Source organism: Pieris brassicae, chromosome 1, assembly GCF_905147105.1.
Source record: "Pieris brassicae chromosome 1, ilPieBrab1.1, whole genome shotgun sequence".
NCBI lineage: Eukaryota > Metazoa > Arthropoda > Insecta > Lepidoptera > Pieridae > Pieris > Pieris brassicae.
Genome location: NC_059665.1, coordinates 15611529 through 15755707, shown reverse-complemented (window position 1 = coordinate 15755707; position 144179 = coordinate 15611529). Strand labels below are relative to the sequence as shown.

Genomic DNA, 144179 nt, shown 5'->3' with positions numbered 1-144179 from the left:
ATATGTTTGCTTAGTTCATGAGCGATTTAAACTAATGAAGCATTATGTCAAATTACCGTACCGTCTAGTCATAAAATAATTAATGTTAGTGTATTATTTCTTTCGGTATCCATACCAAATGTTACCATCTTAATTGTAATTGAACTAGAATTAACCACTATATACATGTCTGATAAACAAACAAAAAAAAATATATATAGATATATATAGTTTTATATTCATAATATATATGTAATACCTATCCTTTTAAATTTATTCGGGCGTAACTGAAGCACAATAATTAAGCTTGAATGTAATATTTGCTAAATGCTGAGCAAGGGATGCTCGTGAGTGAAGGCTTTCAAGGCCACGCGACCACGGTCCGTTCTCACAGCACGTTACACAAGTATTTCCCATGTGATATTGTTTTTATTCACACATTATTGCTAATTGTAATTTGACCAAACTTTTCTCAAAATCGGGTCAAGATTTTGTAAATAAATGTTTATAAATAATAAATTTCACATTGTTTGGCTTTCAAGGTCTGTAGAATGAGAAAAAAATATTTATATTTTTTAATTTATATAAATATAATTTGTGACGATTGGATATCGGGTAGTCCAAATTGATTAATTCAATAAATTTGGGAATCCCTAAGATTTTTTTTTACAAATTAGGATAACACGCTAGAGAAATAGTTTTTTTCTTGGCACATAACCGAAAAACATAATTTTCAAAATATAACATTAATGAACTACACAAACAATCTCAATCGATTTAATACATTAGTAATCCATTAATAGTCTATTTGTCGTTCATTGAACGCCTTTTTGTAATATTCCCGCGTTTTTACAATCATATCTCGTGAGATAACAATGACAAATGTGTTACAAACACTTGTCACAAATTTGCTCTAAAACCGACTAACCTAGAAGGTTTATACCTTATTAAAATAAGAAACTCAATCAAGGAAACTCTATGATCAGTCAAGTAAATTATTATTATATATATATTAACAGGGTGATTCTCGATTTCGAAGAAAGGGTTTTTTATCTCCAACATTCCGCATTTATGAACTAAGAAAAACATAGTTCACAAATGCGATTCCTTCGCCTGGTAATAATGTTTCAGTGTTGGCATAGTAACTTAAACGTGTGACTCTCAATCCTGAAGTCATGTGTTCATGTCACGCCCGTGCACAAATAGACTTTCTATATGTGCTACACGATGAAGGAGGATATCGTGAGGTAACGGGCCTTAGGCCAAATTCGATGGCGTGTAAGGTACTTCACTATAAAAATAATACCCAAACGAATACAGAAATCTGATGCCGAGAACAAGGGTTTTGTTGTTTGTATAAGATAAGAACGTACACTGGCCGTATACTGGCTTGGCTGGTCGTTAAATTAGGACATCCCTTAAGCTCATTATAAAAAAAACATACCAATTTGCTCTGATTAAATTTTATTTGTTCTTGCGTATTTTTATAATTCAATTATGATATGATGTGAAAGTGAAATAAGTTTCATCATCTTACCCGTGCATTTTTTATTGAAATTTAAATAACATCAAGTATAACACGTAGGGAAGTCCTGATTCATTGAAGGATATAAATTTGTTTTTGTTTTTATCACTTTCGTGTACCAGTTATAATCAATGTTTCCTTAAAAATTATTTATGTCCTTGCTTATCTTTGAAATATTAAACTGTTTTATACATTTTCTGATTGTTTACGGTTACAAAACTTATAGCAATGCTGGTTTTCCTTACTTTAGCGTAAGTTAAATGCTTCCTGATTCTAAAGACAGTACATATATGAAACGATTTTTATCCTTATCCGCCGATGTTTGCTTTTTTTATTTATTTATTCTGAGTCTTGTATTAAGTCTAAATAAGTAATATTACAAAAACATCGTAACTGCCACTAAAATAAAGTATGGATTTATTATTATTTTAATGATAGAATGAACACTCGTATGGAATCCTGCCATTCCCAATTCCATTACAATTTCCAAAGGTTAAAAAAAATTGATGGCGCTACAACCTTTTTAGGTCTGGACCTCACATTTCTGTGTCTCTTTTATGATCATTCTTTAATCTAATAAGCAAGGTGACCAGCCTGTACCTGACTCACGCTGTCGACTTTTTGGGTCTAAGGCAAGCCGGTTTACTCGCGATATTTTCCTTCACTGTTCGAGCAAATGTTAAATGCGCACATCGAAATAACGTCTATTGGTGCACAGGGGCTCGAACCTACGACCTCAGGGATTAGAGTCGCACGCTGAATCTACTAGGCCTACACTGCTCAAAAAGAGCAATGATTAACATTAGCTCAATCAAAACTACAGTCAAGTTTATGTAGTTAATTGGTGTAACCACTTTACATAGGGGTGTTTTTTTCGCGGAAATAGAACCGAAGATCTCTCTGTTAATCATTAATGCGAATATATACGTGTGTTTACTCACAAGTTTTAAACATCACTTGCGTCATAGTACCTACCACGTCATTAAACTACAATTTTAAAGTTTATCTAACGTAATTCTAATTTCTAAGCAAATTTTAAATTTGTGAAATGAAATCCCGAAAATAGGCCTAGGGTCATTAAATTAATACGCCAATAATTATTCATTACTGGTAATTGCCGTGAATAGTGGTGATGATTGGCGGTTAATAGCACCTATATTGAATAAGATTAACCACATTCGCCCATGCGTTGCGTTATTTTACAACTAATTCACCGACAGCGCAAATTATAGGTGCAGTTGTATATATAGATATATATTAGACTTTATATATACGGCAAATATACATAACAATTAAAAAAAAATACTAAAAGCGACAATTGATTTTTCCAATAAAAACGACTCCTAGCTGGAAAATATTTAGTGTCTTTTGTCTCAGAAATAAAAAATTGTTTTCTGGTTGATGCCTTCATAAATTTGTGCTGCATAGCAGTAGTATGAGGTTAAAACAGTTATACTGTCCGCTGTCTTGCGATTCATAAAGAATGATTTTTTAACTTAATGAAAAAATATTTTTTATACATCGACACTATAAAACTTTTACATTTATCATTAGCGTTCTTCAAGGTTATTGTATCGCTCTCTGCTTACAACTTGCACATATTTCGCAATGCGTTGTTTGTGGACCGGTACTATTCAGAAGCGACCTTTAGGGAAATTGCCCATCGCAGGCAATAATCATTACTCTTTGTGAACGCATCATCTCGCTTATTTAGTTTCGATTAGATTTTACTAATAAAATGACTGTATTATAATGTACTCAGCTTTGTTGTACTTTGCGACACAATTATTATGTATATAATGTTTAGTGTTTATCTTATAAAAGTATATAAAAGAAATCACCCCTCCCGGAATAAGCACCGGCAACGAATTTCCCGATGACATATACCAAGACATCTGCTAGAGTTTTTAATTTTAAACCGGATCATGGGAATGTCATGAAAATATAACATTAATATTGAATTAACAGTATACAATGATTAACCAATTCTTAATCTAAATAATTAAAGTCACTGTATATTCAACATTAAATTATAAGGGATCCAAGGAGTATTAAATAAAATTAACTTGTAAGTAATAACATTGAGAAAATACTTTTAATTTTATTTAAAAACTAGAGTGATCCTTAATACAATAATGCGTAAGATTTTATCCTTAAACATGTTTGTTTTAAACCCATAGCATCGTATTAACTTCTCGAATTATTGGATAACATAAAGGCTTTACATTCACTTCCGGAGGTCATCAAGTATGAATTAAAAAAGCATAGAAACATTGATCTGTCTTACACATAAAGTTAATTTTAATTTGTCTTGTCACATATCTCATTTTTACAACTGTTTCACTGACCCAAGACAATTGATGTTTGTTATATGCTTACTTAACTTGGAAATCAAACTATTTTAAATCAGAACTTTTTAGCATCAATCGGGTCAATTACCAGCCTTTCGAAAAGAATGTGTCAGGTGTTACACGATCCTGCGTTATTTAACAGTATTAAGTGCTACTAGGAATTATTAAAATATAGTTTTTTTCAATTCAGAACTAAACTTAATTGTATAATTTTACATTCTGTTTAGCAATGAATAAATCTAAACAAAAAAAACTATATTTGAAAAATCATTATATGTGGTTATTTGATAAAAGGTTGCCTTTAGGTGGTGTTCAATCATCCCCCCAACAGATGGCGCATGATGTCATACAATATTTAGCAAAAACCATCATTAGCTCGCTTATTTCGTTTTAATGGCGAAATCTACGAGCAATATTATGTTAATGTAATGATATAGTCGTTGCGATGATTCTTAGAATTTATAGGACATATGTTGCACCTTAATTGCAATGTTTTCCAGTTGTCAATAATATTTAAAAAATGTTTTAAAATATCTTATAATGGTCATTAATTTATCGATATGTTCAGGATCAGTTTAACGCTATGTTATATAACCTAACAAAACTAAAGGTCAACAACGGATGTTAATCTTATCTATAACTTTATTTAAAATTATAACAGAATTGGAACGGGGAACAGGTTTTAGTAAGCAACCGTCACCAAATAAATAATTATCAAATGGCGCTAACAGGTGCTTTTTAATACAATTAAATCAAATCTTTAGATAAATAAAACTTCTGTGCGTGATTTGGATGAAACTTTTTGTGTGAATTCAAGTGGATTCGAGTATGGTAAAAATGTATAATTTTTTTTTTAAATTTATTTACGAAGCATGTACGTCTGTCGGGTTCACAAGTGTAATATATATATATATATATGATTAATGGTCTTTAAATTTCAGTACTAGAACTTAGCTTCAGCGATTTCTAATAGAAAGTCTTACAAAATCGTGTTGTAGTAATAAAATAGAGCCTCCACGATATTCCCACGTCTCCATAGACCGTTATCTGTCTGTCTGTCTGTATCTCCAGAACGACGTTACAGATCGTATCGTATGTGAAAAGCCTGAGAGCGGTGTTATGTAAAACGGATGATATAATTTACATAAATAATAATTAATTTAAATGTAGAACACTTAAATTGTAGTTTTTCTCTAAAATATTAGACAAGTGTCTGAAATTTGTCGTTTATTAAGGTAATCTGGTAAAATTGCACCTAGAGGACGCTGTAAACCTATGTCTCATCAATAGGTGATGATGGAGCAATAGCTAAGCGCATCTCCCTTACCAAGGAACAGCAAAATTTACTGTAAATACTATTGATTATGTTGTCATAGATCTCTAGAAATAAATGTGTCGGGTTAAAAAGTAGTAGTAGGTTCCATAAAAGTATAATTCTTCTAAAAATAAGAATAAAGATTGCTTTTTGTCTTCTATATCGTCGAATAAGACTTTTGTAAATATTTTTACACTTAATTACACTATAGTGATTGTAACATATAAAAGTACTATCATTAAAGATATAATTACTTCTTAAACTTTACTGTATTAAATACACACGGAAATTAAGTTAATTATATTAAATTGTTAATAATTATTACTGTTGTTTATCTATACATTATACATATTTTTATAAATATTTTGAAGAGTACTTCTTAAATTGTCAAGGTTGGCAAAACAAAATCTACCGGGTATGCTATTTTTAATGATGAAAATGATATTTAATAATATGTCGTACTTCGAGAAAACCCTCACTATGTTTACGTATTTATATATATTATTATTTCTAGGTCTATTCAGTTTTATGTAATAGCTTAGATACATCTTCGTTTACAATCTCAGCTGCACACAAAAGTTCTCCAATTCTGATACGTAAAATAAATCTCGAAAAAAATATAACACACTACGCAAGTACAATATGCAGTTGCTTTCTTCGCCGACAGATGAACTGAGATTTAAATGAGTGACGTGATCGTGTGTAGTAAAAAAATAAATTAAGGCTGAAATATTTATAATAATAAATAAACGTCATTTCAGGATATTAAAGATCCCTATCCATCTTTGGCGCTCATGGCTAACTACAATCTATTCTCTGTTAGATTAAATTCTGTACAAAAAACATTCTATAAATAAAATGTAATATAAGGTATCCTGTCAAATATGGCGGTTGACGTTAATAAGCATATACACTATTTATACTTAGATGTGTCAAATTGAATTTTTTTTTAGATTACGTCATAAAATAATGCGTTGAAATAAATATATAAAAGTAATCAATCTAAACAATCTAAGGCAGGCAATCTAAACAAGACTCAAACTTATACAATATGAAATAATTTTATTAGAAAAAAATCACTTGCTATAAAAACCTCACTTACAAATCTAAACTTTGTTTAAAAATTAATAAAAATAATTCTACTTAAGCCGTTTGAAAAGTTATTTCATTTTTTTTATTTCAAAGGTACAATTACGTTAGAAATACAACATATTACGGCTCTATAATTTGATGTACGTGAAAATATGCATATTTGTTTAATGATTTAACGTATAATTCGTTAAGGTTAACTATATCCAAGGAGAATAGGGCTGCCAAAGTTGCTTGTTTTTGTCTGTTATTAAATTGCCGTGCTCAAATTTTAGGGCAGTAATAAATGGAATTAGGAACACTTAAATACAAGTCAATCAAAAATGTAATTATAGTATTCATTCCATTTTTTTAAATTCTTTTGAAGGGAATTCGTTAAACCTTCTAATTATAAAGAATAAAAAAATATTGTTACCTTAGGAAATATATCAAAAACCTAATCGGCAACTTTAGTGACAGTAGGCCTCTATTCTGGCACATAAAATGTTTTTACTGTCGACTTTAGGTAAGTAAGCTACTTGCACTGCAGAACCTGCTGATTATTCTATATTATAAAGACATTTAAATACCGTTAATTTTTCAAAAATGTGGCGTGGCATCCCTGACGGAGAGGGAAAGTTAGCGTGTAGCGTCGGCCGGCGCCCGCGCAACTCACGCATCTAATGAAAGTTAGATTATCTCAATTTACTATTCTTAACACTTCTTGTTTTATTTGTTACCTATTTCAATATATTATATAAGGTGTATATGTTATAAAACTCATGGTATCAATTAATTTTACATAAAATTTATTCTGATTTACGGCTATTTAATAGTGTATAAAAAGATGTAAATATGTATTAAGTTGCTGGTGACGGCAACTTAAAGCTGAGTTGAGCCCATTTTCGATAAAAGTCAGTCAGTTTGTATCTCTTTTTTTACACGTATGTGTGCTTTAATCAAACAATGACTATTATCTATGATACAATTATGTGGTATCTTTGTGCGTGTAATTAATATATTAAAAGTGCAGCGAAACTACGCCTGTCTAAGCTTGCATTAGACCTGCGATCCGGTTGACCTATTAGTTAACTAGAGTAGCTAATGTAAAGGTTAGCTTCGTTTTATAGATCACGTCTACTCTGAGTTATTTGTATTCAGTCTTAAACTTCGATGAATCTTTATAAAAGCTTTTTACCAAATTTGTAGCAATGTGTTGAAGTACTAAATCGGAATGAACATTTATTGTTAACTTTGAAAATTTTAATCTTTAAGACATCGGAAATATTCAACTTTACATCGTAAACGTTCTCCAAACTTATTCAATATTATAAGAATGTATAACATCAAAAAGCTCGCACATCTACCTATCTATTTCTTGATACCGCCTCCCATGGCGCACACTCAGTGCCATAAGTCTCGCGTACGTTGCTGGCCTTTTAAGATTTAGTACTCTCTTTTCTTGAAATAATTCGACGACCAGCTGGTTTTACATAGTGCTAATTAATAACTTTGAATTTAATTGGGAAATAACATTGTCGATGCTGGAACATAAATTCGCCTTATTACAGATATCCTAGTTTAATTCCTTTATTATACAAAGGATATTTTATATTGTTGTATCTTAAAACGGTATCAAATATCGAGTTACGTATTTTAGCTCGATAACGCGATAGCACACACGCAAAGGTCACGGCGCAATTTTGAAAGTACGTCTCAATTATCAAGGAAAAGTGGTATTTTTTGTTCGTTACAAGTAAAACACATTACAATCGTAAAATGTTTATTAAATACCTATCAAAACATATTTGAGGTGTTCGCTTCTCTATTGAAACATTAAAAATGTACGTACTCTAATTGGCGTATACGTAAACTGACTTAAAAAAAGTGCGTGCGTACAAAGTACACAATGAAATGAAACTTCTTTGTAAATTAATTATTACTAAGGTAAAAGCCCCAATAGATGATCATGTACCAGTATATGTTCACTCCATGTATTTGTAAATCTATATTCAAAATGTTTACACACTGTATACGTGCTAATAATAATAGAAATAAATAAAAAATCTGCATTAATTATATTTACTGCACAAGACGTTATACGACAGAACTGCCATCTAAAGTTCTTATATATAACTACTACGAGTACATCAACCAATATCGTGTATTTTTTCTCGATCTCCCTTTCTCACTCTCTCTCAATCGGTCTCAATCGCTCTCTCCCTTTTCTTCGACAAACGCTGCACATCTTCGTGACGTTTCCGTCTAAATTTTCCCCTCATGCGCCTAAAGAAGTGTCACTTCAAAAATCATTAGCAGTAAGAATCTCTTTATTTCAGAAATATATTGAAGACATGAAAGATAAATATCCTAGGAGATTTGCCCTATATCCCAATAGCGGCTTACACATTAACAAATCGATAACGATGATATTTTTCATATGCAAATGTTTGACAAAACGCTAAATAAGAGATAAGATTCTTCAACTTCCTGTAAATGTTGCAACGAGAGCCGGCGCGTGTCGAATGACGTCCGTATGTTAATTCTTGACATTATTGCACATAAATATAAGGAAACGACTCAAATACATCCAAAAGAATTACATTATCGCTGTCGATACTATGTAACTTTTGACTTTTTAACTTCTTATCTAACGTATTTTGCAATCAAAATATTACTTTCGTGCCCGCACTGATATATATTTGCGTATATTTATTAACTATTGCTTATTCTTAAACGTACAATTAGAATGTGGAAATTATTTCTGAAGCAACATTCCTAGTAGAAAAAAATCCATATTTAATCCTATCTAGCTCTTATGTACACTACTTATCATTAACTTAGGGAGCAAATTAAGAAGACCGAATTTGAGAAGAACATCTCTGTTTGGTCTGCTCAATAACCTATATCTACTTTATTTATTTAACATTGTTTATACCGCGTGTATTTTGGATCGGCTACTCCATCTCTTGGCAGAGAAAGTAACTAACAAAAGCCTCGAAGCCTCTTATCAACACTAAAGTCAAAGTCGATTTTATAATTAAAACTTTTTTCCACTTATTCCAGCATATATTATTAAATTTTCTAAATAACACATTTATGTATTTTCCAAAATATTGCGCATTATAAATCATAAATTCAGTTTGTTTTGTCGTATCTTATGTACATCACACTTACATAGCAATCAAAGAAATTGATTTTACAGTACATTGATTAAAGTTACATTATGCATAAATAATATTATATACCCACACGTAATATATTATTCGCATCGGCATTTTGATGGATGGTGTCAAACCAGAATTTAAGATAAAGTTAAAATAAACATTCTCACTTGAGTCAATATATACAATAAGGATGAATAAATGTATAATTCGAATCAAGCAATTATTATTAATGACAAAGTTTATTCGGGAGCGTCTTAGAACAAAAAAATGACGATGTAAGGTGCAGTATGGATAATCCACTTTCATATAAAGAATTGATGAAGGAACGAACGAAGAAGTCTCATATTCAACTACAATCTGGAAAGTTTGACGCGTTGTTCACTGAAGATCTATAGCATTAATATATTGAAGAACGAACTCGATCGTTTCATTAATTACGCAGGAAACCTTTTTTTAAACTAGGCACTATTTACAATTATATTTATAATTTAAACAATAGCAAAAACTATTCCCAGACGCGTAACATCTAAACGATAATTTTTATGATGTAATAATTGCTAAAACAATGCTCGTTTATTATATATCTCATTTGTTATGTCTTAACATTAGCTTATTAAGCCATTACACCAAACACCTGTATGTAATATAATTTTAATTTATATTTTTCGTTTTTCCCATCACCTTTGTTCTGCGTTAGTTCTAGTATATTATGTAAATAAATATTACATCAGCAGTGTGATCTTTGTGGCTAAGCGAGACTTCTTCGACTCTTATCTTGCATTTGAACACGGCCTTAACACTAATTTATACGTCATCTTCTGTCAGAAAGTGTATGTAATATTTAAATTTCGCGCCCTTTGCTCCATTGACTTGAGTCTTTTTTGTCAAGTCTGTGTCTCGTCTGTCTATGCCCATTCTCTACTCTACATTACTAGCCGATATATTGTTTTTTGAAACTCAATAAAATCTAAGTTTTTTTCACATATAAAATTACTTGTTACCATTACATCTTAATAGGTTATGGACCCAGATAGTTAGAATCAGTAAAAAGTTGTAACTAAATTCAGTGTTAAATACATCTTCAAAAACACAGCCTCAACCACAAAGTCCTGAGCACTTTCAAGAAAAGATGCAGTTGTTATCCACATATTAAACTACTTGTTTTCATTAAATCTTATATATATTATATTAATATATGTATATTCTAAAACATGAAGCTTAGACCAATGAAGAGTTTCAACGCCAAAAGATATATACAAAAATACGTTTTTTTAATTTTACATATGCGTTTTAGGATAATAAATGATTAAAAATGCTTCAATAACAGTAATACGAGTAACAAATGTACAATACTTAAAATTAAAATCTCCTGAAATACTGAAGTAAATTTTCAACGCGTCAATATTATTTTTACTTGAGGTCGACAGGTACACAAATAAATCGAAAATATCAAATATCGACGTCAATTACTTGTCCTTACGCGAACTGACCAGCCTTTCCATTATACTGCAAGGATTGTTAACGGAATGATATAGTTTAGTTTTTTTAATTGTCATGGGTAGTGTTGACCTTGTAGCTTCCGTGTGCGACTCTCATCTCTGAAATCGTAGGTTCGAAACCCGGCTGTACATCAATGGACTTTATGTCTATGTGGAAGGAAACATCGTGAGGAAACCGGTTTACCTTAGAACTAGAAAAAGTTATCGGCGTGTGTCAGGCATAGGAGGTTGAACACCTACTTGCCGATTAGATTGATAAATGATGATACAGATATAAAACTAATACAAAAAATCTGAGGCCCATACCTAAAAAGGTTGTTGCGCCACTAGTAATTGTTATTAATTATGATGAACACAATTAATTGTTATAACAATTACAACTTATTATAGCTTTTATTAAGCTAAATAATAAAAGCTTTAATAGGTTTTTATTATTATTATTTTACTTCGAAGTAAAATGTAGATCATTTTTCTAAGAACCTATTAAAGCTCTGTCAAATATCATCAAGACATCGTGTTGACATTTTAAACCACTCATTATTAACTATAATTATTATGAAATGGTATATTACAGTATTTTTTGCCGACATTACCGTTAAGTGAATATTTATCAATTTAAATCTTGTCATTATTTCGTATGAATATTAAAATATTGTGCAATAAAAATTATGCATTACATCTTTATTAAAAGCTAGATCTACATTATCTAAATAGAAGAAATGACTATAGTTATGATAAGTTTTTGTTAATATCCTACATAAGATTGACACTAAATTATTTAGACTTACAATTTTATTGTGATATCGCCGTGCGAGAATGTAGACTAAAATTTATTTTTAATTTAAACAAGCATCTATATATAATATAGTAAAATATATCAAATACAATTTCTCAACAAAAAGTGACGCGAAGGTATTAAAAAAGATTTGGACCAAGCTGTCATGTCTTCATCAACCATTTGCAGAAACTATATTTCAAGTTTAATTTATTGAGTTAATTAACATAAGCGTAAAATGTTTGTGACTGTAATTGTGATTCATCATAAAAAGCTAGCCGATGGGACATGTCAGTACATCTATGGACTCCTGCAAAACCGCGCCGGAAGTCTTACGAGCGTTCGATGAGTTCTGTAATACTTCTACTACTGACTGATTTCTTTGCGAAACCAAATATCCTATTTATTTCAGGTACATGACAAAAAGTGCCCCAAAAAGCAGTCAAGAGCATTTTAATTTATGACTAATCAAGACTACTGATCATAGTGGAGTTAAAGTGGTAAAATGAAATTTTGCTGTTGACGTGTAAGTTAAATGCTAACCTGCACTCAAATGCAATATTAATTACTCATAACTTCACTTAACTTTTAAGTCACAGTGATAAGGTCAGGGTTTGTTCTTGAATGATATTTATGTTAGACAAATAATACATTTAACAAGTTATATGTGATTTAAAATATCATAAATTTAACATTTAACATTATACAAAGATTTCCTTAAACTTTGATTTTGTTCCATTTGAAATAAATACTCTAAAACCGTGGGGTTCAAGTCCACCGACGCTAATTAATGATTTATATTTGCGTCTGGTAGGTGGTGCTTTCCTCACTCAACGAATAAGTATCGCTAATCGCGAGGAAATGTTGTTAGTATTAAAGGTACCCAAGATACAAAGGGGAAACTGGGACCAAACTTATAAAATTTGTTTTAGTATTCTATTTATCCACTTTAATTTTTTTTACTGTGAAAGTTAATAATATTGTAAATACTATTTCAAAAACACATTTTTTTAAATATTTTATATTTAATAAGAAGGAATAGTCAGCTACAGATTTGGCTATAGGTATTGCGTAATGAAAATGCTGACAACGCACTTGCGAGCCTTCTGGCTATGTGAGTGTCCATGGGCGGCGGTATCACTTAACATCAGGTGAGCCTCCTGCCCGTTTGCCTCATATTACATTAAAAAAACACTTCAAAATCAATTTCAGTCATACAGTTTTGATAAATCTGAGAGGTACAAAAGGTAAACTTTTTTACTTACTTAAGTTTTGTGTGTGAAGCGGCTGTGTTTTAGCTCGTTATGGTTTACCTCTCTGCAATGAGACTCATAGACAATAGTCACTACTAAAGGTAGTTACAACATTCATATTTCAAATTACTAATAAATATGTTAACACGTCCATCGCATAATTAAACTAGCAGGCGTACTTAAATATAGATATATCAACCACCAGTTAACTTTTATTACATTTTAACAAACTAAATGAAACAAAACGTGTGAGAGAATAAACTTTAACCGTTACAAATTGCATATGAATTTAACGGGTTAATAAAATTTCATAGTACATTGTCTTGTTTACGTTATTGCATCTAAGCTATAAACTTTGTGGAAACTGTGATGAAATTGGAAATCTTTCTCTATTGTGTATTAAACAAATATAATAAGGAATATTTGCTTGGAATATCGTTACTTCCAATAACTATCCTGACGTTTTAGTATGCATCTTCGGTGTCAACATCTGTAGCGCTGATGTCGTTGGGAACAAAAACTCAAGATTGAAGTTGGGATCGCAATCGCTAATGCTATTATATGCCATTTCAAGTTATGTATATGGTGAATATTTCAATTTAGAAGACAAAGAAAGAAGAGAAAGAAATCTTTATTTTACACAATATCAAGGATATTTAGGTATAGTAAAGTGCACTGGCCCCACACTAGGATTCTCTGTGTTGTGGGCAGCCAGGCTCTTCCTTTATCATGTAAACTGTAACACAAATTTATATTTATATAGATAGATTGCATAGAAGCCTCAGTTGTTTCATATTAATATATCAAAGATACAAAATTATGTCTATCCTCTAACTTTGGATGTCCCACACTGTCAGACTTCAAGTCAATCAATTTGTACAATACACTTACTTATGTAATTCGGCATTAACGTTAATCAAAATAACTAACCTCTACCATGTTGAAAAAGAAGCCAGTAAAAAAATATATATTTTTATTTTTTATTATTATTTATTTTTAAAATAAACTTTAAACAGTACTAAATATATTAAGTATTTTTTGTTAAAAAATAAATTGTATGTCAATAAATTCTTAATTACGAATCTTTCTCGTAAAACTTCCTAAAATAGATTTAACTGAGATCTTATCGAATCCTCTACCTTGGCCTCTCAAAGTTCCGCACTACTGGTAAGTTACACTATGATAAAATAACCACGTGCTATATCAATTAAAAAACAAGTGGTGCCATAACCTTTTATGGCTGGGCCTCAGATTCTGTATCTGTTTCGCGATCATATTTCGCGATAACCTTTTTTTGTCAGTAACTTGATGATTAGCCGTCTGAGACACGCTGTCAACTTTTTGGATCGAAAGAATGAAAGGTTTCTTCGCGAAGCTTTTCTTGAGTGTTAAAAGCGCGAAGCCTGGAATATCTTGGTTTATATCACTTCTATATCCAAACTTTCCGTTCCTGGTGAATTCCTGTCTTATAATTTATTCTTACTTTTTTTATTCGACTTGCATCCCTTTAACTTTCAATATAGTTTAATTAGTTCTACGTCTCAAGATGTCCCAATACAGACAATGGTTCCCACGGCTTCGCTAATTGTGGCACTTATATAAGCCGCTGATGTTTGTCGTTGATGTAACTGTCCGATTCCTTCAGTCACGACATTTTGACGCGTGTCGTGTGTCGACTTGTGCAACTCGACACGGTGCTTACTTTTTAATAACCCCTAAAACGCAAGAATAAAATAAACTTAAACACACACAACTTAACCTTTACAAATCACTAATTATTAAAAGATTATTACAACTATTTCTGAGCACATACAGTATTTCTTGTAACGATGTCCGATTACCTCTTGTGGTGTCAATATCATTTTGCATTTTTATTACGGTATGTATGATTTCTACTATATTTTTTTTAAAGATTTAACTAGTAAGTCTATAAGAGTGAAGTTTTCACTCAGACGTGATGCCAACATTTTAATATTTAAATGACACTTTCATGAACGTGTAAATTAATTAAAAATCTAACTACCTAACTGACCCCATGATAAATTAAATGTTTAAAAGCATTAAAAAACATCACGTAGATGTACTTGACCGAAAAATGTTCTCTTCGACGTTATAATTATTACGTTATTATTTAATTAGCGCGAACTATTGTCTCTGGCCGAGGACGATTGCGAGACTATTGTGTAGCAAATATACGCTTGAAATTATACATATCAGTAGCTTATTATATTACAAACATATTTTCCCAAAGGTTCCACTCCAGATTTTTCCATAGCATTTTTAAAGACTTGTATCTCTTACATAGAAACGGGAAAGAATCTTTGATTTATTATATTCATGTTAAGGCCAAAATAGAATTGGCGAATAGATTGAAGATAACTATAGATGGCTATAAGCAGATGACAGACGATTATCTGGGTGTAAAATGTAGAGGAATTACACAACAATACTAACAAATCTAACATTTAAACAGATGACACACAGTTCTGAATTCCCAGACATGTTGAAAGTGTTAAAACATTATCTGATTAGAAACGAGGGCATATGAATACCTAACACCCAGTTATCGATCACGACTTATGAAGAACTTATGTCAAACTATACTACCTGATTGTAGCTCTTAAATGTTCTTTGATGCGATGAAATAAATATCACAAGTTCGAAAATAAACCCTCAAGTAAATGTCAGAGTCGTGTTAAGCATTGCAAGCCTATGAAGGACGCTATATTGTTCTGCGTGCATTACGCATCTATTTATAATATTTAAATTAAACACTACGTTAATATAATTCACTTAACATCTTATGAACAATTGTTTTCTTTTTAAATCAATAATATATTTACTAAATAATAATTTTACTAATATAATTTTGTTTTAAGATTGTCATCGTCCTATAACCACGTTTTTGGCTTAACTCCGAATTGTGTAATTAAATACTTTCTATCAAAGCTTAAGCCTATAAATTTTTGTGTGTTTGTAATTAAACTCCTCAGTAATTTTTATTTTATTTAATAGACTCTGTTGTTGGTCCGCTAGTGTATTCTGGTGGGAATAATTTATATCATCATTTAATGTTACTAGTTGATAGCGAATTCGCCTGTAAGTTACGTATAGGTGACGTATTTCCATACAATGGTGAGGTCACAGTCCCTTTTAGGAATCTCCAAACTTTTTTATAGCACGCTTAAATTAAGCAGTTCAAGGGCCTCTCACTTGAATTCTTCGGGAATACAACAGAATTAATGTATAAAGCTTCATTGCAAATCGGTTTAACGATTTTTCAAAAAAAAAATTGACGTAATTACGTCGTAATTAATCAATTAGTCTGTTCTCCTGTTCTCTGGAATATTGCTTTTTTTAAATCATATTTCACCGTAGATGTCATGTATTTTAGATTCGATTGTTACTTTAGAAAATTATATATGATGTGATGTATGCAATAAATAATCCGTGTAAACGAGACCTTTGACTCTCTTAACAACAAACAATATTATGGTATATGGCACCTCTTCTGTGCAACAATGGACTTTCTACCGGCGCATTTAACACTCGGTATGGTGAAGGAAAACATCGGGATAAAACCAGCATTAGAATCAAAAAAATCGTTGGCGTGTGACAGGCACTGTAAGCTGACCTGACCTGACCTACTTACCTATTAGAAAAAGCAAATAATCATGAAACAGATACAGGACGCCCAGACCATAAAGGTTTATAGCGGTACTTATTTTAATAAAAAAATATATATAAAGGATATAAAGAAGAACGCAATGAGCGAGTAATGAATTCGCATTTAAATACAATAAGTTGTATTAAAATGTGTAGACTTCGCTTAGAATATCAATATTTTGTATAATATTTTCCCATAGTTTTATATAACAATTTGATTTGACATGATCCATCAATGAGAAAGACAAATGACTCAGATATAATAGAAAGAATGCTCTATAGACCTCATCAAGTAGAGTGATTTGTCGGAGATAATTTTATGAGACTTTGTCGGACTGTCGTTACATAAGGTTCACTTTCAAATAGAAAGGATGCATCAATAGATCACCAATGCACAAGTTATAGGAATTAGCGGTTTTTAAAACTTACTTGACGCTTACAGGCATAGCCACTTCAAATTTAGACTCAATAAATATGACTAAAAATAAATATAAAATCTTTGGTCCCTGTAGCAGTGTACCTTCAATGTTAGCATTTCCTCACGAAATTGCGATGCTTATCGTCAAGCGCGGAATCACCAGCTCTGTAAATAATTTCGCGTGTATTGGGGGTACCATATCCAATAATCGAGGAGCTGAAAACACGTAAATAACCGAAATTTTATAACTTGGACCACAAACTAATTGTATCATCCCACTGACATCGTGATCAATGACACAACTATCATAAATTATACGACCGAGATATCGAATCTGTATCAAAAATTCCTAGTCTTAATAATGATTGCATTTTACGGCCATAATCGAGTGATCACGAATATTTCGCATTGACCACAAATGGAATTGAAATTCGTTATTCAATCACCTAACATTTGTGAAAGTGGATATATTTTGGATATATGGTCTCCATCGCCATCTTTAACAACATATTATAGAAATACGAGCGGTGAGTTTAGGGCCCTCGCGCCTTTATATAACCGTCTTTTCAATAAACAAAGCAATGTTGGCCTAGGCCTAGGTTCGATCTCCAGATATTTATGCCGCGCACTACCACTATGTGGAACCAGCTGCCCACTGAGGTTTTTCCGAACCAATTTGAGTTAGGGTCTTTCAAGAAAAGAGCGTACCAATTCTTATAAGGCCGGCAACGCACTCGCGAGCCCTCTGGCCTTGAGAGTGTCCATGGGTGGCGGTATCACTTAACATCAGGTGAGCCTCCTGCCCGTTTGCCCCGTTTTATAAAAAAAAACATTCACCAATGGACTTTCAATGTAAGCATTAAACCCTCGCTCGTACGGTGAAGGAAACACAGCATGTGTCAGGCAAATCAATGAGAAAAAACAAATGATGACAAATCAGATACCTTGAAATCTGAGGCGCGGATTTAAAAGGTTGTAGCGCCACTTATTTTAGCAAAATCTCATCAGGTCATCTCAGTAAAATTTATAAAAATCATTACATAGCCAGAAATATAAATCACGTTGTGTCAGTTTAAAAAATCCCTCTTAAGTGTTTTTTTATTAATATCTTTTTAACCTGTCCTGCCTTCGTTCAGTCTATGAAACATAAAAATAAGTTAGGGTCACTTTATAAGTAACTCATGATGCATTTGATTATTTAAAATATATTTGAAGAGGCTTAATAGCAATCGTAGAGATAAAAAGCAAGGTCAAATGGATTTACGATGTACATTGCGGCAAGAACTTTACAAAATACATTTCATTTTCATTCAAACTGAAACTCAAAATATCTTTATTCATATAGGTTAACAAGTACACTTATGAACGTCAAAAAGAAGTTAAATTAATTGTAATTCATTATTTTAGAGTTCTCTTAAATACGTTAAGTTATAGGTGTATTTTGACAGGTTTAACATGTAAGACATCTACTACTAGCCTACAGTGTTATGACATAAAAAAACTTATGATACTTATGAACGATGGAAGACATAAAGATGTACATCAAGACTAGAGCCATATCATTATCCTATCATCATTATTACTTTTAGTAAAACGTTTATATTGTTTTAGCCAAGTACTAAATATAAAAATAAATTATTGTGACTACAATATATTGCACTTGAAAACCAAAATTCTCTTTTCATTCTAAAATAACTTACATGATTTATAACAAAAATACGGTACGCAACCTGTCCTGTACTTCAAAAACAGGCAAGACTACATTTATTGACTATCCACTGACAATTCCAACAATATTATGATTATAAATAGCACTTGGAAGAATGTGCACAACAATTACCACCTGTTATTGTGAATAAAACGTTTCACGCACTATTTCCGATGAACAGCTCAGGATGCCGATTGCCTTTTGATAGACAAACGGGCGTGAAATGAGATTACGCACGGCCTTTCATTGTTTATACAATTACCATACGTTCTATCAGAATTAATCTTTATTAAAGCTACTCTTTGACCTTGAGAGGAAAACCGAGAGTCGGCAACTCTATGCGATACGTATTAATCAATGTAGATACATTGGGCCATTTTAGTTAATTTATTTATCACTTTATTTCAGACAAATTACACAAACGGTCTTTTCTATTATAATAAAAAAAAGTGAGTGTACTTATGTACACACGTGAGAAGTATACTTCTTTGGCGTAACAATATAAAAATCTAGTATTGTCTTTTGTTAAAATAGCTTTTATACATTAAGAAAAACACTTTTTGAACGGATTAAAGTTTAAGTAGTAAGTAATAAACTATAATTTTTAAAAATAATACATAGCTTTAATCCGTTCAAAAAGTGTTTTTGTTAAGATAAAAATCTTTTAATTTTTTTTATCTCTCACCTTATTCCGCTCACATTTGTAGAAAAAACGACACTAACAATAGAAAAAAAAACCCTCATAATTTTTCCGTAACGCGCCAAAAGAAGTATAACTTCAAAACTAAAAATATAACGTTTGAATGCGAGGTTGTTGTTAGCTATAAATTTGAAGAGTTTGTAAGGTTGAACGTTCTGACTTCTGAAAGTACGTGATAGAATAAAAAAACTGTAACTTTTGTACTCGATAATTCACTTATTGAGGAAGGTTAAAAGATATAAGTAATATGTACTAGTAAAACGGAGAATTGCCTTGTTGGCTAAGGTTATGATTCTGAGACTGTAATATGAGAGGCGGCATACAGAAACTGTTGGAAACAAAGACCACTCTAAATGTTTCCTTGCTGACCACGAAGCTCAACATGAGCTAGAGAGAGAGAGAAGATTAGAAAGACTTAGCACTAGGTCTGAGTGCCGTACATTAAAAACATATTTGATTTTGGCATACGAAATAGTGTAAAGTAGTTGTTGTAGTTATTATTTTGTTACGTTTCTAAATGGGAAATGGTGAGCAGAGCCCCTAGACATCTGAGACACAAATCATGCATGACGACAAGAAGAAATTTAAAGTTTAAAAAACGTCCATAACAATGTATGTTTATTATATAATATATCAGTTATGGTTGACTCACTCACTGACTCGTCTTAACTCTACAATATTGTTCTTGAAGTCTATGGATTTTAATTAATATGTTAGGAGGTTAGGTTAGTATAGGTTATACCATAAATTAACTAGTAGACAGTAGACATAATAGCGATTTGATACCACTTTTTAAATGAACCCGCGTGAAACCGCGATTAAATGCTAGTTCTATATAAAAGCGACGGTAAAGGACGTCCGTGTCGACCCGTGCATCTTGCCCTAAGGGAAAGTTCAAGTAAAAGCTGCCGCGTGACCTCTGCAGCTTTCAACTGTCGATTAGCAATAGATTTATACCAAGCAATTACAATTTGAATTTAGAATATATTCCTAAAAGCTTTACTGAAATATGCACGTCATGCTTTCTATACCTACTGTTTAAGAACTTTAAAACATATATTCAGAGTTACTAACAAACTTAACCTTTAATAGTGATTGCTTTAAAAGTATTGAAGATTTGATTTTGTTTTACTATTCGCTATTTCAAACTCTCGCAAGGAGCATAGGTACAGTTTAAAAGTGTTTTTGGGGTAACAACAATGATTATAATCTACTTTTGTATAATAAAAGCCAAGTTTAATCTGCTGAAAGCAAATGGGCGTCTTGCCTCACATTACAAAATTAAATATAACATAATATAGTTATGATATACACTTATAAAATAGACATTCAAGGTCAAATGTTTATGTTAGATGAGCAAACATGCTCCGAGAATATACGATATTTAACATAAAAATGAAAAATTTACGTAACTTAAAAATAGAAGATGCAAATTGTGCATGAAATTATCTTTAAACAATAGTAATCAACATCAATTACATTTTAATCATATTGTAACAATGTATGACCTCTGTGGTAAAGGCATTAATCTATTTATCAATTGTAAAACACGTTTAGGAAGTGCTCAACAAATGTTGCATCATTGTTTCTCGTCTTCAATCTAATGATTGTTACCTGTGACCTTTAGCTGTGGTACTAAAAAAAATCACGTTATAAAAAGTTGTATTACCAATCTAATCTATTACTATAATCTATGAAATAACAGCTATATGGACATCAGTAAAATTTGTTATAGAGATTTGCGCAGAAAAAAGTCCTATAAATTAAAAAAGTACGACCAATTCGTCCTTTCTTATTTCATGTTATTTCCACTCATTAGAGTTCATGTTCATGTTAATAATGTCTTTGGTTATTATTAAATAGTCCATAATATATTTTTTTATGAAATTGAAAGTAGTTTGTTGTTTCACTTATTATTTTGTAATATAATAAATAAAAATAATTATCAGTCGATAAAGGTATTTTAGTGAATTTTCATGTGATATTAAATTCCACGGATTAAGGTCTGTAATCTAAATAAAGTTGCAAAAAGATACACATATTAAAGTATGTTAATAAAGTATATTAAAAAGGTTTTTTTATTTATTATATTTGAGGGTATAATAAAATCGTACCGAAAGTCAACCCAAACCGCATAAAGCACACGTAACGTCGTTGTCGTTTATTATAAAATTATCAACAATTTATAGTGAAATCGTAATAGTTCATTAATTGTGTATTACACAAATTTTTGAACGAAGATAAAAACGATTTGATCATGCAATTTAAAACAGTTTCGATAAACGTTCTAGTAATTGTTGAACCATTGTTTTGATAATTTCCTACCCTCACATTCTTTGGTTGAATGACCCTCAACAGATAAGCTTAAGCTAAATATATGTTATAATTATAAAAAAAATGTGTGCGTGTACTAGTGTACACACGAAAGAAGTGAAACTTCTTTATGACCTTATTCTTAGAAAATTGATCTCCATTGATTGATATCGAGCTTTACAGAAATTGGTTAAATAAAGTTAAATTAGAAAAAAACTAACAAAATGCTTTTATTATCATAGAGATACAAATAATACAATTATTTCATTTTACCATTAAAATAAAATAATTGTATTATTTGTATTCATCTGATTCATGATCATTTGTATTTACTACTCAGATTAAAACCGATTATTACAGAATTTCATGAATTGTTATAGAAATATTACTATCATTGCTATCGTTATTATATATTTTTGTTATTAATGGCTTCGGATCTCTTCGAATCAACCGTGGTAGGGACAAGAAAAATATGGCGCGTAACCAAAAATGGGACGATAAATTTTTTTCACACGATGATAAAGAAGTTTCACTTCATTAAACCTATTTAAACGCTTAGTAAGCAGAGTGAGGAAAACTCAAAACAAGTCATGAAACGTCTATTGTATAAAATTATATTACTGACAAATCCAAATATTACGTCTCAATACGATTACTATTTCTGGTTATTTAACATCACGAAAATCTTATTTTAAAACAGCTGAGCAACGATTGAGCTGATAGGATCTGTTGATGGGAAACTCAACGAAAACCTTACGAAATTACATTGTCTCGCAACCAGGAAGATAACTCTATTTGTAATCAAATGAATTACACCTTAAGTATGTTTTTTATCATAGAAGGGACAATTAACAGATACACTTCTTGTATCTAGGAGTAATTGGTCACTTATATAACCATTTTTAATACAGAAACTATTTCCAAAAGTATTTATTTACAACACAAATATACAGCATTTACTATATTCTTTACCTATATAGTAATAATAATTAAAACTAATACACAGAAAATTAAAATGAAATAAAACTAATTTTAAAAGTTTGGTCCTTATAGCAGTGTACCTTTAACGCTGGCAGCATATTTTCCTCGCTGTATTGATACTTATTCGTTGAGCGATGAAAGCACCATCTCCCAGAGATGTAGTACACAGGTACTATCTACTAAGCACCAACTTAATTAGCGCCTTTAATTTTTTTATTGTGTCGTCGTTGTCCCAATTCTTACCATGGAGATATATTTCAAATTTATCAAAATTTAGAATATTGAACTAAAATGTGACATTAACATATTAGATATAGCAAGATAAATTTAATAAATTGATTCCAAAAGTGTGCGGCATCGGATGAGGTAACTTGAGGTATAGATATTTATTCAAGTAACTCAACAGTCAAATGTAATCAATTTAATAACGAGCTTCAGTTATAAGCAAACATAGATCAAAAATAGTATCGCATTTCATAATCGCAGTCAAGGAACTATACTTTGATAATCATCCTTCCTGGTTGAGAGAAACAGTGTTTATCACTTGCCAAACGGTACCCCAGTAATTTGCATGAAACCAGTAGCAATATAATGCCTGCTTACGTATCTGAATCGATTGATCTTTGACATTTAATTGATCGTTTGGAATCTCAGTATATAGCTTTCGCTGTTATGTAAATATTTTTAGGAAAAGCATGAAGTCGTAATAAGATTTCACACGAAATCTATCGTGAGTCATTCTACAAAATCGCTAATTGTTATTGTAAGGTTTATTATATTGTCAATCGATGTATGATTTCATAGAGCAAGAGAAATTCAATTGAATAATAAAATCAGTAAAACCATAGGTATTGTGACGCATGCATATTTAGTAGGATCAAATTGTATAACGAGTTTTTTGAATTATTGATTAAAATTTGCCGGGAGCTTGCGGTTTCTTAGCCGGTCTGTTAAAGATTAACACTGATTGCTAAGTTGAAACCGCTGTTAAGCAATGCATTTTCTTCGTTTATCGGCTAATGAATAGACAATAGATAAATGTATCAAGAAGCCGTAAATTTAAACAAGTTTGTACTTTTGAGTTTACTACACCTTAAGAGCTCGGTTTGAGGAAGAGACGGCAAGAAACTCGGAAACCCCTACCACTTTTAGAATGATTAATACTAGCTATATTATTTCTAAATTGAAGTAATTATTATATGTCTGGTGTATGATCTTTGACATATTAAAGAAGCACCTTTTTCTGCAATGTTGACACTTTCAAATGACTTTAATATTATGCAAATAAAATTAAAGTATGATTGATCAGTGTGGATATCCTACTAATATTATAAACGCGAGAGTTTGTTAGTATAAGTGGATGTTACAGATATGGAACTACTGTATGGAGTTTAATGAAACTTTGCAATAATATGTGTTTTATGATCATTTCTTAATATAATAGGCAAGTAGGTTATCGGCCTTCTGTGCCTGACGCACGCCGTCGACTTTTTGGGTCTGAGGCAAGCCGGTTTCCTTACGATGTTTTCCTTCACCGTTTGAGCGAATGTTAAATACGAACATAGAAAGAAAGTCAATTGGTGCACAGCATGATGATAATTCAGATTCAGAAATCTGGGGCCCAGACCTAAAAAGTCTCGTTGATATTATTTTTATTTATTTAATTATTAGTAATCTTATAACTTACATACATATAAAAAACAAAACACTTAAGCAATACAGAAAGACAAAACAGATTACATAGAAAAACAATATATATGAAACAGAAAACTAGTAAGAACAATAATAGGCAAAAGATGTTTAAAAAAAAATTAAACTAAAGAAAACTAAAATCGAACACTTGAAACAGCAAATAATTTCAAATTACTGCTTAAACAAAATCAGAGTCTTCCGCCTCATCAAAAACTTCCTTATAGCTGGTGTCATACTTAGATAAAACCTGAAACATTGGCGAATTATGCAGGTAATTCGATTTCGTAGGAGGCACATGGAACAATTTTGTGTATCTTGTCGCATTTAAGGAGGGATTTTAATAGAAATTAACGACAACAGATAGGGGCTATCTATCCGCCCATTAATAATTGCGCGATAAATAGCAAGTCTTGTTGACTCCGCCGACGTTTGAATGAATCTAAATTAAAATATATAACAATTTTTTTTTACAATAATCTACCTTATACAAAAGAACAACACATAAACTACAATTTATAGAGATATTGTGTGTAATTGCCAAAAATATCAATTGGGTAGGAAAAATGCGAGCAATTCCGGCGTGCGCCGCTAAAGTTATACATAATATGTAATGTATGATGAAAATGTGTATCAGCCGCCTCAGTATATATCTATATCTTATATGTAAGCCATGATAGCCAAAATAGTGAACCATACATTAAAATTGATAATTTATTTCAAATGCACTTTTAGTAATAACTGATTCGTAAATGAAAATAGATACTTTTATCGCCTCTGGTATTTAAAGTACATAGATAAAATTTGCCTTGCACACTGGTTATGGTTAATATTTATTACAATTAATTGTATACACTAGCGACCTGAAATGTTGTAATGTTGAAAGATATTCAAAAATCGGTTCATTAGTTTTGAGTTACTCGTTAAAACCATACAAAAATGCACATCTTTCTGCTTAGTAATATGATTATAGATTTTACTCTTAAGACTGTAAATGGCAGATATAATTAAAATAATTAATTCTAAATATTGTAATGTTGAAAGATATGCAGAAATCGGTACATTAGTTTTGAATTTACTCTTTAAAACATACAAAAATACACATCTTTCTTCTTAGTAACACACGTAACAGATTTTACTCTTAAGACTAAATGGCAGATATAATTAAAATTACATCTAATATAAACTATTTCATTCATTAGTTACAAAACTCGATGTTAGGAGTTAATTAAATTTGATCTAATTTAAGAAAAGGCCAAACTGGTACATATTTTATTAACATTTTCTTAGTCGAAAAATGATATTATACGTTTATTGAAAGATAAATAACAAACGTGACACGTACTATATCGTGTTAAATATATCTCCACCATCTTGCTTCATGACTTCACTTTCGTTTGTTATCTATAACAGTAGGTATATTTACAAAATATACTGTATGCAGGTATTACGCGTTGCTCACGGGACTAATATAACTGTCATTATGGCTGACAATTGTCCTTTGTAAAATACGCCGTAACACGTACGTCATGAATTCAAAATAAATATGCATTTATAAGCTTAGAGGGTGAATAGCTTATATTGAATTTATTTATTTATTTACGGCATAGATAAACAGAAACATACTTAAAACTTATCTGCAAACAACTTAACTGCTATTAACCAATCAAATCGTAACAATCAACAAATACTCACAGGTCATGAAATAACGATTCTTTACAAAATGGATATAATTGTTTTTAATTAAAATATTTGCGTCGCACAATATATTTGTTATAGATTAACTAAAATTCGTTTTAAATCTGTAATTACTATTCAATTACCTTTGTAATCTAAATAAATAAATTATGTATTCTAAAAATAAACGTACCCATTCTAATTCCATAACAACCAACTATAATATAGAGCATAGAAATGTATTGTAAATATTTTCAACCGCAGATATAAATAAAATTTAAGAGGTTTATTACATTAATAATTATCTTTTCAGAATAAAATGCGGTGGCGGTGGAGTGGCACGATGAATTTGACATTCTTGGCTATTTTGCTTGTTGGTAAGTATTCAATGAAAAACACTCTTGTAATACGTTAGCTGGAATGAAAAATACATAGGCATACTTTATAAAATAAGGACAATCAAGTACTAATAAATATGACCTAAGAACTTAAGAAATCAACCGCAGCCAATGGAACCATGCAACTTCCTCACAATTGAGAACCCCTCGATATCGCAGCACACAACTTCCGAGGCGACTGAATATTATTATGTATTATCTTGTACAGATACATTACATCCATGACGTCATAGACGTGACGCGATGTTGATAAACCGCATTTGAACCAAACCGAAAAATCATGTTAAATATTCGTTCTATAGAAGGGACCAGACTACATACCCATATTCCAAAAGAGAACTAAGAAAATAACCTTTAAGTTCTTTAAATTACATTGAAGTACGCATATGATATGACGCATAGAATATGGTTAGCTTTCGGGAGGATTCAACATGCTCGACAAATGATAATTTACTATGAAATACTAATGTATAATTCCTGGATAAAAAGCTTAACCTGCTAATAAAAAAGAAAGTTTTCACAATTTTATGGTACTTTTTTCAACGACAATGATTTGGTCCGAGTGATTAGAATAATTAATGAAATGTAGGTGTTTTGCTTTTGAGACAAATTATGCTTCTATAATAATCGAAATTCAGCGTTTTGTAAAGTTTAGCATGATGTAATTTTAAACTAATCTATTTGCGAAAACCTTAACAAATTGTAACTGGCAAGGTCGAATTCAATATTAGATAAATTTGTATTCGCCACAATGACAAATAACATTTTACGGAGTAAAAGCACTGTACCCTGCAGACAGAGTCACGAAAACCAGCTTGATGAGTAAAGTGAGGACAAAGTTACATAAGAAGATTACATAAAATTAAACAATAGTAGTTCTCTATATACTATTACGGGATGTTATAGGAACAATACATGTTATGTATTTTGACACGGTACTAGTTTTTTGAATCGCTTTTTTCATCAGTTTAGGCTATGTTCTAGTTCGTTAGACGAGGTTTAGTCATCGCTTAGTTTGTTCAATATGATTCGGTTTAAAGATGAAATTATTGCGAAATACACATCTAGCACAGAGGTGACACGTTTACTAATTGAGAAGCTATGTGGTTATGGAATTGGAGAAAACTAACTGAACTGGTTTGAGTCATATCTTCGTAATAGGTCAGTACTTGTTGGAGGCGGTGAGTGTACTCCCACTCCCTGAGGGATCTGGTGATCCCCGAACTCATTTGGGACCGTTGCTCTTCTTAATGTTATGAATCATATGAAGCACTGTGAAGCGCCTCTCTTTCTGATGATTTAAAAATTTATTTACTCTGTCTGTGATGCTGCTATTGGTCAAAATGGCGCGCAATAGACTTGGGTGTAATTAAAAATTAACGTTTATACATATCTCAAGTTAATAAAGTAGCACCACATCCGCTAGAATGCTCGGATTTCTTAACTGGAGTGCAGATTATTTTGGTTTAGTACAACCAAAAGTCATATTGAAAATTGCAACATTATATAACCTCAATTATATATGCGATCCACCTAGCATTAGTGCAGAATTTACAGATGGACACTCGTTTCATCAGCGACTTAAGACATTTAATATGATAACACTCATTCCCTGGGTCTAAAATTAGCAAAATTTTCCAAATTCCTTCTGGAAAAACTAACCTCCTCTCTTTCAAATTCTTCGCGATTTTAACAGTTTCATTGGGTTAACAGTACTTATCAGGAGCTGGATATATTCGGTAGTAGACTGATCGGTTTTAAAGAAAACATTGTTAAGTGCCAACCACGAACTTTATTTTATCTTGTTTGTATTTTAATTGTACTTTTTAGTAACAATTATGTTTACCTAAATTGTGATTCATTTTTATGATGTGGTAAACTTTTATAAATAAATAAATAAGTAGGATAGAGATGATATGACATACTTGAAAAAAAATCTGGTTGAAAAACCATCAAAGACCCTAATATTACGTAGGAAAATGAATAAAAATGCTGCCGAAATATCTGTGCAACCTTACAGCCTTAGCTTTGAACATTCGAATTTCGAACATATATTCTATTTTTTTATAATATAATTATCATGTTGATACATTTAAATATATACATAATAGGCATTTAATGGTTAATTTCTAGATTGTTTTGCTTTCTGCCGAATAATAGAATAATATGCAATACAACAAACACATCATTACTATCCAAAAACAGGCTGCCATAGGCACGTCAGGCATAACCAATAAAGCACTTGGAGATAGAGTTTTTCTACATCGAACCGCCGGACCACAGGACACGACATATACTACAAGATATTATTTTATAAAAAATGGAGACAATACACCCGCTGCACGAGCAGGTTTTAATCAATCTTTACAAATATACAATACAATAAGATCTGTATGAAGTTTTCTTATTCATAACCTGCCTCATTTCTTCAATGGGTATTATAAAAGTTATGTCACTCATCGATTATGCTAACATTTGAATAGGATCAATTGTATTGCACAATTGTCATTGATATTTAGATCCGGTATTGTAGGTTGATGTTTGCATTTGTATTGTATAACATATTGTAGAAAAGTTATATAAGACGAGATGTTTGTCACAAACTACGATCGTTTTGTTCCATAGCGGCGTTGTTTTTTACACTATAAATGAAACCTAACCGTAATCAAGAAGTCTGCGAAAAATTAACACGTTTTAATATCTTCAACAGGTATTTATTTAAATACTTAAAGATTATTTCTTTTGTTACATCCTGATACAATTGATTGTTATAATAATAATCTGCGCTCCAACCAGGAATCAAACTCTATACTCGAGGCATACCAAACGCCATCACTTTTAAAACACCAAGAGTTATATGCCACTTAAGATTACATGTGTTTATTTAATATCAAAATGTTCAGTTGTTTAAACGTGAAAACCTGTAATAAATTCGTATTGAATATATTTAGTAAGTACCTCAATAAATGTCAAAAAACGACTTGATCGACTTTATCCAAATTACATATTTATTGGCCTGCAACAGAAAAGTGGTAGCATAACAGTATACGTCTTTATATTACATCAAGTTTACTCCGTGTAACATCCAACGATTTAACGACGATCTCCCTAAAGCGTCGAGCGTAAAGACAATTGATTGTCTTTGGTTGGTTTAGATTGTCTTCCATACAATGAAACAATCTACATAGTATTACATCCCTCTCGATAACGACAACAATTAAGTAATAAAGTACTTTTTAAGTTGCTAAAATTTGAAAAAACTGCGCAGCTGTGTACGTTCTTCTGTCACTGTATTATCCTAGTCCGCAATAAATTCAATTGTCGGCATCATGCATACGAACTTTCTATGAAATTCGTTTACAAATTATATTAAGTTTTTGTTTACAAATTGGGATAGCTTGCAAGTGTAGACTGTTGTAAACCATCACTAATAAGTAGAAGTCATGGATTATCTATACGTTTTTATTCTTTCTATTTAACGGCAACTCTCTGTAACGCCATAAATGCACAGCCGCTTCAGTGTCGTGATATAGAGTTTACACTATATATAAATAGTTTATAATGTGTAATATCTGGGAAGCCTTTTGAGTAAAAAGTTTTTTACTGTTTACAACAAAATTATTTATTTAAAATACCTTTAAAATATTTAAGCTCGCTCGCCTAAACGTTCCTTAGCCGCGAGGTATTTTGATTATAAATCTAGGACGTTGTATTATAAATGATACAACTATAATAACAAAAATGATAAAGTATTATAAATTATGTTCATTTTAGAACAATTTTGTAAGTTAAAATTAACGTAAATCATGTAAGTGTCGACGGGGTCAACATCTGAGATCGGTTGGTAGCAAATTGCTATAATTTAAAGCAAGACTTCAACAGAATAGTTAGTGATGTTTTATGGCTTTACAGAAATATAATAATAATTTCCCACATACGTCCTATTTGTTATTATACCTTTGAATAATAACAACTAGGACGTGAAATGTGGGCAATCAATAAGGCGTTTGAATTTTACTTGAACCAGCTACTTTGTACTGCTTTTTCAAACAAATAAACGAATTATAACAATTCACAGGTTTTGCGAACACAGCGGAAGGATCGCGACGAGCACAACGAAGAAAGGTTAGTTACAATGTCATATTTATACTTATATGAAATGTACCGAGTGTGACTCCCATATTATATCCGTCGCATACAACTCGTCTTAACTGTATGTTAAGTGCAAAGCGATGCAATGACCATTGAAACCAATAGGTATGATCTAAGCTGATATATATTTTTTTGCTTTATCTCTTAAGTACAGAAAATAACACTAATGTAAATGAGATACACTAGTCTCTCCATCTGGTGCAAACGGAATCTCAAGAGTTAAACATAATTCTAGGACTCAAAGAATGATCTCTACATTCCGGCCCCAAGTGCTGAGTCAATCCAAGCCTTGGCTGAGGCCATGGGTGCGGCTGGCTTCGAGAGTTATACGGAAGGAAAAGCGCTTGTCAAGAGACTCATACCATCTGACAGCCAACCCGATCTCGACATTGTCGAACACCAAGGTACGTTATCATGAGGATCAATGAAATTATTACTTTAATGAATACATTATTAGATAAATAAAATCGTTAATAGATTTTGAATGTGTAACGACACCTACAACACTATTCCTTAACAAATTTAAATAACTTTTCTTCTTCTAACTAACGTCTAACTTATTAAAAAATATGAAAATACAATAAACCAATTTAAAACAAATTGCAGGTGTTATCGGTAAAGCAGGTATAGACTTCCCAGCACTTCCCAACATCCCCAATACCGGATTTAACTGCAAGAACGTGCCAACAGGATATTATGCCGACTTAGAAACTGACTGCCAGGTAAGCGCTTATAATTACAGAACATATTTTATTTTAATTCTATGCGTATTACATTGAAATAGAATTCGAATTACTTACGATTATATGAAGACTGTAGAAATTTATGAGTTTAGGCGAAAAAATATTTTATATGAGAACTAAAAAGGAATCATAGCGATACATATCAATACAATGTATGCTATAGATTAGAAACGAGTATTCTATAAATTTTAAATTTCAATAAATCCAAAGTAACATAATTATAATTACTTCTAGGTTTTCCATATCTGTGACACCTCACGCAAGATTTCCTTTCTCTGTCCCAACGGCACCATCTTCAGCCAGTCCCACCTCATATGTGACTGGTGGTTCAAGGTGGACTGCGCCTCCTCACCAGCGCTTTATGAATCCAGCGTCGAGTACTATTCCAATGAACAAAAAAAGTCGCAAAAGGTCACGAAAAGCCTTAGCAAGAACGCAGATCTTCAGCAAATAGGTGAGACTAACGCTCGCGCAGAATCAAGGCGAGCATCTGTCAATGTTCCCAGCACTACTGAAAGATTGATTAGACATAGACAGAGATTGTTCAACGAAGCTCCTAACATACCAACGACAAAGCCTTCATCGAGAAGCTATCAAGCTCTTTTCAATATCAATCCGACTCAAAGGGCCCAAGCAACTGCAACTTTTGAAAATAAAAGGAGAAATCTTGTCCAACTTATATCTAACGATTTCGGAAACGCTGCCGCTAAGAGCACCTTACCAACGTATTATGACGTTTCGACTCGTAGAACTACAATTCCTGCTGGCGATTATAACAGCATTAGAGAAATGCAGGAAGCTGCAGAAACTGCATCCTTTGCGCAGAATCAAAACAGACAGTTTTTAAGAGACTACAATAATAAAAATTTACGTCCTTATCCTGTATACAGCCCAAACCTGCCACCCCAGTCTGTTAAAACTAAAAGTAATCCATCCCTAACTACGTTGTATGATATTAAATCTCAAAATGGAGCACAATATACGCAGGAAGCAACCACAAAGAGACACACTTTGATCCCATACACAAAGAGCTATGTTAGTACCATTAATGAGAACCGTGAACCCTATACAAGACCTGGCGTTTCCTTGCTTAAAAGTTTTATTGAAAAAGAAAAGAACCGTACAGTTTTTGATACAACTGAAAAAAATTTAAAAGTTACAGCTAGAAACGGGGATGCTAATAATATCTCATGGAATACTGCCCCAGAAAGGAATCGAGAGACGTTTGAATCGTCTACGAAAATTCCTTATACAACAAGGGATGGCAGAATCAATGCTTCAACCAACAGATTCGAGACATATTCTACCATAGTTGATGCTTTGAGTACAACAGAACAATCATATCATGAACGAAAACAGAGATTATTGAATAAAAATAATTATGATATTTCTGGTGCGACAGAGCCAACTTTAAGTACCGTTTCAGAAAAATATTACGGAGACCAGCCAAACCGACCGGGTTTAGTTGTTCCACCATCTTTAACGCCAAAAACACTTCACTCCTTAGCTATATATTATGCAACAGCCATGGACAACCTCTCCACAGAAAAACCTCAAGAAGATAACGAACTTACAACTCCAGCGTTTGATGACTTTGATACTATGGAGGACGGACTACCAAATATATTTAGCCGTCAGACGATTAACAAATACAGCAGCCTGTTTGGCCCTGGATCTAATAATGATGAGTTATTGGAAGAAATCAAATTGGATCCAAATGGGACTTATAATGAAATTATGGAAGATTTGTCTCTTCAAATGAGCCAAATGCCGCTAGCGGCCTCTCCTCAGATACGTGAACTTGCTCAAGTGTTTACACATGCGCTTTCTGCCTATTTACAAGATCCTGTACAATTTAGAAAAGTTCTTTCAGACATTCGACCAACTCCTCCATCCTTCGGTGACATGTTAACCGCAACAGACGATCCAACTAATACAGAACCAACAACCACAATAAATGAAGACGATGATGAAATATTAGGATTTTCAGACGAACACAAAATAAGAGATCCCAATAATTCTATCCGAGATCCAAAAGCATTGAAAATAGCCACTGATTACACCTTTGAATCTACAACTACACAAAAGCCCACAACGACGCCAATTTACTCAACCACATATGTACCAACATCTCCTACAAATCCATTTAGATGTTGCGGGAGAATATCAGCGTCTTATACAACAGCTTCAACACCGACAATACCATTTTACTTTCCCAGTACACGGTCACCGAAGTCATATGAACCTTCCACGACCGATAGCTACACCTTATCACAGTATGGTGAATTGAAAAATAACTCGGATAACGATTCAGTAAAACCCTACGGCCATGGCTTAATGCCCAATGGCGCACGAACAATAAGTGACTACACCGAAGTTACAAATTTACCCTCAGCTTGGGATGATGACGTGACTGACTCAACACTTCAACCTATTACAAATTCCCATCAAATGTTTGAAAGTAAAAAAATTATAACTCCTACTACATTATCAGAACCCCGACCGACTTATTTCGCAGACGCTGATAGTGTTGAATTAGAGAATGAAGAAGAGTTGCAAAGAGCTCACAGTCAATCATTCGTGTCACCGGAAGGGAACAGTGTCAGACAAGGAAAACAACTCGACGTGCATAACAAAAATCTTGTAAAAAAGCCATCATTTGATTTAGAAGCTCCTACTATACCTGATATTGACACAACCACAATACAGGTGACTACACAAAGCTTTACAAGCACAGTCAAAGATCAAACAGAAGCATATACCACAACGGCACCTGTTTCTAGTAGTGTTTTTACATCGCCTGGTGCGGAAAAGACTACATACGAATTCCAATGGCCAACGACTTTTGATAATTGGCAAAGTACCATAATTGACCCAATAACATTAAATGACGGTTTAAGTTCTAGCGATCAAAGCTTTTCAAAATTGAACCAACAAACCGACAACGAGGTTTCTACAACATTTGCCCCAACGACAACATATTACACCACGACAGAACAAGCACCTTCATCGACAATTCGTAATGAAGTAACTACAACAAATGACTTAGGTAGCCATCGAGAAGGAAAAGCTGCTAGAGAACCAACATCAACAGAAATCTCACAAGATCTAACAACAATCGCCGACACTGTTGTAGAAAAAGCAAAAGAAATCATGGGAGGACTGAATTCAACAACCACGCAAAAGTTAATGAACGTCATGAAGAAGACCAAATCAAAGACTGTTAAACGTTTAATACTTTTATTAGTACAAACATGTGACGACGATCACAATTCGACAGCTGAAGCTTCTAAAAAGGCATTGCTAGAAGCATTAATGGCAGTTTCTCAAAAGGACATGGAAGATATTGCTAAAGAAGAAGCAACAGAGACTACAGTCCCTGACATAGACTATATACAAACTACACAGTTTCAGCGACGTATGGACAGAATACCAATTGGAACCAGAAGCGGTAAATCTCTTAATATTGACGCTAAATCTGTCAACTCGCTGTCAAACCCGACAACAGTAGAAACACAAACTGAATCGGAAACGACCACAGCTAATATAATAAGAACTACGTTTCCAACAAGACGAGGTGCTAGGAAATTTCAAGCAAGAACAACACCAGAAACAAGGGCGATTGTAGCTGATCGTCCCATTGCGGAAGCGAGAATAGCAGGTCAGGACAAAACACAATCGGACACTAGAGCAATTGAATTACTACGATCATTATACACAATAGCTGCAAAATGGGGTTAATACGCCTTTTATATAAATAGGTTTCCAAAAGTATAAAATGGACTACTCCGTCTACACAAATCCTTTAGCTCGTAAACCCTAAGTATGTTGTAAATGTGATTCAATATGTAGATATTTTAGAATTCTTGTTAAAATCGGATAATTTTTAAGATACCTTAGAATAGCCTAACCTTAATTTATTGTTGTTATTGACTTGCCGAATAGATTTAAGACTAGAAAATCTCGATTTATGAAAAAATCAATAAAAACTTCTTAAGATACGTGAAATATCTTAGTGCGTCTGGATATTTTATAATCGAGTAATAAGTACATGGGAGTTACCTACATTAAACCTAAATCCTACTTCACTGCCAATTGTATTATAAACGTAATGTAAAGTAGCATAAGACTATTTTGTAATACATCTTTTTATACAAATTCGTTATTTTATTTAAAGACGCCTAAACTGTATACATACACAACAGATACGCGAATTTATAACTTGACATTTCAATTGAGAGATTGCTCGATGATGATGACTGCTATGGTCAAATTCATACATGCCAATGCTTCAAGCCACATCAAAAAAACATACATATACTTTACTAAAAGGCCACAAAAGTATTTCAAAATAATTTTATTTTACTACAATATTAATTGTATTTACTTTGATATTTTCACTTTCTTATTTACATTCTGCATGTATTTCTCCACGTCTTGATCTGTGACTTTGTGGCCAGCCTTGTAGTAACTCTTGACCTTACGATTCTTCTTCATCATCACCTTGGAAGCTGCCAGTGCTCCACGTCTTTGGAGCGACTCGAATCGATCTCGAAGGAGATTTGCTGTAATATTAAGGCATTGTTTTACCTGCATTTTATAGAATATACATAAAACTTGAAAATACGCCTTATGTCTATTTCACTTAATTATTATTTTAGGGCTGTATAATTATCTCTTCTATTCTTTATTGAAACTATTATTTTACTGTATACTAATCAATAATAAAAGTCTTAGAAAGTATGCATGACCACTTACTGCTTGCATTCAAGGACCGTAAGTCGCCAGAAAGTTGTTCCGGGGGAACAAAGTCTGGTTCTTTAACAGGAGCCTTATGAGCGTTGAGGGCAGGCAATGCCGTCTTTGCCTCAGCCTGCTTCTTGCTTTCACGTTTCTCGCGTTCCGACTCCAAACGCTTTTCTTTCGTCGATATTGATGTGTTCAATTTGCGCAGTCTGAAAATGTTCAAGTGATAAGAGGCAAAAGGATCCTTTTGGCTGATTTCTACCATTCATAATAATTAAAAGAAATAATATATTATTAAACTTAAATTATTCTTATGATTAAGATTATTAAATATATGGTTTGAAAAGAGCTTATACCCAATAAGCACGCATACTACCTTTAGATTTGAAACCGATTTTTTTTGAAAAAATATTAATAAGTAATAAAATAATAATAAATAAAAAATAATTATAAATGACTTAATGATAATTTATTAAAATTATTAAATATCAGGGTAGGCAAGTACCAAACTCCTACGAACGCTTTTTTATGACATTGGCGTATTTTAATTTTCGATTATGGTCTGCAAAAGACGCTAAGCACTGTCGCAAACATTAGTAATGTTGTGAAATAGAAATTAACTCAGCGATTAGTAAAATAATGTCTATATTTTCAAACAATTTATATAATAGTGAGATCTTCAATTTCATAAATTTATGATGATAATAACAATTTTATCAAAAGCTTTGGTTATAACTATGTAATAGAGTACTGCTAAGTAATTAATATTTCTTACATTTTTTAACATAAACCTTCATTTATATAATATTCAATACATACTTGTAAATATCAGTAATTTTCTTTTTATCAATCTTCTGTCGTTTAAGCCTCTCTTTTTCTAAGATCATCTCTTTCTGCTTGCGCCGTGCTTTATGATCTTTTTTCTTATTTTGGACTGGTGGGTTTACCGGCCGATATTCATTGTCGCTAACATCTGACTCGTCTTGAGGTCTGCTAGGTTGAAAACCAACGCTCATCTCTTCTATCCATTGATTCTGAAATATTTATTTGTAATAAACACAAGAACATACACATTAAATTTGTAAACTAGTAGTAGGGTTTTATAGTTGATAAAAAATACAAAAAATATATAATGAGAGAAAAAGGATAAAAAATAATACACAGGAGGCTTTGAGGTAAACCCTCCTAATTGGTAATACTTATGAGATAATATTTATTATATTGAAAAATTGAAATTAAAACATAAATAATGAGAATGATATTACCTTGAAAGAAAACACTTTTTTAACCGGATTAAAGCCATTTGTATTATTATAAACTTATAATTATTTTACATAATTTTAAATTTAAATTTTTTCCGCTTTTCGTTTCGCGTGCTTTACAGCGTGCGTGGTCACGGTGACTGAAGACAAAAGGTGTTAATGTCAAAAGTATCACAGCTGTTTTAATTTTGAATCCAAATTAAAACCCCGTGAGACGTCCGCGAAACATTGGAAAATTTTAAATTTAAAATTATGTAAAATGATTATAAGTTTATAATAATACAAATCGCTTTAATCCAGTTAAAAAAATTGTTTTCTTTCAATGTGTAAAAGCTATGTGAACCAAAGACAATATTATCTTACCTCTTTAGATTTCGCAGAGATCCTTCTGAACATTTTAGTGGTGACTCGGTTTATGTGAGCCTCCTTCTTCATCATTTTCTCTTCATGTTGAACCACATCTTGAAGCAACTCTTGATGCTCCTGAAATATTTAAATAAATGTTTTAGTAGACCGTAAAATACTATATGAAAAGTCAATCATTTTCTTATATAACAGTAGATGTGTCAACAACAGCAAAGAGAAGAAATATTTGTTTGTGACATTGTTGTTTTCTTTGATTAATGATTTCATGGGCTCCAAATATGCCAAACGCAATGTACATCTGGGAGCTGTACCACATAAATAAGTTAATTTACAAAGTGATACATAAGGATATTTATATTATGTATATAAAAAACACTTCATGGTTAAAAACAATCTATTTTATGAAATTATGCATTCATTTATCCATGCAAAGAAGCTGTAAAAGCATGCATCAGTATACAATAAAAAATAATATACCCACTACACTTGTTATAAGCTTGTGAAAAATAGAAAAAAGAACTACCTTGAAAGTAGGATTGTAACTGACACCAGGGTGCGGTGTCTCAATAGCCACTCTATCAACCACTGTCTTAGGAGGGGGTGGTTTGGGTCTAAGACGTTGTGTTGTAAGCACATTGTGCAACTGGGCTTCAGTAGATATGAACTCTTCACACAATGTTTCTGGGATGCCTTTTACTTCTAGTACTGTAGAGTTGAAAAGATAATATTTCAAATACAGTTTTAGTTGAAAAACTATATAGTTTGGTAATATTATATAGAAATAATTCAAAATTATACTATACTCTCTTCAGTATAAAGTAACAGTTAAAGAGACAATGACATATTTATCTTATCCCCCATTTAGAGTAATACAACTTACTACAATACAAGAAAAAAGGCTTCACTAACTTCAAAGTAAAACAAATTACTTACAATCCTGACCCCACAAATTCTTATCAAATGTTTCTCTAACAACCTTGGATTTTTTCTTTCTTTCTCTTGAAATTTTCATATTCTTTTTTACAAGTTCAATTTTCTTTTGTAAAGAACCATTTTCAATTTTCCTCTTTAAGGTTAATTTAGATAAAGCAGTTGGTTTGGTTCCAAAACGTTTCACAATATTACGTTTCTTGTTAGGATCTTCCACCTACAAAATACAATAGCACACTACTTTTTGACACTCAGGCATATTTTAAATTGAGTAGGATTTCTTGCAATTTATTCCCAAAATATTGATAAATAAAAATGAGGCAGCAGATGCATATAAACAAAAATTCAGAATAAAGTCAAATTGCTAATTTTGTCTTTCGAGACTTACCCTAAATATTAAGTAAAATATGTATTTTATCTATATAATTTTCTCATACTGAAAAAAGACCCCAACATAATTATTTTTAAGAATCTCCATCTTGAAGAAGTTTTTATTCTAAGTTTGAGTTATAATTTATACCTTAGACGAAGGTAGCAATATTTGGAAACATCTAGGAGTCTCATTAAGTTTGGCTCTTTTCTGTTGCTTGGCAGATAATGGCTTAATGTCAGGCTTGTCTTCTTTATCTCCATCACCTTGCGTATCAACGATAAACAATTCATCATCCTTCTTAGTATCAAAACGACTGCAATAACACATAAATATTATCAATGTCAGCGCAATAATGCCAACGTTTCAATGTATTCATTATTTTTTTTCTACAAATATAGAAGTTATAATGAAGTTAAAGGGAATATCATCAAGATTTTTTAATCAGGAGAGAAACTAACCAAAAGCGATAAAATGTTTAGAAAGTCATCAATAGGTACAATGACGATTTAGTCAAAAAAACAGGGAAAGATAATCTGCTAAGAGGTTATACAGGTGTTAAACTCTTACCCGAGTCGTTCTTCTAATCTTTGTTCTTCTAAAAACTCCTCTACATCACGAATATCACTATGTTTGCGCCATGCCGTCTTATTCCTTTTCGATACCCTTTTCTTCTTCTTTTCTACAATCATTATTGTTTATTAATTTGCTTCTAAGTTTGAAACACCTTTAAAATATGTTGAAAACAACACATGGAAATAAATGTCAAAAAATCAAAATGTTCATTATTCAACTGTCAGATGTCAACTGTCGATAACAATGTTTCGGTCTCGTCTCGGTCGGGTCTCAATAGGTTATGGTATGTTACTAAGTACTTACATTTAAGTACTTAGTAACATACCATAACCTATTGAGTATTTGAGTATACTTAATTGATACCAGAATTACAGCTACAATGTTATACACAATTGCATACATAATAACCAACTATCTCTAACATTATTAGCATCAGATCTTATCTCCAAGAAAATTTAATTGATTTATTTTATGTTTGTACCAAATAAGCACAAAGGGTTGGTATCAAATTGAAAAATTCTTGCACGTATACCAGTGGAAAATCTTGGTTATAGATAATTTTAATAGATGTTATTCCTTCAACCTAGAATTTTTCATCGATATACGATATTTACGATATACGTTAATTACCTACCCAAGTTGTTTGAAACTAGTAAAACAATGTGTAGATCGGAGAGTTCTGGAGTAGATTTTGTAATGGTGGTCAGTCCTTCACACCAGACGCTGCATCTCAGTTATATATGTTTTATCTAACTTCAAAATTCAGACAGAACAAGAAAATTCTCCTTAAAATGTAAAAAGAATGGAATGAAACGGGCAATGCAGCTTACGGAACATCAGTTTCATAAAGTCTTTCAATTGATCAACCGAGGTGCGAGACGGCACGTGACGATATTGCAATACAATTACTTGCCGATTGCCACTAAGCCTCGTCGTAATCTATTTTAAATATATAAAATAGATTTCTATGTATTTTATATGAATCTCGCTCATTAAATTTCATAAGGAATGTTAAGTTTGAAGATGAGAATCTGACAATGACTTTTTTACATACATACTCTAATATTCAGTAGGTTCAATAGCACCCTTAATTTTATCTTATTACGTAGCGAGAACATTAAGTAGGTAGTCAGGGTGTTCCAATTAATTATCAATAATTGTCGGTTTAATCATTTATTTAAAAAAGCTACGAAATTAATGCCCGATTAGTGACGATTGCTTATAAAGCAAACCCGCATAGACTTTTTTTAACTTCCGAACACTATTATGAATAAAACTTTATACACTTCCAAGCATATTTAATACAGATTAGTGAGTGACTTATTCTCTTTACATGGCTTTTTGTATTAACGTAGTTGAATTTGAACCCTTGTAGTAGTAATAAACAAATTCTATATTTACAAATAGTCAAAGAAATTCCTAGGTAACATTCATCAAAAAGCAGGCCAAGGTGCGATATTCAAATAATGTCATATTTTTTGCTCGTATTTACCTATGTTCTGTGCGACTTTCAAACGGTTTGTTACAGTGGAATGAAAAAAATGTATTTTATATTATTTTCTAAAGTACACAAATCCGAAAGTAAGCTTAAAACTAAAAGGAACGAAATGATTCCATAAAATATACTTTTTACGGTCCTATTAATCACATTATATCGGCAAAAGTAATCAATTACGTCTTTTTGTATTTTAAAGATACATTAGAAGAATAACGTCACCCGGTACACCAGTATCTGTGAAGAGTAATTGAGAAATCACTTTTCTTATAATGGATTATTACCTTATCTATCTATCCTAATCTATGTTTTATTAATGGGAAATACAATTTGTTTGTTCACATACATGCACATGGAATACTACAGCAATGAATCTAACTTTGGAAACGATTTTGTTCACCGTACTTGAATAAATTAAACGCAAAAAAATGGTTTCGTAATATATGTAGATTTCTTCTTATCTAAAGTCGCGTTTTTCATTACTGATGTAATCGTTACTTCGTGCTGGTCTTCGAGGTGTTGTATATCTTCCTTCCTGCTTCGGCAAGTCTAGCGCCTGTATAATACTAAGGCTTGTAAAGGCCTTAACTTGGTTGGTCCAGCGAGATTGCGCTGGGGATCTCGTGCCTTACATTATACCGGTCACCAAAACTTCACCAAGTTTTCCTGTACGTGTAATATGTCCAATGAAGCTGAGAATCCGTTGGTTACACACTAAAAACTGACGGGTAGTCACTTGGAGTTCTGATAATTGATAAATACGTGTTTTTCGCTGTCCAGAGAATCCTGAGCTTACTTCTCCAACACCACATTTCAAGAGCATCTATTCTCTTCCTTTTGAATGCTCGAAACTCCAAATTTCGGCGAATAAGAAAATGAATAACAAAAAAGAGATACTAGATATCGACCATTTTTTTTTAGTTTTTACCGAAATAATGCGATCTTTCCATATTCGTAATAGTTTTGTCATGGCATCTAGACTACTAGACTAGTTATAAGTAAATACTCTCTAATGTAAGTAATATAATGTTTAAAGAACTTTATTTTCTCATTACAAGATTGTATTTTATTTACATGAGAAACATTATCTATATAGGAGCGAGATACACGTCCCAATTTCAGTCTAATAGATTCACTTTGACATGTATTTTTAATGCCCTTTTGAATTTGTTAAACGCGCTAATATTGCGAATTTTAGATGGTGATTGATTAAATAGTAATATTATATGTTAAGTTTTAATAAGGTTTGTTATGGAAGAGCTGGGACCCTGACACAGGTATTTTTCAATTAAAAGGGTTTCCATGAACTACATGTGCACTACAAATCTTACACATTGTAGTGCACATGTAGATATAATGAATAACTATTTTTTTGTATATTTGCATGCCTATTTATATATGGCTGATTATGCGGATATTTGTAGTTGATCGATCTAACCACTGTACCACTATCTTGGCAAATAAACGATTATTATTATTACCTATTTAAAAAAAAAGGATAACAGTTACCTTGGACAAAAAAGACGCTTCCGTCTTGTAGTTAGATCTGATGATTCGATTAGGTACAGCCTAATGACTCGATTTTGGTTTTTCATTGTTCGTATAATCCACGACTTTGTTAAATAACAGTTTCCAGTCTGTTTAGTGAAATTTGTATTAAAAGTTATTGTCGAAACTTCTTTTCAGATACTTTCAGACTCATTTGACCGTAGCAACTGTCGATTATCTATACATAACTGTAATCTACTATAACGTTTTATAAGCTTGCCTATTATAATTAAAGACTCCATATGTTCATAGTAATTTAAGGTTCTGACTTCGAATCTCAGCCAAACGATAACTGTTACGTGTAGTAAAAAAAATATATCTTGTAGGATGCAAAATACTACTCCATGAATACAGTATTGAAACTTAGAACAGGAATTTACCTAGGGTGTATAATATACAGTTCATGATTCACTAAGGCAGGTTTTGTGGACAAAAATGGATGAACGCTTAGGTATATTAAAAATTTTACAAACATGAACTTAAGATCAGCATTCAATATTTTATTTATTTATATTTTTATCGTTTTTAATTTGTCTACTTTTATGGGAAGTGAGCTAACGAAAATCTAATAAAGATAAGATAACTAAAAAAAACTTTTATATGAAGCAGTATAAAGCAGCCAAGCCCGTTTGAAAGGAGAAATATATGAACGTTTTTTTTATATAAAAACAACACTATTATATACATTGTTTGTCTACTCAAGTTGTAGAAGCTAGGTGATATAATATTTGCATCATAAAAATAATTTTAACATGAAACTTATAAATCTAAATCTGATATGACTAGAGCTGTTGCAACTCAGTAAATGAACCCCTAATACTCAATACTGTAGTAGAAAAGAAGAAAACAGCTTACAGTAGTATACAAAAAAATATGTTACACGAGCGTGGCTCATCAATTTTTCTTTCACAAAATGTGTATTCGGCTGGTAAAGAAATAATTTAACCTTACTGTTCAATGTGCATTAAGTAGGCTACTAGATTTGACAAAACTATCCATCACGAGATCATTGAATAGTCCAAAAATTTTCTTTGTTTAAACGTGACATTTTCACTAGCGCTTCGTGATTTCCCACTCTATAGAGATACTTCATTCTTCAGTTTACCCAATCGAACGAATGCTATAAATAGAAATATCGACTTTCAGTCCGTACATTACTGTACCACCAACGTAAAGGGGACAACCCCGAAAATAGAAAAACCATTCCAAGTATACGTGAAAGTTTTGGAAGGTAATTGTGGCAAAGTGATATTTTTTTGTTTTTTTAATTAAATTCTAATTGTGTTTTTGTGATTTCAGTCCGTCTGATAGCACTATGGCGTTTAAGAGAGTATTGTTTCTTATATGTAAGTAAAATGAGTAATTTATTTATTTTTATAATTTGCGCGTAATAAATGATATACAACATCGTGTATATAAACAAATTGTACACGATTCAAACGGGTGACACTAGAAAAGCATAATATGTAACTCATTAACAAAATATTATAAAAAACAGAAATATTAGATATATTTATATATATAAGAAATTCATTTGGATAGAAAAAATAATTATGTCTAACATCCGATAGCAGAAATAAATCATATTAAAAAAATCGTTTTAGATGCGTTAGAAAATTTTTAGTATTTAAAAATTCCTTAAAGATTTTTCCGAATGTTTTTATACAGACTGTAATTATGTAATCCAAGGACATTTAAGGAAAAAAGATTTTTTACCGTTAATTGACTGAAGAGGAATTATAAAAAAACATAAAAATGAGTATACATAATATTATTATTTATGTAATTTGGTTACGAAGTAAATAAGGAATAGTAAACGAAGTTAATCTTCGCGTGTTCTATACTTCCGATTAGATTAATTACATACATTATTGGTTATTTGTAAATGTCGTAATTTTAAGCACTGGCGCGTAGACAATTGTATAATTGATTCTTATCTTTACATGTTTCAGTTATTTAAAACGTGAAATTCATTAGTAGTGATATTATCTCTTTCCATATTCAGGTGCCATCACCCTTACATCAGCAGCCCCTGCAAACCGTGATACTAAGAGAGCAGAATACGATTATGAATATGAAAATTCAAATCAAGCCCAGCAACCGGCTGAGTCAAACCACTACGATGCCTACATACAAGAAGTTAAAGCCGCCGCCGGTGATTCAAGCAAAAAAGGCTTCAGCCGAGGCTCTGGCTTAAGAACAATCGCTATTGGCTCCGCTAATCAAGCGAAAACTGCGCTGGGGAATCAGCAAGCCGCTGCATACCAAGCTGCGTATGTTGCTAAGAACACACTAGCTCAATCAGCTTCACAATCCAGTGCAACGGCCCAAGCAGCGCTTGCGGGAAAACAAGTGATCCTTGCAGGGCTGGAACAGCAAGTGAGAGATGCGAAGGTTGGGCTGCAAGGAGAAGAAATGCAGCTGCAGCAGGCGAAAAGAGCAGCACAATCTGCAGCGCAGGCGGCTCAACAAGCTATGCATCAGGTACTTGAGCTTTGACACTGTCTTTTGGTATTTCACTTAGATTCAGGCAATTGAGTCAAAAAAATATTTCGTCTGTCAGTCACTGTTATTCTTCACTTCAATATTATAGTATTTTATTCTTTAATCATTGTAAAATCTATGGTTATATACAACAACCACTTCACAAAACACAAATTTTCAATAGTAACTTTTACAATGTAAAAATACGTAAATTATTACAAAGTGATTTGCCGTTATTAAGCTTTTATTTGTGAAACTGCATTAGGAAATTTCGATGTAATTGACAATGGACTAATTTTACAGTCACTTTAGAGCAAAAACTAACTTTTTACCGATAATGAACGCAATTCCTAAGAAATATGATTACGTAATTTACAAATTGAAAAACGTACAAAACTCACAATGAAATGCACACTGCAATACCAAGATTTTAGTTTTAATAAAACAGGAACTCATTACTTAATAGAAAATTATTTGAACGCGTTTACTTCTTTTGTTGAATACGAAAAATTAAATCCCAATTAATGTTATTAACATTTTACTCAGCAAGTATTATTATTATTATATTTTATCACCTTTTATTACTAACTATTCGCTATATTACATTTCTTAGTTCAGTTAGTATCTTAAGATACAGTGTCATTAAGGTACATTTAAAAATCAAGTATGCTTGAACAATTGTGAATTAATTACAACTGTAATAAAATTTATTTTAAGTTTTAATTAATTAATGACCAAAAACTAATATGATGATTATTATATTAGAGGTTACTAGAAAGTGCAATGTAATTTCATTGGCCCTAATTCTTATTCATTGTCAATACTAAAGCATATTTTTATTTTTTTATGTAATTTGTTGAGACGCCGACACGCCCCAGTTACTGACCATGACACAAGATTTTTTCATGTATTTCTATTTGTTTAATCGAAATTTTTTGTAATGTACGGAATTAATTAAAGTTATTTGAGGTTAATTATAACCTATAGAACGGGAAATAATTTCTTGTCTATTTCATTATAACTCGATGAAACCGCTATACTTAATTATTTAATTAGATTTTTGAAACACATGTATCGAACTTATTGCATGATATAAATCACCAGATTTTGGGGAAAGTTTTCGCATGTATTTATCGTAGTAAAAATCATAAGAATCACTCCTACGAATGCCACTAAATTCTTTGACTATTTGTCATTTCTTAATCAAGTCACATTATTACTTATCGGCCGAGATCTATGCAATATGTTTGCACTTATGTACTTAACTTACCTTCTCGATCTGAAATGAAGAATCATTCGTATTATTTTTTTTACCGTTCTTAACACTAAAATATTTAATATAGGTGTTTAAAATCGGATATTTCTAATGAGCCAGCGAGATTTTAGGCTTCTAATTGTTTTTTGTTAGGTTAACGTGATCCAAGCGGCTCTGAACGCTGCGCAAGCGACATCGGAGAACGCGAACGAAGCCGCGTCACAGGCAGCGGGAGAACTCGGCGCTCAAACTGCCATGGTGGGGGCTGCGAGACAAAGACTACAGACACTGCAGGAACAACTCAAGGGTGTCAGGATTGACTTCGAGGCTACTCAGGCCGCTGCTAGGAAAGCACAGGTAGATTTTATTAATTATTTTTATACAGGGTCAGGAGAATGTTCAGTTCACTTCGCAAGTTAGTAATAACTAACTACACTAATAGTTAATAATCACGTAGCAGTAAAGGCTAGTTGATTCTAAAAGTTCCCCTCTAATATAAAATAAATAAGGTAGTGTTTAACGTACATGTACCTTAAATACGTCTATAACTAAACATTTGAAATGCATCATAAGTACCTAATTGTTGTTTGAAAGTTTGTTTATTCATTACACAATTTTTTTTCTTAACAGGTCACTATAGTGAAGTGTCCAAAGTATCAATATATTATGGAAGATATAAGAATATCGTTGTTTTTCTAACAAAAATAAATTATTAACTTAACATTCCATTCTTTCTATTCTTCTTTATTTCCGTTTGTGTACTTCAATATATTAATGTTTCTACTCTAAATTCAAGTAAAATTAACCAATAAGGTTAAGGTTTACGAAAATAGGCTAAACGAACTAATTTTAGACTATTATAGATATACTAAGAACGTATAGTTACTCCATGCAAGTGTTTGGCACGGATAAACATATAGCTATGCTAACATCGAATTTCAGGCTGCAGCACAGCAAGCTCAAGCGAACGCAGCAGAAGCTGCAGCTAAGGCGGCAGCGGCAGGGCTCGGGCAGAAAGACTCCTCACATGAAGGTACGAGCAGTGAAGAGTATAGGGCTCCGGAAACCCAGGAGTACTACCAGACGGAATACCAGCACCAGTAGCGGGATAGGTTTATTTAGTAAAAAGTCGAGAATAGGCTGGGCGTAACACGTAAGGTAAAAAAGAAGGTTTTTATAAAAGGCGCAATGGATGCTTTGTTGCTGTCCTGTCCTACAAAACATCTTTAAGAGTTTATCAACAAATTACTAGAATGAAAAACATAGAAATTTTCTACTACAATCATAATTTTCATCAATTTACGTGAAGCCCAGTCCTTTTGCCCGACAAAATTTAGACATGAATTAACAATAACATTGATATTAAAATAGGTACAACTAATTATAATCGTTAATTTTAATTTATTTAAAGTGCCTATTTTGATATCAACAATTTAGATGTATAAAGCTAGTTAGAGTGTTGAGTTCTAAGTAACCCTTAATGTGATATTTTTATACTTTTATAACATAACAATTAGGATGACCAAATACATGTGATAATGCACTAAAACACTTAAACAGGTAGTGTTTCGTAATTTTAAACATTTATATCACAAAACTTCCTTTTCATAAATAAGGCTTTTAATACGTTTATGAATAATGATATATATAGATTCGTTAATCTTTTTTGCAAAAACCTTCACCAGACGATAAAACGCTTGTATATGGTCACCCTAAATATTTATTAACTTCAAACTTTCGTTTTTATACAAAATACAAAAGCGAGAAGTAAAACCATCTTGAGAACAACACTAACTAGACAATTAAGTGCGATGTCCAGAACAATAAATGTTTTGTTTAAAGAAATTGTAATTTTTTCGACTTTTTGACTGATGACTTTTGACTTCTGACATCTCACTTTACCAGATAATATAGAGAATGAAGTATACCAACTAATATATAACGACAATTATAAAAAAATGCACAGGTTTATAGTAATTGAAATAGCCTTTAATACACGATAACTACATCGACTAATACAGCCCATATTCCCACACAAAATTTACTCCATTCCATAGCAAAAAGTAATTAAAGAGGGACATATTCACAGTTTATTATCGCATGAAAAGCACAGCACAAACTCGTAAAGCTAGGTTTCTTTCTTACAGAGGCAACTCCATGGACGTCACGGGAAGAAAAACTGCCATCTAAGCCTCAATACCAACAACAGTCTTTAGAATTTACCATTTCCCCTGACTCAAGGCAATTAAAACCTAAGTCAGACCTTCAGTTTTATCTTTTACGACAAAAACCTCAAGTGCATATTAAAAATAATCAATTTCAATTTTCCAATTTCAATAATCAACATTTAGTTGGAACGCCAAGCTTTTTTCAATGGCAATGAGGTAAGTTATGTATATTTGCTGTAATATAAATTTCGTTTTGTTGGTAAAAATTAGTGTAAGTACGTAAAATAATAAATTGGTTAGAGTAGTTCATGAGATTAGAATACTCTTTGTCTAACACTTTTAATTCAATTCTTATAGGTAAACTAAATGTCATGGCCGATATACTAATAAATACTAATAGTGTTAATATAAATTAATTATTTACTGTGTTTTGTACACGCATATCCTAAATCGAATTTCACCATAAGAAATTATTCGTATACGACGTCAAGGATTTTTCGCTTAACAACTTTCCGCCTTAGAACTTAGTGCGTGTTTATTTGGGTTTGAGATGAGCCTTCATTAACCCTGAGTAAATAATGTTGAAAATCAGTTTTTTGCGTTCTAACAGGTAACGGACGTGAGTATAGAAACACTTACCCTGGTTGCCAACAGGCATGTAATATAAACAATGTCTGTCGCCCATAGACACGCAGCGGCCGAGCTACGCTCGCCAAAACAGCCCGAGCTGAGCTGTAAAGGCCCTTAAGGCCAACAGCGAGATTCTATTTTTTAAAAAATAGACACGCATTACCCAGCCCTCTTTGTTTGCTTTGCATCGTGCATTCTTCAGAATGGACATCACTTATCCAAAGCATTTGGCTCACAAGTTCACAAAATTTGTTCAAAAAAGATTTGAGTCAGTCTCTGAAGCCGTAGGTAGCCCTGTATATTTTTACGTAAACGTACGAAATAATAATATTCTAATTTACCAAATTATTCTTGATTAAAAAGTTGTACTGGTTCAAAAATAAAGGTTCACCGTTGCTAGTTTCACGTCTGTGAAACTTACTTTTATCTTAAAAATTTGTGGTTCAATGATATTAGTAAATCGAGTTTTAAAAATACAATTCTTAATCTTTACGTACACTCAAAAAGAGCACTTCGTTTGAATACTTGCAGAACCTGCGCAGGAACAGCCCGAACAAGAAGAGGAAGAAGACTGTGAACAATAAATTCCTGAATTCATTTTATGTAAAATTTGAGTTTTTATATAGACAAATTTATTATAGCAAGAAGCCATAATTTAATGATGTTATTAAGATTTTAGCAATTTCGGTATACCTTGCGTAGCCTGAACTTTTTAAGTGTAGTATTGTTGAATACAAAATAATGTTATCTAATTTAAGTAATAGTACAATAAATTTTGTTATTGTTTTTTACCCTCTTTATCAATTAATTTAGGTATATCAAGAAATAAACGGTGTAAATTTATATGACCGTTACGTTCACGCAAAAATTACATTCGGACCGGATTTCAAAAACTTGGTTTTCACAATTATCCTGAATATTATCTAGTCTGAAGTTGCGAAAGCTATCCGATATGACAGTTACACTAAACTTCTAAGAAATATCTTTTTCCATAACTGATGACATCTTCACTACTTATATATTCAAAGTATTTTGTGATCTTCACAATTTCTGCATGCAATGTAATGGTGCCTATATCTATTAAGGTGTAATGCCTTCCTTTGGTAGGTAATGTTTGCGTTACCAATGATACCAAACACGCGTTTTCTCATTAAGTAGGTAGAGCTCATAATAAAAAACAAATATCCACATACAAAACACTTTATTTATCGAAACAAACTTGACTCACATATCCAGGAGTTTTACGACATTAACAAATGATTATATTTACAAACTTAACGTGTAAGTTACACAAAAATATTGAAACCAAGCAAATACAACTTTTTTAAACATAGAGCAAAGAGCAATCAATTCGATGTATAGAAAATGAAAACATTAACTGCGTTTGGACTATGACCCATTGCGTCTTTTGTTTTTCAAATTACCAAATGTGTTTTGGAAAAAACATACTTCAGTGAAGTCGGATTTTGTAATTGAAAATACAAAAATATCTTTGTCTTACCTGAGATAAAAGTAAATTTATGTAATACTGTTTCAGTCAGTAAACAATTTAAAGAATACGGTAACTCTAATGTAACTGTATAACCAAATTTTAGTATTTTTAGGTTATTTGTGTGTTGAAAGACGATTTATATAAAACTATAATTCTATATAATAAAAAAATCACGCGATTCGTCTTCAAATACACGACATAAATGTCAATAAGACCTCAGCCTTTTTGACTAGGTCGATCACACGATATTCGAAAATTCATTACAAAACTCTTGCCAAATGGTACAACGGACACTTATTGGTTTTGGATTATATTCTCAGTTTTCAGATCGATATTACTATCATTTTTTGGCTCTTGAGGTAATTCACACGATTTTTCACAAATTGCATTAACATCGCCATTAGTACTTTCATGAATATCATTACTCAGTTCCGGATTTTGTGTTTCTCCTTTGATTTCGTCACTGACAACTTCTAAGTCACACAAATTAATATTTGCCATATTAATAGCTTGTATAAGACTTTCCATTGTTTTACTATCAATTTTTTCATCAGGGCTATCTCTTGTTTCAATATTTTGGATTTCATCATTTTCCTCAGCTTTTATTTCGTCTACTGATTCTACATTTTCTGGTGTCGCAGTGTCTAATACTATTGATTCTTCATTCTTTACATTTTCAATGTTTTCCTCTGATTTCTGTTCATTTGTTACTGTTTCCGTATTTTCAGCTGCCTTTTGAGCTTTGTCTTTCTTTTTCGACTTTGATTTCTTTTTGGTTTCCGGTTTAGGTGATTCTTCCTTCTCTTCTTTGTTTGTTAATGTGTTTAGTTGGGTTTGCAGGTGCGCAAGACTTTGTCTTAATTGGGCACAGTTAGCTGCCATGGCATCAACCTAAGGAAATAATTAATAATATATAATTAAAATACTTATAATATAATGAAACTTGAGATGAGTACCATCTTGAAATATCAAAATCATTATAGTCAAATAGGTAATACAGTGAACCTGGTTAAGTGGAACCTGGATAAATGAGAAACCTCTATTATTGAGAGTTGCAAGGAAGTCCCGGTTCTTTTTCATTAAAATGTTAATGGGACTTTTTGAACCTGGTTAAATAAGATTTGAATTCTAAGACTTTTTCGATGTTTACCTCTATAATTGAGACTCTGTAGCTCAATTACCTGTATAAGTGAGACAAATTAATCAGGTTTCGACACGTTTTGACGTGTTTGTTTACATACATTTCTCGTCGTCTTTCGCGCATGCTTTGATTGTCAGTACTACATATCTCATGTTTAGCTAGCAACTAGCAATCAAATACAAACAAACATTACCGATTACTTTAAGTCATAAACTTTACCGTATTTTTTTTTCGACGCAATACATTATGTATGTACATTCATACCTACATTAAATTCATAACATCAAAAATACGCATTTTTATTAACATTTCCACCTCAAAAAATGGAATAACGGCACATTTCGACCTCTGTAAATGAGACAACTATAAATTTAAACCTGTTTAATTGGAAAACTGGATTATTGAAAACCCTCAATAATTGGTATGTATGTCTTGGTCCCTTGAGATCCCAATTAACCAGGTTTCACTGTATAACTAATGTAAAGTACCTTTGCATCACTTGCAGTTTGCGCCGGCGGTGGTACGGGCGGTGTTGGCGCGGGTGTAGGCAAGGGTGGCCGTTCAATGTTATTCTCCTTCAGCGTAGTCAACAATACTGTGCGTTCCGCCTGAGCAAATATTATGTTCATTAATAAAGTCCTCGATGGTACTCACTTTCCTTCTATGGTTTGGCAAGTTGGATTGGAATAATAGAAAAGTCTGATGCTCAATTTATAAACTAAACATTTCAGTGAAGAAATCAGAGCTTACCTGCAGAGTTCTACATAATCCCTGCATATGATGCAAATGTCTGTTGGCTGCCACTGCTTTTTCTTCGCTTGCTTGTCGTTCACCACACATATCCAAGAGAGCTGTCTGTGATGTCTCCCAGCGTTTCTTCCATGACAAAGACTCCTTCTCTAATTTTTGAATCTTCTTGGACATCTGGCGTGACAAAAAAATATTTAAAAATAGGTATAATATTTAACATATAATTATATATTACGTTGGGGAAAAAGTCTTTTCGCATTATGTATAACTTGTAATAAAATCTCTTTTATTTGTATCTGGCTGGTTTTGGTATCATTAAAAGTTAATATTTTAAAGAAGATAATTCAAAATTAAAATAAGGAAAATGTGTGATTTTTATTTATTTTTCGTACAAGATCTTGACAAGATGAGTGAATCTAATGAAGAAATTAGATACATTTTAAAATTTTACTACAAAAAAGATAAATATTCAAGCCGCGAAAAAAATTTGCGAAGTTTATGGAGCTAGTCTAGTGCTGTGTCTGTGAGAGTAGCACAAATTTAGCATTTGAAAGAAACTGGGTAAACAAAAAAGCTCGATATTTGGGTACCTCACGAGATCACTGATAGAAACCTAATATACCGTGTACTCATTAGTGATTATTTATTACGACGTAATGAAATCGAACAATCAAACAAAAATCGAAAATTTTGAAGAAGCTGATAACTGGATAACTGAAAAGTGGATAACGTACGACAAGAACGTGCGAAAAAGGTCGTGGACAAAGGCCGGTCAGTATTCACAGACTATGCGAAACCCGGGTTAACTCGCAACATGCTGTGTGTGTGGTGGGATTGGAGGGGCTTTATTCATTATGAGCTGTTACCAACAGGCAGGACCATCGATTCTGAACTCTACTGCGAACGACTGATGAGATTAAAGCAAAAAGTTGAGAGAAAGCGGCCGGAATTAATCAACAGAAGGGGTGTGGTTTTTCATCATGATGACGTTAGACCTCACACATCTTTAGCCACTCAGCAAAAATTAAGAGTTTGGCTAGGTGTTATTGTATCGGCCGTATAGTCATGACCTTGCACCTTCAGATTTCCATCGGTTTCGGTCTCTTCAGAATTCTTTAGGCAGTGTCAGGTTAACATCACGAGAGGACTGCCAAAACCAATTGTCGCGGTAATTTGATCAGAAGCCCCAAAATTTCTGTAGCAATGTACCTACAGATGGCAAAAAGTTATCGAACGAAATGGTACCTACACATTTTAGTTAAATGTAAATAAACTATATTAAAAAAGTTGTGAATGTTCTTAAAAAATGCAAGGAAAATGTTTCCCCAAACTATTATAATAACATTTGTTGATAAATATGATATATATAAATCATATTTGGACTGAATGTATATACTCAACACATTATTTCTTTTATGGGCAGAAATATACCGTTAAATATCCAATTAAGTTAACTTTTTAGCTTGAATTTGGCAAATTATGTAATGAACATTGCCTAAAATATGTGCCAGTATGGTATTAAAACAGGGTGCAAGTATACACTTAAGTATTATAAGATATAATTTAATAAATTCTACAGTTGAACAGTTTTACCTTTTCCATCTGCTCCTTAAAACCACCAAACACTTGATTACTTTTAACAAGTGCATTTTGGAACTCATCATATTTATCTGTGTACACTGCTAATTGACCCTTTAGTGCAGTTTCAGTTCCCTGGAGCTCCATAATCTTGGCTCTATATTGGGCTAATGTAACTTTCATATGTTCTGCTTCAGCAAGTAAGCGCTCTTTCTCTGCTTGATGTTCCAGTGCAGACTTTTGAAGTTTTGCATCTGATAATTGAGATTCTAATGCCATCTGTTTTGCCATTTTATCTACCTAAAATAATATGAAATGATAATGGTTAACTACACAAAACTGAAATACAGCTTCACTAGATCGGAAATTATGAATTTAACTTAATAAATTAAGAGAATGTTTTAATGTTACTACAAAATTTTTTTATCAACATGTTACCTTTAAATTTAAATATGTTTACACCTGCCATAATGTGATAGCATAAATAGAATTTGCAAAAATATTTGTAGATGTATTTAGCCAATGTCAATTTTACACAATTTTGCTAAATTTAAAACCTTGTGTGCCATATATATGCAGTCAAAACCAATTACGACGATCTCGTTTAAAACAACATACTAGGTATATTGACCAAAATCAGTAGTCCAGACAGTTTAAAGTATTAGGTACTTAATAACAATGTGATTGATTTTTACTGTATGTATAGAAATGCCTACTACTAGAGCTCACAGGATATTTGTCAATAAAATTGCACACAAATTGGTAACAAGCCTGAGCCTCTAGAGATATTTGATATGAATAGTTAAGATTAATATGCATTTAATCAGTATTGTATGGCGAATAAATTTTAATTTAATATAAATTGAGTAAAAGTTGTGTTATTAATGCCACTGCCATATTTTAAACTTTATCAAAGTTCTATTTATACCTGTTGTTCCCTTAATTGGTATTGCTGCACAACACTTTTAAATTTCTCAGTCATACTAATATTGTCATCTCTAAGTTTAGCATTTTTTTCATTATTCTGTTGCAATAATGCTGTTATCTCTGATAATGTGTTTTGAAACTTTGCCTGAGTCTCCTTGCGGCGTTCTTCTTCTTCACGAATCTTTAAAAGTGACTCCTCCTAAAAATTTAATAATATAATGGCTTTATGGTAAAACCTTTCAAAATGGTAATTTAAACACTTACCATCCAAGAGTATTCTTCTTTGTCTAGCTTACATGACAATAAGGATAAAATTGATAACTTAAGTCTTTTGATTTACTTCTCTATTTTATAATTTAATACAACTGATGAATATGATAACGAATATTTTAAATTTCTAATTAGTAAAATCTGGATAATATGTTTCAGAAATACTCACTTTGATAGCTTTATTATGTTTTTGTAACTCTCTACAAAGATTTTCTAGTTTTGATTTAACTAATATTGTCTTGTTATACTCATGTTGTAGCTGATCCTTCTCCTTAACCAGCAATGCATACCGTTTATCAGATTGTTTAATATAGAACTGCATTTTTCTATTTTCATCTGCTCCTTGAATATATTTTTTGCAGACAAAGGCTAACTTTTCTTCAATTGTAGGGATGGAATTCAGAGATTTCATGAGTTGCTCCATATTTTTATCATCCTGGTTAAGGCGGTCGCCTTTTTTCGATTTTTTTGGAGGATCCTGAGGTGGTATAAGTTTTTGCTAAAAATCCAGACAAAACATATCAGAATATGATCATTAGCGAGCTTAACTGAATAGATTTGATATTACACAATCGTGATGACATATATTATATCCTAATATGATTTTCCTTAACATAAGAACATAAGAAACGTGCTCGCGAACAAAAATATCGTAAACACTATCTTGGCGAAATGCCAATAAAGTTGAGGTTAACTTTACAATAGAAATTTCTGTATTATAGAAAAAAATACAGTGATAAATCTGAATTTATTTGTTTCATTTACTTTAAGGAACATGTTTAGTATACAAATTAAGTAGTATGCTCGCAAAATTTACATGAAATAAAAGACCGACATTTGATAGGTTTTGAATTCTATTTATAAACCACAAATATAAGTTTTAAATGTACTTACTTCCACATTATTTTCTTTTACAGCAGGTTCACTATTTTCTTTACTTAATTCGTCTGTAGCTTCCATTTTATCTAGTAATCCGTATAAATTATTTCAGTCTTGAATCGTTTAACAGTCAAACAACGAAAGTTACCGTAGGAACGTTCTAAAAATAGCAACAACTAACAAGTGAAAACTATCGAATATCGATAATTGTGTACTGAATCGAGTAAAGCTTACAATAAAATATATATTCGAGTCCATATGTTATATGACATTTTTCTGTTTTTTTTGCATCAATTTTTTGAATTCCAGATTTGTGTATTGGATCGTGTCTTTGCAGGCCATTACATGGAACCAAACATAAAAAAAACTGTCCTTACGCTGTATTATTAGGCATGTTATCTAAGATTTTAATTCTAATCTTTCAAATTTTGGCAATTTTATGAATGTAGGAAAGAAATGAGTTTCATATAAATAAAAATTCTTTCTATGTTCTTCCAGGCTTTTATTGATATCGAATTTAGACTAAAATCGTTACCAGATTACGTACTCGATTAGTCGATGCAATATAATGGCAGACTGTATATCACGCGTCGTCATATTATTTAATTGTCCAAAAATCAAGCTGAAGGAAGATTATAATATTAGAATTATGATATTATGATAGTACTTTTATCACAATTATTTTTAAATATGTTTATAAATTTCTTTTCGTTATGCTTTTCAAATTATATATTTACAAGTAGCTGTTACTTTTTCGATAACTGTGGTCTGTGATCTTTGATCAGCATGAATCTGGTTTTAGGCAGTTTATAATTGTAATATTGCCAGTAATATTATTACTTTACCTAAATTGTTGGTATCTTAACGTTTTCAGAACATAATTAATTCTCTAAGCCTGTATATTGATATAATAACTCTAGTAATGGGGATTATAATATGTCAATAAATGATAATCTTTATATCAGAATAAATTGAATTTTAAGTATGGTATCGGTAATTTACAAAAAAATTGTATGATGATGATAGGTGAAACTCAATGATTCATAAAAATTAAACAAAAACGAACATTGTTAGTGAAGGATAAAAAACTGCTATTTATAAAATATACTAATAGCAACACTAACGATTTAACTGTCAAATCTGAAATACTGCTTGTAGTTTTCTCATGTTTTAATTCAGACATCAATTCAATTCCAATTTTAATCAAAAAGAAGGAAAGACGTTGCAGGTGAGTGATTATTTAATAAAATAAGATTATTTATTCAACGTGCTCCATAATTTAAGAATTATTTAGTTATTTACTGTGACTTAAAATTTGTGAATTGTGAAAAATTTGCCGGCCGGATACCATCCGCTAAGGCCGTTATTTTTCAAGAGTTGAGGTCAATGTGCTTAGTTTGAATAGCGTTAGTAGAGAAGGTTTTACATATTTGCAAAAATTTCAATATTGCTTTGGTTCTTAATTAATCACACTGGAAATATGTATTGTCCACTTTATCGTGACTTTGTTAAAAGTCGAGGATTCTATCCAATTTTTATTCTTTGTTCACGTTCTTTGTTATCGTTAAGTGAGTTCCTAATATGATTCAATTATTTACATATTCTAAATTATTGCTTTAGTTGGTTAGGACGATCAATTCCATTGTTTTTCTCTTATTTTAATATTATTTATTGAATTTTTGTAGTAATACATGATTATATAGTAGGTGAAACAGCAATCATTTTGCATTGCTGTTCAAAAAGTTAAGCAAATCAGATAATGTAATCTTTATTATCAATACATAATGTATTTGTAGGTTTCAAGTTTAATATGATTTATAAGAACATTGAATAGAACAAAGCAAAATATCATGTTGTTTAAGTGGTTCTTGTTTGAAATAATGTTTCAATTTAAATATTATTGGTAAAATTTAGTTTTTAAATTCATACATTCATAGATTAAATTTGCTAGGTATACATTCTTTGTATTACACTATGTTGGCAGTATGCCTCAAAATTTTATGCTATATTATTAGATAACAAACAAAATTTTAATTTATCTAGTTACCTTCACAACTAAGGAGATATTTGGGAAATTCAAATTCTATACTGTAGAATCATCTTATCAAACAAGTACTAATAATGGCTTAAAAATATTACATCATAAGTCTCGTTTAGAACTATTTTAACATACACTTTACCAGAGCTATAAATATATGCTTTAATTTCTTTTAATCTATTTCAGTCTTGAATCTCAACTGGTGTTTTGTATTTAACATTTTTTAAAGGGTTGCATGAATAATCTACTAACTGTGTCTTATAATGGTTTTGTGGTATTGTATAGCAATGCATACTATTTTTCTATGACACAAGACTAGACAATTTAATTCTAGTTAGCCACCAGCCTCTTGTTTACATTGAGATTTTTTAAATGATTAAAATAAAGTGAAAGTGGATTGATATAATAACATTTGATGTATATTGCTCTTACTTTTTTCTATGTCTTATCTATTTATCGTAAATTCATAAGTTTCTGTGTATACAATCAAAAATTTCTCATTTTTTTATCATTACTAATAGTTTAATAAATGTGTTCCTATACAAGTTAAAGAGAATAAAAGGTAAACTAGGAAAAACTTAGTTCCTTATTGACTTAAAAAATTTAAACATAATTTAACACTTTCCAATGTAAGCAGTTCAAAAATATACAATAGCAAAAATATCAAATATATACAAAGCACCTATCATTGCAAATAAATCATTTTGTACTCATATTTAATTTTGTATTAATAAATGCTTCGCTGTTACATGGCAAAGACTTACACCTTCAACACAACAACTAGTCATGTAACTAATAGAGCTATTAAGAGAGTAAATTGAAAGATTATATTGAAATTGCTATTGCTAAAAAGATTCCTTTCCTATAATGATATATCAACATGTGTTGGTTAGTACAGACACACATACCAATATAGCAGTGCATTTTATCATTGGTTGTAATCAGTTATCCCAACATGGTTTGAATATGGGGGTGTAGTCTCAATATAAATGTCAAATAAGCATTCTGCAAATTAACAAACAATAGACTTTGCAAAATCCATTACAACAGACTGTATGGGCAGATTAGCACATAGATTGCCTGTATAATCCAAAGTATTTCCTTAACTGTGGTTTACAGAACCAGACATTTGATATTTATTATTCGGTGTTTTGTTACTATGACGCCGTAAATTTTTAATGACTATTGGCCTATAGGGATGTCTGTTAGTCATTAGTAATCTAGGTTTTTCCAGTAATAACTGGTTGTAATTTTTGCTTGATAAAAACCACCCCAACTGACGATAAAAAAATCGATATTTTACTGTCATGGTATTGAATCATTATATGTTTTATTAAGTAGTAATAAAGTGTGCTTTCATTTACCGAATTATAAGGCAACATTTGAAATTGGACCTATGTTACAACTATGATACAAAACTACTTTACATTATCTGCCCCTTCTCAAATCAAAAATAAACGAACGGATAAGAACTGGCAAATTGTAAAACTATAGCATCTTTAGAATGTAAAGTTTTATATGTAATAAACAACACGCTACACTTTTCAGTGACTAATAATATGATCATAACACATTGTATATAATATTAAGCCAAAACTGGCTAATCTGTTATTCTGATAGAGGTCAGGTGACGTGAGCGCGAGTCTATTAATAAAGTTGTAGTAAATGTAAAACAATTTTTTTTAAATAAAATTATTTTAATTTGATTGGCCGGCTTTCGTTAACATTAGTTTGATATATTTATTAGAAATTTCAAAACCGTATGTTTACAAAGACGATTTCAAGGTAAATACTAAAGTTTCGTTGGAATTTGCAATGCAAGACTGGTTAAGTAAATAAAAGAAAAACAAGCATAGATATTATAGGAAGTGCATTGCACTTTCAAGGCTCCTTATAAGTTTCTAGTTATCACACTGACTCAATGGCGTATACTCAGACCTGACCAGTCTAATTAAAACAAGGTATCTAAGATTTCCTGTATGTGATGTGTGCTGCATCTACTTAAGTCTTATGCACAACTATGACTCATCAAAATAATTGATGAAAACGTTTGATAACGGATCGGTATCGACAACAAAAAGACAAAATTTATCATAAATGTCTGGTTTATCATGATTATAGAGTAATTATTACTTACTAATAACTGTTTCATAATCACGCACCTAGCCTGACTACTTACGCGAACCGGTACTTAAACCAATCCAGGCTCTGCAACTCGGAGAGCATCATAAGCAATAGCGCCCATTCCAATTGCTTTTAGTCTCGTCCAAGTTCTCTGCTTATTTCTTGTCAAACGTATCTGTTTTTATAATTAAATATGTATTATCAAGAAATAGATAAGGCGTTAACAACAAAATTCATATTCCACTTTCAGCGTAATTTGTTACAAACTTGTTTCCCCATACGGTAATATGATATGCGTTCGTCCTTGTGCCGATGTTACTGTTTAGGCTTCGTCTAGACCAGTTTGACCATCACTGCCCTTTTATATATCCGCTTTCTGTATACGGATATATCCTAGTGGGTATTATGCGATATCTAATTGTTATAGCCCAAAAGAAAGAGAAGAGAATGAAAGACTATTCTTCTTCTGGTTCTATTTTCACAACACAAATTTATTTTAGTTAGTATTTCAAAACTGTACCCACAAAAAGTAATGTTACCTAATGCATACTCATTTTGGCGCCATAATTTTGCAGACGACTCCTACGCACTATTAAGATTTTAATCAAGCCTTTCTCTTTTAACCTAACCGTAAGCCCGATATGGATCGGTATTTTTCGAAAGTGTAAAGGAAATTTAACGTACTACAGTTTTCAGGCATTATGTGTACGGAAATCCATTTAATTATAGAATATAGCAACTAAATCTATGTAACTCAATATGGATTGAAACCGCATAAAAGTAACTCTGTCTATCGTTTCGCTCTAATTTGTTTCACTCGGATAATATTACGCCGATGAAATCGGGTCAATATTTAGCAATTAGTTTGGATAACCTTATTACAGGTAACACATCGCACTTATGTTGCTTATAATTACAATCTGTTTATTGATTTTGTCTAATGACAGTTATGACTGAATTATAGTTCGTACCATGTATAACTAGGTCAAAATCTAGTCTTTAACGATAACTTCCGATTATTGTAATTATTTGAAGCCCTCGTGAGAAACCTTTATCGTGTTTTTAATGAATCTCTAGATACTTTTGCTCTACGTTCCATCTGTCATTATTAACTTATTATTATTACTACAGAACGACAAAATCGAATCATATATAAAGATATACTAGTTGTAGTTATAATATCTAGAAATTGTAATGATTTGCAGCAATACAGCGGCTACACTATTTTACCAAGAAATAATAATTATTGTTGAATTATGTGAGTCATAACTTTATCTACAATGAACCGCTACCAAAGATCGTATGTTTGTAAATGTAAGCCATTCAAGAATCATTGACTCACAATAAGAGCACAGTCACTTTTCTCATTATGCTATGAGTAACGGGATTTTTATCGTCTTCGCAATGTCGCGGAAATAATTCATTCGCAATAAAAGGCACCTAGCTTAGATTTTCATACTAAATAACGGTATCACGATAATAAGGAAGCTACTTGTTGACCTTCTTTCGCGTAGTAGGCATATTCATTATTCTGACTGGTTACTACATGAAAATTGTTAGATATTGCTAACTGCTATACGTATATAATAGGCCCTGGTGATACTTCCTTTTGACACATGTTGACGATTTTTGGGTCTAACATATGCCGAATGGTGGGCTTCAACGTACAACCAAATGTTGATTACGCACATATAAATTATATTACATATATACAACATGTAGGGATGGGTGTGTACTAATAATATTAAATGTTTAGCCAAATTATATAATACACATTCCGCTAAAATACCGATTGCTGAGAATAAAGGGGGTTGTACATAACGAAATAATTGTCTTAATCTTCCCATGTCCAATAATTACTTGTCTCGATTACAGTTTGTCCAAAATACAAAGATATAAATTATTATGCGCTATTGTTATCATACAAAAGGAAGTGCGCATTTCTGCCGATAATGGACTTTCTATATAACTGGTGATATATTGTTTCATTTGTGCCTTACCGTTCTTGCGCACATTGCTTTGAATGCATATTGAATGTGAAAAACGTCATAAAATGTATTCTATATAAGAAAGAGAGGGTAGTTTGTTTTCTCGGTGATAGGTTTTATTCTGAAATAGTTATCCAACATTATTGTTAAAGTTTGAAACGCTCATTATTGTTAAACGAACCGCAAATGGTTCCGAGAAAAGTGCATTTTTTTTTTGAAGAAAAAAACCAATAGAAACCGGTTTTGCATTGGCGAGGTCAATGTACGCATTCTGACGATAAAATTTATAAACTACTATTTACTGTACCTACGTTTGTTAGATATTATTATTTCTTACAACTTACTATAAACGAATTGATTTCGTTTCTAATCCAGTGTTTATTTGTCTTTTGTTCAGAACAACCGAATGCATTCGTGCAAATATGTAAATTGATATTTATCGTATCCTACCCAGTAATTTAACACCTGATAAAGTTTTAATGACTTGGAAGAAGTTAAGCCGCCGTTCATAGACACCTACAATAGCAGTTGGTAAGTTCCCTTAAAATGAATACAACTTACTTATTGCATCATAGTCTCCTCTTTTAATACTAGCTTTTTGTTTATATTTAATGAATTTAAAACTAGTTCGATTGTATTATAATTTCAGTATTTAAAATGACTTCAACATCGTTCAACGTTGGTATTGGCGACGGTTCAAGGCTGTCAAGTCGGGTACTACGCCCTCCAGGCGGTGGGCACACAGACATCTTTAGCGGGGAGCCTGAACCTCCACGTGGAAGACGTCTTGTTCCTGCTGCCTCTGGTGCTATGTTTGGTACAACAATCTATTATTTTTCTTTTAAGGCTAAGATTTATAGATCAGTTAAAGTGTGAACTAATTCTCCAACTGTCTGTCTGTTTATGTAACTGATGACAGTTGGAGTATTAGTTTACGCTTTAACTTGTCTGTGAATCTCAGATACATGTTTTATTGTATGGATGATGGTAGGATGAATTTTATATATATATTTTTTAATTATAACAATTGTTTAAACAATTCATAAGTTTTCATTACATCTTTCAGGTCACGGTGATGATACTAAATCAGCAATAGTTGCTCAAACTCCAACCCAAAATGGGGCTTCCGCAACTTCAGAACCTGCACCACAGACTGAAGTGCCTCAACCTGCAGCGCCACAACCCGCACAATTCGAACCTGTTCCGGTTGCCGAACCTGTTCCGGTTGCTGAACCTGTTGTGGTTGCTGAACCTGTTGTTGCTAACCCAGCCAAGACATCGAAGCCTGCAACCCCAGCGGTGACCCCCACTGAACAGACTAAAGCTGAACCTCCTAAAAGAGTTCGCGTACCGCCCGGCGGCTTTTCTTCTGGCCTTTGGTAAACGCTGAGAACGCTTGGGACCGCGCACTGTGCCTTAGTTTTATGTTGGCTATCTCGTCTACTGTTTGATTGTGAAGCTGTCAAATTTTAAGCTGACTCGTTGATTAGGGATACTGTCTTAATATTTTTTTACGCTAGTGCGTGCGCGTGCGCTGCAAATTGTTTGTCTAATTCAAACAAATGTTGTCGTTTACATTGTTCAGTTATTGGGGGTATTTCAATATGTTGTTTCGTCTACTGAAATTTGGCAGCTTATGTATGCCGGAGTCATTTTAGTGTATGATAAGCCTTTCAAATAGGCTATGGAATTTAGTAGTGTGAGATAGGCTAACATACGCAACTGCTGGATTTTGGTCCCGCATTTTGTCAGCTATGTAAATTCTCGCGTTTATTTACTCCATATACGTTATGTACGATGAATTTAATCTTATATTTTAACTCTTTCGCTTGTGTCAAAGGCAATTGCCAACTCAAGACTTGTATACTGTAGTCACAAAATTGTTAGGACTAAGGTATTTTATAGGTATTCAATATTGTCCAGGTTAGTCCAGGTTCATATTCCATTTAACAGTATTTACGCTTTTTCCAGCAAACTAATTTCGTGTAGCTGTTAATTATAATATTTTTTAAAAGCCGACTGATCTTTCAGGACTGTACTTAAAATTTTCGTTAACAATTATGTTTTAACGCAAAACGGCAATGCGATTATATATATTAATGATTTTTAACGATAATTGTATTTTTGTATCAATTAAATGCTATAAATTTAAGATAGTGTTTAATTTGAAAAAGCCTTTTTACAATACGATAATTGTGCCTTTTTTTCACAGTTTATTTATAAACTCCTTGTTTAAAAAACGAAACATCTGTCACTACTGTCAAATGATTGCACTTTTGTCAGTCATTTGCAGTCAAACATCCGACGCACAGAAATAAAAAATGTGTTTTAAATAACATAAAATGCTAAAATCTAGAAATAAAAAGTCTAATTCGTAGTATTAGCCATAGAACCTCTTAACAATAATGTAAGTTTTCATTCATTATATCAATTATTTTATTGTTTATTCTCTCTGAACATTTTCATTTTATAATAACTTCCAAATCTTGCTAGAATGACCAACATTTGAGCGATTTTAGAGCTTCTGGATAAGCGAATGGAATCTCAGATGCTGATAATTTAAAGTTTACATAAGGAAATATACCTATTTTTAGCTAATACAAAAGTGTAAAAATATCCTGCATAGGAATTTACAGACCTAGAGATGTTCTTTTATATCATAACGCCAATTTTAGACACATTGGCCGAATTAAAAGAGCAGATGGAGGGCGGAGGGAAGCAGTCGCGATTGCTTGGTCGACTGCTTGGCAAACTGCGCGGCGAGCATCGAACCCTCGACAAGAATTTCTCATTTTGTTCCACTGGGTTCGTATATTTTGTAGCACATTCACTGGTGCCCTTATTGCGGCTTTCGTGATAGGTTAGCCAAGTATTAATAACTTCTATACTGTATATATATTGATGCATATATAATATATATACCCACTATGTTTCGTCAGGTCGAATGCTTAATTTTTTTACTGCTGGGATTCCAAACGATACCTAAATAGGTATGTTGAAATATGCCCACGTCTGCTTGGTTCTAAAAAATCCTATCCATCATAAAAATACTATGGCATTACGTACGTCATATATTGTTCGTGCTGATGTGGAACTTGTTACTTGCAGCCCTAAGATACAATTACCAGTTGGCTTGTATATGAATTACTTTCTAATAGAATAATATCTAAACTATGTACTCACGTAAAGCGGTATTGGCCTAGTGGCTTCAGCGTGCGACTCTCATCCCTAAAGTCAAAGGCTCGATCCCCGGCTGTGCACCAATGGACTTTCTATGTGCGCATTTAACATTAGCTCGAACGGTGAAGTAAAGCATCGTGAGGAAACCGGCTAGCCTTAGACCCACGAAGTCGACACGTGCGCCAGCCATAGTAGGCTGGATTGCCTAGGTAAGTAGGTGACTTGCCTATCAGATTAACAAATGATCATGATACAGATTCAGTAATCTGAGACCCTGACCTAAAAAAGATTGCGTGAATAAATTGTAGTTAAGTTACAACTCATAAAAAATTCTGGTGTTATATTGTCCGTTTTAATTAAGTTATAAAATATCTTATGCTTATTTATTTTCTCCTTGGAAGAGATCGCTTGAAACTGAAGATTGCCCCTTACCGTGTAATTATTCTTATTGTGCAGAGTTTTTCAATTGACTTTGTTGAAAATTTTAATAGATTGACCTATGATATAAAATGTTATTCCAGTATAAGTGAAACTGTGTGTTGTGCCAGCGGTACTGAGGAAGACATGGATACCAGCAGCACGCAGGCTACCACCTCCAACACTACCATTGACGATGCGCAGTTTGCCGCTAAGCTAGATCTACGGTTGGTTTGCTTTTAAAGACCAAGAGTCAAGTGGTCATTAGTGATTAGAGATTTTAAAGATTGTATTGGAATAAAATTTTATAGTCAGATTGGAGGTCATGAAGGGCTTGTAAGAAACATGATAGTCTACCCTGTGTAGGTATGTATTGTCCCAGATTTTGCCACTATATAGAAACAATGTCACAGATATGGTGGTCAGTATCTGACGGCAGAACAGCTTCCAGAGTTCTGTAACCAGTTGCATCACCTCGTGGAAGTAATAAGAAATATACAGTCGTACGCCCAAGTCACTGGAGAATATCCCGCGTGAGTTTATATTTCACAACCAATCAACAGTATTTGATATTTAAAATTGTGTTGAAAATACGATGCATATTTAAACATATGAATACCTAAAGACAGGAGACGGCCGTTCCAAATGAGAAATGTGGTTGCATCGTCTTATTGTTATAATTGTACATACTGTCTAATAGGAATTTAGAAGTCCAATAATTAATTTAAGAATACTAATTAGAGAACTAGAAAGTCGCTTAGAACGCGAGGCCCGTGAAGTAGCGGCCTTAGCTGGGGAAGCTAAGAACGCTCGCGACGTTTGTGCGCGCGTTACAACGCAGCGGAATGCTTTACACCTGGAGCGCGGGCAGCTTGTAGCGCAACTTGCCAAAATGAGGGAAGTCGGTGAGGACTTTTCTTTAAATTACAATCCTAATTGACTCTAGGAAGGTAAGGTGAACTCTAGAGCACGGGTGTGATTTATATATTAAACTGATAATGCTGGGAGTTCAGAGGCACAAATAATATGAATCATTGCTAAGTTTTCATAGTATTTTAATGCCCCTAATATAAACTAATAACAACAAGGAAAGCGTCCTAATATTAGAACACGCATATGTATATGGTTAATGGTTACCTTTAAAATATAAATTGTTAAATATAGAAATGCGCGAACTTGAGAGTACTGTCCGTCAATGTGACCGTAAGCTTTACAAAAGCTATGAAGCTGTACGTGACTCGACTGATGTCAACGCTTTTGAACCACTCTTGGACGAAATACGGGTAACGTGGTAAAGCAATATGAATAATACTGAATGAATAATATCTTTGTTAACCAATTCATTTTAGTTACTTGGAATGTGTTTTCCAAAAAGCAAATTAATGAATAACTGCAAAATTGATTTTTGAAACTTATTTATCTCATTTTTAAACACTAAACACTTATATTTCGTATAATGGAATATTTAAATCTGTATCTTAATAATTAACTATATATATTACAGACTAAACAAGCTGCTCTGGAAGGCTTGGAACGTTTAATTGAAAACAAACGGAAGTCTATTTTAACCCGCAAGCCGACACACGCTTTGCCACTGCCAGCGCATGAAGGCAATTATTATCACAATTTTTTACTGAATTTATTATTTTCAAATTAACTTGGAGGTTTGATTTCAATACGAGTTATGGCAAAAGTGGTCGATCCTGATCCTGTACTGAATCTGTGGGACTAATTTCTTAAGCTCCCGATCTAATAACACGTTTAGTTTCCGTACAAAATAATTCCAACTATTGCGCATATTGAAACATCCCCATCGAACTCTAGTTTCGTTATTCGATGATCAGGGATTTTTGTAAGGGAATGTCAATGCTAGCCAATTTAAAAAGTCGATTTTTGTTTTGCAGAGTACTGCTGATCTTGGCGGTCTATAGTTACAGTGGAGCCTAGAATATCCAAATAAATACAATAGATAAATGTCGGTCTTTCCTAAACGGATCATAGAAGATTGTAGTGAAATAGTCGTTTAATAAGCTAGAACGGTACGGGCGTTAATAGAATTATTAATGTTCTAAATATTGTTAAAGATGGTCCACATAGTTCGAGTCGCAAACGTCACGATAGCCGACGTTCAAATAAGCGCAGGCGCAAGGAAGTCCGCGAGCCGCGATCGGTTCCGCTTTCTGGGGAACCTAGTGCGCATGAGCCACAACAAGTATATACAATAGTTTCTAATGCCTAAATTAATTTGGTTTCACTATAATTTATTTCAAAACTTGTATTATTTTTTAAGTAAGAGGTAATAAAAAGCGGGAATACAAATGTAAAATTAATTAAGAAATCCAATAACTACTGATTTAAATTGCTTATTTCATTTTACTGAAACATTACATATCAGATATTTCTTTTTTTCTATACTCTGGTTTTTAATTCCGTATAATTCTGACAGCTATTATTTTTTGGCATCTCAGGATTACAAACCTTTTTGGCCGGGCACATTTTTCAATTACAATACGAGTCTATACATATGAACATATTATTTTTTAGTGAATGTATCCATTTTATTAAGTGCTCCACATTAAAAGTGGTTTTAAGGCAAGTGCTAATTACGTACCTTTTCATTATAAACAGTAAAAAATAATTTTTTTTATTAAAAAGGTTTACTAAACCTGGAATTAATAGGCTAAAGCCAGGTAAAGAATAAAATAAAGTAATTAAAGTTAATTCGATATATGTATTGTTCGTATATATTGAAATATTTGTTATTTTTGTATCAGGACACTTGACTTAAGATTTAGATTTACCTTTTTATGTGTAAAACATAAAAATACGTAGCATTTTATTGCCCTCAACTCAAATTTGACCCCTTTTCCGTGGAGTTTTTAGTAGCAATACTTATGAAATGTCAGAATTCTACGGAATGAAAAATCAAGGTTTAGGTAAGAATCTCATTTTTTCACTAGCAAATTTATTATAATGCTAATTTAATTTAAAGTTTATAATTTAATTTATAGGTTATGTTCTAAAGGCTTTTTTAATTAATCATATTGGACTATTAAACTAGCTAAAAGCATTATTTATCAAAAATGTTCCTTATAATTTTTCTATGAGATTCTCAATAAATTTTTATGAACATATTGCAAATTTTTAGGTGACCCTGTACATACAAGGTTCCGCAAATAGCTCCACCGGTTCCCGCCTTAGAGCTGGAAGTGCTGCCGCCGTCACCTTGGGTTCCTTGGAACTTCCATCTAGAGGCAGCGTCCGCGATATTCTCTTTTTCACCACCAACTCAACACTATGAGCCATAAACTCAAACACTATGATTCAAAGACAGTTTCTAACAATATTAAGAACATAACTCGACGTACTTAGGAGTTTTATGCAATAAAATAAACAGTTGTTTTTGAATATTCAGTTTAATTTATTCTAATGTTGCATCGCCACAAAATAAATATTAGCAGAATTGCTTAGGATTCGGGAAATATGATAAATATATAAAGTAACATTTTAAATTTTAAAAAGTTTAAGTAAGTCTTTATATTCTGTGACTTTAAAAACAACTGGGGACTTAGTATGTTTTTATATTCGAAAACTAAATTTGTGAAAATTTGTCAACACGAACCTTAATTTGGGACTCGAGGCAAATTCATTTTCCCATAGGAGTGACGCACTAACGCTAGACGAAATTGTATGAAAATGGTCACGTGACAAAGCGTGGGCTAATGTCACTCTTATACAAATTCGTTCTTTTTATTTCTATTCTATTCGTTCGAATAGCGTTCATGGGTCACGCCTGGTGCACTTGTCTCGAGTCTCCGTATGTTTCTGATAAGTGTGGCATCATCAATACGGGACGACGAAGGTGTTACCTAACAATATGAAGGAGAGAGTAGGAAAACTTAGCAGGGTATGGTATTTTTATTCGAGTCATTCGAGTCGATTTACATTGTTACATCACATTCTAAATTTTTAAGTTTACGTCGCTGTACCGGCAATCTGTGGGCTTGCGGGTATGACTTCAGATTTAACCTATAAAATTAAATCGGTATCAAATTACTTATAAATAGTTATTTTACCTGTGACCTGATGATAATACAAAGACTTGAAATAAAAAGACACATTAGTCTTTACTATATATTGTAAACCTCAAGTTTGATTGCACGCGCCAACTGGTTCAAAATGAAAAAATATTTTTGATTTGCACTGTCCATTTTACTGGGGAAGGCTTCAAACTCCGGTAAAACCCCTAGGTAATCCTTGTCTGTTATAATCACTAACCTTTTTGGCTATATTTTCAAATCTAAACGTTTTAATAATTAATCAAGTCCAAACATATAGTAGTAATGAAAGTCCACAACTTAATAGTTAAGTCAATTAAGGATTAAGAAATTACGTCACGGTGAACCGAACATGTACGGAAATAACACGTTACAAGCATGACTCGTAAGCTTCTTGCAAATTCGTTCCCTAATTAGTGCATATAAAAAAAATGTAGTGGGTCTTAAAAATTAATAGCTAATTAAATCAAGGTACAACCTCAATATTTGGCGCCGCATCCATCATAGGGCTAGTGACAGTTGCTTCTTGTGTTGTGCTTTCTGCCGCCTCGGTTGTTGACGTTAATTTCTTATGGGAACAAACGCATAACTGAAATAGTTTTATAGTGAATTAGTATTATGTTACCTGTAATATTGAATTTGGTTTTTTATTAGTTGATATATTTTTAAACTTGAATTTTAATTAATAAAATTACCTGTACAGTTATTGAGGCAATAACGGTGAATAATAGAATACTTTTCATTGTGTTTGAGCTGGTATCGATAGGCCAATAGAAGTTTTTCGAATCAAAGCCATTTTATAACCGGTCGCCCACAAAACTAGAAAAATCATAATAGGTATAAACAATGCTTTGATAAGACCTTATCGGAGTAATTCTGTCCGTTTTGTTGCAGTGATAATTAACAATGCAAGGTGATATTAAAAATGTATAATAATAAATTAAGCGGGTAAAAATAGTATGTTAGAATATAATTTATAAAACAATAAGACTTAATTTCACCGTTTAAAACACTAATAAATATTTTTGGCATGTTGAAACTGTGCATAATTTCTATTGTACCTTGGTGGTAAAAAATGTTACACATAATTATTATTTTAAAAGCTGAAGGTTTACAACCGACATCTAGTCAGCATTACTCTAACGTAAACTGTAACATATAAAAACATAAGCATTCAAAATATGTCATACTCTAACGTAAACTGTAACATATAAAAACATAAGCATTCAAAATATGTCATTATAACCAATTTTCATAAAACTATTAGTACAGCTATCCGATTATGCCAACCTTCAAAACGCTGGCATGTCAAGGAATTGAATGGTCATTGGAATGTCAAGTTGGCATTTGATTTGCCAACACGCAACATTAGCGATTACGATCAGATTTATTTTGGCAGATGTGAAATAATGGATTGAATAAAATTTGGAATAAAAACACGAAGTTATCTGAATGAATGAATAAAGTTGTTCAGTTGGGAGTGGGAAACTGACTTTAGAATAAACAAAAGCACAAGTTATATTACAGAAATGGCTTCAAGAGGTGGAGTTATGGTAACTGGTACTAACGGTGCTGATTTTCAGCACAGGGAGAAAATAGCGGCTCAGTATCAAATTAGGTGAGTATTGGGATTATTTTTATGTGTCTACTCGGCTAACGAGCGTGGTTAATTTGACATTTCACATCACACACATCGTCAAGTTCCGTCAAATTATTTTTAGATAAAAGCTAGGGTCAGTGTTTCGCGCCATTAATTTAAATACCTGTTTGTTTAAACGCCTCTATGTTTACAATATAAATAATGATATACCTTTTAAGGTAAATAAACACTGTCCAAGTGTTTAAATAAATTTAAAAAGTACTTGAATTATAAGTTTTATATTGATAATGTTTACTAACAAACTTTAAATAATATTAGTATTATTTTATTTCAGCGCTTTAAACAAGTCTCGTTTAAAGTACTGTGTATTCTTCCACCATGTGTTATTCCTGGCAATGCTGGCAAAACTATCTGCAGATATTTTGGACAAATTAGACATATTTATATTGGAGATTGAGGAACTACAAATTCCACAGGTACAACAATATACAAAAAGCCTGTAGTATTTTATTTTATTACAACACTTCACTAAGAATATATATATATATATATATATATATATATAAATATATATATATATATTCATAATTGTTAGTTAATTTCCTATCAATATTGTTAAAATTTTTTAAAGGCTTAAATTATTTCGTTCATATTTTTATTTTATTAAAATTATATAAGCTGTAGTATATTTATTAAATGTTCCAGCCTCTCTGGTGGGAGTACATCTGGTGCCTATCTGTGGCATTGTCTTTCTTGGGCTTATCAGCAATTAAGCGCAACAACATTAAGTTCCTTCGTAGATACATGTATGGTATCGCAGGACTTGGTCTTCTACCACTACTTTACTGTATACTACACTACTGTGGAGATGTTTGGTTATATTTGACAGCTGAGGACGATGAGGAAGAAGAAATTATGTTATGGCAGGTATGTATTTAAAAAAAAATTGCAATTTTACATAATAGTTGTTCAACCAGTATACTAATATACATAACCACATCTGGTATACTGATAATTTAATATTTGTATCTGTATTTCGCAGAAAATTATAAAGGAAAACCTAAAATCCTGAAATAATAATTAACTTAGTGACATTTTGTTAGAGTAAAAGCACAAACATTATAAGCATTAATCTAAGAACAAAACTTAGAGAAAGTTTTGTCTACAACATAACATCTATTTATACATATATATATTTTTAAAAGTTATTCATTCATTATTTATTATTGAAGTATAATGTATATTCTTCTTATTATATGTTAGGATTAAGAATACTATAGAACTCACATCAAAATCAATCAATCAAAGTAATGATACAAATAAAATAATGTGTTATCACACGCCACATTTGGAGTTATTTCTCAAGGATAATATTAAAAATGCCTTATTATTTCAGGGTTACCCATATGGCTTGCTCTGGTATGCATTTGTACTCCTTGGATCACAAGTCCATTTCTTTCAATTGTATTTTTCCTACAATCTTTTGACTGCATGGCGTTCGAGAGGTGCTTACAAAAAGGCAGAGTAAAATACATTAATTATGATTGTTTATAAATTAACTAATGGTTTTTAAAAAAATTGTTAAAAAGTTATTTTTTGTTTGTGAATGAAAACTATATATCTGTTTTATATTTTTGTACCCAAGAAGTTAGTGTGCTAATTCTGATGTATTTGACTGGTAAATCAATGACTTAATCTAGTATAGAGTTATACATCAATTAGCACATGCATGTTTGTCTAAAGAGATTGTACAACAAATAGGAGGCAGATATTTTGAAAAAAATAATCTTGATTTTGTATGAATCCTGCATTCATGTGTCATGCATTGTAGTCAATTATATGAATTGATGATTTCAAGATGTGAAAACATTAGATACCTACTACTAATAAAAAAATATAGCTTTGTTTACCTGGAGCGAAAAAAATATTAGGATTTTATAAATAAACAAGAAATCTATTTACATTTGTTTTCCTAAAAAAGGTCTAATTTAAAAATAAACTATTGTAAATAATTACTATTAGAATGTAGTTGGATGTCTATGTTAGTGAATCTATAACATTATAAGGGCGGATATGACATTTTATTTACTTTCATGGTTAATAATAAACTGTTTTTGGAAATGATTTTTATTTCATTATTAAAACCTCAAGTTATAAATTGGTTTATTAGGAACAGTGTAATGTAGGTAAATTGTAAATTTATTATTTTTTTAATTATTGTTTCACGCATTTTTCTAACAAAATTCTAATTACGTAAATGTGTTGTTTTTAGAATTGTAATTTACATCTTAAATTATTAATGAATCTAGAAATTGATGTTACTCAGCCATGAAAAGTAGTTAACTGATAATCGACTAATTTACAATAGGGCCTCGACTAATGCCTTAAACGCCTGAAACTATTTAAATGTCTGCGGTGAACTTATTTAAATGTACGTAATAGCATTTATTATCAAAGTGTTAAAACTTAATTAACCGTTAATAGTACTGATGTAAACATACTGATAAATGAACTATTTATAAATAAAATACTGAAGAATTTTTCTGGAAATGGTCTATATTATAATTACAGGTAACTAATAAAAATAGAAATTAAAATAATATTTATTTTAATATGCACGATTTTAAGGGTACATTTGTAGTAGTACATCGAAGGAAGTATCATTTGAATATAAAACATTTATTTCTGACAAAGATCCATAAGACTGTTAATAGGATTTAGTGATAATTTGAATTAAGAACTATTAGTCTCTTTGGCAATTTTATTAGTAAATAAAACTTGGAATTAGTATCGTAACTTTATCTTCGCTGCATATACCTATTTGCCATTCTAAAAATATTACATTGATATTTACAAGTTAATCCGTACCGATTGAAATCTTTGATAATTCCACTGACGTCTTTCCAAACCTATCGCTTATTATACTATCTTCAATTAATAGTTATTAGCTGATACGTTCGTATTTTTAAACGCTACAATAAATCTATACATATAATAAAAATATTACAAATATTGATGATAAGCTGATGTAATTCGGTTTTGAACGTGTAAACTTTGTTTCCAGATTATTATTAACAGACTACGATTTGTACCTACTAAGGCCAATACTTTTGGTAAATAACGAAGTTTCCTGATGTATACACCAATCTTCACTATGTTTTTGTTGCTGGCTAAGCAGATTGGGGATTGTCGTTTTTAGTTCAAATATATTTCCAGATTACCTATATTTTTCTTCATTGTAAAATCAAGTGTTATTGCGAAATGGATCCACATTAAGTAGGGATATAAACGCATGGTCTTAACGACTACAAAAATAATATGTTGCTTTTACTTTCATCAATATAAGAAATTTTAATTTGATGGATATTTAAATACGACGTTTCGCGTGCTTTTGAGCAATCGTTTTTTATCGTGTAAATAAAGTTGTCCGCGTTTATCTCCCTAAAAGAAGTTTATTTCAATGTGTTAAACAGATTCTTTGCAAATAAACGAGTTATTATTATTAAAAACCAAACCAATAATTACATGTAGAAAAACATGATCAAAAACAATTATTGCTAACGGAATTAAAATAATTTATAAGTATTGTTGTACTTTATTAGCCCCATCTGTGCCCGTAGACTTAAAACGATGGTAGGTAGGTATGCTTGAGAAGATTGGATTATTATGTAACTATTTAAAATACACTTAAACAATATCGCTTAACTAAAAACATTTTGACTTCTACTTTTGACTAGACATACTTTTCTATACTTCTAACAATTTCGTACGAAATTATATTTAACCTTCTGAAATTAATTTGAACATATATTTATAATTAAGAACATATATTTATATTTAGCCATTTCTATAGTTTAAGACACGTTTATGTGTATTAATCTACTATATAACTAAATTAAAAGTAGTCTTGTAATTCTTATTATGTAACAGTTTTATAAACATATTTGGTCGCAAATGGTGTCGTGAAATATTTTATGGTGTAGAGTAAATGATGACCTTGATGTCAAGGATCAGAAATGAGTACATCATCTTCAGATTCCTCATTGGCACTGCTGGGGCTGCCAGGGTCTGAACATTCTGATGTGGTCCTACGCCACTTAGCACGTCGATTTTGAAACCACGTTTTAACCTGAAGTAAAAACAAATTATAACCAATATTATGTTTAATCTTTTAATTTTAAAAACTATAGACTTTAAACAGGTATTGAATGTTTGTTCTTGTCTTTCTCGTGCCACTTTGATTAAAAATAAAAGACAAAACATGAACTATGAGATCATATATGTGAATGGTAAATGTTGGTAAACTTAAAAAAACATCTTTGTCAGATCATTAAGGTCGTCGTTTCCAAAGCCTATTTTGAATGATGAGACCTGACTGAACTGATATCAATTAGAATAACAATATGTATTCCTGCTTAGCTAAAATAGTTCTTCGTTCTTTTATACTAAAACTTAATATTGTCTTACTTGTCTGTCGCTTAGTCTTAGCGATGAAGCCAATGCTCTTCTCTCATCAGGACTCAGGTATTTACTTGCACTAAACCTCCGTTCAAGAGCACCCGTTTGCGCAGCGCTAAATCTCACCTGCCCCCCTTTTCTTCTTCCTCCCACGCCCCACCAAGGACTGCAGCACGACGCTGTCAACGGAATCGTACGTTTACTAATGATGTTGGTATAGGCACAGACCGAAAGAAACTGTTTGATAAATTTGTGCTAATCAGAAACACAAATTGACACAAACACGAAATAATTATTATATATATACTACCCGTTGCGTAGTAAATCATCGAACTTGTCTACAAGCAAAATCACAATTGGATCGTAATTTTTTTGATACCAAAACTAGGAAAGCAATTTCTGCTTTAAAAATACATCGTTCCTTACACCTAATTAGATGTTTAAGTGTAATGCAAAAAGTATATATTATATTTGTACGAGTTCAATGAGGTCTCTTATGTCATTTACGTGAGAAATTAAAAATAAAATAAAAACATAACATCGCTTTCTTATTACTGCATCAAAGTGTGTCTACCAAATAGCTTAGCAAACGTAACGATTCGACGTGTTATGCCAGCTACGAGAGGGATGAAAGTAAAATTTAATAGTTTTACTAAATCTACCTTTGCTTATACTTTAAAAGATTTTAGCAAGAGTTGTGTGCTCGCTCTAGTAAACCTTGAATCGCTGCTTTTCACGCTTAGATCTGGCTTCAGCATGCCCATGATTTTAGTTTCGTGACTCAAAGGAAGGATACGTATATTTTCTTAATGTTGATTTTAAATTAATGATGTAAATTTGCTTATTAGTGTTATTTTTTATAAAACTATTATCCAACTGCATATTATATTTTTTCTTATCAAAGAAACTCTAAGGTTAATATAACATATATCCGTGAAAACCTTTTAAAATTATCTTCTTATCTTAGTCCTAGACCGGAGGTATGTTAGATATAAAAAACCAAAACCATTCTGAAATTTCTATAAGGTAGGTATAAAGAGAGCACACCACTCATATAATAAAAAAAGATAATTTGATAATAAAATAATTATGACTTAGCAATTTAATTTATCGAATTGCTCGATTAAACTAGATTAATTTGAATTTGGCATTTGGGTTATTCATTATAACGTTATTTCAAGGCTTCTACATTTATTTATTGATTTTATTCAAATTAATTAAATACAATTATGAGAAGGGTTATTTAAAAGTTTAAGAAATCATTTTTTTGGAACAAAACATTTTATGGCCAATTCACATGCGGAAAGCACTTATTTGAGTCACATTAGTTTTCTTCGTGACATTCCCACTTCTCTACTACTTCTAAATTCTTGTAAGCAAATACGATTTTTCAGTAAGTAAAATAACATAAATTACAGATAAGTATAATAAACTGAGGACGACTCCAAAAACTCACTTAATCTAAAGACGGGGATAAACATTTTTATCGAAAATTTTTGTCTTGTTCCAATTGCAAAGTTATCGGGTCTGATTGATTGTAGAACTTCGATAAGTGTAATTGTTTGCTTATTGCTTTATTATCAAATGTTACTTGTTGTATTTTTATTATTAAATGAGTAATTCCTGATCCGCCTTCATGATATTATATGGATAATTGAAATTTTAAGCGATAATACATACTATCTATCTATAATCTATTTCTGTTAGGCTTAATAATTATGAGAATACCTAAATTTGTCTCGCTCTAGGTAGCTAAAATTTGGTTATAACGCCGGGACCTACTTGATCCATAAAATATAATTTTACATTGAAATTGACAAACATAAATGCGCCTACCAAATATAATAATGGGTATAGGTGACTTTGTGGAGTTGTACCTTTGACCTTTATTGTAATGACGACGAATTACAATATTGTTTTTTAAGAGCAATGCTATTGCAAAATTTTAAACTAAAGGCCAATTTACTTATAATAATTTACTTTACCAAAATAAAGAAAATGGGGAAAACAGCTCACTTTGATGAGTTCTATAATCGGGTACATTTAAGTTTAATATTTTAAGCAATTCGGGCAGGCAATATACTTGTTCCATAAGCCATGTAGAAACATTATGTATGCTTTCTCTTACGTCTAAGTGTTGGGCTCTCAATTTCAAACCGTCGAAAAGCCTCGTAATAATTGTCAAAGTACTATATTTTTTAAAATATAGGAAATTAATTTCTTTTGCTTAGATTCAAATCTATATTTTATTACACATGCTTTTCTCGAAAGTAGTCTCGAAAGTTTCTGGGCTGTATGGATTTTGTAATTGTTTTTATGCATTGTTTAAGAATCTTTAATTGCATTTGCGAGTAACATAATAAATCAGAACAATTGACAACATCAAGATATCAATCTCTTTTCGAATACTAAATTATGATAATGTATCAATTTTGTGAAATAAATTAATTGAAAGTATCTATAACATGGCTCGAAAATTAAATTTTGCTGTTTTATTTGCACTGTCCCTCGATAGCGATAAAGATTGATTGAATTCGTTGCTCTAATGATATAATTACTATCTGTAATAGGATTGGTTTTTAATCATTTATGGCCTGCTATCTTATTTGTTTTGAAAAAATTCGTAGATTAAAAAAAAAAATTATAACAGGATTATATCGCCTTTATTTATCACAATTATTTAATTTTTTAATATAATACATTCTGTCTCGAAGTCATTAAATATTATTATTCCGCCAAATACTTTTAGCAACAATTTTTATCGCTAGGTATCGGCACGGTCTATTCCATAAGTTTCTTTTTTAATTTTATGTTACAGGAGCCAGACGGGCAGGAGGCTCACCATGTTAAGTGATACCGCCGGCCATAGACTCTCGTACAGCGAGAAGGCTCGCAAGCGCGCTGCCGGCCTTTTAAGTATTGGTACGCTCTTTTCTTGAAGAACCCTAAGTCGAATTGGTTCGGAAATACTTCAGTGGGCAGCTGGTTCCACATAGTGTTGGTGCGCGACAGAAATTGCCTTAAGAAACGTTCAGTTATGGAACGAAGGACGTCAAGGTGATACGGATGGTATTTTGTAATCTGCCTTTACGTCCGATGACCAAAAAAAAAGTCACAAGAACAACACCTCTCATCACTTTCCATGGTAATTTTTTATACCCTGCAAGACCACCTCGGCAAAAGAGTCAGCGAGAGATGGCATCTGGAGTACTGGACGAAAAGCAAATGGGCCCCCAAATGTAGGAAAAAATTACCGCATCCCATCCCAATCTGCTGACTTATAGTGCCACACGCGGCGACAGCCCGCGAAGCGAGGCCGTGTGAACGGCATAATGCTCCGGACCACACAATGATACGGTGAATCCAAGGGCGGGTCAACAGAGACTTGGTAACCACCACCACCACTCCGGAAGTCAGCAGAAGTTCTAACAAAGAGGCTTTATGACCATCCAGACCTGGTGTTCGCGTAATCGCAGGGTCTATTGCGCCAAGTCGTAAGCTAAGGAAAGGATCTTCCCGCATGATCGGTGGTTTCAGAGCCGAGCCAATGGGCATGGTGGGCGTTAAAATTGACAAGTATTACGACTTTGACTTTGGGAATCCTTTCGAGCAGCGACTCTGTAGCCGTTTGAATGTGCTCGATAAGTTGATTCGGTTCGTCATTTCCGCTATGTGTGCCTGCATAGAATCGTGGATGGTCATCACAGTCCTTCAAGTGTCCTGAGGCGACGAGAACAGATATCCTTTCTGACGTACACGAAAACGCCCGCCCGCGGCACAAATGAATGTTCCAATTAGTACCCCATATTTGTTGTCCATACAAAATATAGTGTTACGAAGACGGGTTGATTGCAAAGTTTCTTGATTTTTCCACTAGTTAGAGAACTTTTCTGTAAACTTAGAATGTTCCATTTTCCCTGAGTAAAATGGACTGTATGTTATTCGTAACATTAAAAAAAACAAACGTTCATCCCTACGAAGTATTGTCCGGTCACTAGTTCGTGCTATAGGCGTAACTGTACATAATGAATTCCTTAATATGCGAGTGCATATGAGAATTTCTTGTAATTTATTTATATTTTATTTCACTATAGTAAATGCAAAATATGTTATAGCGTTATCGCTAGTACGCGATTGTTTTCAGGAAATTTTAGGCTGTTAAGTTTTTAACAATTTTGTGACTTGCTAGTTATATAACGATACGTTTGGCTAATATTTTCATACTGCGTCATTGTCTCAGTGTTGCATGATCAATCGTAGATCGAGCTTAGTCCTAAGTTGTCGGTGTGTGAAACGAAAATCGTGTGTAGGGGAGGGGTCAGAGGCCACATTACCTATGAATTAGAAGAAGAGGTCACAACTCCTAGGGAAAAATAGGAGCAACCTACTACCTACCTATTAGTGTACATTACAATAATGCTTTTGAGCATTTAATCACAATAAACTATATAGCTCCCAACAAATTACTTATGTAGTGGTTGCGCGGCGTTCTGGACCGCACGGCCCGCGAGTTGGCTGTGAAGGGCTTGATGTCACATACAATATGAATTAAAGAAATAGATCATATACCCAAGAAGGGAGGGAATTCCGCAATGGCAATACTATGTTATAATGCTTTCAAATACTTAGTCCAACGCTATCTATCAACATCTATCCATCGAGGCTGCGCAGGGCGCTGAGCCGCACTTGGCCTGCGACATAAAGGTTTTATCGCGTTCAGTAGGAATCTAGGAACTACTTCTTGTTAATGACTGAATTCCGTATTTGCAGTATTTGTGGAAGGTTAAAATGTTTTGAAATTCTCAGTCAAATGCGCTGTGTTCCCGCCAATTGTTTTATGTCTAGGTTATAATTGCGCGGGCTGCACGCTAGATGGGGTGGCTTCTGGAAGCATTGAAAATCGTAAAATTAAGTAATCCAACTTCAACTCAGCTATACTAGTTTTTTTTTAATTTTTCATCTCAAGCACCCTGGTGAAATTTAAAGACACAAGTGGTTGAAAATAACTCCTTCTACATATAATGGCGATTCCACACTTTTTATTCCGTGTCAAATCTTGGGCATTTCGTGGAAAATTTGGTAAATTTTCGTTGCATTTCTATAGCGGCCATCTTTTATTGGCTTTTTTGATTACACTACCCGTCAATAGGTCAAAGGTTCTACAACTTCTGTTAAAACACCCCGTATTGATCTCTTAATGATTAGGGAAGGGAATGGAAAGTTCCAGATAGCATAATGTTTGGCCCCTCCCCATCTCCCCCATATATTTCATAAGCGCGTCGTTGAAGTTTTTCGTGGTTTTAAACTTCAATTTTCAGACGCCGATTATCTGCCCGACCAAACAGAAGACGATCAGCAATATTTCAGTTATAAGGTTCCACAAACGTTTATCAGTGCCTAGGCGAGACTTTGCTAGGTCACCGTTGAAATTTTTCAATTTTGATTGCAGACGGTTTTGGAGTACAATGCGGCTTCCTCACGAAGTATTCTTTCGCTTGATATTCTTCTTGAGATATTAATTATTCTCGTTTGATGAAAGTTTAGAGGAATTTTCTAATTATTTTAGCTCGTTCTATGTCACACAAAAGCCGAAGCTAGACGTTGAGAAAGCCATTGCAGACGAGGATTTTATGAGTTGGGGTGAGAGTCAGCGCTTCAAATGTACAATCTCGACAATGTGCTCTCAGCTCTTTGACTCCCAACATGGATTAGAAGAGAAATTTAATTGAGCTGTTTAATAGTACCAGTTGTGGATATTGGAGAACAAGTTGATGCGGCTTACTTTGACATACGAAAAGCATTTGACATGGTTGATAATGATGTGCTCTTGCAAAAGTCGGCTTCTCCGCGTCAGGACAAGTTTGCCATAAATCGAATCAATTACATGTAACTGCATGACGCATTTTTTAAATGTAATACGTGCTCCTCGTAGCTCCTCGAGCTCACCTGATAATAGGAGGAGGATAAAGGATGGGGAGCAGTACCTTGAATATGCTGGATTAAATCCATAAAAGAGCATTTCGAACCATTAGAATTTTAGTTTCTAGAAGATGTTTGCTATACGCGGACGACTTAAATTATCATTGCCGATAAATACCGCTAGAGGTTGTCTACGATTACAGCAGGGTAGTAAGTTGGTGCAAGAATAATCGACTGACACTGATTTGCCAGAGCACGGACACCGATCCTCTATAATTATTACATAACGGTACAGTTAATTCCAAGAGTAGCAGTAGTCGTAGACTTCAGGATTCAGGATTCGGGATAACATAAAAAGCTAGCGGCCGCAATTGCTAGCAGACTAGCAGACCCATCTATTTAATTGCATACTGGCTGAATTTACAAGGGTTGCATTATTCATTATTTTTTATAAAAAGGTTTAGGTTTTATACTGTCTTCTTTTTATGTAATATTATGTTCTTAGTTTAAATTTTGTAAGTAAAAATTTAATAAATTGTCTATTGAATTGTATAAAGTTACTGTGACAATATAAAAAAAGGAAAATTAATAAATGCATTATATAAAAAATAAAAATAAACTACTCGCGATATTTTCTAAGAAATGGTTGATCTTAACGCTTAAAGTTTTTAATTGCAAATTTTTTAAACGATTTAAGAACACGTTTCAAAGTATTATAAATCAAAGTACTCCCGAATAGAAAAATGTTGGTACGATGAAGATACTATAGTTTGTGCGTAGTTGGCGATTCTTTATAGAGATAAATTGCAGAGTTGGTCTGGTAAACTTATCTATGCCAATCTCTTTAAATATAACTTTTTTTAATTGTAATATCAAATATGTGTAAAAGATTTTGTCATACCTCTTTCAATGTTGTAAGGCAGTCGTAAGCTAAATGACGCCGGCCGTGGCGACGGGAACCTGTTCCAAGATAACTGACCACGCAAGAGGTTTGAATTGAACATCGGTTCGCTAAATACAGCAGGTTGTCTTTCAAAGCTCTTCAATTTATATGGCCAGCCATAATTTGGTTTAATGGGCGTGGGATACACAGGAAATGTGTTTCTTCTATGTTCAATATCTAATTCCGGGACTCCCGTCCGAATATTGGTATTTGTGTGAACATCTTTGCCAGTATCGCCATTGTCAATAACTTTCTTATCTTTACATAGAATATCTTTTATAAAGAAGGAAGACTTTTTCTGTCGACACGCGCACATTTTGTGTTGACTTGTGGTGTAATGCCGAAATCACTTATCAGGTTTAGATACTATTAATTGATAGCTTATTTAATGGAGTTAATCTGGCTAAACGCGATAATTTGAGCCCAGGTGTTTTTACGAAATCATATCATGCGATAATGGGCTATTAGACTTTGATATTATGGGGCATTATCGAATGTATAGATTTGTACAACGGGTATGTCCCCGAAGTGTTTTTGCTTTCATTGTGGATTAGGACACTAGGTAGTGAAGTGGCTGTAATAAAACGAGTCGATCATTGAAAGCTTCCTGATAAAATCGATGTGCTTTCATCAAGGCACATTTTAATGGTATTATTTTATTGATAGGATTTTGATATTGATAAAGGTGACTTAGAATTTTTATTGTGTGTAACTCGTACAAACCTTTGAGCAGTTAAATTCGAGGACATACTTCCGAACCAATTCGAGAAGGTTCTTAAGGTTATACCCGAGAAGAGCAGGCCGAGTCCTAAACGCACTTTTGGTCTTCTGACAACGTGAGTTTACATGGGCTACACTAAACATCAAGAGAGCCTTCTCCCCGATTCCCCCTGCCTGCGAAAATTTACATTTTTCTCTTTAAAACTCAAAAATAGTAATTGACAATTGGAATATTTTTGCAAACCTTTAAAAAACTTTGTTTCTGGGATAAGGAGCAAAAAGCCTGCCCATTGTTTATCCAAATTAATGATTGCTGAAGCGAAATTATGAACTCTTGTCTAATCTTTTCAAACCACGGCTATTCAGGCGGTAACTCGAAAAATAAAAGGGGTGTTAACCAAGCCCGTCGTAATTAATGGCCGGAGTTTTTCTACCTTTTGTCGCGAAACCCCTGCTAATTGTCTCTAATTAATTGAGGAGACAGCTAAAGTTATTTTGAGTAGGGATGATTCAAACGTTTTTTTTTCACAAGGCGTGATTTTAAGTGGTAGTTACATTAATGCTAGTAACAGCGATTTTTGTAATGAGTAATTGTCTACAGTTACATATAAACTTGTAAATTTTCTTTAACAGCTTGGGTACTGAGAACACCCCAGTTGAATTTTGTACGGTAAAAGTGTTATTGAAATGAATATGTAAACTTGTTTTATACCGCAGTAGAGCACTATATTAAAGATATAACAGAGAATAGTGATTTACGAGAATGTTTAACAATTTCTTACACAGTTTTCAAGAACATTTTGGTATATCTTACGATAGGGTGCAGTCAGCTTTTCAAGTGGCTAATGTGTATTATTAACAAAAACGTGCAACTTAGCTGTAAAATGTGACGGAGAGTTTATTGCCAGTTCTTCTCTTCCGTTCTACGCCCTTGATTTGATAACTGGCAGTAAATGTAAAATTAGAAGCATTTAATGAATATTGCTTTTTAATGACGTTCGTAAGTGTACATTGTGTTACCTATATGAATAAATGATTTTTGACTTTGAATACCGGAACCTAGTAATTTGAGAGCATGCTGAATATAGATTTTAGTTTCTGATTGAATCTCTAAACTTCCAAATCTAAATAGCAAAACTGACTTATTGGTGATAAGGATAAGTCGAAAATTTATTTACACAATTATTATATCTGTACGGTCTTCACTAATACGATAGAACTACACAAAATACCTACACCTGGATTCTTCTATTAAAATATTACTGAAAAAAATTACGTACTACATCATATAACTAAAAATATAACTTACTACTACTGTTTAATAAAATGAATGCGTTTTTGTCATACGGAAGTAATACTTACAAAAATATCTATTCTGAATTTTATCCTAAGTACGTCTATTAACTTATTAAATTTAAGTCTTTTCATCAGAATCGTAGCTAAAGAGCCGTGTGTGTTGAATTTTTAAACCAAATTGGGGTCGCCGAATTTAGGGAGTTTAATTGGTCCATTATTGTGTGGGTTTGTTTTTTTATATTACTCGCGATGTAATGAGATAATTATAAAATGATAACTTTTTCTTCAATACGCATGGACGACCATAATTCACTTTTATCTTCGTTTATCTATGCTATTAATTATATTTGATAACTTATTTATTGATAGTATTAGTAATTGTATCCTTTTACAATCATGATTATACGTCTAAGTATAAAGAGCATATAAAACAAAGCACTCAAAACTTTAGCTTTGTCTCGCAATGACAAAATATTTGCCATCCATCATCAACCCCCTAGAGAGTATCAAGCCGCAATCAGCATAAAACACGTTCGTTTGAAGTTCGAATACCATGAACTTACATTTTCAACGTTACATTTTGCCTTGAATAACATTAACATACAAAATGACAATACATGTTTAGTTGTAGTAGACAGGGAAGTTTCTCAAAAAAGCATATTTTAATGATTTTTTTTATAGAAAAGGGGGCAAACGGGCAGTAGGCTCACCGGATTAAAAGAGGTTTCGCCGCCCATGGACTCTCTCAAGTAAGGCTCGCAAGTGCGTTGCTGTACTTTTAAGAATTCCGTACCAATTATCTTTACTTGAACGGTTCTTCTACCTTCGTCGTCGAATTGCAATGTTTTGCATCTCTTAATGTGGTATTCGGCATATGTTTGCGTTATTCCTTATATATTTTTAGGCAGCCTTATGTGAAATCACCAGTGGGTCACCTAAGACTTTCATTTCAAAAGCTATGTCCCACTAAGTATCCAACGGTAAGTTTGGTTAGCAATTTAGAAACACATTCGTGTAACTCACAGGCTGAGTAATGAAGGTAATCTATTTATTGATGTAAAGTGATGTCAATGCTTAGAAATATTAATCTAAATAATAACCATTTATTTGGTATGATTCTATCAAGGGAAGACGATCAAAAGTATAGCTAGCCCAAACCGGAGCCTAATAGCTCACAACCGAGACTAACAGACATCTATGGAGGAGACGCACTACGAGGTTCCTGTCGAACCAGAGCAAGATTAGAACTAAGTAAGAGAATTTATAAAGTGAGTTAAAATAGTATAAGATTAATTATTATAATTAAATAAAGATTATAAGAAATATATACTATATAAGTCTAACTTATGTAAGAAATAGTGTAACGCAAGGAATTTAAAAAAATGTTTATTTTATTTTAAGAAGGTATAAGGCGTTGCCTGGAAAGAGCTTTAAGCTACTCCACACGTCAAAACAATAACAAAGTATTATGGATCGACTAATAATAATAAAATCGTTTAACGACGAACGTAATTATGGTTAAGTGAGTCGCAGCAGTGAGTGGGTTCGATGTCTCTAATGACTGTTTTATTTTGCTCAATAAAAGTTGAATAAGAAACATAATGACATGGGTTCCGTAACCAGCGTCTTATATATTAATACATTACTTACACTACGACCTTTTGGGGTATTGGCATCAGATTTCTGTATTTGTTTTGTAAACACAAACAGCTTTTTCTAATTGCCAAATAGGTGATATATGTCTGGCATATGATGTCAAAATTTGGTTTAAGACATTTCGGATTCCTTACGATGTTTTCCTTTACTGCAACCTTTATCCACCACTAAAGAATAATCAATTGACTTACGTATCACCTCAGGGTAAAATCCTTGACCATTAAAATACTGCGCCTTTATAAAACATCAAGGATCCCTAACTCTTAATAGGGGTCCAACTAAGTTTATACTCGCTACCTGCGTTGAGCGCCTCATAAAGGGGCCAACATTCAATCAAATAGTGACTTAATATTTTAATTTGTTCTTTATTTCCACGTTATTGACAGGAAGAGCATAAGTAATAACTTCAGTGTTGCAACAGCCAAATATTTCTCCTATTTATAGTTTTATTTATGGATGGTACATTCAGGTATATAATTATTTGGATTCATGTGAATCCAGCCTATATAATATACATTTGTATGTACATATATATGATATATAAGCTGATGTAATTTGAATATTATGATGTAATTGAATGTTTGCAGCAACATTTCTGTGTCTGTTGCTATTTTTATATGTAGGCGTTTAGTTTTCTTTCCTAAAACGGAAGAATAATAAAAATAAAGAATATTAGCAACAAACGTTACTTTTGACAAGAACAGTACAGATATTAATCATAATCCCGAGAGAGTATTTTATGTATTTAGGGAAATTTTTGAAGTTGGCAACATTGTATTTATTAGGGTCCTTAAGCCTGGACGGCTTGACACACGTGATGAAGAAGTCTTTTTTATTAATGTTATTCTATTAGTCAAATGGCCTTTTTAATTGCTGTCTTAACTATCTAAATAGAGATATTTAAAAAAATGTCTAACGCTTTTCGGTAAGTAAAAGAAATATTGTTTATAATAAAAAAAAAACACTGACAGATTGCTTATTACTTGCTTTTGCGTTTGATTAATGAAATAATAAAATCTTCAAAAACGGACCAAAAATCAGCTTTAAAATTTGGCAGGCGCACTGTTGTTGGTACCAGATGCCATGTCATTAAAAGTACTTAATACAGAGAAATATTGCAATACACTTGGCATATATATAGTACGCAAAGATTCTTCGTCGTATAGTCTCCTTTCGAAGGTTGGTAATTATGGCTTCTTTTATTATGAATATTTATGAAAGCTTGTTTGATTTGGTGCTTTGACGAAATTTCTAAAGATTACGTTAGCAAGACGTATATACGTCTGCGGCCATTTCTCCTATAGTATTAAAACCATTATTAATTTATTTTCTAATCCTACAGCTAATATTAATGATATTTAATAAAAAAAAACAATTATACTAAAGATATAGCCAAAGATAGAATACATAATATATACAAAAAGGATCAAACATTTACGAAATGAAAATCAAGAAAAATATATATTTAACTAAGTAATCCCTATTTCGGTTGTGTTGTGTGAGTTGTGTTAGTGTTTAAAAGCACTAAAAAGCAATCGGAACAGCGATTTATGCATACTATGATACATTGTCTTAGATTTTTATTAATAATAGTTTTTTTCTTCGATTATACAGATATCAGATTATACAGGTTACTTAGATTCCAAAAATTAAATTGTGCTAATATGTGTATGCGATTAATAAAAATAATTGCACTTGATTCAATAAAAATAAATTTCTATAAGATACTTTTATTTTTTCAAGGAAGGAGGTCAATAAACTCTACTAGTATTAACCCTTTGTAAGTGATTAATTTAATCACAAACTGCCTACGCCACTTGCCTACGCTGACTTATAATCATGGTCATAAAAGTAACACATAAAATGACTTTATAAATTTTACGTCTTTATAATTTATGATAATTTAATATAAAACTATAATGTTTCCGCTTTATAAATGTAGTACAATAATTTTGGTATAAACAAGATTCGAATACTTTAAACAAATTCTTAAAATGGGACATAATTCAATTTTAGAACTACCATAATTACATTTTTACGTGCAATTGTTCTAAATTTAAAATTAGCGCAGTTAAAGCTCTGTTGCTACGCCGTAGCCCGTAGGCGAATTACGCCACACTAATTGTTAATGCTATTGTAGAAAGTCAGTTCTTTTTCGGTAAGCTATATATTTTTTTAATTCATAGGATCATACTCATTAAGCAATATGTCAACCTCCAATAGCAGATTTGCTCGGGAATTAGAAGTAGTTATGGTAGACCTAAAACTGTACTCCAAACTAAACTTAGTGCGATTCTCGAAAAATTCCAGAAAAATAAATTACTAATAGCCGTAGTTTTGGGGTTCGATTCTCAGCCTAATAAATAGTCAACTAATCATTAAATTTTGTTCAATTGGACCGGTCTTTAGATATAAGATATAATATAATATTATGGATTCATTAGGAATAATTTGAAAAGCTTTACAACGCAGCTTAGAGTTAAAATTACTTCATCATAAATTATAATGAAGTAGTAACATCAGACTATTGTATTGTAACCGCGTGTCACAGAAACAATACGTGTTTCATTATTATGTGATAGCTTTCCGCACAAAATGAGGTGCAAAGTGACTCCTACCACGAGTTCTCACTTATGCCAAAACTATTGCGTTGAATGTAAGTAACGCGAATGTAATTATAGAATTTATGTGCTTTATGAACAATTTATATTACCTACCAATAAAAATGTATTTATAAACTTAGGTACTCTTAAACTGACACAGCCATGAAGTTTGTTATCTTATGTTTTAAGATTGACATACTATAAACGCGCTAATATCGCGCGAACTTAAAGTCCATTCGATTTTATTTTTGTTGAGAGATATTAATTGACAATTGACAGACTTTACAAAAAACATCGCCGCATCTGAATTCGATCGTCATTAGTCACAATTAAGTGAGAACGTAATTACCTATTGTGTTTGCTTTTTGCACTGGTAACATGACTCGAAAGATAGCACAATTTTTGATAGCAAAACTAATTGATTATATATGATAATTTCTTTGGTACAAACTTCAATTATTGTAAAATTCATTTACATTATCATAATGTTATTGACAATTATTCCGACACATATAAAACACGTTAATATTGTCAAATAGTAACTCGTTATAAAGTGACGGATCGTACGCACACAATTACGATTAATCTCTATTCACTGTAACACAGTGCGACTCATAAAACGAGGACGTTAATCATTGTAGTCACAAAAACAAATTTAATTATTTTACAGGATTTAATGAACGTTATAAGAAAATTGTTACAATTATATCATTTCCGTAATAATGCTCGTCAGTTATTATTCTGTTGTCTGACATTGAAAAAGAGGTTAAAATAGGCAAATCTTGAATAAAAAGCTAATTCTCTATTTACATACATCTGTAACGCAAGTAAAAACTTTGTATCTAGTACTATTAGCAATTTAATCCTACCAAGAAAAGTATTTTTCAGTGAAATGTTATGTATATTTTACTTATATTTGTTTCATTTTATGTTAACTGCACCGTCTCTTACCAAGCTGAGATAATGAGTGTATTACAAATGGTGTAAGCCTGTGTGTGTGAGTCAGTGTGCGTGCTGTAATAGAGCGATGACGTGATTTCCTGCGCTGAGTTATTGCTACTGTGCCGCCGCTAAACGGTCTCACCGACGTTACTTTGTAACGGCGTCTATCAATAATTAATTAATCTATATTATTCCAGTTTTGCATACACATTTAACGATACGTATACATACTCGTACACATTCCGTTTAGAGGTTGCCAAATTTAATCGGTAGTATTTGTGTTTAAACTACTGTGTTAAGACTAACAGATCTTACATAAAATTAATTTTAAATACAATTTAGTGAAAAAGATAATTCCTATTTAGGCGATAATATTTTTTGCTGCCTTATCTTTCACAAAAAGTAATATTATGGTTGTCATGATTACAGTGTAATTTATATATTTTATCAATATTGTAATTTGAATGGTAATGCAAATACACAAAATTCCACAGACATTGCAAATATTAATTGTATTATCTATACAAAATAAACAGTTTTAAAATCGATATCGATTACTTTAATACACTATTAATAAGGTATCAATAATTATCATAATAAAACCTAATATAATTGATAGAACCATATTGTAATCTTCAATATGCTATATAGCACATTTTCTTCCTGTTTATGTTATTGTTTGTGATATAAAGCAAGATTTTATATTCTTTTTAATGTTTCTCTATCTTTGTATTTATTACAGATGGTCATAGTAGCAACATAGTATTCTGTTTGGATTACGCAAACTCTGTACTGAGATATAAACACGAATATCTTTAATCAACAAAAGCATTCTAAACCTCATGTACATTTCGCTACATTGTTAAAACTGCATCTATGAAGATTCTGAACTTTTAACCTAACGTTTGTCAAAGGTTAGCCGGGCGCTGCATGCGAGGGGGTGGAGAAGGCAACAACTCATAAAATTAAGCGATTTGGATGCGAGTTAGTCTAACTGTGAGAATCGTCGCGGCTGGACCGTTTCTCGATTGGGTTACGACAACCATTGTTCGCGATTCGCAATTATATCAATATTCAGTAATGAATTGTTACTGTATTAATCCTGTGACCTTTGTGTTGTGATTGACGGATACCGAACCGGTCAGGTGAGATGATTACTTTAATACGATTATCTTGTATTACGAGTATTATTATTTTAATAGATAGTTAATGTGTGATAATTTGAGAATAACGGATCGGATACAGTTTTCATTATTTTGGTTCACTTTGATAAGAATCAAATTTATTTTATTTATAAAGCAAGTGTTTGTTTACGTATTAAATTTAAGAAATATACGTTGGTTGAGTTCTCACAAGGATCGTTATTTTAACAAAGTAATTAAAAAGTGTTTGTGATGGTTTGCTGTTTTAAATTCTAATCGTTTATACAATAATTGTGTAATTACAATTTGCTTATATGATACATTTGATGGTAATGAATTCAACTCTAAATTGGGATAAAACCTATCCACATTTTAATTATTGAACTAAATTTCACGGTAAATTGGAAAGAGATAAAACAATATTTCAACATAGAAAGAGATAATACGCTAATTTATACCTGAAGTTAGTTAATACAGGAATGTTGATTTCCTGTCTATCTCCGTTAGTAGTAATTTTATTGTTAATAAAACTGCATATGTTAAATGTATTCTAGGATATGTAGGCAAGTTAAACTATCAATAAAAATAGTTAAAATATTTAAAGTTTTTTAACAAACCATAAAAAAAATATTTTCTTAAATTTTTTTCTTTCTCTAACAATACTTTATCTAGTTTGAGGGTAATAGGCGATATATTAAGAGTACATACGATAAATAATAATATAAAAAAATAACAAACAATTTGTAACTTTATTATCGATAACCATATTAGAATGTTCGATCGTTCTATATTTCATTATATCAATAAAACCACGGATTCGCAAACTACAATTATAAATAGGACTAAATATATATAGAGAAAAGGGCTTTAGCTATGAACTCTTTACAAATGATAAATGTTCATTTAAATCTTTCTTATAATCACATTCGAATCAATTCTTTTATAAATATATCAGAGTTTGTTCAACCTATTGGAATTTTGTTGGCTCTGTCGTAAAATACTGTATTCTCCTTTAATAAATCCTAATTTAACGAAAGCGTAGTAAATTATGCAAAATATCTCAGTTTCTATTATAGACCAGCACTTCAAAAATTTAAACTATTGAAGATATTTTGTATTTAGTTCATTCTTATTCTGTTTTTTCGACTAAGGTTAAAATAATAAAATAATTACACAGGTAACTATGTAGCTAATTCTATAAATGTATGAGGAAAACTCTGTGACAAAGGCATATATTGTGAAGTTATTTAAATATTTCGTTGGGTTTTATAACTAACGACATGTAACTTACAAAAGCTGTACACGAAAAACACTCACAAACCTCTTGAAAATAGCGTTAAGATAATATTTAGGTTTTGTATGAGAAAAACAAAGGAGAATTGAATGTTTATTCCCTTTTGAAATTAATATAAATATGTTTAAGTGTGATTATATTAAGAAAATTAACTTTTGTTACAAATTGTTACTAAATTGTTAATTGTAATTCATCTTATCTATATTATAATCACTCAAATAGTTGATCAGGCTTTAAAATACATACAAAATATTAAAAACTATTCTCGAATTTTATTATTAAACTAATTGTGAAAGTATATCAAAGATGAATCGAGAAAAACCAATAATTCATCACGGCAATCAAATATAGCAAGAATTTATTATTTCTAGTAGGCAGGTATAAAAGCTTTAACAACTTAAGCTTAAGCAACGAAACAGACACAGGATTCTCTCTACCTTAGACCCTAGTCGTTATAACGGCAATTCAAACGATGTTTATTTTTCGTAAGTAAACGTAAATAATTTTATTTCTTTTAAAATGAATTATAACATAAAAAGAATAGTATATTGTTAGAGATCGTGTTTTATTGGGTACTCAATTATAGAGATTCTAGTTAAGCAATTTAATACCTAATTCTCATTTACTATTAATATTTTACGAAGATGTGAGGTTGGTTCGTAGTAAGAATTATTAACTACCAACGATATACAATACAATTTTGAAACAACCTCAAAGTAATAAGTCCTATAAGCTTATAATCAATACGGTTTCTTACATATCTACAAAAACATGTTTAACTGAACTTTAAATTACTAAACTCAAAGTCACTGTAATCGTCTAGTTAATCAATTGACATCTGATTAGGATTTTTGAACTAGAAAGCTCATCAAAATTTACCATCGTTTATAACAATAGCGAAAATTCTGTTGTGAATTTGCCCATAGAAGCTTTTAATTGTGAATCATCAAGCAGTCTTGACCGAGTGGTTAATGGTGGTCTCAAGTCGGAAGTCGCGTGTTTAAGCTCCAGCCCATGCTCCATGTTTAGCGTCTATAGCGTTTGTAATTCTATCGAAAAAGTTAAGATGTCAAATGTCTTTTATAGAAATTAGAATTTATAGAATTCCAAACGATAGAAATTAAAGGGCCGTTTTTATTTTGAAGCTTATGCTTAAGCGTAAATGGCTGAATACATGTGTGACGTTTATAAGCGATAAAGCCTTATTGACTGTACATATTATATGAAACAATTTTACGAAAACATTTTTTTTTAATTTAACGGAAATATTATTTAATACGAATTCGTGGTGTATCATTGCACAACGGCTTATTAGCATGACGTCAATGAAAAGTGATTAGTTCGCTTGATTAGTGAAATTGTAACGCGTGTAGTGCTAACACTACATCTATTGTGCGTTTGGCATTTCTAGCAATAATTTTTCATATGAAAACATTTATTTATAATCTATAATAAATTCGATTATCTCACGTAAACGAAGTTATTAAAAAAAATGTATATGCATACATAGAGTGGAATATACGGATAAAAATTATAGTAAGCAAGTAAGTTAGGTAATTAGTATTTTTGTTATAGATGCTGAACAATAAACACATAGATTTATGTTCACAGATTACAAAAAAGTAATTGGAATTTAAAGATCGGCATTCTAAAATTAAAGGCGCGTAAAAAATTACAAAACATAATGTCAGTAAGTCGTATTACAACCCTTTATAGGCAGTTCAAAATAACAAAATGTTTTATTTTATAATATTTATATTGGTTAGTTCAATAAACAATGGGGTCGTGAGACCTCAGATTTACCGACAATCACGATTTATCGTTTTTTTTAATCCTTGGGAAATGCGTTACGTTTATAACATATATACGTGTTTCCCGGTGCTACTGAATTGTGTGCATACGGCTCTAGCTGTCCATACGGACCCCAGCGCCACCAGCAATTTCCCAGGCCACGGTTACATCGGGCCTTGTCCGTAACGATAAACAGCTGTATTAATGAAATGTAGTTATAATCTGTAATATAATATGTGTAATAAAACTGAAAGTCCAAGGAACTTAATAATGTAAAATAATAATGTAAAGCGTTATTTCAGGCAGCTATGTGCGACCAGCTCCCTCTGAAGTATTTCCGAACTAATTTGAGTGTGTGTCCTTCAAGAAAAGAAAGTACCTATTCTTAAAAGGTCGGTAACATACTCATAAATCTTCTGGCATTGAGATCGTCCTTAGGTGGCCGTATAACTTAACATCAGGTAAGCCTCCTGCTCGGTGCCCGGTAACCCCCAGTTCTGTAAAAAAATTTGTAAAAAAAAACTGCAAATAGATAACCGCAGTTAGGCTTTGGAATTCACTTCCCGTCCCTATTCGCTTAGCTCCTTCTTTATCTTCCTTTAAATTTCTTCTGTACAAACATTACCTGTCCACATCGTATACCTAACTTTCTTACTAACTACTAACTGACGTGAGACTTATCTTAAATTATCGTGATTTATGTGTCTTTTTACTTTCTATCTTTAATGTATCTTTAATATTTTATTCCTGTTTAGTTATTGTTTTAATAACTGTTTATTACATGTATTTTGCACTACTTGCCTATCTAATTTAATACATTTCTTTTTTTTTCTTTACTCACAGTGGTTGCCTGGAAGAGATCGCTTGTAAGCGATAAGGCCGCCAGTTGCCCTCCTTTTGATTTAATTATGTTAATTTTTATTTTTATTTTGTAGTGTAACGAAGTGTAAATAAATAAATAAAATAAATAAATAGATAGGCTTCAAATCTTGTTGATTAATATCACAACCACAGGTCGATATAAAAGCTTTAAAGTTCGAAACACATGAGAATGATTCAATTTCCAAGAACTGTTACAGAATTCTATGTAAAGATAAAGGTAAAATTCAAAATAGAATGAGAAACAAAATTTGACTATTATTTCTCAGGTATTTTATTCGGTAATCGCTTTGTATAGTTTTAAGTGACCATATGATAAATAAAATTTTGATAACATTACTTATCAAATATTATAGAAGTGATTCATTTTTTAGCCCTATATACCTATATACCTATAGAGCCTACTATTAATATATTGTAAAGCTTTGTTTGTTTTGAATGTACTAGGTAAAGTTAGAATGAAATAGTTATTATTATTCGATAGTCCATTTATTGAGGTATATCAAGATATGATGATGTAGCATTACGCATCAATAGGAGCTGAGAAGAATGGATGGAAAATATGAAAAATTATTCGTCATTATAAGACGTCAAAAACCCGAGGAAGGTTTTTAAAGTTGGCTAAGTATATATATTTAAAGTATAATAAAGTCTATATATAAGTCGGTATACAATACGATTTGTGATTTTTTAGACAGCTTTTGTTGCGTGGGCTGCGTAAACGGGTAATGTTACGGCGGAACTTTAAATTTAAAAAGAAATTCTTTCCTAAAATATCTATAATATATTTCCAGGTTGTTTTAAATATGTAATACATTATTTTCATAATTGTTTTTAAAAACATATTATTTAATATTCAGACTACGATATTAATTTTAATTATTTTGAATCAAATTGCTCTTGACTGCATTTGAATACTAAATACCTAACATAATACCTAAGTACAACGCTTACATTAACGGAAGCGATACCGCGGGGAGCAGCTAGTCTTTTAGTGAAACATATTATGTCATGGAACTTAGGGCTTACGTATAAATTATGTAGCGTAATATATGTACTAAGGTTACAGCCGGAGCCCTAGGGGTCGGATTAGGTTCAGGTAGCTGGGATGTTTTTAAAGCTATCAGGGTCTATAAGGCTCAACCACGATTTGGGTTTAAAGTGTATTTATCTTTTAAAACACGAATGATTATATAATTTCGTTCTAGGTATTACAATACTCATCGTGGTAAAAATATGTATGTATATTGAATAAATAACGAAATTAGTTTCCAAAATTATCAATTCAAATCAGTAATATTTTTATCAAAAGCATTAAGATAATATATGATAAACTACATCCTAAATTTTTGATTAATAAAACTAATAGCAGAAAATTATTTTAACAATCATCTCAGATCTCATCCTGTCATCTCATATTAAAAATCAAAGGAAACAAAAATAAACTAGGAAATGTTACATTTTACATTCACTTTGATTTTCTGTCAAATATCAAACATATTCGCTACTTCCGACTATTAAAATTATGATCACATCTTATCACGGTTATAGATGGCTTTTATTAAAACGTAGTAAGGTTTATAAATGTATGACATTTTATATGATAGAGGTGGTCGGTGTTATCAAAGGGCCCACACACGGCGCGCGGATTTCCGTAACTTGTACGAGAGTAGATTATTGATTTTAATAAAGCATGTTTTAGTCATGGAAAGTATTTTTTGTCACTTTTGTCAAGGAGGAAGGGCGCTGTTTATGTTTTTCTTATGCATTTATTGTACATATTGTACGTTATAAAGCTGAAGAGGTTTGGTAGAACGTTTGTTTAGAAACTAATTAAATACCTGGTTAATAATTAACGTTACTTTATTAAATGAATTAAGATGGATCTTTTTATGTTTGACAGTTAATTGATTGATGAAGGCTAAATTAAACCGCGTCATGCGGGAAAACCCCGAGGTACTGCTAATTCTATTGCAACATTTTTTGCCTTTGCCCTATTGTTAACTTAGTGTGGCTCTAGATAACCTCAGGCGTTCGGGGTAACCAAACAAGCCAAGGACAAAAGTCCTATACTTTTACCTAAAGGCTAACATATCGTTCATTCAAAATTTCACAGTTTTGGAACAACATTATTTGACAAATTTCGCAAATAATAGTTAAACTGTGCGGAAGTATGTTAGCGTAAAAACAATTTCGCCTGTACTGTATTCAAGAGATATTCCTCGCTATCACACTGACATACGATTTGTAGCAATTTATTATAACTAGGGTTGACAAAATTCCACTAGCAAAACATGAATATATTGTTTTCGATTAATGGGACTCGAAAAAGCGGTAGTCTGCTTCTGTGCCGTGAGATGTCATTAATTTGACATATTTACATAAGTATATAGACTTTAATCTACTTATTGAGTAACTTTTCGTTAAATATATGTGAGTTCCTAACAATAATCAGTAAAAAATAAGAAATCAGTATTTTTTTGTATCTATATTTTAAAACGGGTGATTGTTTCACTGATGTATTTTGACAGCCCTATATCGATTCCAATAAAAATCAATCAGTGCTTGGACTGACCAAATGTTTTGTATGTTCAGTTTGGAACAAAATATCGACAATAGTAAAGTATTATTAAATAATATATTTTTATCAAATTGGTGTCAAGTATTTTGTTATATGTATGTATGTTTTATATAACAGTTTTCAAGAACCACTTATTATGTGCCACCAGCACAAAATAGTATTCTATAATCTAGAATCCTTCAATTCTAGAATCTTAAGTACCATCCAAAAATAAATTTCACCAAGTTAAATTGAATCAAACATATCGTTTGTTACAGGAAGTACACCACTTCAAAGAAGATCAAACGAGCCGTCAATCCAGAGTTATTAAATGATTCAATCATAAAAACAAACATGCAAGATTCAACGAAACATTGAGACACAGATGTGCGACACACAAGATTCAGTAGAACACATACAAAACACAACGGAAATGCAAACAGTCGTGTCAAATTGTATGCCGGATATTGGGAATGTAGATTCCAACGATACATATGCAGAGTACGCAGATATATGTGGTTCAGAGGGTAAAATCAACGTTGATGATGATAAGGATATAGAAATTGATGTTACAGAAACAATAGACGATCAGAAAAGTGATAAAAACGGCGTATGGCAATGCGAAAGTAAAAAACAAGAGACTTACGAAAGTAGGGATCCATTTGACTCGTGGCATCCACACGTTTATGGTAAACCTCCGAAGATGCCGACACCACACACGATAGAATTCATTCTTGGGTTGAATAAGGATTCTAAGAAGACTGTTAGTTCATTAATGAGTGTCAAAAGGTTCGGTCATGAGAGGGACAATAAGTTAGTGCAGAATAGACTGCAAGAACAGTTGCTACAGCGGAGTAGGAATAGTGATAATGCCAGTGTTAAGGAAGAACCCTTAAACTTGTCTGTGCCTAAGACTTGGAGTGAAGAAGAGAAATTCAGTCGAGGTAAGTTGTTTTTAAACCTTGAACTGTCCTATTACTTTTCTTATTATTAGAATATATCTTTAACATTTTTATTTATTTTTTATGTATTTAATAAAATATGTCAAAATTACCATTTTAAGACTCGTTGATGTTATTAAAATTTTCTTTGTATAAAATATATTATCTCTAGTGTATTATAAAAACTAATTTAAAAAAAATAGCATTAACATAAATGCCCTTATTGTACAGTTGACACAAATTATAAATTTCTTTCAATAACCACAGAAAACTGCTAAATTGCATTAGTCTCCTCTTTATCTAATCAAAATAATTTAGAAAATCTAGGCCGATTAATATACATGAATAACTTATAAATAAATCATGTATTTCCAATGAATTGATCAAAGATAAACAATAACATTAATGTGGTCGGAATCGACTCATCTATTCGAGTAGGTAATCGTTTGAAGTCGATCGATTAATCGAACAGACTAATGGGTCATCGATTGAACCGGACGGCTTAAACGATGCCGGGCTCCGGGCAAAGTGTAAATACTATAATCGGCTTATAAGGGTAACGGTAGATAGCACTAGCTTTACGTTTAATTATAAGTAATGATATACTAACGCAATTTTGACTTTACGATATTGGTTAGAAATATCGAACCTTTTCAACTTCACAGGAGCCTTCAAGAGAAGAGCCTTCCTTAAAGGCCTGCAACATACTTAAAAACTTTCTGGTGTTGTGGATACCCACAAACTCGTCCCATAAAATAATCTTTGGAAAAAAATAATTGTTTAACTGTGTCTAAAGGACTTCTAAGGTCGCTTGTTATCTCGTTTAATAATAGAGATATATTTATACGAGCAAGACCAAGAGTAGGTAGGTTTATAGTTTATATGTGAAGTGATATTTTCGTTAATGGCAAACAGCCATGAAAATACACTGAAACAAATATGTGGTAACTGGTAATCGATTCCCACCCATAAAGAATAATAAACAATATTCCTAGGAAAATATTGGTTGGACCGCACGATTAGAATCATTAGTATTGGTTCAAGCGCTCTAGTGAAATATAATAATCTGTGTCATTTGATGTAAATCTTTCAATTATGATCATACATGTTGATACAAAGTTGAATCTTATGTATGTGTTTTTAAAAAGATTGATTCAATAACCAATCACGAGACTTATGCCGTTTTTGTTCAAATAAGTATTAACCGTCCAAGTTGTAAATCAAAGTCAATTAGTGGAAAGTGTTCAGGGCTATACGTTCATATTTTTAGTCGCGTATTAATAGTCGTTAAATGCGACGCTTTTGTTCGTTTATGCGCCGCAATTAGTTTTATTGAGTGCAATTAAGATATCTATCTTAATTGCACTCAAATTTATTTATTTTGGACTTTATAAAAATTGTAAAATAGTGTGTGTGTAAATTAAATATCTATATAGGCCTTAGGACATAGGTAACAAGTATAATAATACAAATATAAACTTTTTTTTGTACAACTGACAGTCTTCTACTATTCAATTCTTTTAGAAACCATGTCCCTTAAAAAAATGATGCATTTAATCAAGCCATTCTAGAATACTTTGGTTCTAGAATTCAATTATACTCGTAAAACTAGAGACGTTTTATTGTTACTTAACGATAAATAGTTTGAATGACGTAACAAAATGTGCTTTAATAAAACATTACATATAAGCTTAAAAGTCCATTTGATTTGCAAAACATAATGTGGCGAAAATAGGTTCATTCTAAGCTCAAGCCTTTGGCTTGCATTTATTGTGGCGTTTTAATCGGGAGCCATTTTGCACAACTTTATAAATACATCGGCTAAGCAATATTGATTTCTAATCTAGTTAGTATAGAGTCCGCATTGAGAAATGCGAATGCATATAGATGTTGGTAAAATTAAATTCGAATGTCCGAGCAATAAGCTATCAAGCGATGCAGCTGCGTCGTCGGGGTTGCCAATTTATTTTTAAATATTTAATATAGATAATAAATATGACTAGATTATTATTAGTCTATGGTTTAACTTGGGTATTAGCTTGTCAATGGAGATAGCATGTGACACTTGACAGAGATAAATTCTTTCCTATGGCACAGATTATATGATTTATGGAGCTAAATATGAAAACGTTCTTCGTTTATTCTGTGTATTATTTATTGTAGATGAAATGATAACAAATGACGATAAAAAATTATTGAAAGTATAAATGAATTTTATAAAGTCTGTTTTATTTTAATTACTATTTTTTCATTTTAAAATACCGTCGTCGCTATATGTAACAATATAATTGCAATAGTATAAAACACATATTCTATTATATAATTATTTTCATCTATATACATAATACACATATATATATATGTATGTGTATTTTATAGTGCTTTTATAAAGAACAAGAACATTTAGCTATTTTCAACTATTATTCTACGATAAGCACATGCTCAATCTAAACCAAAGTGGTTTTATACCTTGAGTGCCAAAACCAATGGAATTTTCTCTTTATGTGCGCAATTAACAGTTGGCCGTACGGCAAAGTAATACATCGTCAAATCACTTAGATTTCAAAACCGCCAGGTTCCATTAACAAATCAGAAAATTATGTTTCAAATTTAATATATTATATACAAATTATACTATACACTAGCTTTCGCTTACACTTCAAAACCGGTAGATGTCGTAAGATACATCAATGTCGATACAGATTTGTGTCTAGCCTTAGCTCTAAATACGTCTGCCGTACGTAATAAATTTTTAATTTAATTGTCTCCTGTCTTTCTAAAGATTCCTGTCTTTTTGTGTACTAAATGTGTCTTCGCATAATATTAATGTAGATGTTTCATTTATCTGTTCGTTTTTAAAAAATTAACTATACCTAATTGCGAATGTCACTCCAAATAAATTTCGAAGCGAAACAAGCGAAAGGATGAAGCGCTGGCGAGTAAATAAATATCTTAGAATTATAGAATTTCACGAAGATGTTTTTATCTTGGAAATTTAAATACGATATGAGTCTTATATATAGGTCCTACGGTCTTTGTACACTATCTTAAGCATGTCTATAGGACTACTAGAAAAATATTATTTGCTCAGTTCTGGTTTTGGCTAATAATATATTTTTAATGCAGCTCCGCTATCGCTTCTCACCGAACTCACACAAAGTCTATATTTGCGGACACTTAAGCTTCCTCCGATCGCTTTAATCTTCTACACTCCACACTACTTAGATAAATCACTTGTCTAGATTACCAGTTCGCGAATAAGTGCACTATACAGAAGCTCCAAATAGAAATCGACACAATGATTTTGTATTCTTCATCTTATGCATGGTAATGGACCAGTTGTTTACAACTGGTTTAATGAGACTTAATAGTAAATCATACATAATGAATTGTTTCCGTTGGTTATATTGTTATATGCTGGCAAAGCGAAATAAAATTAATTAATATTATTAAAATAGCTATAATCTTAAATTTCATCCTTATAATAAAATGAAGTCCCGGCCGCGTTTCTCTTACGGAATGCCTTTATCAATAAAACAATGAAAATCATTTATTCATATAGGTAACACAATGTACACTTATGAACGCCAAAAAAGAAATGTATATGAAATGCTTCTAATTTTACATTTATTGCCAGTTATCAAGGGCGTAGAACGATAGAGAAAAGCAATAAATAAAATAGACACCTAAGGTGTGTAGATATATGACGAATGTTGTAGAGGGCGCAAAACTCTTGCCAAATTAATAAAATCCACATTGTGAGCGGACAGCTGGTAGGCTATGTACACTACTAAACAGTATCTCTATTAGTGCAGCAGTGTATGCGTACGAATATAGTTTATATATTACCTAACCTAACCATACTTTAATACTACACTGGGACTGATGCTGACACAAACACTATCACCAAAGGAGTCACACTGTGGCTCTGGGATGTTCTAACACCAAAAAAGCAGTAGCGCTACAACCCTTGCTTTTAGTCTCAAATGTCTGAATAGCTTGTTTTTTCTTAAAAAGACAAGTTGGTGATGAGTCTTCTGTGCCTAACATACACAGTGCATTTCGATCTAAGAAATACTTTTTTTTCTCAGTTGGGTGGTATATGCGCAAATAGATAAGACCCCTGCTGTGATCCAAATGCACGAGCCCAGGGTTGATTTCCAGGCTTAAGCTACCAATCTTAGGGCTCCGAATGATAGTCATTATCAATGAAACAAATTTTGTATTTTTCCTACATATTTTATAACGGCTTTGCCATAAAAGATTACACTTAACATTCTCACGGTTACCAGTTACTTAATATAGCAAAACAGTAAACATCTAATTACTTTATACATATTTAAAATACAAGTAGATCTAATTGCATGTAGATTAACTGTGGAAAGTCAACGCTATGGGATGATGATGTCATCATTCAGTGTCACCTTAAATAGGACTTAATTCCTTTAAAATTATTGAAACAAAAAACCTTTATTCGAGTACTATAATGTGAATCGCATTGAGTTTATGTTGTTATTATATATAATATAAGTACACGATCTCAACATTTTTTTCAATCTTTATCAAAATCCATATCATTTGATATGATAATGTACATCGGTGAATGGACTATCGGCGTACGTATCGACGCTCACCAATTCATATAATAAAACACAATCGTTCATATAACTTCAGATATTAAAAAAACAGCGCAGCAACCGTTTGGGTCTAGGCCTCAGATTTTTGTCCCGTTTCGTAATCATTTGTTTTTTTTACTACAAGCGATGTCTTCCCTGCAATCGCCGTCGACTTTCTGGGTCTAAAGCGAAAGCATCGTGATGATTGATGACACATAAAACGTCCATTGGCGGAATAGCAAGAGTTCGAGCCTACTAACTCATGGGTGCGAGGCGCACGCTGTAACTTAGGCCTGCTTTATATTAATTATTACAGGTAAATTATTCGTACACATTTTAGGTTATGTAGTCAATTCTCAAAGAATTTGTCTCGAACAAATTCAGCGTTTAAATCTAAGAACATCATAATATTTGGCACATCAAAGACGTTAATTATGTAGTTCCCAGATCCATAATTGAATTAAAGTTTTTAACGATTCCAATAATAACTAACGTCAATTATTTTCTTTTCTCCCGCAAGTTAATAGCCCAATAAATACTGAATGTCCCACTTTGATGTTAAATGTTTAGCGCGTTGTCGATCTAACGATGTTTGGGGTTACACCATTCTTGATTGATGTATTGTGTGATTTAGATGCACTTCTAGTTAATTATTAACCGTTTTTAGAATTAGGTGAAGAGCTTTGGGAATACGACTCTTGATTGATTGGGAAATTAAAGTTTTCAGTAAGTTTAGTAAACCAGGAAATCTTAGTTTAAATTAATTAATTTATAATTTTTATTTATTACCACTTCGTTGTATTACGATATAAAAATTGAACATAATTGGATGGAAGGAGGGCGACTGGCGGCCTATCGCTTTTGAGCGATGTCTTCCAGGCTACCACTGTACGAAAAAAGATAGATAAAAAGTGCAAAAATAAGTACATATTACATATAGTTATTAAGACAAAACTAAGTAGGAACAAAAAAAACAAACTAAACTAAATACATGAAAAATTAAATGAAAAAAGTACACATGAATCACGATAATTTAAGATTAGTCTCACGTCAGTTAGTAGTTAGTACGAAAGTTAGGGATACGATGTGGACAGTAACATTTGACAACCTTTTACTTCTAAATATTAGTTGAGTACCATTTGTATGTAGTATGTATAACATTTGCAAAAAAATCCAATAAATTTATGATAAAAAAATTTTTTTTCTGATTTGTCTATAGCATTGTATACTTATCATAATACAGTTTGAACTATGACTTGCACTGCTGCTGTCCTATTCTCGGAAGTCATTCCTGTGACGTCACTGGACCACAATGTTTACACAGGCGTGCATTTCCTGCGTGTTCGCGAACCCAGCTGGGCCCTATCCTAATCCAAAGCTAATTTATTTTTCCGCCCGACCGCTACTTTATTGACAATAGTAAATGTTAAAACGCTGTTAATTTGCTCTCGAATAAAACTTTAATGTGTTATTTTTGTTTCTAGAGAGCGTCGTAAAGCATTTGTCTTTATACCGCTGAAGTTTCCTGTCTTATTGTTGATTAAAGCGTAGTTTTATTTTTTATTATTATTTATTTGGGTAGCCAACAGCAAAAATATAAATCTGAGTGTTGAATCAGAAAAAAATCAGGATCGGCCTGTTAAAAAATAATATAAATGCGTACGTATATGTGTGAATGAATGTGTGCGCGTGATTTGTTTCGCTTGTTAATTGTGCGTTGTCAATAAAAGAGAATGAATCGAGAATAGATATTTTGTGTTAACCGAGTAAAGAGTACCTTATCTGGTTCTACGTCTACAGACAGAAAACTCGTGATTATAATCTAGGAACCGTTGGCGTATGAGTGATCTAGATGGTTCGGAACTTTAATGGAGAAATAAAGTTTGGTATTTCTTCAGCTAGGTAATATTATATTTGAAACTAGCTCGCCTTGATGCTTAGGTTCACCAACTCACCTGACGATAATAACTCGATTTCCGTTGAAATAGTAATGTTTAGAAGTTATAAGCAAAGAAGCCCTCTCCTTTTTGACTATTCCTCATATTCGTTTTAAACATTTTATAAGGTTTTTTTATTTGAAGGTACGTGAAGAGTACTCTTTCGTCTCTTTCTGTCATATGTATTAAGGTTGTGATAAAGAAGGAAACATGATTTTAGTTAAAACGGTGCGATTTAACTGAAATAGGTTTTATAAGGGTGTATATGTCGCAGCCAACTAACTTTATAAGCCATTCAATTAACAGTTAAAATGTACAGTCAACAGGCTAGGCAAGGCCTGCTCCCTGTCTTCTTTGACGATGAGAAGGGATGTCTGAGTTACAAATGTAATGACGTGGAATGAGTGTACCTGTATCTTAAATTCCATAATAAAAATATTTTCGTCAAAAATAAAAAAAATCATGTCATTTGCCTAGTTATTTGATATTGATTGCCTGAATATTTTTCAGACCGATAATTAAACAGCGCTGTTTAGTTAAGAGGCTAGGCTGTCAATTGAACGGCTTATTAAGCTAGTTGGCTGCGACATACGTATAAGTAATGCAACATAACATGAACAATGTAAAGAACGTCTCATATTTCGCGAAATGTAATTAATATCTAGTCTTAGGCGACGTGTGACTCCAGAGTAAGCAGATTCAGCTGTTATTTTGCATAATGTACGGTTCATGGTACTAGCGAAGCGAGAATCTTAACAAATATGTGTAAAATAAATTGCGAAAAAATTCCACGATTTTTTTTTAAATTGTCAATACCTTACACAGGTTAAAAGCCTTAGGCCCATTTTTCATATATCCCAACGTCGCTAGTTTGAATATAAAAAATGAATGATTATCTATCATTACTAGTAACTAAAATTTATTACATAACAACTTCTCGAAGTAGAAGAACAGTGTTGGCCTGAGTCGCATGGTCTTTCTACCTTAAAGTCGTTCAAATCAAGGCTGGGCCCCAACTTTTGTTTCTTTATGTGAAAATAACACTGGCTAGTAACGATAAAAAATGTAAGAATATCAGCACGCTTGAGAGATACAAAATCGACGGTATGTGTCCGACAAAGAAATCATTTACAGGAAGGAGCCTAGACCGCTAGAGGTTGTAGCGCCACTGTATTTTTAAAGTGTAAATGTGAAGTCTTTATTCGCTCCTCTCGTGCGCGTGTTTACCTTCTTACATCACACGGTTAGTATAATTTCTCACGTAACATATTTTTATGTATGATCATTAACATCGCAGTTCTTGGTAATTAGATAACATTTTACCATCATCACATAACAATATGCATACAGGACTAACTACTACAGTATTTGTACACAACAAATAAAATTTATGAATTAATTCCTACTAATAAGTAATATACATAATATAAGCTATATACAATTTACAAAAGGTATGCACAAAGTTACTTAAGTATTCAAATGGACACTGAAAATGTTGTCCCACGAGTGTTATATATCAAAAAAAGCGAGATAAAATATTATATGTACATTTATGAATAATACAGAACACTAAACAAAAAAAGGTATCTGATATAATTCGTGTTAAAGAATAAACAATAGAACGCACAACTCGCCAATGTCTTACAATAAAAATAAATCAAAATTAATTTAAAATAAATTTAAAATTAAGATATTTATAGACGTATGAATGAGGGCTATCTGGTTAAATTTAGATCACGCTAAATAAGAGTAAAAAGTATGCATATTTGCTACCGAGCCAAAAATGTTAATTGTCGTCCGCTCCAAAGGGCTTGCTTGCAATACGTCGCATTTATCGCCTGCTAATTTACAATTACACCTATTTGAAATACCTTTGATCATTTGATTTGTGTCAGAGAGATGAACCCTTATAGATAGAGACAATTGTTATGCAATTTTTAAACATTACACATACATTTTGATGACGTTTTTGTATATTTTTTAATACACAGTGTATCTGTGTATTAAAAAATAATATATATATATATATAGTAAAGAATATACTTTTGAGTTTGGTTCCGGATTCCTGTCTAATTAAACCAGCCTACACTGGCTTTTTGAGGAAGGACCTCAGAAGTTTTTTGGGCTCTTCGCATGCTTCACGGAGCTACCTTACTGCTTCGAGGATTTCTGTTCGCTGGGAAGCCACAGCTCTTTTCATTTTTTTATCATATATATTTAGTTATTAATTAGCATAATTAAACCACATAACGTTGTTAAAGTGCAGTCCATCTTAACTTTTGTAAATAAACACACATATATTTTGTGATAACATAAGCAAAATACAAAATTAACCCTACTATTTAGGAATATAATTTGTCGTATATCACATCGTTAATGAGAGAAGCAATAATCTACCTATAACGTACTTAAATTATAAGCGGCGAGCAATATAGCCGCTGATTTAGTGGCATTAAGAGGAAACATTAGCAATGAACAATTTATATATCGTACGCCAAATGTTAAGCGTCAAAATTGTTGAATTCTAGTGAATTTATTATTTTTAGCAACTGGCTCTCGAGTTGGGTTTGAAGTGACAGATCAAAAGCGCATCTCCGGGTTTCAATTTACGGATTGCATATTGATAATTTATCGTTCATTTTAAATTAATAAAATAAGACTATTTCTTACCTAATATTATTACAGTACTATTTTATAATACATAATCTGCAGTAAGTTATCAAATATCTAAAATACATGACGATTACGGTGAAAAAAATAAAACAAATACAAAGAATAATACAAATATAATAGTTTTAATAGGTATTCAAGGTAAATCAAAGCTGAAATGGAAGGAAATCACCGGGGTTATTCATTTCATTCATTTTGTTAGATATATTTTTTTTTTTTTAATAAACGGCGCAAATATAAGTGCACAGGCTAATTAAAGATTTAAGTTGGCGCCTGGTAGGTGGAACCGGTAACCCCAGAGCTGGTGCTTTCTTCGTTGAACGAATAAGTATTCAATACAGCGAGGAAATGCCGGCAAAAGGAACGCTGTCACAGAGACCAAACTTTAAAATTAAATTTTCTTTTTGCTTTATATTTGTAAATACAAATTCATTTTGATATTTATTTTATTCTTCTTAAAATATTATCAGAAATAATACTTATTTGTCCATCGTAGAGAAATAAATAATATATATTCTTCCACATTACTTGCAATTAATATCAATATTTTTTCTAGATTCAAAGCTAATAAAACGCAAGAAGTCAACAGATGACGTCCGTTCACCCCTTGGTGGCGAGGGGTCCATGACCAGTGAAGAAGGAGAGGATGCAAGTGTTGGTAGACGCAAGAAGGCAAGAACCACTTTCACTGGACGACAGATCTTTGAGCTGGAGAAGTTGTTCGAGGTCAAGAAATATTTATCGTCAGGCGAAAGAGCAGATATGGCAAAACTTCTTAATGTGACTGAGACACAGGTGAGAATATTAATAATTTATCGATATTTATGTGTTTTTTATGGTTAAGCAGGCCTTTTGATAAAGTGACAACCGCCCATAGACACCTACAACGCCGGCGGGTGTGTGCCGACCTTTCAGGGAATGGTAATCTTTTCCTGATTTCGGTTCGTGTTCTGTTCCTAAGTATATTTATAGACCTTTGAGTTCTAAAGACGGTAAACAATGTTTGGAAACAGTGAAACAATTAATACGCCGTATACAGATAAAACGACAAAACACGATTATACTTTTGAGGCAACTAACCCGAAACAATATTTTTTTAGCCGGTAATCCATAATTCGACTGAAAATCACGAAGGTTCAGTCAGTATCATACATAATATATAACGCCAATTGAATTTAAGATTCCAAAGAAATTATGTCCCTTAGCACCTCATTTCCGAAGCGTGTCTTTCGTGCAGACAATTCAATAATGAATTATAAATATAATCGCGGTGATAATGAGCATATCTATCAGTGAGCGTAAACACACGGACTAATTACTTAATGGCTCGTCACCTCGTTCGGCCTTTCTCGGAAATCTAACCAAATTAAACGCTTGTGAGGCGTGCGCAGCTTAAGGGATGGCATATAGCGTTTCTAACCTACTATATAAATTAATTTAATATCAAAAAATAATAATTTTACCACTTTAATGCCAGTTCTTTTCACTGGCACTTTGAACTGGCAGTCAATGTTTATTTTAAATTATATTTGTTTTGTAAGTGTACCAATAGAAGTGTTTGTTTTGTGTAGGGTAGGTACAAACATAAATAATAGTTAGTTTTTTATCAATTTCAGCCCCAATTTCTAAACCAAAATCTGATAATACCATTTGGGTATGTTTTAGGTCAGATATATATCATTTCTCCAATTAAACAATACAAAATACTCCATACGCAAATTAAGAAATAAATCTAATTACCATTAAATAATGTTTTCACGCTACCGCCTATTACTTATCTATTGTGGAGCTCTCAAAAGATAATTATACAATCACCAAGGTGGCAGTCCCCCGCGACGAGGCACATCTGGAGGCACTAATTAAAGACACCAGCACACGAGACAATCTCAAAGTTAAGCGGTTTACACTGGATTTGGTATTTTATTATTAATGTGTTTTTCAAGACTACCGCCATAAGCCATCCGTGACTTTCAGTAGTTACACTCGCGATCATACAATAAACTATCCACGTTTTATTAGGAAATAGAATTCTTTATCGTAGAAACTCTTTGTTTTGTCTGGTCAATAAATCAATAAAAAAAATATGAAAATTTCATAGTTTTTTCATCTTAACTATCTTACTTATAATAACAGAGGGATGATTTAACAGTGTACCACTTAAATGAGTCGCTACTCTTGTTGAGCCCAGTGAGGGGAACGTAGAAGAGCGTTATAAAAAATAAACTATCATAGTAAAATAAAATAACAACCTAAAATTGCTGAAAAATTAATGGAATGGAAATAATAATACTTGACAATCGTATTATAACTAATTGATTTGTGATAACTAATAAACTATACTATTCTCTTTGATAGCAGAGAAGTATCCGTGAACAAAGTATGTATATTACTAGTGTGAGAAGTTATAAGAAACAAGTCATCATTTTGTTACCACTTGATGCGTTGCTAGGCAACCATTACAACCATGACACACATCAGTCATAAAAACAAAAGAAGACTCAATGTCTAACTGTCAAAATGTAACTCATGTGTCTAATAATTTTTAAAGTCATATTTTTAGCTTTTCTTTCTGTGTTTTAGTAAGTTTATATATTAGTGTCATTATTAATATTAAGAATTATTAGTCTTTATATTATGATTAACATATTTTTTGTAATATAAAATATGTAACGCATTGTTGCGTATTCACATTTCTTTAGTTTGGGCTGCCTGGAAGAGGTAACTTAATGTTTTTTAAGTTTTCTTGTTATTAAATTGGATGCAAAAAGTGAATAAAAAATATAAAGTATTGGAAGTTTACTTAAACAGTTTCGCAGAAAAATAATTATATTAAAAAAACAGGAAACTGGTAAGACATATAGACAGACAATACAATTTACTTACACATTCACTTCGCTCTGTGACCCAAAAAGTATCTTGGTCTCCAAATGAGACTCTTCCAGCGCTCCCTGTTCTGTGCCACCTCCTGCCAATTTCAGGCTTTCAGAAGCAGCAGGTTACTCTGTAAATCCAGCGGTATCAATATTTAGGAGATCACAAAAAAGAAGTATTATATTTATATCATAAAATTGAAAAATCTGTTTTTTCGAAGTCATTCATTAATGTATAATAAACACACGACACGTTCCGTAATAATTGTAAATATAAACGCGTTATTATATATTTTTAACGTTCGATAATGAATCTATATTATAACTATCATTTAATAATGGTAAGATAAACATTTCAATAGCTCCCCATTGCGACGATAAGGGTCACGTGTTTGCGTCTCAATTTGGGAGTCAATTAACACCGGACGAGCGACAAAAACCCAAACGGAGCTAGGGAATCGATTTTAAGCCTATTGGATAGAACAATCTTATTCATATGCATGAGGCCATTGTCCATGCTGAGTATAGAGGGTAACATTGCGAAATAAGTTTAAGGTGCCCAGGTCACAGGGACCAAACTTTTTAAATTTATTTTAATTTCCTATTTATTATGATTACTATTACTTTAAAAATATTGTTAATACTGTATATTTGTATATTGAAATTAAATTCTTCTTTTGTCGTCGTAAACATCGACTGTGTGTCCGGCATAGACGGCTGATCACTTACCTTTATTAAGTATAATAAATTATCCCGAAACGGGTACAGAAACCTGAGGCCCAGACCTAAGAGGTTGTTGCGCCACTGGTTTTTTGAAATCGAGTCCTTTAGAAACGAATAAGCCTAAAACGATTGGGTAATTAAAGGCCTCCACTGCCCAATCAAGATAAATTTTCGAATTAAAGCCTTCGTCAGTGAATTGGGTTGATAAATTGCACTGTTCTTTTGTTATATAATTTTTTATTTAAGACCTTGAATACGGCTATTCGAGGCCGATGTTCAGTTGGTTGCTTTGCCCAGAAGTTCTTGGAGATAACTGTATAAGGAAAATATTTAAAAATATGTTACATAGGTTATCAGGACAGTTAACGGGCATCATTTGCTAAATGAGTATTTTAGTAGAGTGCTGATGAATAAAATGATAGAAACATGAAACAGATTTTTATAGGGGCAGAATTTTTTCCTATATTTTCGTCTTACTTACTTATAATAACAAAGGGGTGATTTAAAAGTCTACCAATTAAATGAGTCGCTATTTCTCGTTGACCCCAGTGAGGGGAACCCATAATTGTTGTCTATAGGAAAAAGGGCGTTATAAAATATTATAATTTTATTAAAACATTACTGTATATTACTGATATATATGATACTATTATAAAACAGTAATATTTGACTATTGTAATGATTTAATTGATGTTAGACAACTAAAAAACTATATTATTATCTTGAAAGAAATCTGTAATCAAATTAACAAGAAACTAAGTCATCATTTTGTTTCCACTTGATGCGTTGCTAGGCAACCATTACAACCATAACATAACATAATGAGTATAAATTGTCGTGGGAAAGTTCTTATTCACAGAACATGTACTTATATTTGCATTTATCAGAAATATTTATTTAAAAAATAACAATACATTGTACACACACCGCTGACTCTGCGACCCAAAAAGTGTACCAGTCTCCGAAATGAGAATCTTCCAGCTCCATCTGCTCTCGCCAATTGCTGGCTTTAAACTGCAGCAGGACCTCCTCCACTTTGTCGATCCAGCGGTACCTAGGCGTAGATTATAAGCAAATAAGGCTTATCGTGAAGGAGGCTTACCTGACCCGGCCTAGTTGGCTGAAGGTCGGCCTAGGTACCGCTGGATCGATATTTCTGACAACCACAATACAAGGTTTATAATATAAATACTACAATATAAAAATCACTATCAAATTAATTCAGTAAATCATATTATTTATTGTTCATATGTGCTAAATTTGTAAGGAAATTTGCCGTTTGCCTTCTGACTTTACAAGTAAACAGCTTGGACTCAACATTCCAAAGTCCAAATACGCTCCTAAAACGGACATAAACTCAGCTTAGATAAAGTGAGGTAGCCAGTTAATGGGATCATAAATTGACCCTAAATAAATCAATCAGTCGGGCTCATCAAATTTAAATTGAGTCGATGAGGTATTTAAATGAATGACGGGCTATATAGACACTGTTAGGGTAGGGCCCGACCGCTGTTAGGGCCCCAATTATTAACAGTCTAAGGTAAGATAACAAATAATAGTTAGGGAAACAGTGAAAATTAACTTTATAAGGTCTATATTTGTTAATTTCTTTTGTTAAATGTACCCAGATGACAGAAGAGCAGTATAATGATTTTGACGAAACGAGAACGAAACCTATTAATAGTTAGCAATCACTCTTATAGTGACGTCTAAGCATTTTTTTATTTCATTATTGAAGTAAAAGAATGTTTATTAAAACTCTACGCTACGTACGTTTAAATTTTGGATTTTTCTACCCACGACCACGTATGGATCCATATGTAAATATTTGGGGCCTCTATATGTCTGAATCCTACCCTGTGGTGGCTATTAAATTTTGATGGATTGTTAGCGGGGCGGCCGGCGACAGCGGCGCATCAAACGAGCGCCGACTCATTAGGTAAAGAAAACACGCTCTAATGTTAATAGTTTTTATTGTTTTTGCTCATTTACATAGTCATACGTCGTCTAGTTTTATAGTTCCAGAAATCGAGAGTGAATAATAATATAGCAATCTTTATAATAGTTTTGATTATGGGGGGGGGGGGGTTACAATACAATACAATTTATGAAGATGTAGACATTTTCCACCTTACCAAAGGATATGAGGAAATATTTAAAGAAGCAGGAAGACTTCGACTTCATTTAGTAATTTAGTTTTTCTTTAAAAGAAGTTATCATTTGTTTAATATTTAATTTCAGTGTTATTTTTTTATTTATTACCTAATGTTTTCTGTTTCGTATATTTTGTTTATCAATGTAATCTGTTTTGGCTTTCTATATTGTCTAAGTGTTTTCTTTTATAATATGGATATGTATAATATGTATAGTTGTAAGATTACTTATAAAGAAGAGGCTTCTATATTTTATTTTATTAAATATTTGTAATGCCTAATGAGGTAAAAGGTTCGCCATAGTTTATCCTCTAATGTTGCATTTAATTACGGAATAATTTTTAGATAAGAAATTACTAATTAAAACTTAAAAAAAGAGCTGTTCAATAAGAGCCGCAGTCGAGACTCAAGAACAAATCTAAAGACAAGAAAATATTCCGGATGAAAACGTTTAAAGCGAAGTAAAATAAACGCAGAACAGCCCTTAATATTCGCCTATTAACTAAACATAATTAATTTAAATCATCCCGTGCTCTGAAAGGTAGGGAGGTGTAATAGGGTTGGCACATTTTTTTAAATAATAATCAGAGATAACTCTTGATTTTTTTATGATTCACTACTATACTATACTATACTTATTATATACAATACAATACATACAATTAATTCAAATTTTAGGTATGATGAAGTGGTGGCAACCAAAGCGGTGACCTTTCCAATTTGGAGTTTAAACTTGCTTTTGTATTGCAAAAGTTTGTTTATATTCAATAACATAAAGAGACACAATAAAACTATTGCTATTCAAATAATAAAATTTATCGAAATAGGTAATCTATATATTTTTACACGCATATACAAATTTACCTATTTTAATATATAAAACTTAAAATATATGACATAAAAACTATTCAAATAAATTTAGTCACCCCTAGCAGAGGGGGGGTAGTGGGTGCGTGGCGGGAGACGGGGGTTTAACAAAAAGCAACGTTTTAATTTTAGGAAGCCATCCGCAATGGGTAGCTGTGCTTGGATTCCACTTTTGATTTACTCCCTATTATTTTGAATAGATACACCATTATTTGCTTAGTTCAAAGGACAAAATAATGCAATATATTAACAAGGTTTAAGAATTTATAAAACTATTTTCTTAATTAAATTTATAAATATTTCCGCCTTATATCGTAGTTTTGGATGGCTCTTGTAAGTTGACTGCCACATCATGCGTTTTTAGATTTTTTTTGTATGAAATTCTTTAACAACAAAAATCTTTACCACTTGTTAACTGAAATCTTTTTATATGCAAGCAAGTTAAGGGTTTACATCAAGATTTGTTAAAAAGTGCATCTAACAAAAACAAGGGTTGCTGGCCTATAGTAGACAACAAGTGAAGGGCTTTGAAAAATTATTTACCTTAACTGTTGCGTTCACAATTATAGAAAGCTGATTTTTTCCGTGCAATTTATACCTCCATTAAAACCTTCCTAAGAGTTTAGGCAATAAATATTAAAAAATTACTTGAATCGTTCCAGCCGCCTTCAAGTTATGCTTAACAACAAATTTTGCCATTCATTTTTATTTATACAGAATATGTATTCACCGCCTGTATTTAACTTTTATCTATGGTTAAACGAAGTCCCAATAGCCATCAAATCATGGTCACCACATTCCCCACGCGGTGTTATTCTAGACGAAATTAAGTCTCTTTTTTGTCTCCGAATGTTGTTTGACGGATTAAGAAATATGTCTGTTTATGAGTGTCGTAACTCAGAGGTATCTTTTATAGTTAATCCAGAGGAGTAACGATGACAATTTAAATAGGTTTTATTAACGGCGCGGGTAGATTATAAAACGGATGGTTGGTATTTGTAATAACTTCCTTTGAACTTTTAGATTTATTTGAATGCTCCCAGTGGGGAAGGTATTTTTGATATCTGTGTGTATTTAGCCCGTGCTAAGACATCGTTTTTGTCCATCACGAAATTCACATTTAGTTGATTCATTAAAATTAATTATCGCTAAGAGAAAGTGGTAACACCAAAGATTATTGATGTGTTCGTTACTATGGTAACAAATGAAGCCGTAGTTTTATAGACGAAATTGAAATTATTATTGCGCAGCACGTCAATGTAACTCAAACATTATTCCAATTTAACCATTGCGTTTATTAATGGCATGAATCACTACACACGGTCAACTGCGGCGTAAAATTTTGGCAAGAGTTTAAACTAATCTTATACACGTATGGAAATGCTATAAATATATTTAAGATGTCTAGATTACAAAAGCAAACGTTGTATAGCTCTAATAACAATTATTTATATATATCGATTCAAAGATATTTACTGAGTAAATTTATGCAAGGTTAGCTGTGTACATCGCGTAACCAATAATATTCAAAACTCCTAAATTGCAAAACAGTACCGCAGTAAGTATACATAAGCTCTTAATTTCCTGAACTCATCCGCGGAGCGCGGGGAACAAATCACACAAATAAACAATCAAATAAAATCACTAAAGCACTCATCGACCACTTAACAGACAACAAACTTATATTATCACAATTTCCATTTAAATTGAACCCTATCGCTTTGTAATAAAGCTCAATATAGGTGTTTTTTAAATTGACTGACGGCACACAATGTATGCAGCAATATCTTTGTGTTTCCAGCACTTATTTAAACGCTAGTGATGTGTATTTGTCGATGTTTATATAAGATGTTCTTAGAAATGGTTTTACTAGTTAATCGCGCAAGATTGATATTTCCGTGGGTTTATGTTTATAAACATCAATAAGAAATTCTTATTAAATTGCTATTAACTGGATTCTTAAAGTGATCTTAGCTAAATTTATCTTAAACGCGTTTAGTGATAAAAATATACAGCGGTTTGGTTTTCATATGTAATTTCATTTCAATATGCTGAAGCGCACCAATACATCGATCCTGACCCAACTCCGCATACGGACTCGCATGTCTACCATATCCCAACGGCAAATTATTTCTTTGTTTCGATCATATAATACGCAGAAGCGATGAGAACTTCGAGAAACTGATAGAATGGAAACACAGAAGGCGAAACTTTACGTGGTCGTTTATTAACCAGATGGACGGATCAAGTGAAAGTCTTATCGTCCACAAAACTATACACTGTTACAAGAAAGACTCTGGCGTTGGCGTTTGGTTATCCGTAGTTGCTCGCCTCACACTTTAAAATCGATTTTCCTTGAGGTTTTATAATAAAAAATAAATATTTAATATAAGTGCTTTTCTCGTTAAATACGTTCAATTCTTATAGTGAGAGAATATTTAAAATCCGTCCTCCAGTAGGTTCGAAGCCTATTCAATGCAAACAAACAATAAATCTTTCCTCTTTATAATATTCGTATATATATATAAAATTATCGATAATTTTTATCGAAGTCACCTCTGGTCTCTATACCTTAGTTTTGTCAAACCCCCGTCCGCTCAATAAGAGAGAAATAATACGTTACATCAATCGAGCAAGGGAGATGGAAAGAAAACAATGATATAGATTTTATGTTCTGTGGGTTAAATTGGTCCTTTAATAAACGGGCTGTACCCTTTCCCTTCAAATTCGCGATAAATACCAATTAAAGAGCGTCTCGTATAGTCATTTGTAAGACCTGTTTGCAAATTTATCAGTAACGATTAAAGGCTACATGTTATAGAATTTATGACGCATTATTTTACACACCAGGGGTCAAGCGTGTGATTCTCAAGTCGAGAGTCGGCTGTGTGTTTTAATGCGCACAATTATTGTAATAAAAAAGTGAATACCGACATGTCTTGAGTCCAAAAATCAGGACAGGAACAAGATCATGCTGGAGGCATAGGCAGGCAACAAATAAATAAATCAGTGGCGCTACAACCGTTTTAGGTCTGGGCCTCAGATATCTGCATCTGTTTCATGACCATTAGTCAATCTAATAGCCAATTAGATGATCAACCTATTGTGACTGAGACACGTGTCTAAGACAAGCTGGTTTCCTCACGATGTTTTCCTTCACAGTTCAAGCTAAGGCTAAAGTCCATTGGTCGACTCAATTATTATTTAAAATACCAAAAAGTTGTCATGATATGACATCAATTAATTGATGCCCATTTACTAACTGTGAATTGTAAATGATAATTTCATGCATTATCTGTGGTAATGAAGGCGACCGAATACGTACGATGAATGCCTCTGTAGGTATTCATCAGTATTTCGTTTCAGAGCTTTTACACTAAATCAAAGCGCTTCGCGGTTCAAAGTCGAGCGATTACGAACCTGTTATGACTACATTCACTCCATTTCTCGCCAATTATGCCTCCTGTCACACACACTCTCTAAAGCCACAGATCAAACTAACCTTAATTACAACTGCACAGAGTACATTTCAGTATAACGATACTGTATCAAAATAGAAATGATACTAACCATACAATTATTGCTAAAACGAAATATCGACTATTGAGTGTTGGTATAAGATTGAGTTTGGATTGTCGCTGAGATCAAAGAGCTATGATGTACTCCAAATAATATGAAGCTCGAAAATGGATGTTAAGGGGAAGCTTAACCCGTTACAATCCTTAAGTACTATTTTTGGATGAGTTTAAACGGGTCATTTATCGGATGTCGAGGCAGAATACTACCCGTATCACCTCGATGTCAATTGACCGATTTTTAAGGCATTTCAATGTTCATGGGGAGGGGTTTCACATAACATCAGATGAGCCTTCAGCCCCTTTGCCCCAATTATATAAAAAAACATTTTGTAAATATATTCTGACCACATTTGAAACACTAGCCAAAATAATATTCAACAAAATTTATTATCTCACTAATCAAATTAGTGTTTTAGCTGTGTTGTTTGATACATAAAAAACTTTAACATAATTTTCAAGTTACGCAGAAGGTCATTTCGACCGATAATTTAATAGGAATTTCGACAATATATTTTAAACAATGGACTAATCAAAAGTATAAATGATTTTCGCTACAAATATAAAATTGTACGCTTATAGAATTTTCATTTCTGTTACCACTTTAAAAATGTTTACACAGAAGCATATACATACCTAGAATTATCTCTTATATCTCTAAATCCCTTTGCACCGACTATTAACTCACTTACACAACACTAAAGCATGATGAAAGAATAATATAATAATTTAGCAAATAACACACAATTCTAATATCTATAATCAGTCATAAAGATCGCCAAACATCTCTTAAAGTCGTCAATAATGTGGCATCTATAATATGTAAGGCAGACTATTAAATAGAAAAGAAAAGAGAGTGTAAGACAAACATACCACATACCATAATGAAGCTTCCCCTTAACAAATATATTAGTATAGTGTAAGTTAACGCTCGAGCGGCGATACGTTTCACTGTGAATTGGCGCATTGTCGAGGAAGTTGACATTATTGTCTAAGCTTACGACCACTTAACTGCGACTAAATGAATCATAAAGCTATTTTAGTGAATCATGATTTAAACTCGTTCCGTTTAATTCTGCAATTAGTTACGCATTTATAATGATATTGCGAATAACACCCACTTGGAAACCGGTTGGAAAAGGTCTTGATTAGTAAAACGTTCATCCTAAGTTCCCTTGGGCTTAAACATTAGCATTTTTTATATAACAGGGGCCAAACGGGCTCCTGCCCGTTTCACCCGATGTCAAGTCATACCTCGGACACTCTCAATGCCGGAGGGCTCGAGATTGAAGGAACCTAAGCCGTATTGGGTCGGAAATATTTAGTGGCTGGCTCCACATAGCGGTGGTACACGGCAATTAAAAACGCTCAGTTCTGGAACGACGGACGTCGAGGTGATACAGCTGGAATTTCATATTTTGCCTTGACCTTGAATGGAGATGAGTTTTGATAAATCCGAACAATTCTGAATACTCTCCATGGTAAATGCGGTAGAAGGTGCAGAGTGATATGTTCACGGCCCCAACGTGCGCGTAAACCTTCGTGGCTAAGTAGTTCACATAGCCCTGACGTCATGGGTCGTTGAAAACAAAGCTTCAAATATTTTTTAATTTATTTTATTTATTAACACTTCGTTACATTACAATATAAAAAAATTGAACATAATTAAATCTAAAGGAGGGCAACTGGCGGCCTTATCGCTTTCGATCGATCTCTTCCAGGCAACCACTGTGAGTAAAGAAAAAAAAAATTAAATTACATAAGATAGGCAAGAAGTGCAAAAATACATGTAATACACAGTTATTAAGACAAAACTAACCAAGAACAAAAAAACTAAACTAAAAAGATGATACATTAAAAATAAAAAGTAAAAAGATACATACATCACGATAATTTAAGATAAGTCTCACGTCAGTTAGTAGTTAGTAAGAAAGTTTTTAGTGCAAGGGAATTGTTTTTTCTATCAACTGCCTAAAGTCCTTGAAAAAGGATTTTCATTGTGAACTCACATCGCCTTAAGTGAGTCTTTTGTTTTTGTTTAAAGGTTTTGAAACATACCTTTATTGGTATCTACGGACAACCGTTAGTTAGTAAAATGATCCCCAAAGAGCAGTCGCCATAATACACATTGCTAAGGATTAACTTAGCACAGATTCTCCCTTCATCTTGTGGAATCATGATCTATTATTCACTCGTAGGGTTGTCACTTTTATACCTTTAATTACATTTTTTATCTAAAATTTATATAACTATTGTTGTCAGTATTGATATCAAATAATGTACAATTTGACGTGTAATATAATATCGTCATATGTTGTGTATGTGTTCTATAAAGTAAGAAAATAGTATGATCGGTGTAAAATAGTTTAAATATATTTACAATTTTATACTAAAATCTGTAATCTGTTCACAAAATTCTAACAATCGAGATGAAACTTAGCAGATAATCAAGAGATTCTTTGCACTGTGATAATACTATATGAACTGCAATCTATAAAATATATAAAATTAAATAACAAGTCGAGTTTGCCAACCCTAAAGGGGGTTAATTAGCGCCCTCCGGGTCCCTCAGTGTTCCCTCGACAGTATACAATAACGATGCAGCTACGGGCTACAACCTTTAATATTTTCCTATTCTTTTTCCTATTTCAAACGTTTCTTATCATTATTATATTTATCTTGTCTTTGTTAAGAGTAAATTGTCAAAGGTTTTACTTAATTTTGAATTTTAAATAAAATGGTTTGGGCCGCATGGCGGTATCTGTGAATATTTGGTACGTGATTGTTTGATCCGTACTCGAATTTATTACTAAGAAACAAATTATCTAACTAAGTCTACGAATAGAACAAACTAATTCAGTTTTTCTTTTAAAGTAACATACCTGGGCCATAGAGAGCAGTGTTGGCAGAAGCCTCAGCGACTCACCCCTGAGGTCGTAGGTTCGATGCCCGGCTGGACTTTCTATGTGCGCATTTAACTCGCTCGGTGAATAAAAATCATAGTGACGAAGCTGGAAAAGTCAGCAGTGTGTCAGCGTATTAGACAAAAAAAGCTATTACGAACATATATAGTTGCTACCTAACCGGCGCTTGGAACACTTATACATTGGTAAAAGAAAAATAAAATACAATATTTAATGTTACAAGCACTTATAAGCAAAAACCCACACGAATTGATAATAAAAAATATCAAAATTTAATTATAAAAACAAAACGAAAATCGATTTTAAAGTGTGAGTGGAACTATGGATATCCAGACCCAGCTCGTTTATCAGAATGCTCAATCTTGACATTGGTCTGTTTTGTCCAAAACGTGTTCTGTGGAAAGGAGGCGCTAATGGAATGATGTAATGCCACTAATTGCTTTTTTAATATTCCATAGAACATACATTATATTTTGTTTTGAGTTAAAATTAAATTATTTTAAATAAATATGAAAACAAAATCTTCGTACATATGTACAATGTAAATGTATTTCACTTTTTCAACAGATAAGTTAGTATAATAAAAATAAATACATGGATTATTCCCAATCCTTAAACAAATGTCTTGCCTTGCTATCATCTTTCAATATAATTTATAACTCAAATTAATTATACCCAATATTAACACGTCTAAAAATGTCATCGGAATAATTTTCATTTAAAACCCAAGCAAGAATACAACATATTTCCCAGAAACATCAAAGAAAGCTAAAAACTCGTGCGCATGTTAATCGCCTATCAAAACATTATCGGGGTGAGGCGTACGATGAAATGCGATTTGTGTCCACTCATAAATTGAGCACGTATTGTTGGGCATGCGCATACAATAAGCGAAACGATGTTTTCGTTTTTCTTTAAATCTTTTTATATTCGATATTGCTTTTACTCTTCAATATGATGATATTCGATTCCAGGTGTTGTTAAAACGTGGAGTGTACAGTCTTGAAACCAAAGTATTATATAATTAATAGTTAAAACTTATTTAATGACAGAAATATGTTTGTGACAAAATTCATGTCCCATATGGGAGCCCCTGTGTTGTTGGTAACTAGAATACAATTATTCCGAGATACATAGTGCAAGTTTAAAAAAAATTGTAGTTAGTATATTAATCCAACATAATTCGTATAAGACCTTAAGTATGTGTGAACGTGTGTATGTGAATGGGTGTGTGCGTATGTTTTTAAAACAAAATCTTCGTACATATGTACAATGTAAATGTATTACACTTTCTCAACAGATAAGTTAATGCAATAAAAATAAATACATGGATTATTCCCAATCCTTAAACAAATGCCTTGCCTTGCGTAGATAGTAGTAGAGAGAGAGTGAGATATAACCGTGCGCTGTGTCAGTGTTTTTTGGAAACTTAGAGTCATGCCAAAATACTTGAAAGGCCTCTGTAGAATCGAAATCCAATTCGGCGATAGTTTTTTTATGTTTCTTTCTGCATATACGATACGACTACTTAGCGTCGCTGAGTACCCTTCGATACTCCCGGGAACGCACTAGAGCTGTTGCAGACATTGTTAAATGCTGCATCTCTGCTAGCGGACGTCAAGATTGAATACAAAATACTATTCGTATCATCTCTACGTCTGTTATTCCACAACTGAGCGTTTCTTAATGCAGTTTTTACGCACCACCACTACATGGAAGCAGCGTGTATCCAAACCAATTCAACTTAGAGTCATTCAAGTCAACGCACTATCAAGTCCTCTGGCATTCAGAGTATCCATGGGCGATTCTGCTCGTTTGCCCCTTAATATGTAAAAACTATACATGAAGGCCATTTAAGATTGATATATATATATATCATCTGCTAGCCTGCTATAACATCTACTAGCCTGCGAAAATCAAAGATCCGCAAACCTGCTCCGATGCTCTGACCTCGGCGAGTGTTGGATTTCACAGATCACAGTCTAACAATTATTTGTCTTAAGCAGATGCATCTTTATTTTTTTTAAACCCTTTTCTTTTGAGAAGAAGATGTTTTTCTTAATAGGTTCAGATTATAGCGGCACTTAAAATACATATTTTAAATGTTACTAAAATTATGTGTGTGTGTATGTACACAAACAATAATTTTAGTATTTCTGTTAGGTCTACAATCACTTATAATTTTTTTTCAACTACTTTATATTTTTATTATAGCAATAAAATTATTTTCTCTAGAATGCGTGTTTATCAAAAACATAAACCGTCAATAATACGAAATTTAATTCAGGAATATGCACGTCACTTAAGATCCGAATCCGATCCGATTGCTGGAAAACATAGCTAAGGATTTCTCAGTTTCAGTAAAAGATTATCAAAACATCTTTCAGTAGCAGACGATCATTAGCAATCGGGTTGATACAGAATTAAGATCGAAAATATCACTAATTCCTGTGAAGTCATTTTTCAGTATGTCGACACCAAAACATCGTTCCATCGCGACAGTTTCTCAGAACGAATAGCATAGATTTAATGTGAATTTCACTTATTTTTGTATTACAAGTTCTTTGGTATTAAGCCTTATTCAAAACAACGTTGATATTTGACTATAGAGATTTTGATGATTCGATTGACAATGCGATCCAATATTATGTATAGCAGCGGTCCGAGAGCGTAATTGGGCCTAAATGTATGGTACATTATGCTAAAAGTAAACTACGTGAAATATTCTATTCTGTGCTAAATCTATCACGCTGTAAAAAACTGAAAATGTCCATTTGATATGAGATAAAGTTAACAACTGAAGAAAAAAATTGACATTCAAATTAAGAATTAAACAATTATCTACTTACGCAACAAATAAAATCCCAAAGCCTATTTAAAGCTCCAAGAACAAAAAGCATCGAAACTGAAATTGATATCTCATTATTGAAATATTGATGATTCCGGCATTGCATACGCGATCCACTACTATGTATGAATACCTTAGCAGCGCTACGTGGGCTAAATTGGGACTAATTGGGACCATAGGTTATGCGAAAATTAATCATGTGGTAAATTAATATTCTGTGCAAAATCGATCAAGCCGTCAAAGATTAACAATTTTGAATTGACGTAAAGTTATTGAAAAAATACGAGAATTGTAATTTAAATTTAGAACGAACCAAATACTTACAGAACAAATGAAAAGCCTATTTAAAGAGCCAAGAACAAAGAGCATCGAAACTGAAACGTGAAATTGATACTCATTTTGTCGTCTGTATAATGCTTCACGAGCCCCTCGGTTCAATCGTAATTGATCTTGGCCGAGTGCATGATAACGCACGTTTGACGCTCGACGCAGCTCTCACTTTCCGATGACGTGTCGTTTTAATTGTCCTCTGTTTTATTCAGACGACCGAGGGAATATCTTTTTTATGTACACACTTTGAATTATATTGAGAAATGTTGTAGTAAGATGTGGCCAGCGGATTTTGGTATTTATTTTCGCTAAAATTCTGTTATTTTAAGATCCAGCCATATCTCATATACTTTAAACGGCCCTTTTTTTGTTTTTTTACTAATGATGTTACTTATTTTGCTTCCCTCATCAGAAAAACGAACACATCAACGTTCTTTTGTTTTACTCTGTAGATAGTAATATGTTATTAACTATGTTATTTTAAATATACATTCCAAACTAACCACATGCATATAGCATTCAAATAGTCATACATCAATATATATGTTTGGATATTTGTCCGCGTTCCCGATCACCGCAGTGCTGTGATTGACATGCGGTTGTTGGGTTATATCGCATATTATTACCAACATCTGAACATAATTGCGTTATGTAAATATAACGTTTACCTATAGATATATGTATTTATTAAAAATTCTATTTTTGCATCAATTTAATTTTATAACTCATAATTCTTAATGAATTTGTTCGCCTATAAATAATCTTAAAATGCTGATAGCATCTCTTATTCCCTACTACCCTTTAAAGGAAGTCTTAGGGATAATGGGGTACAATAAATTAGAATCACGACGGGACTTACAGTTGGTCTACTATCTATTAAAAGTCTTGCGAGGAGTGATGAGCAACCCAAATCCAAGAACTCGGTTTCATTGTACCTAGGGGATACGGGCAAGCCAAGGTTGGCATGGCTTAGTACTGTAAAGATAGTGTTTATATTTTAGTTAATAAATAAAATTCATATCACATGTCAGTCTTGACTTTAAGACTGTGTATTTTTTAATGTATTATAAAAAATAAAAAAAATGCTATTAAATTAACAATTAGAAAATGTTAAAAAATATACAAAATAAACATTTGGCAGTGAATAAATAACTCATTAGACATCGTTTATAAAATTTTAAATATCACTTAACTTCGGGCATCGTTGGATCGAATTATACAGTATCGATAAGGCGAATCGATAAGATAGCTATCTCGACAAGCGACCACCAACGAGGCATTTGCATAAAAATCCCACCAATGCCTTAATTGATTGTTAAATTCTATTGCTTAACAATTAACGCGATTTATTTTGACGCTGATCCTTGTTCGTAGATTGCCTTACTGTTAGAACAATTTATATAATTAAACTTTAATTTTCGAACTCTACTGTGATAGAATATATATATTTTTTACAGAACCATGGAATAGGTTTTAATGAGTTTAAGTGTAAGGCCTGGTCACTATTTTTTTATAGGACACCCCTTGTCCTTTAAAATATAATATGTTTTTGATAAACGCGACTTATAGCGCTATGTCCCATCTCTGAATATTGCCTTTAATGGCTTAATACGCAAATAGTAGAGCATGTTGCTATGATATATATACAACAGGCTATAGTGACCAATGAAAGAGTCTTTCCGGACTACATGTTTATGACATACAGTCAAAATACGGAAAATTTCGGACAAGTTTTGCGTCATCACCAATACGACTTGCAGTTCGTAATGATGGCAAGGCAAGAGACGCGCTGATCGCAGAAATAAGTTTAAGGTTTTAGGCAATTCATGTTAAAAGCCAACCTTAAGCAATAAAGTAGAGAACAAGAATGATATATCAATGAGTAAGGTATAATAACCCTCAGGTACTCGGTGTAATTTCCGATAAAACACTGATTGTTTTGGGCCTCAGAAGTGTTACCTTACTGATTTACATATAAATAAATTACAATATCTAATGAATATAGCGTTTTCATCTACCAGCTTCTTCAATATTTATTTTCTTCTATATATGTTAGGTACTAATGGAGACTAGATGCAGATCTAGTCATTAACCTATAATCAATGTAAATCGGTAATATTTTCCATAACTAATACAAAAAAGTATTTAGGAGGATGCCTACTTATATAAAATTGTTTTAATTTTCGCTTTCTATAACTATAGCTGTTTTGTATCGTATTTTTTAAATAACAGATTAAACTGTCTATCATTGTATCTTCTTTTATTTTATTTAGGTAGCCAACAGCTTTTATAAAAATTACAAAACCAGTTTAAAATTATGTACTTTGTAAACAAGATTTGTCTCACCTTTCAAATAAATATGTAGAATGGGATCTTTGATCTTTATTAAATTATATTAATCCTACCGATTTCAACGTATTAAGCTGTCCCGAAAATGTTTCATCACTTCATTCTAAAATTCCTCAATTTTCAACACAGGTGTAACTGTCGTAAGGAAGTGTCTTTGAACTACGTAGGCAATTTATCTCGAAACATTATTTACGACACGATGACGTATGCACCGAAATATTATGACGTTATTTCTTAAAGCCCATCCCACTTGATAAGCTGCCAAATTGTTATTTTCATCAGACTGACCAATCAGAAAGGAGTACACCGATGGCCTAGAACTGCTCAGCCAATGGACGTGCGATGTGATATGCCCACGCGCATGTATCGTTTGCAATTCAATTAGGCGATTATTAGACTACCGGTTTACGTGATTTGGGGTATATTATCTATACACACACTATAATTACGGCATGTGAACATTTATAATAGATTTTATGACAAAAATAACATAATGTTTCTTAGATAACTTTTAAAATATTTATTAAATTTAGTTTCAATGACGAACATAATATTTGGTTTGATGCCAATATCACTTGATACTTGTAGCGAATAGTTAATAATTTTGTTATATTGAATAGAATTTGTCAAACGGTATCAGCTCTATATGATCTTTATATACATATTATATATATGCATATTATGAATCCTTTATTACTTTTATTCTCCTGTTTATTTCTTTATTCTGGATCTTTAACAGCCTGGCTGACTTTTTTATATTATATTATCTACGACAGAGCGGCTTTTAAGACACTTCTTGCCGCCAACACCATTTTAAGGAAGCAGGCAGCTATTCTAGGTATCCAAATAACTCAAACCGTTGCGACTAAGGGTCCTTCAAGACAATAACGTTTCACGATGAACAGCCGGCATTGCACTTGCACTTCTTGTGTTGCGAGAGTCCATGCGTGGCGGTAATCATTTGACATTAAGTGATTCCACTGCTCGATTGTCTCCTGTCTCATTAAATAAATAATCATTTATTAATATAACTTAATGTACATGAATATCAGGAAGAATATCCTTCTAAATTTTGAATTTACTGCTAGTTCTCAAATCAAGGGCGTAGAAGGGGTAGAACTGTCAATAAACACACAAAGCGTTTATTGTATTGGACATTATGCTTCCTTCATATCTGTTAAAATAACATACCACTATTTAAACCTGGACTTGTTTAACTATCAATGAATATGTTTAAAAAGAGTATTGTATGTATGTATGTTTGTGGACTCAGTTTCCGCACTTAGACTCTCAATAGGTCCGTTGTGCGTAAAGTCCTGGCTAACTAAGCCAGTCTAACTCCTTCCAAAAGCACAGAAGCTTCCTGGGTATTTCGCAGGCTTCACGGAGCGACCTCACTGTTCCGAGGATTTCTGCACGTTGTTTAGCCATAGCCTCGCATTCCAGGACTACGTGGCTGACTGATTCCTCTGCACTGAAACAGCCTCTGCAGGGGTGGCTGTTCGTCGCGCCTAGGACAAAAAGATGTTCATTAAGGAGACGATGGCGGGTAATTGTCCCGATCATTGTTTTTAGATTGGTTCTGTTTAAGTTTAGAAGTTGTTTGGTAAGTTGCCGGTTGACTGCTGGCAGAGCCATTTTGGACTGTCTGCAGTCTGCACCTTGCGACAGGTCTGCAACATGACACGTACACACCCTCACGTAGATACCCTCTCTTTCATACCATCACACATAGTCGAATTAGGTATTACTTAACTAAATGTTTTTAATATTTTTTAGACAAAAATTTACTCATGCCATTCGCAGTTTAAACAATAATATAACGGTTGTTCTTAAAGAAACATAAGTTCGAAACTTTGAATCAAACTCTGATCAGATAAATATTTAACATCGGTAACCTTGTGAGGTGAATTGCTCAATTTAAACTCTATTAATATGTAAAGGGAAATTTGTTCGGAAATAAGTGGCGCCACCTCTTAATAATGTATGATAAATATGGCCGTAATAAGTTTCTTGGCTTTCTCTCCTCAGGGCGACCAAGTAATTGACCTTAACTAAAGATCATGTACAAATAAAAGCAAAATAAATGTATTTTATTCGTTTCTAAAGTAGATTAAATTAATCTTTTAGAATAGACGCATAAGCCAGGAATATTGCAACATATATAACCAAAATTGTTGATTACAGCTTACAGCGAATGTTGCAACTGACTACAGAGTATTTCAAAATGTAATGATTTCTGGCTCCAATAACAGCGGTTTAAAATAATGATCAGATCATTAAGCTGGAATGCCTAAAATATCAATATTTAATACAATGCCTTTGTGCTGGCGCCGCAATATCGACAATTTGTTTTAAAATATACGTTTTTGCTATCTGCTTTTAATTGGGTATTGATTTCTGTGGTTATCATTATGACACGGCCTGAATTTGCTAATCTGTGTAGAACTTATGACAGCTGGAGGTGCCATGATAGTTAGTCGCTATTCAAAGTTTCTTAGGGGATTAGATACGGCAAATGTTGTGTGTGTATCTAGCGCTTTTTGTGATCATATCCTACTCATATGTCGTAAAGAATATATTGTGAATGAATAATATTGCGAAAGCGGAGCAGATCCCTCCATCTGCTCCGCTTTCGCAATACCTAATAAGATAAATGTATTTGATAGAGTATATATGAAAAATAAATCATAATATCGTGTATCATAAAGGTTTTTTGAAATCGCTGTTATTACCTAATAAAAGTAAAAGTAAAGTAAAATAACATTAGCTGCTATTTGCCTATATTTATGATTGACCTTACCTTTTGACCCAAATCTTGGTATAATTAATCCCAATAATGTACACAATTATTGATATATATTAAACAGTTTAGCTAAGCCTTTGATCATATGTCACGCCTCTTACAGTTAATCAACTCAATAATTATGTACATACTAATTTAGTATTGATCTTCATAGGTCACTGTCTCTACTGTACGGCTAATTACAATTATTCCAGTATATTTATTGATATCTCATATAAAGCCTATGGAATGCAATCTGGGACATTCTTTGATATTATATTTGACGACAGATTTTTATTAAATAAAACGAGAAACACGCATGGTATTTTTAATTATAGAGTAAATTCTAACCGTGAAGGTTTCTTTACAGAAATTCTAAGTATAGTTATAATAATTTAATAATATTTGTATGATTATTTTGATATATATTTTATTTTATAATAATTTATCGCGTATTGAAATTAATTAAATGTCTCTAAGGCTAAACGTACCAATCTGGCCCCGGGGTTCTCGGCATTACAAATTTCACAAAAATATATATATGTCCGAGGACATTTACTCATTGTGTTTGCTGGCGCGACTTCGTTAGTGTGGTTTCAGAATGCTTTTAAGATCAAAGCGCTCAAACAGCAGCGCGTCGATTTATATAGATATTGTCATATGTATGAATGCCCTTTCAATTAATGTCTACTAATACTGTGATTGTGAGCAGTGTTGGCTTCAGCGTGCGACGCCCATTCCTGAGGTCGTAGGTTCGTACCCCGGCTGTGCAGCAATGGACTTTCTTTCTATGTGCACATTTAACATTTGCTCGAACGGTAAAGGAAAACATCGCGAGGAAACCGGCTTGCCTTAGACCCAAAAGCCGACGGCATAAGTTTGACCCAAATGTTTAGATTAACATATGATCGTAATACAGATACAGAAATCTGATGCCCAGACCTAAAAGGTTGTAGTGCCACAGATTTATTTTATTTTCATTTTTTAATACTGTTATTATTCGTAAATATCTAAAATATCTCAGCTAATAGGTCACACCGTCAAAGTACTCTGTTTGAAGTATGAAGTACCTTAAGAAATTATAGGGCAAAGCTACAAAATAAATAATATGCAGAGCAGGCGACTGAAGAAAGAAAGAAATAATAAGAATCAATATAAGAGTCATTTCTTTGATGTTCTCTTCTGAGTAGAAAGGAGCCGTGAAGTTTAATTGCACAGGCGCTAAGATTTAAGTTGGCGCCTGGTAAACTGGTGACCCCAGAGCTGGTGCTTTCCTCGCTCAACTACTAAGTATCGCAATACAGCGAGGAAATGCCGACAGAATTAAAGGTAACACTGCCACTGCCTTTTCAAATTCAATTTGTTTTATTTAAATTTTTATCAAGATTTAAATGGCGATGGGCTGGACACATCATAAGGGGAAAAGACAAATGGAGTAAAATTGTGACACGATGGTGCCCTAGGGAAGGCAAAAGGAGTAGACGAAGACCACAAAAAAGATGGGAAGACGACATCAGACAAGTGGCAGGAATGGAACAGATTGGCCCAAGAAAGATTCAATGAGGCGTTTGCCGACTGGCAAACAGATCTGCAGAAATCAAGCAAGATCCAAATATTATAATAGTTTTTTTTTCAACTTTCTAATATCTAGTTTAATATAATGATCTATGTTTAAGTGTGTACCTAAGTCGATCTGAATAAAAGGCTATGTTCATTTTTTTATTATTATTACTACACATTTTAGGAGTATTGTTAATACTGTACATTTATGTGTTGGAAATGATATAATAAGTTAAGTTGAGCTGCTATAAAACAAAACATTTAGATCCTAACTGGCCTCCACGATCTTCGCTGAATAATTGTTAGATTAACGAGACTTAGCCGACCCGTCGAGCGAGATAAGTGTAGGGTTGTACTAATTATCGCATTAAATGTCGATATTGTTAATAATTTCAATAATACAATTAAAGTGTATATACAAAGTTACATATGTCCAAGTATGAAGTTTTACTATTGTAATTAAAATACTTTATGAACATTATCGGATAATTAAGTCATTTATAATTAAGCATTTTAAATGTGACATTTTGAGAAAACGATTAGAAGTTTTTTGCAATTAATTAGACATAATCATTTGTAATAATTGATTAGTGAATCGGTTAATTGAGTGGTTGATAACAGTGAGTTGCCAGCACGTACACATTTATGTTTAAACAATAAAGCAACTTTTAAAGATTTCGTACATAATTTTGAATTGTTATCACTTCTCGTTGATTCAGTCAATTTAAGTAAATGTTATTTCTAATCACTCACAACCAAAAATAAAAACTCACACAATTACATAGTCATCACAATATATTTATATATTTATTATTTTTACAATACCCTCGTTTTTAAGACCAATTGTGTTGGTTACCCTTGATGAAACTTTGTAAATTTAAAGAAGAGCGAAGCTTCCCTGTCACAGGTCTCTGAGTTACTAGGGAGGCCTCAATCTGAATTCTATTGTACATATAGCTAAACAAATAAAGAATTTGGATTTCTGATTTTGAATCTTTTAATCGGTTATCGACATTATACCATCACTAAAGTATCCTCCACTAATAGGATCGTGTACTGTGCGAATAGGCAGTGATATTGATTGCTCGCCGGTCTTATGATGCAGCTGTTCTTTATTGTAACCCAATTGCTAACAACATTGCCAAGTTACTTTTAGAATTCACAATTGGCGTTTGTTATTGGCACGCTAATTAGTTTCATGTCTTCCGAATAGGCAACGTCTAGGTGATATACATACATACCTTTTACGTCTGGGCCTCAGTTCTCTGTAACCGTTCCATGATCATTTCTAATAGGCAAGCAGGTAATCAGACTGATACACGCCGATTTGTTGGGGCTTTGATCTTTTGGCTTTGCATGCTGGTTTCCTCACGATGTTTTCTTCACCATACTAGTAAGTGTTGCATCCGCACATGCAGAAAGTTCATTGCTTCACAGCCGCAATCGTAACGTATGTAGATATTCATGTAGAATGTAACTCACGGGTTTGTAACGTATGTAGATATTCATTATTCCATCTTTTCCACTATGATTGAACTAATTTTTCCAATAAATGATACCGAGAAAGGAGTTACATCCTGTCTTCTTCAATGTTAGATGAAAGCGGGTAATTTAATGGCTTTAAATTTAAAAAATAAGCTGGAGTCAAGGGACTTGGTTCACAAGGATCTTCACTTAGTATGCCTAAAGGCCTGGAATTAAGAATTGCTTCAATTTGCCTTAAAACCGTTAAGAACTAATCATAAGATAACAATTGTTTACCTATCACTCGGAATAAATGTGTCTTTACACTTCTTATTGCCGCTTTCCAACTACCAATACGATTACCATTCAATACGGAGCGAAAGTCCTCACTGAATGCGTTAGAAAAAATGAAATTTTGGAGTTCACTTAAATAGGAACGTGCACCAATAAAATTAGTTCCATTATCCGAATAAATTGCTTGGATTGGACCTCTGCGCGAAATAAAACGTTTTAAAGCGTTCAGAAATTAGTTAGTGTTTAAATCAGTTTCGGTTTCTATGTGAATTGCTCTTGTCACTAGACAGATAAATACGCAGATATTTAATTTTTTTTCACTTCTACTATCCCGTCTTAGATGTATATAATAAAGGTCCACCGAAATCCACACCAACCTGAGTAAAAGGTTTAGAAATCCTTAATCTACACCTTGGTAAGTCAGCCATTATTGGCGCCGTTGCAGCTCTTTATTTAATAATAAAAAATAACTTTTAATCATGCAACGGGTAGCTTATAATATCCGTTTCCAGGCAACCCGTTTAATTATCACCATTTCAAATTAAAATTAATCTTTTCACTTTTTCTATACATCAAAACATTTACATACATAAAGCTAAACAATCTGAAAATTGCATTTACGATTTCAATAATATTTCCTTTTGTGAAAACAAAACAAAGGTTGGAAAATAATATTCAGACGTATATGTCACGAGAGGTAACATCTTTTATTTGTTAAAATAGTATATGGAATAACAAAGCTTAATCCGTAGAGATAAGAGTTTATTTGGCACAGCAATCATTTCGCCTAAGGGGCCGTGTAAGCGAAGTATCATCAAAAAGGAATTATTGTTGTTTATAAACGTGATCTCTGTGCGTTGTATCAAACGACATTGTCTAATAATGTGACCGATTGTAGAAATATATGTACGAATATATTGGATTTGAGCTAAACCTCAAGAAGCCTTTCTTTATAAGTAAATATCATCCACAGTACGCTGATCGTTTAAGAAAATTTGAAATATAATTACAATTATTTCACATTTTTTATCTGTATTTTTTTATAGAACATGGGACAAATGGGCCTTTGATCTGATTTTAAGTGATACCACCCATGAACACTCTTAATGCCTGAGGCGTGCGTTGCCGGCCAATTTAATTAATTGTACACATAAAACAAAAATGCGTAAACTTAATCTGTATCTGTCCATCGTTATCGATAGAAATTACAACTCTAGCGGACAATTAGCGCAGCTTTGACATGTTACACATAACCACTGTCCCGCTCGCACACGCTTATCTTCCATCTCAGTCGCTAATGCGCAATCAATAATAATTATCCTCGTGTTTGCAAGTGGATTGTATTGTGTAATGCGAAGGTATGTGGGTGACCATACGTTACATTTGTGATTGGAATTTCGAATGTTAAATATTTTTTTAATTCAATATTTTTGACATTAAGCCCTAGTATATCTATCAATATATCACTCATGATTTTAATACCACAATTAAATTTCGTAAATTAATTTTATCAGTACTTTGACAGGGAAAGGACAAACTTGATAAAAGCTTCGTTGAAATATTAACTTGAAATTATAATTAATGAGCATCAGTTTAACTTCCAAATCCATAAGTTTTGGTAGTTTAAAAACGTCTTAACACAGAGTAACAAACCTAATAAAAGCCCACCCTTACAGATAATTAACTTTTGATTTAACCTACAAATGTTGTTTAATAATTTTTAAATCATAGTTTTAAACAATGGTACTAACAAAATATTGTATATAGTATAGAGATAATAAGATTATAGGTCTGTGAACATTCTTACTATCTTAAATAATATTACTATTCTGTTTAAAATTCAGGTACCAACAAAACTATTGTATAGATCTATAAAGTAGCAAAATTTGTTAAACTTGACGTTTCTAATAACAGTGGGACAAATAACAATTTAATTAAAACCGTTGGGCACATTAGCGCTACAGATCGAGTCAAATGTCACATGTTAGTTGGATTAATTTGCGAGGCAATTACGCGAAGTGCGGTGACGTGCCGCCGGTGATGTATGCCGCGGTCGTGGATGACAGGTGGATTATGTACGTAACTGAAACACCGCCTGTATGTCTTACGGTCGACAGGTTAAAAGACATCGTTTGGTAGCTAAAAGTAGATAGGATTACTTATTCAACCCTGTAGCTTATTTTACAGATAGCAATGTGCAATATGGTCCCCTACTTATGAAGTCCTGTCGTAAAATTTTATTTGCGACAATGTCACAGTAATTTTAATAAAACAGAAAAGTAACAATTTGTTTATGGCATACAGTAATAGCATGAAAAGATATTCTATTTGACATAGACAATTTCCTATTTTCCTTATTCATGATAGCTCGCGTAATCTCCTTGTTTTGTTTGAGCAAAAGCACTCACTTTTGTGTCAAAATATGTTGTGGGAAAAATATAACTGTACTGATATCTACTTTGTAGAAGGACTGGTGTATTTTTTAATAATTTTACAGTATGTATACATGAATCTCCATACTTGTATAGGTATTTAGTAGCCAATTAATAGTAAATACAAATTGATAGTGAAACCTAAAACACGGTTCTAAAAGCGTTATAAAGTAAACTAACTTTTATATAATAAAATACCTACAAATCTATGACTAAAATTATTTATTTCTATACTTCAGCCATTTAATGCAAATTGTCACAGGTTAGTCGAAATGACGACCGTGCCAAAAAATAATATAACTCCGCCTGTCTAAACCTAGCTTGGAGAGTTTTTGATCGAAGATTAACATATGTGTAAATGAATAATGATAATTAAAATATAAAAAAATACCTTTGTTTACACTTGCGTTCGTCATAGAAACCGGTGCTACGCCATCTTGAGAAACATTTTGGCGGGTTTGGTATGAATGAATGTTAAATTTGAATTTTTAATAACCGTTACTTAACAGAATCAAAAATATATATTTTTACCGTCACTAAAAATTAATTTGAAATGGTTTTTAAAATCTTGTCCAATAGCACAATACATTATGCTAGAATAAAAGAGTACCTACTTAAAAATAAATCTGTCAAGATCCTCAAATGTACATTACAAATAGGCGTTAGAATCTGAGTTCAGAACACATATCTAACATTATAATCAGCTTCCCTCCTCTTTTGTTTCAAATATATATCTAACTCTACATACATTATAAATGATATTCATACTTTACTCTCTATATATAAAGATGATACATTTTAATTGAATCTAAGTCGAGCATCAAGTGCTGTGCGTGGGGCCGACTTATATTAATGTCTCTTTTATGCTTTATTCAACTAAGGTTTATTGCTTGCACTTTAGCGGCAATTTGGACACCCAGGCTTTACATTTTATTACAATATTGAAGCGTTCTATGCATAAATTGTTCAAATTTTGTATAAGATCTATGAAGTTCATTCATTTATAATAAATAATTATATATGGAAAACTTGTATTTTCCATATGGGAGAATTCGAAAGTAAACGAAAGCGAAAGTCTTATCGGATAGTATTCGTGTAGTAAATGACGAAGCTATCGTTAGCTTGATTATATGACCTCTCAGCCTTAATAGGTAGCATTTTCGAAAAAAGGAAAAAAATGTTGCAAGATTCGCATATGATTGCAAATGCAAAAATTATGTTTTTTGTATCTGTATTCGTTTATGATATACGTTAACTGTACGATAATATATAGTTTTAAGCCCAAGATTAGTCCCAACTTGTCGGATATAAAATGTTAAAAGTATTAACAATCTTAAATGTCTCATTTAAAATTCATTTTATTGATGTTTTTTATAGGTTGCCGGTAATAAAATCAATTTATTTTATACGCTTAATTAACGAGGAATCTTTTATTAGCAAGGTTATTAAATAACCTTAATTGTACTTTTTCTTTTTAAGTGTAGGATAAATAATTTCAAACGGCGGTTAACAAAAAGAAGTTGATTAATTGGTAATTTTTTTAGTATTAATTGTAAGACACTTATGTGCCTTTTGTTCTTTATCATGTCATGAAATTAAGACCCGGGCACTTGACAAATGCGCTAGTGGAACACATGCTTTGACCTATTTCAAGGCTATGTTAACTTAATATATACTAATAAACATACGGTAAGTAAAAAACTAATGGTTCAGCTAGTTATCTTATCAAGAGCGTAGAAAGGACGAGAAGAACTGTTTGTAAATTTTTCATAACGAATAAAGAAAGGATAAAGTGGCGCCAAGGGTTTTTTTTAAATATTTGAGTCAAATGTTTATAAAAAAACGGATATAATGAATTACAATTTAGAACATTAAATTTTCCATAGAAACGGTAATATTAATTTTTTTACAATTCAAATAACAACTTTAGTTTGGCTTTGGAGTAGTATACGAAACGGAAGCTGGTGGTAGTGGGAGTGTTTAAATTTATATAAAACTAACATTTTTATCGATACATGCGGACATCCCTAAAGTTCAGAGATCGATCAGCGTAATTAACTGTTCGTTAACTGATACACCGCGCAACAACAATATTATAATATTATATCAGCTATTCCAGTGTATATTTAACTGCTATATCACTTATTATGTTTCTAGGATTCCCTAAACAAAAAAAAAATAACTCGCTTGCATATGGGTTAATAACGTTTTTAACAAGTCGTTTACTTAAGTGCAGTGATGTAAATAACTGTGTTAACTTAGCGGCTTGAGCGTGCGACCTCCTCGTTCGAACTCTGGTTGTGAACTAATGAACTTTCTAAGTGCGCATCCCAAACAGTTGACAACTTGGTTCAGAGACAGACGAATCACTTGCATATTAAGAAAATTATCAGATACAGAAATCTGAGGGTTACCAAGGGTTGTAGCGCCACTGGTTTTTCTTGTCAATGTTTTGACAGAAGAATTTTTTGCAATAAAGTTATCGAGCTCTCGGTACGGGTAGCTTATAGGCCATACATATACATAATGAAAAAAATATTTGAAATACATTACTTATTTCTTAAAATTAACATTAACTAAGCGTCAAATATACAAAACGCGGTATGATTTGTATTATTAAGCCATGCCATTATGCCATAGTTCAAGTTCATCTTAATATTATTCATATGTTCAAGAATAAAAATGAAAAAAATATATATATTACCTGTAATACAATGTGTACCTAGTTAATGCACCTAGTATTGTTTTACTAGATTCTTTCTATTCTATAATATTCCAGGAATACCTCGAATAAGAGGTATACAACTCTCAATGTAGCAAAAAATAAATCTTACGTAACGAATAAAAACATACTATGTGAAGAAAAGATTTTTTTTCTATTCAGTTACAAAGAAAATTCTTAAAAAATTACAATTTCATTTTTCAGGTAAAAATCTGGTTTCAAAACAGAAGAACGAAGTGGAAAAAGAAAGATAATGTCAGCAACGCGGAAGTAGCCGAGATGAAGCAGAACAAGCCAGAAGACAAAAAAGAAGAGAAAGAGGATCCGCTGGCGATAGATATGTCCAAGAAGACCTGCAATAAAATACTCAGTGAAAAGCTTAAAACCAAACCCACTCAGAACGTCCTCCCTAAACCAAGAAGGGTGGAGAAAGGCGTGGTTTTAGAAACGATATGTGACGTCAATGACATAGAGAGTAGAATATCAATAACAAAGATAACAAATAAGCTATCGAGTACAGATCTTTCGGAGAGTGTGACAGTCAAAAGTTTTAACCCAGAGGAAGAAAGAATAGAATCAAATAGAGAATGCGTTAATGAGATGTAAGGGGCTGGTTTTGCGATCTCTACATTTCACCGAAATTCAATTTGTTCCATAGAAGCTAAATTTTTATATGAAAACACGAAATGCCTTCCAAAATTGTATACGATTAGATAGATTATTGTACTTTACTGTGTATACTGTATAATGCTTTCAGTTCTAAAAAATTCACGACTTGTTTAATATGTAAATTAAATTATCTATGAAAACTGTAAGAGATCGCAAAACGATTTCGATGTTCGATTAACCAGATTGTAAAACTAAACACAAAACTTTTAAGAGCTCTTTTAATTTGTATGAGAAAGTTTCCTGACCTATTTTGATCACTTTTAATCGGCATCGTTATTATTTATTGTTTAAATTTCTTATAGTCATTTACAAAAATTTAACCGCCTTAATACCTGTCAACATAATTTTCTTAGTATCTATATGTACCCAGAACCTGGATATCTTAAAAACTAAGTTCATCAATTTGGAGTGTACCCTAAGTTGAAACAAACCATTTTAGTTTCGATTTTTTGGAGAAACTTACGAAATTTAGCACTAGTGGTTAAAAGCCTAATAATAGATCTTAGTACTCAAACATAAAACAATTCCTCTTTTTTGAAGCCGGTTAAAAATTTGTTTCCGTTTAGAATAATAATGCATGAATGGATTGAATGGTTAATGGATAAATTTCTTGCGAATCATAAATTTGGTAAGAATATTTTTATTTCTTCTGTAAATGATAAAAAAGTCAATCACGTCAGTATTTTGTTTTAGTAGAATTATTTTAACGATAAATCAGTGTTAGTTTAGTATTGTGTTAATTATGTTTTTATAACAATTAATACTCATAGGATTTTGCGAGTCAAACATTAAGATAAGTAACAAATTGTAATTTTCGGAAAAAGGGTAATAAATAGTGTCTAAATTCTGAGCCAAATAATTGTAACAGTATTTTATCTATAATATAGTAATGATTTAAAGACGCACAAGTTACCTTTTAATACACAAAAATCATTCAATAAATTCTCAGGTATTGAAATATCGTACAATAAGAAATGTCTTTAAAAATAGTCTGGCACAAGTAGCTATGAGAAAATACCTTGGGATTTGTTATTCTCTGTACTGGTAAATAGCGATATATTTTTATGCATTACCATATTTTTTTTATATAACACTCGCGGATTTATGTGCCCTGAAACCGATACACTTAATATCAATGATTTCTTCTGAAAAGTATTATTAAATTAGGTTGTAATATTAGAAGGAATATGTTTTAATTAGTTACTCAACAGATGGCGTTTGTGCAATAAAGCTTAAAATGGAGAATAACAAATGTTTTTTTTATAATTTCCTTGTTCGTACTTGGCTTAAATTAAAAGTTAAATGTAAGCAAAACATTAAAGATAAAATAAATGTTTTAAACCGACCAACTCAATTAAATTATGTTAATGTGTACTATACATAATAAAATTAAACCCCGAAACTTCAATAAAAAATATCGAGTTATGACTCTTTGTTTTTATATACTATGGTTGAAATGCTAAAAATAAAATCTTCTTGACCGCGTTTCTGATTCCGATCAGAATTAGAGGAAAAATATATTTGTAATTTATCATGGATTATGTAATATACAGCTTTATGTATATATAACTGTTAGACCATAGATTTTCATTTAAAAATTTAATACGCTTTTACCAAAGAATCACCACCAATTTTATTACAGGAATATATTTTAAACTTATGACACTCATTAGTAACACGTAAAACATTAATTATAACACCTTAAACTAAAGGTTATTTATTTGCTACTCTCCATTAAGCTCAAGTTTTAGTTAAGTCATTGATTTTCATACTTTCATATTATTGTAGGATAAAGCTTATCATCTTTTTATATGTATGTGCAGATTAAGCTTACAAATTTCTGTTGTATTGAAACCAGCACATTAAAGCTTTGTTAAAGCTTGATAAATCTTCAATGGTAAATATTTAAAGTTGTAAATTGTTATATTATAGATGTTTTTTCTAAGCGTAGTAATAATATAAGTAGATAGTTGAGATGGAAAATAAAATAGTATTTCATTAATAGAAAGAGTTTTATTGGAAAAGCTAACATCGAAGCCTAGTATCGTCGAACTCAAGTTGAAGAATCTAGTATCAAAAACTATACGCCGCTGATGAGACATTAAATATTATTACCTACCAAAACTTCTTTCACTCGTGCAAATGTATTATATAATATAAAGTAATGAAGAAGCAGAAAAATCTATTAATGTAAAATAGTGACATCTATTTTTTATTGCGCGTTTTTTATATAATTGCGCGCCCTCTGTTGTAATGCATTAGAAGTCCGTAAACATTGTCGTCATGATATACACATTTAGGAGCAGAAAGTCAAACTTAAGTTAGTTATATCAAAATTAAATAGATGGCAGCAATTGTTACTTAAAGACTACTATATTACTTCAGCAATATGTTTTAGGTTACATATTTTATCTTTGGAAATACTTTTGCTACTTGTTATGAATTTGAAAATAAATTCTGATTATCGAAGTTTTTAAGAAAGTGAAAGATATTTATTAACAATTCACATGAATATCTTTTTGTTTAAGTTCCATGGGTGTCAATGGAGCAATTGACTAGTATAATGTCGATAATTTAGTATATTTACATATAATAATAATGTAATTGTTATAACAGTACATATTATATTATTGTATCAAGAAAGTAACTAGGCACAACGTTTATAATTACAAGTATGCATCCATAGTTTCTACCACTTTTAGGTAATTAATACAATAATTGTTATTTCGTTAAATACAAATGTTTATAAGCTATTATTATTTTACTACTAAGAGTAACTATACGTGACTTGCAAGTATTTGGCCCAGATAAGCATTCGGTTCTACTATTAAAATAAGACTGTTCCGTAATTTACTCACATTTTTCAGAACGCCAAATAGGAAATCCACTCGTTCGGTCACTCATACAAAACATTAGAATCGCGTGAAAATTATGGACAACATCGTTATTCCAAAGTAAATGCGGGTTTGACCACAACCAACGCTAATCGGACGGTAAGGGTCTGTGGGGCAGACACACGACCCCGGGGGGCGTAAATTGCTCGCGATAAATTTGCCCTTCCTATCTTCATTACCCGACGACCTATTTGTTTTTACAATATACCTGTGTATGCATTCACAAAATAATTACGAGCAATGTTTGTTTTTCTTTAATTTGGTTGAATTTTCGATAATATGTGTGATAGTGCTAGGATTGACTTTGACTTAATGTCTCTTAGATGAGGCAGAGGGCGTCCACAGTGAGTAAAGCGGGTGGGAACTTGGGAATGGTGTTGGTGGGAATCGCCTAGAAAAAGCCAAAAAAAACCTTCTGCTGTGTTACGTAGTGGAACACTAGTGTAAGCAGAACCCCGACCAGTCCGAGCCATCCACGTCCTAGTCGTCCACCCTGGGACCTGCTGCAGCCACGCTCATGCGTGCCCACTACCTAGAGCTGCAGATGAGCTGAGGATGCCGGACAAAAGGCGAATATTCTGCGCCTTAAAACAGAATCCACTCACTAGGGTAGGGTAGGTAACCCGTATAAAACCGACTCTTGTCTGGACGCTCTAAAGTGGCAGCCCCACTATCAGACTAGGGCGCAGTGGGTTAATCTCCTGCTTGCCTGAAAAAACAACGATTCAAGAAACTAAAACAGTGAGCTAGGATTGAGTGATACATTTTTGTATGTACTTTACATAATTTCGCTTGCATTGTTAATAAACCAGTGTATCAAATAATATTGAAAGTGTCTACGATTTATATAGTGTATAGGACACTTCACACACTGATGCATCGGCATTTTAAATGTAACATTAAAGTTTTATTATGTATATAATTAAATGACACGTCAACTCGCGAAACACGCTAGAGGGCAGCGTCGGCGCAGCTAAATCGCGAGTCCAGTCCATACAAAATATCATTTGTTCATTAACGTAGTTATTTTATTATCACAGCTTCATATTCTATAAAATAAATATTTAAAAAAAGCCTTTTAATTCTTACTTATAAAACAAGAAGTTAGATTAAGTTAGTTTACTTTCATACAATTATTACTTTTGTTAGTAATTAAGTTTGTATCCTAATTTAGTTGTGTTAGTTTTTCCTTAACCTTACTACTAAACTATTATTCTTCATTCTGTAAGAACTCCTCTGTAGGTGAAGGCCTCCTCCAAAGATAGCCAGTCCTCTCTAGATTGGGCTACTTGAATCCAGTTGGAACCAGATGTTTCTATGATGTCGTCTTCCCAGCTAGCCACAAGTCTACCTCTCCTTCTTTTTCCATGTGGATCCGTCCATGTGGTCACTGTTTTCGTCCATCTCTGTCACGTAGACGCGCCACATGTCCGGCCCACCTCCATTTAGTGACTGAACGTGTTCTAATCCATCCCTTACCTTGGTTATGTTTCTGTTAATATTGTCATGCCTTATTTTTTAATCTTTCTAATGTTCGGCATACTGCGTTCTTTACTCCGCTGACATGTAATTATTTTATTTTTTGCTTTTTTGTTAAATTTCCATGTTTGGCAAGCTTTGTGTACGTAGGCACGGTGTTAGGCACGAGTTTAGTAGTACTTTAGTTTTAACTTTGATCGGCATGCTGCTTTTGAATATGCCCTTCTTTGCCCAGTATTTGTTCCAGGTAAGCTGTGTCCTGGGTTCTACTTCTTGATCGTTATTATTGTGGTGTAAGCTAATTTGTTTACCCAGGTGTATGTCTGTATATTTATTCATATTCTATATAAGAGGTAAATAATCTTCCTTGATGAATTGATAATTACACTCAGCTGAATTAATACAATTCCTCTGAACACTCTCCATGGCACATGCGCAAGAGGCAGAAAGACACACTAAAGGATCAAGCCGCTCGGAAAGAGATTAGTCGTCGACGATTCTAACCGCCCTTCGTTGAATACGGTTAAGTGGAAGCCCCCGTCCATAGGTGTGAAAAGTACTCCATGTACACAGTTGCAAGCGATGGCCCGGAGCCGTGCCTTGCTAAAAAATTTTACACTCTTAAATGAACCCTTTTCTGTGGAATGAGTCTAATTTATAATTTAATGATAAGTAAATAAACAACATATTGAACATATTGAAGAAATGAAACAAAACTAAACTAAACTAAATATTAAAATTTTAATTATGTTTAAAAATTACTGATAAAAACTGAAATATTAAAATACACTGCGACATCATTTTCGTCATGACGTTTTTCTATATTATCTATTTTGAAACATAATGAAAAAACACACATTTAACTTTCTTATACACACATTAAAAATATATTACAAAAGTTTAAGACGTGAAATCAAACACAAACACAAAGCAAACATCTGCCGGGTCGCCAGTTCGATCGCCGTTGACAAATTGTGACTAATATAACACGGCCTGTTTAACTGACATCTGCAATTTTAAAGCTTATTCGTTCGGAAGTGATTTTATTGGTTGGCTCATACAAGCTAATTGACTGTTATAATTGTGATAAAATATAGCATGATGGGGTATTTGTAAAAGCGTAGTTAAGTGTGGGGCAGATATATTTTTGCGTCTGTGTTGTCTGTCTCTTTCGACAAAAGCCGTAAACTTATACGATGTGTAATTTTAAAGGCAACCCTTCTGG

General features: G+C 32.3%; 9 protein-coding genes and 1 long non-coding RNA gene across 13 annotated transcripts; 6 read left to right on the top strand and 4 right to left on the bottom strand.

Moving 5' to 3' along the window:
* The first annotated feature begins 26415 nt into the window (after positions 1 to 26415).
* Positions 26416 to 34543, top strand: LOC123720868 (cell wall protein DAN4). The gene is made up of 6 exons (XM_045677688.1): positions 26416 to 26461; positions 30561 to 30607; positions 30870 to 31038; positions 31241 to 31356; positions 31612 to 34086; positions 34514 to 34543. Exons 1-6 carry the CDS (start codon positions 26428 to 26430, stop codon positions 34541 to 34543), a joined length of 2871 nt encoding a protein of 956 aa, XP_045533644.1. The 5' UTR covers positions 26416 to 26427.
* Positions 34544 to 35717: 1174 nt separating this feature from the next.
* LOC123714892 (ribosome biogenesis protein NOP53) lies at positions 35718 to 39820 on the bottom strand. The gene is made up of 8 exons (XM_045669540.1): positions 39622 to 39820; positions 39202 to 39367; positions 38685 to 38898; positions 38275 to 38456; positions 37749 to 37868; positions 36943 to 37157; positions 36136 to 36332; positions 35718 to 35942 (listed from the first exon to the last, which is right to left on the bottom strand). Exons 1-8 carry the CDS (start codon positions 39741 to 39743, stop codon positions 35761 to 35763), a joined length of 1398 nt encoding a protein of 465 aa, XP_045525496.1. The 5' UTR covers positions 39744 to 39820; the 3' UTR covers positions 35718 to 35760.
* Positions 39821 to 43853: 4033 nt separating this feature from the next.
* Positions 43854 to 47513, top strand: LOC123720859 (uncharacterized abhydrolase domain-containing protein DDB_G0269086-like). Its single transcript, XM_045677676.1, has 5 exons — positions 43854 to 43901; positions 43970 to 44016; positions 44676 to 45154; positions 46563 to 46766; positions 47352 to 47513. The coding sequence occupies exons 2-5, from the start codon at positions 43986 to 43988 to the stop codon at positions 47511 to 47513; spliced, it is 876 nt and encodes a 291-aa protein (XP_045533632.1). The 5' UTR covers positions 43854 to 43901; positions 43970 to 43985.
* Positions 47514 to 50391: 2878 nt separating this feature from the next.
* LOC123712585 (gamma-taxilin) lies at positions 50392 to 56404 on the bottom strand. The gene is made up of 7 exons (XM_045665766.1): positions 56260 to 56404; positions 55535 to 55864; positions 55097 to 55294; positions 54184 to 54468; positions 52591 to 52764; positions 52329 to 52448; positions 50392 to 51590 (listed from the first exon to the last, which is right to left on the bottom strand). The coding sequence occupies exons 1-7, from the start codon at positions 56323 to 56325 to the stop codon at positions 50994 to 50996; spliced, it is 1770 nt and encodes a 589-aa protein (XP_045521722.1). The 5' UTR covers positions 56326 to 56404; the 3' UTR covers positions 50392 to 50993.
* Positions 56405 to 57370: 966 nt separating this feature from the next.
* On the top strand, positions 57371 to 64546 carry LOC123712213 (classical arabinogalactan protein 9). 2 transcript variants are annotated; one of them, XM_045665218.1, is made up of 3 exons: positions 57371 to 57472; positions 63044 to 63211; positions 63461 to 64546. In XM_045665218.1, exons 2-3 carry the CDS (start codon positions 63052 to 63054, stop codon positions 63775 to 63777), a joined length of 477 nt encoding a protein of 158 aa, XP_045521174.1. In that variant the 5' UTR covers positions 57371 to 57472; positions 63044 to 63051; the 3' UTR covers positions 63778 to 64546. The 2 variants fall into 2 exon arrangements, with proteins under 2 accessions (XP_045521174.1, XP_045521182.1); XM_045665226.1 differs by lacking the exon at positions 57371 to 57472 and adding an exon at positions 62800 to 62925.
* A 121-nt stretch (positions 64547 to 64667) lies between these two features.
* LOC123714172 lies at positions 64668 to 69399 on the top strand. Of its 2 annotated transcripts, XM_045668349.1 has the most exons (9): positions 64668 to 64801; positions 65070 to 65199; positions 66096 to 66218; positions 66405 to 66524; positions 66733 to 66896; positions 67156 to 67274; positions 67496 to 67601; positions 68076 to 68203; positions 69140 to 69399. In XM_045668349.1, exons 2-9 carry the CDS (start codon positions 65096 to 65098, stop codon positions 69290 to 69292), a joined length of 1017 nt encoding a protein of 338 aa, XP_045524305.1. In that variant the 5' UTR covers positions 64668 to 64801; positions 65070 to 65095; the 3' UTR covers positions 69293 to 69399. The 2 variants fall into 2 exon arrangements, with proteins under 2 accessions (XP_045524305.1, XP_045524313.1); XM_045668357.1 differs by lacking the exon at positions 66096 to 66218.
* A 491-nt stretch (positions 69400 to 69890) lies between these two features.
* On the bottom strand, positions 69891 to 71127 carry LOC123714185. Of its 2 annotated transcripts, XR_006754281.1 has the most exons (4): positions 71111 to 71127; positions 70745 to 70868; positions 70528 to 70638; positions 69891 to 70020 (listed from the first exon to the last, which is right to left on the bottom strand). It is a non-coding gene; the product is annotated as an uncharacterized LOC123714185 (long non-coding RNA). The 2 variants fall into 2 exon arrangements; XR_006754280.1 differs by lacking the exon at positions 71111 to 71127 and having other exon boundaries at positions 70745 to 70885.
* Positions 71128 to 71381: 254 nt separating this feature from the next.
* Positions 71382 to 73773, top strand: LOC123713724 (protein jagunal). The gene is made up of 4 exons (XM_045667550.1): positions 71382 to 71667; positions 71984 to 72125; positions 72355 to 72576; positions 73046 to 73773. Exons 1-4 carry the CDS (start codon positions 71579 to 71581, stop codon positions 73175 to 73177), a joined length of 585 nt encoding a protein of 194 aa, XP_045523506.1. The 5' UTR covers positions 71382 to 71578; the 3' UTR covers positions 73178 to 73773.
* A 682-nt stretch (positions 73774 to 74455) lies between these two features.
* LOC123713715 (hematopoietically-expressed homeobox protein hhex) lies at positions 74456 to 83285 on the bottom strand. Its single transcript, XM_045667537.1, has 3 exons — positions 82928 to 83285; positions 76117 to 76286; positions 74456 to 75778 (listed from the first exon to the last, which is right to left on the bottom strand). The coding sequence occupies exons 1-3, from the start codon at positions 83283 to 83285 to the stop codon at positions 75653 to 75655; spliced, it is 654 nt and encodes a 217-aa protein (XP_045523493.1). The 3' UTR covers positions 74456 to 75652.
* Positions 83286 to 91196: 7911 nt separating this feature from the next.
* Positions 91197 to 139872, top strand: LOC123715718. Its single transcript, XM_045670968.1, has 4 exons — positions 91197 to 91331; positions 98131 to 98796; positions 108573 to 108811; positions 138117 to 139872. Exons 2-4 carry the CDS (start codon positions 98238 to 98240, stop codon positions 138516 to 138518), a joined length of 1200 nt encoding a protein of 399 aa, XP_045526924.1. The 5' UTR covers positions 91197 to 91331; positions 98131 to 98237; the 3' UTR covers positions 138519 to 139872.
* The last annotated feature ends 4307 nt before the right edge of the window (positions 139873 to 144179 follow it).

Excerpts from the sequence above, each read along its gene's own strand:
- LOC123712213 (XM_045665218.1), top strand. The coding sequence starts at position 63,052 with ATGACTTCAACATCGTTCAACGTTGGTATTGGCGACGGTTCAAGGCTG. Across the intron at positions 63,212-63,460 it reads TGCCTCTGGTGCTATGTTTG|GTCACGGTGATGATACTAAA; the intron begins GTACAACAATCT and ends TACATCTTTCAG.
- LOC123713715 (XM_045667537.1), bottom strand. The coding sequence starts at position 83,285 with ATGTGCGCGTGTCGACAGAAAAAGTCTTCCTTCTTTATAAAAGATATT. Across the intron at positions 76,287-82,927 it reads GCCTTACAACATTGAAAGAG|CGTCGTGCTGCAGTCCTTGG; the intron begins GTATGACAAAAT and ends TTCCGTTGACAG. Across the intron at positions 75,779-76,116 it reads TAAGACTAAGCGACAGACAA|GTTAAAACGTGGTTTCAAAA; the intron begins GTAAGACAATAT and ends TTTTTACTTCAG.
- LOC123713724 (XM_045667550.1), top strand. The coding sequence starts at position 71,579 with ATGGCTTCAAGAGGTGGAGTTATGGTAACTGGTACTAACGGTGCTGAT. Across the intron at positions 72,126-72,354 it reads AGGAACTACAAATTCCACAG|CCTCTCTGGTGGGAGTACAT; the intron begins GTACAACAATAT and ends TAAATGTTCCAG. Across the intron at positions 72,577-73,045 it reads AAGAAATTATGTTATGGCAG|GGTTACCCATATGGCTTGCT; the intron begins GTATGTATTTAA and ends TTATTATTTCAG.
- LOC123720859 (XM_045677676.1), top strand. The coding sequence starts at position 43,986 with ATGGCGTTTAAGAGAGTATTGTTTCTTATAT. Across the intron at positions 45,155-46,562 it reads CTCAACAAGCTATGCATCAG|GTTAACGTGATCCAAGCGGC; the intron begins GTACTTGAGCTT and ends GTTTTTTGTTAG. Across the intron at positions 46,767-47,351 it reads CCGCTGCTAGGAAAGCACAG|GCTGCAGCACAGCAAGCTCA; the intron begins GTAGATTTTATT and ends ATCGAATTTCAG.
- LOC123720868 (XM_045677688.1), top strand. The coding sequence starts at position 26,428 with ATGAATTTGACATTCTTGGCTATTTTGCTTGTTG. Across the intron at positions 26,462-30,560 it reads CTTGGCTATTTTGCTTGTTG|GTTTTGCGAACACAGCGGAA; the intron begins GTAAGTATTCAA and ends AACAATTCACAG. Across the intron at positions 30,608-30,869 it reads GACGAGCACAACGAAGAAAG|GACTCAAAGAATGATCTCTA; the intron begins GTTAGTTACAAT and ends ACATAATTCTAG.
- LOC123714892 (XM_045669540.1), bottom strand. The coding sequence starts at position 39,743 with ATGATTGTAGAAAAGAAGAAGAAAAGGGTATCGAAAAGGAATAAGACG. Across the intron at positions 39,368-39,621 it reads AGATTAGAAGAACGACTCGG|TCGTTTTGATACTAAGAAGG; the intron begins GTAAGAGTTTAA and ends GTGTTATTGCAG. Across the intron at positions 38,899-39,201 it reads TATTGCTACCTTCGTCTAAG|GTGGAAGATCCTAACAAGAA; the intron begins GTATAAATTATA and ends TGTATTTTGTAG.
- LOC123712585 (XM_045665766.1), bottom strand. The coding sequence starts at position 56,325 with ATGGAAGCTACAGACGAATTAAGTAAAGAAAATAGTGAACCTGCTGTA. Across the intron at positions 54,469-55,096 it reads ACCAATTAAGGGAACAACAG|GTAGATAAAATGGCAAAACA; the intron begins GTATAAATAGAA and ends ATATTATTTTAG. Across the intron at positions 51,591-52,328 it reads AAACTGCAAGTGATGCAAAG|GTTGATGCCATGGCAGCTAA; the intron begins GTACTTTACATT and ends TTATTTCCTTAG.
- LOC123715718 (XM_045670968.1), top strand. The coding sequence starts at position 98,238 with ATGTGCGACACACAAGATTCAGTAGAACACATACAAAACACAACGGAA. Across the intron at positions 98,797-108,572 it reads AGAAGAGAAATTCAGTCGAG|ATTCAAAGCTAATAAAACGC; the intron begins GTAAGTTGTTTT and ends TATTTTTTCTAG. Across the intron at positions 108,812-138,116 it reads TTAATGTGACTGAGACACAG|GTAAAAATCTGGTTTCAAAA; the intron begins GTGAGAATATTA and ends TTCATTTTTCAG.
- LOC123714172 (XM_045668349.1), top strand. The coding sequence starts at position 65,096 with ATGGAGGGCGGAGGGAAGCAGTCGCGATTGCTTGGTCGACTGCTTGGC. Across the intron at positions 66,525-66,732 it reads GTCACTGGAGAATATCCCGC|AGAACTAGAAAGTCGCTTAG; the intron begins GTGAGTTTATAT and ends AATACTAATTAG. Across the intron at positions 67,602-68,075 it reads GCCACTGCCAGCGCATGAAG|ATGGTCCACATAGTTCGAGT; the intron begins GCAATTATTATC and ends ATATTGTTAAAG.